This window comes from Polyodon spathula, unplaced genomic scaffold, assembly GCF_017654505.1.
Source record: "Polyodon spathula isolate WHYD16114869_AA unplaced genomic scaffold, ASM1765450v1 scaffolds_696, whole genome shotgun sequence".
Taxonomy (NCBI): Eukaryota; Metazoa; Chordata; class Actinopteri; order Acipenseriformes; family Polyodontidae; genus Polyodon; species Polyodon spathula.
This window is the reverse complement of record NW_024472185.1, coordinates 1-144,179: the sequence shown is the minus strand read 5'-3', so window position 1 is coordinate 144,179 and position 144,179 is coordinate 1. Positions and strand designations below refer to the sequence as shown.

At 38.9% G+C, this 144,179-nt stretch overlaps 8 protein-coding genes and 1 long non-coding RNA gene across 26 annotated transcripts in view; 3 read left to right on the top strand and 6 right to left on the bottom strand.

Annotated features, from left to right (window-relative positions):
- The window catches only part of fam222ba (family with sequence similarity 222 member Ba), a 24,060-nt gene extending 9,111 nt beyond the window's left edge, over positions 1-14,949 (bottom strand). Inside the window, exons 1-2 of one of the 3 annotated variants that reach the window (XM_041240812.1) lie at positions 14,825-14,949; positions 1,272-1,399 (exon numbers count right to left, since the gene is read on the bottom strand). In XM_041240812.1, the coding sequence (XP_041096746.1) occupies positions 1,272-1,353 (82 nt within the window). In that variant the 5' untranslated portion in view covers positions 1,354-1,399; positions 14,825-14,949. Of the gene's footprint in view, positions 1-1,271; positions 1,400-13,095; positions 13,259-14,183; positions 14,271-14,824 lie in introns of those variants that run through there. The other 2 variants (XM_041240814.1, XM_041240813.1) reach the window with 2 other exon arrangements.
- Positions 14,950-21,881: 6,932 nt separating this feature from the next.
- On the top strand, positions 21,882-30,330 carry eral1 (Era-like 12S mitochondrial rRNA chaperone 1). Its single transcript, XM_041240830.1, has 11 exons — positions 21,882-22,103; positions 22,625-22,786; positions 23,334-23,461; positions 23,774-23,851; positions 24,159-24,205; positions 24,703-24,764; positions 25,002-25,114; positions 25,656-26,033; positions 26,283-26,432; positions 26,935-27,015; positions 28,145-30,330. The coding sequence occupies exons 1-11, from the start codon at positions 22,010-22,012 to the stop codon at positions 28,268-28,270; spliced, it is 1,419 nt and encodes a 472-aa protein (XP_041096764.1). The 5' UTR covers positions 21,882-22,009; the 3' UTR covers positions 28,271-30,330.
- LOC121308437 lies at positions 30,125-32,342 on the bottom strand. The gene is made up of 3 exons (XR_005948509.1): positions 31,868-32,342; positions 30,638-30,850; positions 30,125-30,304 (listed from the first exon to the last, which is right to left on the bottom strand). It is a non-coding gene; the product is annotated as an uncharacterized LOC121308437 (long non-coding RNA).
- Positions 32,343-32,550: 208 nt separating this feature from the next.
- Positions 32,551-45,149, top strand: tbx16l (T-box transcription factor 16, like). 2 transcript variants are annotated; one of them, XM_041240826.1, is made up of 9 exons: positions 32,551-33,711; positions 37,104-37,305; positions 37,707-37,809; positions 38,423-38,587; positions 38,903-39,049; positions 39,658-39,728; positions 40,166-40,242; positions 40,812-41,028; positions 42,144-45,149. In XM_041240826.1, exons 2-9 carry the CDS (start codon positions 37,136-37,138, stop codon positions 42,820-42,822), a joined length of 1,629 nt encoding a protein of 542 aa, XP_041096760.1. In that variant the 5' UTR covers positions 32,551-33,711; positions 37,104-37,135; the 3' UTR covers positions 42,823-45,149. The 2 variants fall into 2 exon arrangements, with proteins under 2 accessions (XP_041096760.1, XP_041096759.1); XM_041240825.1 differs by lacking the exon at positions 32,551-33,711 and adding an exon at positions 36,164-36,248.
- Positions 45,150-47,361: 2,212 nt separating this feature from the next.
- LOC121308444 (flotillin-2a) lies at positions 47,362-69,868 on the bottom strand. Of its 4 annotated transcripts, none has more exons than XM_041240852.1 (11): positions 69,599-69,868; positions 63,735-63,816; positions 59,886-59,976; positions 53,703-53,826; positions 53,231-53,349; positions 52,504-52,617; positions 51,487-51,606; positions 51,000-51,214; positions 49,760-49,943; positions 48,931-49,080; positions 47,362-47,852 (listed from the first exon to the last, which is right to left on the bottom strand). In XM_041240852.1, exons 1-11 carry the CDS (start codon positions 69,645-69,647, stop codon positions 47,814-47,816), a joined length of 1,287 nt encoding a protein of 428 aa, XP_041096786.1. In that variant the 5' UTR covers positions 69,648-69,868; the 3' UTR covers positions 47,362-47,813. The 4 variants fall into 4 exon arrangements, with proteins under 4 accessions (XP_041096786.1, XP_041096785.1, XP_041096787.1 ...); XM_041240851.1 differs by lacking the exon at positions 59,886-59,976 and adding an exon at positions 59,299-59,389 and having other exon boundaries at positions 69,599-69,867; XM_041240853.1 differs by lacking the exons at positions 59,886-59,976; positions 69,599-69,868 and adding exons at positions 59,299-59,389; positions 65,619-65,713.
- A 9,913-nt stretch (positions 69,869-79,781) lies between these two features.
- dhrs11a (dehydrogenase/reductase 11a) lies at positions 79,782-116,230 on the bottom strand. 2 transcript variants are annotated; one of them, XM_041240824.1, is made up of 7 exons: positions 115,906-116,227; positions 97,850-98,059; positions 91,971-92,065; positions 81,783-81,912; positions 81,238-81,330; positions 80,722-80,787; positions 79,782-80,248 (listed from the first exon to the last, which is right to left on the bottom strand). In XM_041240824.1, exons 1-7 carry the CDS (start codon positions 116,035-116,037, stop codon positions 80,207-80,209), a joined length of 768 nt encoding a protein of 255 aa, XP_041096758.1. In that variant the 5' UTR covers positions 116,038-116,227; the 3' UTR covers positions 79,782-80,206. The 2 variants fall into 2 exon arrangements, with proteins under 2 accessions (XP_041096758.1, XP_041096757.1); XM_041240823.1 differs by lacking the exons at positions 79,782-80,248; positions 80,722-80,787; positions 81,238-81,330; positions 81,783-81,912 and adding exons at positions 83,211-84,813; positions 84,999-85,064; positions 86,211-86,303; positions 86,913-87,042 and having other exon boundaries at positions 115,906-116,230.
- A 2,527-nt stretch (positions 116,231-118,757) lies between these two features.
- Positions 118,758-127,573, bottom strand: ggnbp2 (gametogenetin binding protein 2). 10 transcript variants are annotated; one of them, XM_041240833.1, is made up of 16 exons: positions 127,445-127,573; positions 126,331-126,455; positions 125,104-125,184; positions 124,625-124,878; positions 124,360-124,458; positions 124,040-124,147; positions 123,679-123,792; positions 122,914-123,123; positions 122,262-122,312; positions 121,763-121,937; positions 121,465-121,647; positions 121,029-121,176; positions 120,785-120,910; positions 120,025-120,176; positions 119,624-119,875; positions 118,758-119,426 (listed from the first exon to the last, which is right to left on the bottom strand). In XM_041240833.1, the coding sequence occupies exons 2-16, from the start codon at positions 126,421-126,423 to the stop codon at positions 119,220-119,222; spliced, it is 2,253 nt and encodes a 750-aa protein (XP_041096767.1). In that variant the 5' UTR covers positions 126,424-126,455; positions 127,445-127,573; the 3' UTR covers positions 118,758-119,219. The 10 variants fall into 10 exon arrangements, with proteins under 10 accessions (XP_041096767.1, XP_041096765.1, XP_041096769.1 ...); XM_041240831.1 differs by lacking the exon at positions 127,445-127,573 and adding an exon at positions 127,242-127,373; XM_041240835.1 differs by lacking the exon at positions 127,445-127,573 and adding an exon at positions 127,242-127,373 and having other exon boundaries at positions 122,920-123,123.
- An 834-nt stretch (positions 127,574-128,407) lies between these two features.
- pigw (phosphatidylinositol glycan anchor biosynthesis, class W) lies at positions 128,408-131,721 on the bottom strand. Of its 2 annotated transcripts, none has more exons than XM_041240844.1 (2): positions 131,681-131,721; positions 128,408-130,478 (listed from the first exon to the last, which is right to left on the bottom strand). In XM_041240844.1, exon 2 carries the CDS (start codon positions 130,465-130,467, stop codon positions 128,956-128,958), a length of 1,512 nt encoding a protein of 503 aa, XP_041096778.1. In that variant the 5' UTR covers positions 130,468-130,478; positions 131,681-131,721; the 3' UTR covers positions 128,408-128,955. The 2 variants fall into 2 exon arrangements, with proteins under 2 accessions (XP_041096778.1, XP_041096779.1); XM_041240845.1 differs by lacking the exon at positions 131,681-131,721 and adding an exon at positions 131,336-131,650.
- A 68-nt stretch (positions 131,722-131,789) lies between these two features.
- Positions 131,790-144,080, top strand: LOC121308440 (unconventional myosin-XIX). Its single transcript, XM_041240843.1, has 21 exons — positions 131,790-132,056; positions 133,783-133,927; positions 134,027-134,175; positions 134,982-135,095; positions 135,705-135,837; positions 136,431-136,500; positions 136,938-137,040; positions 137,359-137,455; positions 137,787-137,863; positions 138,063-138,153; positions 138,256-138,427; positions 138,852-138,925; positions 139,611-139,732; positions 139,973-140,086; positions 140,385-140,561; positions 140,983-141,120; positions 141,350-141,457; positions 141,716-141,786; positions 142,123-142,229; positions 143,135-143,313; positions 143,805-144,080. The coding sequence occupies exons 1-21, from the start codon at positions 131,925-131,927 to the stop codon at positions 144,063-144,065; spliced, it is 2,634 nt and encodes an 877-aa protein (XP_041096777.1). The 5' UTR covers positions 131,790-131,924; the 3' UTR covers positions 144,066-144,080.
- The last annotated feature ends 99 nt before the right edge of the window (positions 144,081-144,179 follow it).

Sequence of the window (144,179 nt, the reverse complement as noted above, 5' to 3'; positions counted from 1 at the left end):
CAGGTTAGTTTAAAAGAATAAAACCTTCAACACAATCTGTGCTGGAGATCTACAAATCCTGTATAAAACGACACACACAGATCGCAAACAGAAATCTGTCTTATAATAGTTAGGGCAATAAACTCCAGTTTAATTTTCACAGAGACGACAGAATAAAAAAATGAAACTGAGCCCATCGGCTTTTATTAAAGGAATCTAAGCCTAAACCATGCGAGAGCCCAATAAAAACTTCACGACCCGATATTAACCTGACTAAAGTTAACAATTATATTTGCATGTATTCTTTGCTAGAATAGCACCGAAAGAAAAAAGCAAAACAATGCATTAAGCAGACGCTTTTGTGGCATTTCAAAAGAGCCATGTCTAGATAAGAACAACAGACTGTCAGTACAGAAATGACTCAACAACAGCATGGTCTTACTCGGCTTTAGCGCTCCATCTTTCTGTCTCCAAGGATTAATTGTGACCTGTGAATACAGGGGCATGAACGTGCGAGTCTGACAGATGTCCTCTTATCAGGTTACAGCTAAATAATCTGCCACCGTGTAGCAACACTACTCCAGTGTCGTTCTCTGTATGAATCAGCACGACTACTCACTTTCTATCCGGTTCTAGCCCGTTTGTCCACAAACATGTGCTCAGTTATTGCAGCCAACTGCCTTGTTTCCAAACTGGTCTTTAAATTGTGTAGCTGTAGCAACGTGTTCAATTAAGAAAATATGGAACAAAGATGAAACATTAGAAGGTAATTTTTAGGTTGAATTTATTTTCACAGGGAAAGAAGTACCCTAGGTAAAGAATTTGGGCTACCCAACAGTGAAATCTTTGCATCAATCCCATTAAAAGTTATCGCCTATCCGTGCATAGAGCTATGGCAGAATTGCAGCCAGTCACTGAATAAATAGATTAACACAGATGCTTAAATTAAAGCAGAATTTGGTTAGCCAATTCATTTTAATTTGAAAGTGAGCACCATTCCCACACTTGCCAATTGGAGACTATTTCTCATGCTGAGGGTATTCCATTTCTTTTTATTTCTTAAAGGTTTAGTAATACTGTAGCTGAAACAAAAAAAAAAAAGGAAGTGCATTTCCTGCCTTTGTCGTTCGTATAAATCGCAATAAAAAGAAAGTAATTACACGTCTGAATTGACCGATCACTTCAGGCAGGAAATGACTATTATAAAAATCAGCAAAGGGCTTAAATTTAAGAAGACAGGTAAGCACTACCTTTTAACTGGCAGGTGGCAAAACAGTGTTGAAGGTACTTACATTTCTGAAGTCCAGTGTTCATCTGCGTGTGAGAATGAAGCGGGAAGGATAGTTCACCTGGTCCTGGCAGACAGGCCAGCATTTCACAGAGGCACTACTACAACATGGGACATTCGCTCCTCCTCACACTGCAACAACAGGAGTACAGTCAGGGTTAGGACGAGTTGCTGCCAGGCTGGTCTGGGACAAGCACAGATCAACATGGACTCAGGAAGCAAAGCCACGTTTGTTTGCCTAGAGCAGTGGTTTTCAACCTTTGGTACGTGGCAGGCTTGCAACTGGTACACACTGGCAATTCTTTATGACAATGTGATTCCTCAGCCACAATACTGCCTTAAAATCGTAACGTATCCATCTCTTTGTACCACTGAATCACAGAGAAATTATGATGAGAGGTATCTGTTGTCAACTTTCAAAGTTACTGATGGGGAACCAAAGCAGCCACTCTCTTGTTGATTATCGTTACATTTTCAGTGAGAAAACGGGCTGTAATGGGCTAGGTGTCTGTTTTACAACAGCTGTTTAAGGTTGTACACTGTTACTGTACACCTGGTGGTCCCTGCTGGAAACACTGGTACTTGAGATGAAAAGGTTGAAAACCACTGGCCTAGAGTATCAAAATTAATTTACATGCCTTCACCCCTCCTAATGTTATCCTTCCTGTCACCAGGTTACATATTAACAGACAGCTATAACAAACAAAACACAATCCCCAGGACAGTCCCCGTCACCCCCCGCCCCCCCCCCTTTGTCTCGTTAATCTGGTGGGGTAAAGGGCTTCAATCATTTTACTCCATTATAGCGTTATTTTTTTTATTTGATGTGCACGTCCATGATAAACCCAGGATCATCCCAACAAACCAACCAGCTCTGCCATGAACACATTGGTTCTGTTAACACAAAATCAGCATCAAACAGGCACTATGATTGCAATGCAAAAAAAAAAAATCTAAAACACTTGAACAGCATTGAAAAGACCACTGATTAAAACCTAATGAAACCTTTTGGCTAACCACTTGCCATGAAATCTCCCGACACCTCCCTGCAAACTCAGGGAGGTGTCAAGGAGATAGTCTGCAGCAGTTTACGTTTGTCAACGGGATAACTTTCGGCTTGTAAAATATCTGGCTGTTACTGAACCCCCCCCCCCCCGACCCTGCATTAATGTATAGCTTTCTAAATGTCAAACTGAATTAGAAATCATACAGTACTGCATGCTTGTTTAGTGTACCTCCACATTACATCCAAAGAAAGCAGACATCACAAAACTGGACAGTCATTTACTACATTATAATCTTGGCATAATGTGGTACCTGAAGTGGTAAAAGCAGAGTGCATTAACTGTCTATTTAAGGGGAGAATGTGGTGGCCTCAAAAAACTCAAAAGATCAGGTTGTCAGCTCATTTAATCCTCACTGCGAGGAAAACAATCATTAATGAAGCCAGGGGTTACACATGCACAGAAGCTGTATTAACCTAAGGCAGCGCAGAAGTTTCTGTGAGCAAAATTTGTGTATCCGTGCCCTTGATCAGTGTCCAGCAGCCACCTTTACCATTCATTTACACCATGATTAGAACCACATGAACAAATGTATGTTGCGAGACATGAACTTTAATGGGTAGATACGTTTCTTTAGTTATCCTGAAGGTACGTTATGTAACGAGGCAAGCTAGTTCAAGATTCTTGCAAAGTTTTAAGAAACCAGTGAAAGTCTGTCTTCTCTGTGCCTCGGATTGTCCCTGTTTTTCCAAGATTAAACTTGGATGATTGCACTGGTTTACAATATACCACATGGATTTTAAATATCCTTCTCGCAAAGCTGTACACAATCTTGGCCCTTCTTATGGGATCCACATACACAGAGGGCATTAGAAAATGTCTTATTCCCTTCTTTGGGAATCCATCCTTTACCTCTGGAATACAGTAGCGCCTCGCTACAAAATGTCAAAAACATTCAAAGGAGAAACAGCAAAGGTCAGCATATGGTAATTCAGAAGACACCTTTACTGCTTCAGTTATAGTAATGGTTAATGAACTGGTAGACATGAAAACCATGGGAGGTGTCCTGCTAGGAAAACAGCTACTATAAAGCACCATGTTGGACACCCCCTTCTCCCCTCCTCCCCCAGTATACTGTAGACTATGTTATAACAATTCTAATCCGGAAAGAGGTTTATGATACAGGAAGATAATAGTAATAAAATAAAAACTGAAATATCTACAGTGACATGTGTTTTTGCAGGGCTATGCTATTTCACTGAAGATGACTGAAGCCAAATGCAGACAATAAAACCCTTTTAAGAGCAGGTTTTACTGTCATTCCACACCCCTGTCAAAACAAACACACTTCAATAAAGCGGTCTTTAATGAGACGACTACTGAGTTTCCATTGCAGCTTTCTGCTAGATACCAAAATGCACCCTCCAGGTTAAACAGTACTGCTACAAGCAAGAGCGAGTGCAGGACAGAAAAGGAGGTTTCCACTTGTACAGCATAGGTATTCAAACCTTTGTGAAGAGTTGTGACAAATCCATGTGAATCCAAGAGAATTACATAGGGATAAAAATGTACCCCCACCACTCAAGAACTCACCCATAAAAACAAATTGGTCACACCACACCCCCTTTATTAAAGTAGGCTGTGAAAATACCTTTGAAGTACCTTCTGAATGTAAAATACAATGTAAAAATGAATTTGCATGCATTATGATTTTAGATACAGCCGCCTTCCAAATTATTCACATTAAAGCTGGCCTATATTTGTTATACTCTGCGTTCCCCTAAAACGACCAAGCAGCTTCCTAACGTTTTAGGAAAGAAAGATTGAGGATAAAAGGCATGAGTGTTAAGATATGGATCGCTCCTGTTTAATCTTGCATTACATCCTAGAATTAAGGCGATATTACTCGAGATTATTGCTCTGTTTATTCATAGTACTGTAAATCTTCAAGCTTAGCACACAAGGCAGTTTGCTGAGGGCGAGAAGAAATCTACGATCTTAAATTATGCATTTAGCAGGAGATTGTAGGGCTGTAAAAATGCACATAATCCATACCCAATGAATTTCTATACAGCACTTACATCCTTAATGGAACATTATGCCATTTGTGCATTCAAATGAGTCAATTTTTAAATTCTCTGCTTTGCAAAGCCTTTCAAATGCAAGCTGTACATTCTAATGTCAATTCCACCCCTACAGCACAAAGCCATAAATCTACACAAATAAATTAGCTGGCATTTGTTATATTTGGTTACCAACAGAAGCCTTACAGGCATGTGGCTGTTACTGTTCAATTCACTAACAAAGATCCTGATGACTTCAGCAGAGCTGGAATGAAAGCTTATCCGTGACACTTTACCATAGGAACTCTCATCTATCAGGAATGTTATTTTTAAATGAACAGGGGCTATATCCAACTACACAACACAAAAGGCTGCAGGAATAAATCTGCCAAACGAGGAAATTGCTTTTGTGAGACGGCAAGAGAAAAATACAGCACCCGTTAAAAAAAAGAAACGCTGTGAGATTCAAATGAAATCAGATATCGTTTATAAGAACTGCATTTCAGGAGACACCAAAATACAAATCGAAATTACCGCCAATATTTCCTCAACACAGCACATAACGAGCTACAGCATAGAATTATAACAGGACAAATTTGCACCTTTTTGCAAGGACCCAACTCTGCTAATTTGTTTTAACACAGGTTTCAGAGCAGTGCTGTGACTTGGCAATCAACTGGGAACAGCACACAACTGTTTAAACACAGATTGGGGACTGGGGGGTTGTTAATGAAAGCTGTTATGCTTTGAAAAAAAAAGTTCTAAATTAACACATTGTTGTGTGTATGATTTGGGACATCGCAGTTTATGTAAAAAATAAGTATTAAAATGAAACTGTACTTAAGATTAATTTAAGAGGTGCGCAGCACATTTTAGGTAATATTCTAGCATACTTTTTGATAGGATTGTATACAAGGGTTAGATATATGGATATGACTCAAGGCTTGAATATTATACAAAGGCTGTGCTTTTGAATACTTATGTACAGTAATTGGATAATAAGTCAGTTTAGATTTGTTTTGGCTCAGGAGAAAAGCCACCAAGAAGTAGCACTCCCAGGAAATGTGGCCATATGTGCATTTCACAATGCCCCAATATTTCACATACCGTAGCTACACATCTGTTCTGCCAAAGAGATGAACAGATTACTTACTGTAACTAGTTTTCCAAGAGTACTATGCATACTACATTCCTTTAAAACCTCCAGAATCCTACAGAAGGATGCAACAGAACATCTGCTCATCCCTCTACTTCTCTCCATGTGCGCTGCTTAGCTGAGACTTGAACTGGAAATACAGGGGCGTAACAAACCACAAAATGAACAGGCTTAGCAGATTTTATTGCAAGGCAGGTCAAGTGAACAACCAACTGGGGACAAAGCCGAGAGATACTGGTGATCACCGATTGCAGACCCTTTAGCTTTTAATCCTGAAAACGGAAGTATCTTGTTAACAGCATGGGTTTCTACGGTAAAGCCTTTATTAGCTCAGTCTGTATGTGAAATACAAAAGTCGGTTTAACGTTTCTTCAGTTTTGGACAAGCGATTCTGAAAATATAACAAGTGATTTCACAATGGAAATATATCACAATGGAGGCCATTCCACCAGATACCCCAGCACTCTCCACCTGTTTCACCGCTATTCTGTACACAAACTTATGGTAAACAGGATACTTACCGTTGCAATACCAATCATAACAGAAATATACCACTTCCAACTAAGTTACTAAAGACACAACCTGCCCTTTCTAAACAGTTTCAAGTTCTCCAGAAACAGGTGGAGACTCTGTGCTGGAGTATCTGGGGGAGTGGCCTCCATCGTGATGTATGTCCACTGTATTGGGGGCTTTCTGTATTTTCTGCTTTTGTGTTCCCAGTTTTTTGCATTTGTTTTTTGATTTGTATTTAATCTGGATTTGTGTTTTGCACTTCAGGGACACCGTACAAAATAAATAAATCCATAAATATTCACTTTGGAACAGCGACGAGTCTCCGTTTCCATCTTGCCATGCAGGAATCACAAAAAAGTCGAGTAACTAGGGATGCAAGCTTATGAATATTGGCTTAGTATCCTCAACTGTATAATTCAACCATCATATAAGCTTTAAGCACAACTGTACCTCAAACCAAATACTGCTTTCAGCTTGATATAATTGCTTATTTAGCCTTGTCTCAAATGTACATGACAAAGACCAGCATCTGCTTCAGCATCCTGGAAACAGATGATTTCAACAAGAACAAAAAAAAAAAAAAAAAAAAAAAAAAAACACAACATCTGGGGTTCTCATGTTTGTGCCATCACATTCCTGCCAAACCATACAGCTGTGTTCAAAGCAGCTCAGTCCTCCTGCTGAAATCAGATTAACCCTAGATGGATCCATCACAACAAAAACAGTTTAAACTAAAAGGTGTCGTGTCAAGTAGATTTATATAAAAAAAAAAAAACGAACATTTAAAAAAGCAACCTTGCAAAAATAAAGGTCAGGAGTTTCCTGTAAACGTGCATCTATATAAAAACACAAATGAACGCCATTTGGAAAAAGGAATAGCTGTCTTCTTTCTAACGATGTTATCATTGATCCTCCTACTGCTGGTAGTTGTAGAAGCATGCTTATTTTTCATCTGGTTTGCAAGTTTGTCTTCTACTTATGAACACACTCACTGCAGATTGTTTAAAAGAGCAAAAGTACTAATTTCCTTAATCAAACGGTAGGAATGTTATATATTATCATTATCTCTGAATTATCTGGTGATGTCCTCTGTGCCAGGTATCTCTGCTTATTTAAACTCAATTTGGAATAGAGTACCAAGTGTACAAAAAGAACATGAAAAGTAATGGAATACTACATGGAGGCTGTCAAAGTGGTCGGGTACAGTTTGGATATGCTGAAAACGCAGTTATTTTACCAGTGCAGTATGCGCTGACTCCAGTTCTCATATCCTGCAGTAAAGTACAAATAAGAATTACCAAACCCCTGTGACTATCACACCTTGCAATCTTGTTAAGCACCCACACAATAAAAAAATAAATAATCTTTGGGCTACATTAGAGTTTACTGTGCACTGAGCAACATCTTTTTCAACCCTTAAACTCATTTAAAAAGGGTTGGTCACTTCCTAAAGGGGTCATGATGACTGCAATCAAGGAAGTTAATTGAACTCTAACTTAGGAGTGTCCAACTCAGTTCCTGGAGAGCTGCAGTGTCTTCTGGCTTTCCTTCCACCTCAGTTACTTAATTGATCTAATTATTTGATTAATCACACAAATTGAACACTTCTTTCCAGGCCTCAATGTTTTAGAGGAAGTGTACCTTGAATCAAGTGCATTTTTTAAATTAACTGTAAAGAACCTTAAATATATCCAATTGAACAAATAATTTGATGAAGTTAGTTAATTGAGAGCTTAAGTTGGAATGAAAACCAGCAGACCCACCAGGAGAAGTGGAGTTTGACAGCCCTGGCCTAACTGAACTGCTCCGACAGGGAAGAGGGTCTTGCTGGAAACCAACTTGTTTCTGCTTGCGATGTACAAAAAGAAAAATGCTGACAATTCCGACGCAGAGACTCAACACACACCTGTGGTTTCTCCGTTTGAGATCACTTGGTGGATTGCAGCAGCACCTGGCCTCTATTTCAGCTTGAGCTATTTACTATTAATTATAGAAAGCTGACACACACGGGTCTATGAAATGCATTACAGGCTCAGGAACGTCAAAACAGAAAATGATGAATTGTATACTCTACATGCACACGAGTTTTGTTCTTCCACCACCTCCCACAGACGACAAATTTTAAAAAAAACATGCTTTTTTTTTTTCCTCTGAAGTCATAAAGCACACTGTTATACAAGTAATACAAGAGTGTCAGCACAAAGATAAAACTTGACATTTTCCCTTTAATGGTCCCTTATAAACAACTGCCTTTATGCGCATGCAGCAAACGGAACGGACAATTTTATTATTCACTGCAGAGAAGGTATGAAGGGAAATGGCCAAAGATATTGTAATCATGGATTGCTGAAAGATGTTGGACAAAAGACACGGAGCAAAAACATGGCATATTCCCCCCCCAATGGCACTCACATGTCATTCAACTCACAGGCAGTAGAAACACCCTGGAGACTAGAATGTATAGAAGAAAGAACACATTGCACCTTTTATAAAAGTCAGGCGACAGTCTTCTTTCCCCAGTAGCAGCTATTAGCAATTACCAACAGGAGCGTCAAGTGGAGCCAATCCATGTACGTGAACCATGCTACCATTCTTCTAAAGAGACCGTTATGGCAGCAACTTTGCAGAACAATGGATTTGACCACAGGGAAGATGTGGGCTTCTTATCAACCCGGGAACGGTCACTGACATTCAAGCATTTTGGCAGCAGTAAGAACTAGAATGGTCATACATATAATTTGCAGTGAAATGAGGCTACAGACCCAAAGGGGGCTATTTTTTAACAGTGGATCTTTACCTTCCCTCTTGTAACTTTCTTGTGAAGTACTGACCTCCTTAACATGACTACAGTATAGCCAATACAAAGTTGAAAGAGGTTTGATGTTCTGAGTATTTAACTGCTGTTTTGACCCTCAGAGCCTTAATTAGCTGCACTGTGTTGAGCTGAATCATGCAGCTAAAGCAAAGTCAAAGACGCATTTAACATGATCCGATCTAAACCCGCTACTGTACAAACTGCACTGTGAGATCCGTATATACAGAAAGAGCAGGATTAATGGACTGAAGATCATGAACAATGACCAAGGTGAACTTTCTGGACCTTGCACAAAAACAATAACCATAGGAAAATACACACACACCCAATAAACTCCTCAGAAAATCTGACGTGTATTTCAAAAGGCAAAACAGTCAAATAAACAAATAGCTGAAGCAGAAAAAAAAAGGTAAAGAAAAAAAACAGGCTTGAGTTTTAGCACGATGTTATCCATTACTTTTTTCAGTTTACGCTCACAGGGGGTTTATAAATATGCAGGCACTAAACTTTCAGATAAACTGTCTGTAAACAGATCAATAGATACTTCAAAATAGAGGCTGCAAAGCAAAACATATCTGATCCCGCCTTCAAGTCATCTGACACAGCTTCACCACCTTAACTAAACAGGAAAAAAAAACTGTACAAAAGTATGCATTGTTCAATGGTTACAGTAAAACGATCCTTGCTTGTATTTCCTTAGCATTGTGATGCACTGCTGGCTTGGTTAGCATTAAAAAAGTTTCCGATTTACAAAGCAAGCAAGTTGCCAATCATTTCTGTTTGAAACCTGTGGCACATTATTCCTTGATTGAAACTGAAAAAGGGTGGCAAGCAAAGTATTGTAGCCGTCAAGTTATCCCCTGCTGGCTTTTATTACATCAGCTGATCTCCCTCTACTGTTCACTTGGAAAGTACTGTAAAGCCTGCTGAAGTATAAGCAACCGTTGTGACGATCTTAGCAAGGAAGAAAAAAGAAATCAGGCTACCTTTTTCTGGATTCATAATGAAACAATGAACCCTTCGCCCTCAGGGACGAGACATTGGCAACTTGCTAAATTATTTGCAGTGCTGCCTAGTAACTTTGCTTCGGCTACACGACATGAATGATTGATTTTCACCTTTCTAAATAGGTCAGGTTCTCATTCTGCTAGGAACATCAATCTAGCTGCCCTCCAGCATTTCCCAGCTTATTTTAAAAGCTTCTAAATTAAGTCCGTCCTGTGTGAAATTAAAAGCTGCAGCGTGTTATTTTAAGTGTATAAACCAACCCCACCCCCTTACAGTACAGCCTAATGGTCAATCTGAACTGTGCCTGTTGTGTTAAACAATAGCCCTTTGCTTCTGTTTGCTTAAATGTTTTTTTTAAACTAGGGGGTGAAGGGCTCAGAGTAGTTTATGGCAGGGCTCCCGCTATCACGTAATCTCTCAGTTAACAGATCTGCATGAAGTGGCAGTCCTGTGACTCCAGAGTCCTGATGGGGCCAGACACCAACACCAGCTCTGTGAAAAGCTATTCCAGTGTTGCTTTGCCAGCACTTCTCTATCAGCTCACACAGAGTTAGGGAACACATACTGCAGGTCATCCCGAAGTGCAAGACCTGTAAACTGAGATATTAAGGATTAAACTGATTGAGATACAATTTGCCTAGCAACCACTCATTATGCAGGGTTCAGAAACAGGCCAGCGATCCATTCTGCCTGCTTATCTGTGCCGTAAACAGATAACAGTCTCCGCCATGTCCTCTATGCTCCTTTCAGACAAACTGTAAACAGCTTCCTCAAAACTTCTGAGCCTAAGTAGCTAGAAAACAAACACAAATCAGATTTACCATGCACTGATATGGGATCAGTTTCACATATCTGCAACAAACTCCCAACGAGAAATACCAAAATTCACAGATCTGCTACTTTTATTTTTAAAATGTATCAAAACCATTCTGTTGATGCTTTCCCTCTTGTTTATGAAGTACTAGAAAGTTATCTGTACTAAAAACCCAAAGGGGTTTTACTCCAACAAAGTGATGCGCCAATTTGCAAGGCAAGACATTTACTTCAGATAAATAGCTGCACTGCTTTGCAGAACACAAAGCTGTAATTATATTGGAATGCATATTTGCTCTGCCACCCATCTTCTGTGAAAACCTTTTACAGCTTGCATGCTTCAGCTTGGTTGAACACAAATACAAAACCAGTACCCTGCTGATGACTGTATAGGGCTACATAAAATAAAAATAACAAGCAGCATCTCTGCTTAAAATAATACCCAATGAAACCTTACAAGACAGGTGGTGTCATCGTTCACCACCCCCCAATCCATGTCAATGATTAATGACACTAGACAGGCTTGTTTGAACTATATTGGGAAATAAAGGCTGCTGCAGCAATTCTCTAAGAAACAGAAATATGACAGTTATTATAATACAGCACTAGCACGGGGCTATTGATTCTGCAAAGCATAATTGCCATTTGGTCAGGATGACCTTCTTGCACTACATTTAGTTCACATAACCAGCCAAGCACTTTAATTAATATTTACTAAAGTGCTTTGCAAGACTAAAGTGCCTTGCAAGAAATGTAGAAAACTCTCCTTATTATGCATTTTTATCTGCCCAAGTGATTAGTCATGCTAGGTCCTGGCTAATCAATTCAAGATAAACTGGTTTCAAACACTCAAAGGAAATGCCCATTTACAATGGGGCTGTAGATAGCACAGCCATCTAATTAGCACATGCATTACAGGCCCCCTATACCAATAGGGAGGCTTTGTGTTTGAAACGCAATTAAATTGAAAAACGTACATAGTTTCTAGCACCCAATGTTTTCTTGAAAAACCCTGTTAATTCATTGCTATATATTAGTGTTTAGAAGATAATGCATTAACAAGCTGCAGGACGGTACTTGTAATCTTATGATCAACAATCACATGCCCAAGACAGGGAGCTTCTAGGGCTAATTTGCTTGGGTCGCAATTTAAAATCTGATTATCTAGCAGTTCACATTATCTTGCCATGTTTATTAACAAAATGCAACATTCTCCTTGTCAGCACTCTCAAAGGTTAAACAGTAAATACAGAACACCAGAACCAAAAAGAAAAAAAAAAAGTGGATTTCAGAGGTTTCCCATACCTACAGGTTTCATTTTTGCCATACGCAAAAACACTTTTCTGAAATGAATGGACTTTCTTTAATAAGTAGCCAATAAATACAATGTGAAACCTTATAAAGAAAGTACACAATACTCTATACAAAGCTCAACAGACTAATTGAGGGTTATAAAAACAGCAGCACCTGTCCCTAGCAAGATATGCAATAAAGGTAAGCCTGCACCTGTTTGAACTGCTAATATCTAATAGTTTGCCCAGGTAATCACAGATTAGAGAATGGCAACTGGTTAAAGGTAACCAAGACTGAGATTTTATACACACAGTATTTGTATTAAAGCTCTTGATCTGTTCATAGAGAACACACAAATCAGAAGTTTCTGCACACAAATTTAACAAAACAAACAAATTAGCATCATTGCCATCAATTCCCACTGTTAGGCAGGTTGTTATACAGTAATGTTAAAAGAAAATTTTAATTTTTATCACAATAACCATGTTGCATTGCTCCCAAAAAAAACAATAGTGATGCTCTAAAATTAACACGGAAAGCATTAATTAGCAAGTACTGTACAGTTAAATGTTTAAAAGCTTTATATAATTTACAGTATACTGCATTGCATAAAGGGACTGTGGCTCTTTACCTGCATGTACAGTACAGAAATTACGGTCACTAATAAAAATGGAACGACAAGGATGAACCACATTTGAAATACGTCTGAAACACGGCAGAGATTAAATATTATTTTTTTTGTTTTTAGCTCTTCAAGGATCATTGAAATGAACGCGTCATTATAAATAAGGAGCTATGTCTGTGAAGGCGTCCTTAACGGATTAAATGTATAATTTGTCAAATCGCTGCAGAGCAGCTGTCGCTAACAACTCGATTTAAAACCAGACATTCACGCTCAAAGTAATTACCTGAAATAATTACGATTTAATTATTCATCGTGAAAAAAAAAAGTCTACACAGTACGGCCACCCTACTGCCTCAGTTCTCAATACCACCGATCAGCAAGACGAATCAATCGCGCCACATAACATCGTTTAAGAGTGAAATATCCAACTCAGAAAACATACAAGTGCAAACAAGTTCTACTTCAAAAGCAACCTTAACCCAGTCAAAATTAAGTGTCCACAGGAATAATTAAAACGAACAAAAAGCATTATCCTTACCCACGATCGTATTGTTTTAGGAGACAAACATTAAAACGGAGGATCGTTTAACAAAATCCATTAAAAACCATCGTTTCGAAGGAATTACATCGCACCACTGGTTTATAAAATGTCACTTCCAGAGCACGGTAACAACCTAAACCAGTCAGATCCTGGTTCAGGTACACTGAACTACACTCCCTGCAAACTCAACCCACTGACTCTCCCTCAAGCCGGAAACCGGGAGCAGGGAATCTTCCTAAACCCTCCGAGCCAATCGTGAACCGAGGCGGCGCTTCTGCCGGCTTCCTTCAACCAATCGGAGGTGGAGGCAGGAGTTTAAGAGGTGGGAATCCCGCAATCGAGGTCAGACGAGCGGATATGCAGCATGACGTCACCCTTTGTTACCTCGCCAAATGCATTCAGGCAACTTGTGTTTCCCAAGAAACGAAAATGGATGTGTTCAATATTTCCAAGGAAACGTGTTTATAATGACAAGTGCGGGAGGACTGAGCCACAACGCACGATCGGCTTCACCCTCATCAAAATACACAGTACGAAAAAAAGGAGTATACCCATCAATTCGCAATCCCTCCCCCCCTCCTTCCCCAGGGAACGAGCTAAATTTAAACCGCATCGCATATTAATCTACTAAAACAATTCCCGTCTTTCGTCAATGCTTGACTGTGACGATTTAAAATTTACCGTTAGCCAATGTTGTATGACGGTAATTTTAAACATTACAGCTGGCAAGCGAACCATTAAGCACATTACAGTCAATATGCTTCCCAGCTAAACTTAACCCAGAAGGCCGTTTCCTGAATCGCCTGTAAATCTGGAAAACCGGAGAGAAACGACGTGATCGTAATCGTATTATTCCCTCGGTATGAGGCCTAAATATCATAATTAATAAGACAGCCAAAGCACACTGCCCACCCATGCAGTAAAACGAATAGGCCTAAGAACAGACCAGATCTCAATTAAGTTCACCGTGCGACGACAACCCCTAGATAAACACCCATTCTTATTGTCTCTGTTCAAGAAATAAAGCCAGGAGATTACGCTGGAGTATTTCTGAATTAAAATGCCCTGTCTAAGAACGCACCTACCTCCCCCACACCATTTTTCAATTGCATGTCTTGCACATAACTATCCGCGATGTAAAGGTCAGACCTGCTGCAAGAGACAGCCTGTGCGTTTCATTAACCAGACCCAAATGTCGCAATTTGCGTTCAGTGATGAAAACCAAAAAAAAAAAAAACAAGGCGGTGTTAGTTGCATACCTATATAGTTTTCTATTTGCGTTACATTTTAAACGCCCAGACGGGAGTTGCTTGGAAATCATTTCGCATTAGCTTTTAATTTCAACCACATTTAAACGCCGAAACACCGACAATAAAACGTTGACGTTTTTATAAACTGCGTGCATTCCTGGAAATGGCATACATGCAGTTTACACACTTACCAGTGTATGATATTTGCATTAAAAACCACACGTCTTCGAGAATGTTACAGAACCAAATTTGAGCCTCGAAATTTGACACCCTTCAATAATAATTAATGCACACGATTTAACATCTGATTAAACTAGCGGCCTTTTAAAAAGTCACTAAGTCACACACTAGCTAGTGACCCGTCTGCTGTGTGGCGATTTCTTTGTTGCTGCCACCCGGCTTCATAAGATAAGGTAAAGAGACCAAGCAACGCGAGAATACTGCAATGTTTTTTAATGTATAAATGCTTTACTTACTCTCCATGAACCTGGGCAAAAGACATGCCTTAAAACATCATTGCTGTTCATTAATTTACTTCGTATTTTTCTGTTGTTGCCAAATCACTGGCTGCTGCTGCTGTCTGCGGCAGCAACTTCCGGCGCATGCGCACTCGTTCCAACCGGAGAGAAGGGAATTAAAAAAAAAAATCAGGCACCGAATTGGCCACCCCTCTTCTGCTCAATTCAAGAGTGTCTGCGCATCGCCTGAACAAAAAAAACAAACAAACAGATGATCAAACATTTCACTACACTGTGTAACAAATTATTATTTTTTTTTTTTTTCCTGGGTAGTAAGTGTTATTTCCTAATTGCTTATGCCTCAAAAGTATAGAAAATGGCTATTATTCCCCACAAACTTTGCTTTTGTGACCAGGACTGTGATATTTCAAAATATCACTATTTCCAATGAGAAAACGGGCAAATGTGTGTCTTTTCGTTCACATAAAGTCAGAAAAAAACAACATATGAATCCAAATTAACATGTATTTATACTAAAGTAATACAAAAATGACTACAAAAGATTTAAAAGTGAGTAGTTTTTCGAGATTTACGATTATACTGTATTTACAGTAGTTGTTTTTTTCTGACCTTATGTGAACGAAAAGACACACATTTGCCTGTTTTCCCACTGGAAATAGTGATATTTTGAAATATCACTGCCCTGGTCACAAAAGCAAAGTTTGTGGGGAATAATAGCCATTTTCTATACTTTTGAGGCATAAGCAATTAGGAAATAACACTTACTACCCAGGAACAAAAATTGTGTTACATAGTGTACTACCCAGGAACAAAAATTGTGTTACATAGTGTCTTTTGGTAAAAGTGTTTACAAAGGATGTGATTTCAATGGCATACTCACAAAAATGCTGCAACCCTGTGACTCATGCTAGATAATTATAACTATAGCCCTGCAGATCAGTTCAGTTATCATTATGAAACACACAAGAAACTTCTATTTTATAATAGTACTTACCATTTACTGAAATTATAATAGTAGTCCAAAATGGAATCTACTGTCATTTTTACCTGAATCCACAATTTGTATTAGTATCAATTTTTAATCTATTTTCTTATATTACAATAACTTTATTATTACATATCTTGGTCAAATGAATGAGCACTGACAATATGTAACAAATACCTTTGCACAGATGTTTTACTTGTTAGGCATATAATATCCCTGACATACTCTATAAAAGTTGCATATCTCCTGTTACAAGTTATTTTTAGTCAGACTAGGTTAGGGCTCACAGTGTATGCTCTGTTTGCAGATGCTTCACTTTCCAAGACAACACAACATTAATAATATCTGTCAAAGAACAGTCTCAAAAGTCATGACTGTGCCACTGGACAAGCGATTTCCACCCTGTCTTCCATGAAAGAAAGCTGTTAGGCTGTCTATGGATCGGTGCTCTGGGAAAGAACTCACATTTAAAATTATCTCACGCTAAAAATGTATACATTTTAATAATAATACATCTAAAAAATAAGCCATTTTACATATTTTGAAAAATAAATACATGGCATTTCTTAAAACAAGTGCTGGTAAAGGTGCTGAATTATAAATGCTAAGCCTGTCACAGTGGTAAACACCTGCATATTAGTTTTGAATTTTTTTTGTTCAACAGCAAACAATTATTTGCACAAAAGGTGAAAATGCTATTGAATGTATATTTACAGCCTTACTTGAATCCAACATTTAGTTGTTTTTAAATAGACTTTTTCTTTCTTTGCAACTATATACGGCACTTGTATGGCTCATAAGAAATTGACATTTCTACATGTCCAGTCTGTATCTGTAAATCAGAAAGAGAGATTACAGAAATAATAAATGATGATTGAGAATAGTCTATAATAGAATAGAATTTATTTGTGTTTGTATCAACATATTTAACGTATGGGCTTCAACTGGTTGGGTCAATTAAAATGACCTTCAAGTGACTTGGTTTTGCTATTGATTTTAGTTTTTTGTTGCACTAAAATGACAAATTGTTACTGTGTGGAACGCATGCCATGTAGTAGGAGGTTGAAGGGAGCTAACCTTTCATGATAAATAACTGCACACAGACTTTGTAAAAACACCCATTAATCTACATGGAAATGCAAGTCAAAAAGGGTAGAGAGGTTACCGTCACATGTTGCAAAACTGGAATGACATACTTTTAATCTCCAACATAAAAAAAGATGGATCTTGTATCTTTAACAAAATAAAACCCAGAACTAATCCACATGAAATCAATTCAGAGGACAAAAGAAGGAATGAACAAGGAATTGAAATAATATGATGATAAAGACAATACAAGCACTCTATTGCCTGGGCCAGCTAAAGCTTTTTGTCTATATAGTAAAACACATAAATCATGCCATCACACAATCCCATCACAGCCATTCCCAAGTCAAAGGCTGTGAAAAGCATTCATGTAAGACTACTTTCATTGTTGTTGTTTTTTTCCTCCAATATAGTAAATGAAGAAATTCATCTTTTCGCAATCAAAATGCCTGCCAGGGGAGTGAAATACATGCAAATGATCTTGAATGAATATTTAATGTACAATGTATAATGCAAAACGATTAGACTACTTCAGCTTACTGTAGGAGAAAGTACAAAGAATCTACTTTGAGTCAAAGCTAAGTAGTCCATTTGTATTCTAAGAAGAGACAAACACTGCAACAGTATGATATATATATACAAACACACACACACTCTGGGCAAGATCAGGTCCTAGGAATGCAAGACCAGGATTCATATCTGGTGCAGGTTAACTTATCTTTCAGATGACTGTTATTGCATACCCCAGTATTCCTGTCATTGCCTCCAATTCAAAGACACTGTTGTTTGCATTCCATGGGCTTATCCTCCATGCAATATTATCTCCATTGTCACTCACAGCTGCTCCCTAAACATCTTTAAACGCTGGTGAGCACAGAATGTGCCGTATTTTCTGTGCATTTTCAATAAGTTACACATGTTAACACATTGAATAATGCATTTAATCAACTTAATAATTGGTGTTCAGTTAATGAAAATGACTTTGAGCTCTCGGTTTATTCATGAAGTCTAGTTTAGCCATTTATAACTTGCACAGACACATCACTTGTATGGCTTCACCAATTAATAAACGATTCACTATTTATCCATGTGTAACTAATGAAACGAAAGAACAAACCAATGTTATACCCCTGAATGGTTTTTGCAATGCAATATGTAACACTCTGCCAATACTGTCATGTGTCTTGTGATTTGATGTAGTGTCCTTTCTGATCTGTTCAAATCTTTGGTCAAGGACTTACGTTTTTTGGCACACTGAAACAAATGACACCATTACAGTGCTCCACCAGGCTATTTCTCAGTATTGATTTATCTATACGTCCAGAACCCATACGTAGAATACTGGTAATTTGCTAGAATATTCCGTTAAGGTGACCCCTAAAGTAGACATTTTCTTGTAATGTGTGGGTTAAGAAAAATTGTTGAAGTTGTCTACACTGTAAAAGTAAATTATTTTAAAAAACAATATAGCTCTTTAATTTTAAGATGCAGTACCCCAAAAAGTATACCAAATAGATTTTACACATACCAGGGTGAACATATCAGATCCCCTATACCTGAACCCTGACCTGAACACCCTTGCTTGACAAGCTAATTGTAAAAGATCAGTGTTTTTAAGAACAATGAAATATCTACGGTTCTGTTTTTAAATTGCCAAGGAGCTGCACTGTTCAATATAATTAGTCTCATTTAGTAATGCATGGATCCATCTTGTAAAACAGAAAGTGACATGGTTTATGTCCGTTCCATTTAGAATGATGGTGCTTCCACAATGAAGGATTGTTATGTCCATTCCAAACAATCACTATCAGCAGTTGATATTTTATTGTGCTAAAAAACGCAGCCACTTTCTACAGCTAACGTGCAATATGCATGTCTACAGCCCCTTTAATGACAAACACCTGAAACAACATCATATGAACCAATGCCACTGCAGAAAAGGAAGACGAGAAGTACTCATTTTAGCATTGTTTTAGCAGCCACTGAAGCCTCATCTTGCGCAGTTGTTCTGTGCTATCATAATCTCAATCCCAGGGAAGCAGCAGTTCCATCAGGTTATAATACAAAGTTAATGATGCAGAATGGTGTCTTTCTTCATCCCTGAAAGAAGTCAATACAGGATGTTTAAGAACAACGTTTCTAATTATGCCCTTTATATTCAACGCTGGCATGATTGATGATTGTAAAGGAAAGTGTTATTGATCCACTTCACAGACAAGTCACATTGATTCTATGTCTGGATGGAGCTGTATTTGTTTTTGTAGAGGACGGGGTAGGGAAGAAGTGGGGTACAGATTGATAGATGTGTGCTCCAGAAGCAAAAACGAAAGACAGAAATTGAAGGACATTTGAAATTACACATAATAAAACAGGCCTGAAACACGACCTGGACATAGAGCTGCATACATGAACAGTGGTCTGGACCCAAGCATTGAACAGCAGAACTTTAAAAGCTTTTGGGATGTTGCTCAATTCCCTGTGCAAGTTACATAGTCTTAATTAGAGTTGATCTTCATCAGAAGGGTCTTAATATTATAGTCTTTATAACAGCCTGTCACAAGGAAAGAGTTCACTGTGCATTAGTACTTAGAAGAATTTAGTACTATGTTGCACTGGGCACACCCAGTCTGTTTTTCAGTCGAATATAAAGAATTGCTTTTCAATCCAGATTTATCCAGAAATAATGCCAGTATATCCAATAAAATAAACCCTTGATCCCTTAGGCATGTAATACATAGACTGTATGTTATATATTTAAAGGAGTAGGGCAGGTACGAGGGTTTGTATTGCAAAGCACTGTGCTGTATTGAAAATCTCATTCATTTTGACTATAACACCATAGCTGTTACTAAGGTGATGTTTGGATAGTTGAGGCCTTGTTATATCTGAAGGTCAGATCACCATGGTTTTACAGCGCACAGTTAAACTGACAGGGCACTCTATACTGACATCACAATATGTTGTAGGCACTTGGAATAGCAACATTTAGTATTTATATACTGCCACTGAGTGTTTTTATAGTGGAGAAACGTACCCAAGTCTAATTACTGATGATTCACGAGGAACTCAAATTATGTGACGGGCCTTACTAGTGAGATTCTACTGCAGATTTCCATCCCCAACTTCCCCGAAAGCAATTAGAAGCAGTAAATACTGAGGAATGGGCACAGTCTCATTCACCTCCAGAACAATCAACACACTAACCAAGGGCAGCCTGGGCCCTATTGACAATATTAGAGCAGATTTCTATTATTTTGTCCTCTGCTGTACCTTTTCTTCATGTAGCAATGCCATGCATGTACCAAAAATTAAACAGTCAAACACATAGTGGTTGTATGTAATGGATGAGGAGATCTTCAATGGTTAAGTGAATGAAACAAAGAACCTCCCCCAGCTCAGTTTTATCATACTTATGTCTAGTGCAGTGTGTTTCAATAACACTGTGGTTTCTTCGCAGCTGCAAGGCTAATGTGGTAATACAGCAGCTGTTTTACTGCATATCTATCATATAAAGACAGACCTCATTATCACTACATTTATAATTAGACAACAAAATTATAGCGCAGGGAGATTACAGCTGAATGGTATTCTTGCGGTTTGCTTGCTCTGTTTTTAGATAAGTAAACGTTGATTTAATTCTGTTCTGGTGACTAACAAAAATGCTTCAAATTATTCTGTTCAGACTGCCGGGAGGCGGTTGTCGAACAAGCGTTATAAATACATATTTAATCACGGTTCTGCAATTCTAATTCCTGAATTGTACCCCTGATGTACTGCCTGTTAAGCACAGAACATGCCTTTCGTTCAAAGTACACTATTTAGCTTTCAAAAAGGATTAAGTTTATATGGAGAAATTAGCATAAGGACAGCTGAAATAGTGTGACACATGGATTAGCCATGTGACCTGACAGTTCTCCTAACAGTGCTTGGTGTCCCAGAAACCTGGGATCTTTATTCCTGTAATGTGACTTGCCAAAAGCAGAATAAAGCAAACCTGGTACTGATCTCTTAATCACTTAGCATAAAGCCTGTTAAATTTTGTCTTTTATCAGACATTGTATATAATTATATACAATTATTTTTGCTGTTGTTTTATGAGTCAGATTTACATTAATTTAACAAAAACACCCAATATATCTGAGTTTGTTCACTCTTTTTTATGTTTTATTTCGGTTTTAAAAATAGAATTTTGATATATATTTTTAAAAAGTTGTTTCCCGTGAAAATGTCACCTTTATTAGTGTCTAAAATGTTATCAATATAATAAATAAATACACCAATCAGGGCTTTTTTTTTTTTTTTTTTATTTTTTTTGAGGTTAACCAAGGCCATTTTATTTAGTTCTGAGTGACTGAACGCCTTCAAAATCTGCGTGCCTGCAGATTAAACTTCCTGTAGATGCTGTAAAGAAACTGGATAGTCAACAAGGCCGTTGAACAACATTGTCCACAGATGGGTAAACTAATAAAGGATGTAGTATTAGCTTGAAAGGTCAAGTAGAACGAAACAGGCATTTTAAGCCTACTTTACACAGTGCGATTAGCTTTGTGTGATGGTGTTATTTTAGAATGGTGTTTACTAAATGTAGGTGTAATTTTTCAATTACAGATTCTTGTCGCAATTGCTACATGTAACCACGCAGTGGTACTGTGTGCTATGTAGGGGAGACCAGGCTTTCTAACGTGTTTCTTTACCATGCACTCGCAATGCTTTCCTCCACTTTGAGTCGTTTAATTGTGACACTATCGTGCAAAGTGTATGCTGCACGGTTTATGCAATTGTAGTGCAATCACTCGCTTTATACAGTTTGACAGTATGCACAAATAATAAACACAGTTTAACCTCAAAAGTCCAATAATACTGCACCTCTTCTCCACTTGGCAGCGCTGTAGATTTAGTGTCTTACTCGAAGTAGACTCGTTGTTTCACACAGGCCTTCTTCTTATAATATCCCCAAATCCTTTGCAAACAATATGGCTGCGTCGTGGTAGAAAACGTGAATGCATATATAAACAAACGCAACGGCTACACTAACCTTGGGGGGGGGAATATCTTAATCTGAAGTAAATGGCCATAAACCTTTGTCAACGCCCAAGCAGTACACACGAAGAATGATTTTAACGCGGTGCAGCTCCGTGCTCTGCAGGGCTCTGCGGTGTGCTGTGTCGCAGCGGCTTGTCAATGCTTCTGCAGTGTCCCAATTGGGTCAGTATGGATTCCTCGTAGGATTCTAGTACATTTAAAGGACATGTTTGTTTGGGGGGTTTTGTAATGCTTTTCTTTAGTACTGCATGCAAAAAAAACCAAAAGCAAACTTCTGTTGTTGTCACCTGTGTTCTAAAATGGTAAAATAGATACTGTCAACCTATTTAGCAAAACCTGTCAATTGTTACTTACATATATAGTGTAATTTTACAATATAAATGCGGTACCCTTTTCACTTTCAGTTGATGCTTGAAGTATTATTTTCTGTTGGACAGTCTGGGTAGGTAGACTGTATTTCTTTCCAGTTAGCACAACACTTCTTCACACGGTGTGCCATCCTGTTTAATAAACCCAGTCAAAGATTATTCCCTCAGAAAAGTATTCTGCGGTGTAAAGGAAGAAATGTACAGTTGGATTCAAACACTTGTTTTTTTTTGTTTTTAAGAATAAAATCCTACACAGTTGTACAAAACTAGTAATAAACTAGCTGAATCTCATTAAATGTGTCTTCATTTTTTAAGGTACCGTTTCCAGTCCGCTTAACAGAAATGCACTGAGTGTCACGCATTCGCCAGCCTGTTTTATCGCCAGTGACTCAATGCTGGGTCAGGTAGTCGGTGGCAACAGAAAAGAAAAGGAAGACAGCTTTGGCCACCATCCACCTCCAGTCTCCACAAGTAAAGGTACATTTCCTATTGGTTGTTCTCAGAAACTGGAACAGCAAATATAATGGAGTAGAATTAAACACCTTCCAGGTATACACCTGGGAAACAGAAATGTAAGATGGCTGTTTCACATCAAGGTTAGGGGCTTCTGTATATTATTATAATGTACACTGTCTGGGACAAAGCAGATTTATCTTACATGATAACCTTAGGCAGATCAAATTAGACAACATTTCCATCCACTGTTGTCTAGCAAGGATTGGGGAAAAAGGACTCCTATTGCATAGCAGTTTGATCCATTCCTGGTTTTACAATGAGTTTGATAAGACACACCTGAGCTTGTTACCTATACAAAGCGGCTAATCAAGCTCATAGTAAAACCTGGATTTGGTGAAACTGTTGTGAATAGGAGTCTTATGTCCATCCCTGTCTAATAAGATTGCTGTTGAAGCTGCGCTAAGGAAAGCAGAAGCACAATTAAAGTGAAATGTCACCCTGTTGTTCCTCTAACAGTTCAATCACATTGAGGTGACTCTGTCGTATTTACTTGGTTTTTCCTGTTCAGCTGAGCAGACCTTCTTGTTGATAAACCGTACCGATCAGCCAGAGAACGCCAAGGTGTTGAAAGTAGCCATCATTGGAACACCAAATGCTGGGAAATCAACTTTATCTAATCAGCTCCTGGGAAGAAAGGTAAAGTACTCAACCAACGCTGCAAAAACCTGCATACTTAAAAATAAGTCATTCGCTGCAGAATAATAATACAACAGTCTGTGTGCCATTTCAGTTAAAAAAAAAAAAAAAAAAAAAAAAAAAAAAAAAAAGGGGGGGGGCTTTGAAGCAAAATCTTTCTAATTTAAGCATTGATTTTACTTCCCAAGGCTTGCAAAATTAGCTGGAAGGATATTGCTTATGTCAGTGTTGACTCAATAATGTATGCCAGCCTCTTCTTAGCTAATCAAATACTGTACGAGCTGGGAATCGGTATTTCTTCATTGCACCCAGGTGTTTCCAGTCTCCAAGAAGGTCCACACAACTCGGTCGCGGGCTCGGGGGATCATCACTGAACAAGACACGCAGCTGGTATGCAATGAATGTTCAGACATGTTTCCATGGCGCTGTTGAAGCAGAATTACCTGCACTCTTCTTTACCAGCTGGCTATTGAGTGCTTGTCATGATCTCTGTAAGGAACATTCATGGAATTGTACTCAAATAAATGCTTACATCTCAATACTGTGTATTCTAATTATCATGGCTAGGATGCATTGTTGTGTCTGCACCGTATGTTGATGTTGAAACCTGTTCAGTAATAGTGAAATAGTCACTGTGTATCTTGTATATCAGTATGCACGTGTAGATTTTCTGTTGAACTGCCCTGTCTCCATGCAGATTTTGTTGGACACCCCTGGACTCACGAATCCTCTTAAAGGAAAAAGGTAACGACTGCCTCCTTTCTAATGCAATTGTCTTTCAGGTTTATTGAGGAAATGTGATTATTCTATGTGAAAAATATTCAAAGAGTGACAGAAGATGTAACACAATGTGCTATTCTAGAAGGTAAATGACTAGCTGTTGTGCAGTGAGGTGAGCTGTCCACTGCTGTTGTCTGTGGAAACGCAAATGCCAACTCTGCACCCCCTGTGGGCCCCTATCCAAGATGAGCAACTTGGCACAACCAGGATTCAAACCAGTGAGCTCCTGATCGTATGAATCGCCCTATACTCCAAGCATTGACAGGATCGGTGACTGGGGAATACTAAAGCTAACAATCTAGTCAAATAGACCAGTGCTTCGTGCCTTCACCAGTGTCAGCCGAAGTGTTTGCTGTGTTGCTGAAGCTCTCATGCTCTTATGAGAGCAGACCAGTGCATGTGTAAATGTGAAAGACAAGTGACCGCTCATATCAGAGACCTCCCCTTTGTTTGTGCTGCAGGCATCAACTGGAGAAATCCCTGCTCTTGGACCCATGGAGCTCGGTCCAGGAAGCTGGTTTAGGTGCGTACGCTGCCGCAGTGCGGAGCTGATCCCTCCTCTTAACCTAGTAGTGAAACGCATTCAGGAATGCAATATTCACTGAATATTTGAGCAAGGCATTGTTGGAGTAATAATACATCAGACAAGTCTGGATTAGTGTATATAGCCTTTCTGTTTGTTTGAGTCAAGTTTCCCATTCACCATACATTGAAGAATTCAAGAAGCAGACAGGTGCGATCTTTCAGCTGTTTGTTTTAGTGCTGGTTCTAGTGGACGTCTCGGACCAGTGGACCCGCAACAGGCTGAGTTTTGAGGTGTTGCAGAGCCTTGCCAGAGCTCCAGATATCCCTGCTGTTCTTGTGCTGAATAAGGTACTGTACCAAAGCACCCTTACAGTGCATTTGAATACATCAGTCTATACATGCCTGTAAAACCATTCTATTTCAATTCCAAGGGTACCACATTTAAACATGTACAAGCTTTGGTTTACTTTAATACCAAATAACTTGTATCCATTATACTTAAACACATGATTGAAATCTTTTAAATCTTAAAAGGAGTTGACATAGTTAATCTATTACTTTAAGTGCAGTACAGAAACCAGGTCCAGAGGACACTGTTGGAAATTAAGAGGAGATAGACTTAGGACAGAGGGAAGGAGACATTTCTTTACACAGAGAGTGGTGAGGGGATGGAATGGGCTGCCTGGTCATGTTGTTGAAGCAGAAGCACTGGGATCCTTTAAGACCCAACTTGACAAACTTCTGAGATCAATTAGCTACTAGGACAAGCTTAGATGGGCTGAAGAGCCGTCTCTCGCTCGTATATCTTCTTATGTTTTTATGTAAATTCATTTTTTATTTGGTTGTGTAGACTTGCTTTTGGAAAGCTTTCCTTTTTTTTTTCGTTTAGGTGGATTTGTTAAAAAACAAAACCCTGCTTCTGGATATTACAGCAGAACTCACAGAAGGAACAGTAGGTGGAAAGAAACTCAAAATCAGGACGCCTTTTAAATCTGGGAAAAGAGACAAGAGAGCAGACTGCAAAGAACCTGAGCTGGGACCAAAACAGCCTGTACAGTGGGACAGCCTGGAGGACACTGCCATGGACTCTGAGGGGCAGCTCAACGACCAGGCAGGGAACAGAGAGACAGCAAAGAGCAGGCAGGAAACTCAGGACCAGCTGAACAAAGAAACGCTGAAGGAACTGAAGGCCAAGGTTGGGTGGCCACATTTCCGTGAGGTCTTCATGCTGTCTGCAGTGAACGGGGAAGAAGTAGAAACACTTAAGGTATCATTTTGAAATATACAGCATTGCAGGAATGTTCCATACGAGCTAGAAAGAGGTCTGGATCCACATTTCAATGAAATGAAAGTCTTTTAAATACCCTTCAGTCACTGACTGTAGCCAGTTCCTTCTGCACAATTTCTTTACAAATGAATTAAATCAGTTGTTTTTAAGGAGTGCAATAGAGATTTGTGTTCAGGTAGTGTCAATATTTGTATCAGTAGAGAGAGTCTGATTTCCTCCTTGTTGCAGCGTTACCTGGTAACTATGGCTCAGCCAGGCTGCTGGGAGTTCCACAGTGGAGTGCTGACGGACCAGGACCCCCACGAGATCTGCAACAACATCATCCGGGAGAAACTCCTGGAGTACTTGCCACAGGAGGTGCCTTACAACGTGGTCCAGGTAGCCTTCCGACAGCGCAGCGTTACCCACCACTCCCCCAGCCTAGCTAAGTGGAGCGTCTTGGTTTGAAGCATCTGTTGGCTTTGCTGGGACACATTGCCCTTTTTGATTCAATATCCCTACGTGAATAAGTTTTTATGTTCTTTTTGAGGTACACATACGCATGCGTAAGATGTTTGATGACATCATTGTGGGTACACAGCTCAATCTGTGAGACTGTGGGATCATGTGACTCCCTTGAAATTGGCCTTACTCTCTGGAAACGATGTAGTACCAGGAATAATGAAACGTTTCTTTTTCTAGTGTGGTGCTTGAAAAATCTACATATTCCCAATTCTGTATAATGATTAGGGGAGTAGCGCAAATGTTTCTAGGTTTCCAATCCTAATTAAAGTGATTATACTGTTTTTGTGTTAGGAATTGTAATTGTTTTAAGTATGTATGCACAGCAATGCGTAACAGAATTTGTCTTTCATTTCTTGACTTCATTTCTTTTTTTTAGAGCATTGAGATGTGGGAGGAGGGAGAGAACGGAGAGCTCATAATTCTTCAGAAACTGTACATGAAAAAAGAAAGCCATGTGGTAAGTGAACCGTTCTGGCACCAGCTACAGCTCTCTAGTCATACACTGCAAAATAAATCGCAAAATCTTCCTTAGGTAATTATCTTGTCCCAATGTCAGATAATACTTCATTCGGATTTAAATGTGTCTTTTTTACTTCAAAAAAATAATATCGGAAAAATGTAATTCAAGAAAACTTATAAAACAAAACCGAGGTCCATTTGAATCAAATAAAAAAAAAAAAAAAAAGAGAGAGATGCTACAGTCGTTTTCTTTATGCAATAGTGAACAAAAAAGTTTTGTAAAAATTAAAAACCTTGTAGTGTTTCTGGCTAGCCTAAGGGGGGGTGTAGCACACGGGCTGAGGCTGCCTCATTCAGACTGCTCTGTCAATGCGTCTCCACACTGTCATCCCCACAGAAGAGTCCAGGCACCATGCATTAACCCTCTCCCTGTCTTTCCTGGAGGTCATTAATCAAAGCCCTGGTTCTCGCTTTGATCCTAGATCAGATCACGTAACCGAAGCATATTTTAGGATGTTTCGTCAATCGAATAGCTAGTTTCTTATTTGTCTTTTGATCAAAATGACCAGTGATCGGCAAGGAAAGGATTTATATCTTGCCTGAAACCATTACGCTGTCTAACGAGGGAGGGTAGCTGTCCTGTCCCTCTGCCTGTGGCTTCCCTGCAGTCAGCCAGTATGTGCGAGCTAATTTCTGGGCAGGGGTACCTGGAAAGGCGAGTGTAAAATATGTGTAATGTTGTAGTGCTGTCTAGTCGGTTTTAATAAATCTCTTGCATGAGTTTCGTGACTGAAAGGGATTGAAGTTGCTTTTTGTTTTAAATGAATTAATCAAAGCAGCTGCACACGTCTCTTGTGATATGAAGCTTTGTTGTAGCAGTAACCCTCCTTGTAAAATGATTTCACAGAATGTTTCTTTTAAAATGGAGCTCTGGTTAATACCAGGACAAACACAGCACTCCCAGGAAATGCATTTTAAACTGATTTCAGGTGTTTAAAGAATGTGGTGCCGTGAATCTGTTGACTCTACCGGTCAGACAGACCGGTAGAAACTTCAAGCACGTTTTTCTTGGTTTGAAAAAGTAGGACTTATCAGTTACTGACAGTGGCGTTTGTTGTTGGTTTTAGAAAATGCTGATTGGACAAGGAGGTCAGCTGATCGGCAGGATAGCCCGGGAGGCTGGAGAAGACCTGATGAATGTGTTCCTGTGCGACGTCAAGTTAAAAATCTCAGTCAAAGTGAAGAAACAGTAAACGCTTTCCGTGACGAGGTTTTTTGTATCTTAAAAGGGGTCTAATAATGGCTGTAAAATAACACTGGAAAACCAAGTTTTTCTGAAAACGCTCATGTGCTAATGAGGCAGTTCGTAAAAGTTATTACCCCTGAAAGAGCACCCTCTGCTGGTCAAATGGGGACGCTAAATACAGGACCGCCCTGTCACACTGTTGCTCAACAGCGCATTATTACGGTTTGCAATGTTGCAGCATTTTTTTTTTAACATTGTAATATATTGTTAAATCAATGCTGTTGTATTCAATTGATTTAATTAGTGACTGATCTAAATACTGCTGTCATTTATCACTAAATAGGACCTTGCCCTCTGGCATTTCACACATTTCTACAGATAATAAATCACAAAAGTAACACATGTGCACTGTTAGAGGTTTGATTTTCATAACCTTGGTACAAATTCGCTCAGCAGCAGCATTTAGATCTGCTGTTGGGTAGATCTATATCCCAGTATCTTTGTAATGGAGTAAGATCCAGTCCAATTGTCTAGCCTACTGTTTATGAATACAAATTAAGGCACTTGCTGCCATCAGAGGAGGAAAGAAGGTTTAATAGAGAGCTGGTTATAATAGAGACGATCTTTGATCTCCAGTTTGCAAAGAACTCGCCTAGAGAGTGAGCTTTTTTTAATCAAGCTTGGACTTTAATCTGATTTCAGTTGATTAGGTGTACTGTACTCCATTTAGCTTGTCAGCAGCTAGTCATTTAAGAACCTGCTTAATTGGTTTCTATTTAAAATGCTGCCTTTAGTGCTTGCAAGGCATGCAGCGCCCAGAGGGAGGAGGGTGGTGGAGGCTGGGAGATCATTCTGAAAGGTGGGTTTGGTTTATCTCTTATCTAGCAGACCTGGGGTTGATCCTGGCAGTAATAGCATGCAAGGGGCTTGGGTGCCTGTAGATAAAGCCAGGAATGACGTGGAGACCGGGCCCCGCCTATGAGCCCCCTCCTTGTTTTCAGAGCTTGCACAAGCTGATAACTAGCTAGGGGTGGAAAACTAGAATTCACTTTCCAGCACGGCAGGGCTCCCCCCCCACCCCATGCTATCAAGGTCATCCTGGTAGCACAGCGGTCTAGTAGTCCAGTACAGCAAAGCCGTGTGTACAGTGTGCAGGCTGACAGATTTAATAATATCAAACATTAGCTCCTATCCATCTTATTAAACACTTGCATTTCAAAATTAAAGAAAGGTGTGCAGTCCCTTACACCACATGATGTTTCAGGGCAAAACAGGACGCCCGGGGGGGGGGGTCTTGGCTAGAGAACTAGCAAGAAACTGCGTCGGTGTATGATGCAGGACCATCTGATTTCACATAGAGTAGTTTATTTCAAATTTTACCACCTGTTTTGTAACATTTTGAACTGGGTACCCAGGCAAATGCTTTGTGACTCTCAGGAGCTAGTTGTACAAAACATTTGTGTTTTATATCTTTAACACACTTTATGATGATTAATGACACTTTATTAATGAAATAACCTTTAATGCAGTGCAAGTGCTTCCCCAGATCCTGCTTGCCTCATTTTATGAATTAGGGCAGAGAATGGTTTATCTTGCTTGTTTAGATATACAGCAGCTTAACCAGAAGATGCCAGCCAGTGCTGGAGGGAGGGTAACACAGCACCACAGTGTAGTTTATGCAGAGACACATTCTCCTAACACCACTGTAGTGCTTTTGATTATATTGGTTATTTTTAAAGCATTCTGTAAGTCTACCAAACAAAACCAACTCATTTCATTAAGTGGATTGCAATTTGAAGTAACGATCTTTGAGAATCTTATATTATAATAACTGGGGAAAAAAAAAAACAATGCAGACGAATTATTGAAATATGAAACTTTATTATTTTGTTGTCCGGGTTCAAGATTTTTATTTTTTAAACAGACATCAATTAAATAACTTAATAATGTGTTTCAATGCCACTGTCGGTTATGCTTAGTTATATGTATTTTTTATAACATAGCTTTTTCAAATGTATAAAGAATTCCTCCTGTGTGTTACCTGCAAATAAACAGAATGACAACAAACAATGTTTGAAAAGGTTTTATTATGTGCAAAATAAGTCTCTTCCGTCGTAAATCGTAGCCAACTCATATTCGAAATGCTTAAAACGTTTCTACCGCCCGTTATTAGTGACCAAAATAGACTGAAAACTGGATTTGTAAAATAAACCACAGCTAATTAATCAATGCCATCCATTGATTAATTCCTAAGTTTAATACATTCAGCAGTTTCAGCAGCATTAGCAATGGAAACAGATAAACCGTAGGTCCTGGGACTAAGCGGATGCCGTCACTGGGAAGCTGCTGTGAGAGGGAGCAAAGTAACCCTTACCATCACTAAAGCTCAGTAATGGTAACGGTTTGATCGCAACCCCCCCGAGATCATCGCCGCCTCTCGCTCCGTCTCCTCCGCACTGTGCTGCCCTGACGCTGGGGAATGAAGCCCTGGGTAGTACATCATCTATACTGTAGTGTCGATATAGCAAACTTACAGTATAAGATGATATCCTATCCAGAACACAATGATACCGCAAACACACTGTGCCTGAAAAAGAAAACAAAGCCAGTTTGACTGGCTTTTCAGCTGCTCAAACTAGATTGGGCTCATCGCCCTTTTTGCCTTTGAAGGCACTGTTCATTATTACTGTTAATACACTGAAATGATTTAGTTGTCTGCTGACTGATTTTTCACAGCATGTAACTTAGAAGGTACCTTGCACTCGTCAAAGTGAATGTCTAAGAAGTACTAGAGCTGCAGGGTGTTCTGTTTTATGTCAAAACTAAAATAAGTGACTAAAGACTGTTAAATGATGAGTAATGCTAAAAGTCAAGGGCTTGAACAAGATAATGGTAACCCATACTTTTGATTGTAATTGAGATTATACAATCAATAACCTGCAGATTGCACTAGGAGGTGGCAATGTTACACAATAATTCCTTTGATTCCATTTTACAGACTTACCCTTGTCCCTTCAAATATGAAGAATATGATTTGTAAGCAAAACAAAAAAGCCTTCCCAGCATAACCTAGTATAATAAAGAAACAAATTCTAGATCAACGCTAAAAGTTGTGTGTTTCATGCTTTTAATGCAATAGAGTTAAAGGGGTGTTTAATCTAAATCTAAAAGACTCACCCATTGTCTTCAGTTTAATCAGTTTTATTATATATTTTTTTGTTTTTTACAAGAATGGAGAAGTGAAACCATTCTAACCATTGCCAAAGCCTAGATTTGACATAAGCTGCATTGTGGTAAAACTATAAGAGTCAGCCAAAATGCATGCAGGACAATGTATCCTTTCTTATAGAATTAAAACTTCCTTTCCGGTCGTCAACCGTCTGCTAAGCTACCGTTTTGAAGTGACGAGATGAGAGCGCAGTCTGCCTTTGTGCTAATGCCATATACAAATGCATTTATTTTTACAAACAGGAGTGCAGCTGTGAAAAGCACCTTTTTAAAAAAAGCACCAGTTTAAAAGCCAGAAGTGTATTACCGTTTGCAATTAGGCCTTTCACAGGTTTCCAAGTTCTACTGACTAGCTCAAACTGCTTAATCCACTTACCCCTCGTTCTGTTTTTGTAGTCTTCCTTTAAAAGGTGTTAATGGCAGCTTAATGACACTTTTACAATGTGCTGCACCTTCACACTCCCGCTGGCTCCTGGACACATTGCAAGCAGCACTTTCCAAACCTGCCTTATAGTGCTGCTGCTTCATTTGCATATTATGATGCGCTCAATACCAGGCCTGCCCTTATCAACTCTCTGGTTTTTTTTTAGCCAATGAGGAACTCTTTTAATATCAGTTGCTGAAAGTGACTAAACCCAGCTCATCTTCTCTAAAATGCTTGTGTAGTTCTTATATTGCACAATCTTTATGTTACATTCATGTTTTGTGAGGTTACAGTATTGACCCTAGGCTGCTGTTTCATATCACTGGTGCTATAGCCAGTGTGGTTCATCTACTATGAGCAAAGGTTTTGCATCACCCTGTAGAACTTACATATTTTGCTTCAAAAGTCGAATGAAACCTGCTGAATAATGTTACCTTAACATATTGAATTACACACCGTTGTAGTTTTCCATGTACTTAACGAAAAACTGGCACAAATTGTAAAATGTGACATTTCTACTGTTATTCAACTGAACTACTATTATGGCTTTGTAGACTTTATCATATCATTTAGTAGTTTCTTTGATTACATGATGTTAAATAAAATATCTAAATTATGTTCATATAGGGTTTTGTTAATATATAAATTGTCTCAATTCTAAAATTCTAGGTGATGCAAAACTTTTGTCCACAGCTGTACAGTCCTCTATTAAAATATGCAGGTAAACAGTCAGTTTTTTACCTTTCTTTAAACAGGTGGTGGGTTTTTGTTTTTGTCACATGCCTTTGGATCACTTGTAATGAAAGATGCTATATAAATGTTTTTTCTATTTGCATTAGTAGTAGCAGTATTTGTATGATTACTGAAGACAACAGTGAGGAAACTTTGTGCTGTGGCGCACACTCTTAGTTGTGAGTTTACCTCTTATTGGGTTGTACACTTTCATTTTGATCACGCAAAGCACTTGATTCAAAGAAGCATACTGGTTGAACAACATCGAGAATTTATTTTTATTACAATATGCGGTCGATTGAAATAACCGGTGAATCTCTAAAGAGGTTTTCACTGTCCCAGTAACATTGATATATGTGTTTTACACCCTACTGAGAAACAATAGCGGAAGCGTTTATCACGCTGCTTCTAGTTCTGTTAGAACTCTTTCGTTCCTCCCAGTAAATGTGCTTTTGCCCCACAGCTCATTAACCTGTCAGTTGTATTATACTGTGAGTCAGGCTTGAGCTTTATTTAATATTTTAGAAAGTCTTCAGGTAAGAAATTCTTCATGTTAGGGAATTGTTATTGTCTTCCACTCTGATCGGGTATAATAAGAACTCGTACACAATCTGACCTGGCTTTAAATGGCGTTATCATAAGTAGGGCTTTAGTCACTGTATGTATAATTGTATCATGTTAATTTTCTATCTATGCAATAATTTATAATGCTTTTTTTTCCACAGGGCACCTTCTCATACCCCACAGTGTTCATAAACCATCTGAAAAATGTAATAAATGAAAAAAAAAAAAAAGTGAGCCGAACTGAGTCCTGAGATGGAGCTCTGGTTCAGTTACCAAGGAGACCAGGGTGGGGTCTGCCCTGTCTCAATATGCTGGGGAAGGGCTCTGATAAAAAATGGCTTGGTCTTGTATCAGGGTAACCCCGTCTGCTCTCAGCCTTACTGTTATCAGCTTCAAAAAGAAATGTCAGTTTCTAGAAAAACATCAAGAAAAACATTCTCGGAATAAAATTAGATTCCCTTTTGAAGTTTTTTTTTTTTTTTTTTAACATTAATTGCCAGGTAAGCTATAAAGTTATGCAATTTTGCTTATTTTCAAGGTATTATTTTGTTCTTATTTGCATCTATTTTTAAATGTGAGTGTAATATTTAAACAACTCCAGTCTTCAGTGTGGTTCATTATAAATCATATTAACAGATGATATTGTGCTTAAAGAATGGAAGCAAAGCAGGAACATTTACCTTAAAAATTAGCAAAACTGGACAAGTGGACCTTCACAGGATTCGATACACGTGGGAAAAATAAGACAACACAAAGGTGACGCTATCTTTAGGCAGAATTCCCATCTTGTAGAACCTTGTTCTTTTCGGTTTGCCAATTTTTCTATTTGGACTGGGCATTTTTAATGTTTTTTTTTTCCAAAAATATTATACATTTTACAATTAAAGCCACATTTATATTCTTTTTTTTATTATTTCTGTTTTTTTTTTTTTTAATCAAATTCTGCGTCGGACTGTTTTTCATTTGAATGGTTTAATTGCTCACTTTTTGTGTGAAGCGCTCTGGGGTCCTTGTGATGAAAGGCGCTGTAGGAAGGTGAATCGTTGTTGTTGTGAATATTCTGTGATTTTTTTCATTTTTTTCTATGAAGTTGGTGTATACAAGCCTCCTGTAATCTGCAGCTGCTGTTTCCTGTTTCAGCAGTTTCACAAACTCTATTGAATATCCACACAGGAAGAGGGTTTGGGTTCTCTCCCAGGGTCTCTCCCTGCTCTCTTGCACACAATATTTAAAAATGAAACTTAACCCGATTCACATACACAGAATGAGTATTACCCATTTCATTTTCACAGCCTTTATATAGCAAAAGCTTTTTCAATGTATGACACCTTACTGAAAACCAGCTGCTAACACAGCAGGGAGAGGTAAGAGGATGCATTGAATATCCTGCATCCTGCCCCTGTAATTGTGCAATGGGCTCTATGCACTAAGCTTTAACTTAACTAGTCTGATCTGAATTAAGTTAGATGTTCATGAAACTTAATGTAGACTGATTTCTTTACCAACAGTTTGAAAGCATTATGAACAGAGCCTAAATTAATATTAATTCCCACTATACATTACATAAGCAATCCAAAAATATACCCCAGTAGAAAATACAGTGTAAAAAAAGTCAAGCAGTAAACAAGTCGCTCCTGAGTAACGCCTTATAGCACTGTCTACTTTTTCAGTCTTTTTGTGAATAGAATACTTCTTGAAATTGTTAGGTTTTAAAAAAAAAAAAATGCACGAGTCAAATCATTCTGTTACCTGTTAAAATTATATTTTATACACATGTACTGTATGCTAAATGTAAACTCATTAGCATTGTACCCTCAAACATAAAGAAGAAAATATTAATATTGCATGTGAAAGATGCATTAGATTAAGTGTGACTTGTGGGTAGATCTAAAGGCAGGAAATACATCTTGCCTGGTTATCCTGTGTTATAGTCTCCATCCCACACTAATGCTAAACGGGGTGCTTTCAAGAGCCTGATCATTATTACTTCTTGCATCTTGTCCAGACAAAAAGACCAGAGACACTTCCAAACAGAACATCTATTACCTTATAGTGGTAGCACCGAGACCCAGGCCCAGCAGTCAATCAAGTACATGGTTTTCACTCCAGTAAACACAATTGCGATGACCGTGCTTAAACAAACAAGCATGGTTTTGAGTAAAACGTCCTATTTATATACAAGTTAATACAAAACAATATGTAGCGTATATTTTTAATTTTTACATAGATATGTGCAACATATTGGAAAGTCAGAATTGTGTTGGCTTTTGTAAAAAAAAAAATTTAAAAAATTTTTTTGAAGAAAAAGCATGTGCTTCTCTGTGACTCCATGTGTTTTTAGTTGTTATCATATCCTGTAACTGTGCATATAGCGGCTTTGTATAATTTGAAGTGTTATTTCGGATGAGTTTGCATCAGCAGTTTTACAAAAACATCTGTCAAATTCAAAACTCAAGCCACACACAGTCCTGTTCTTCAAAAGCTGCATTTGTGAGCAAATAAATACAAACATAAATAAACAAACCGACTTTGCTGAACTGATCAGGGAAAGGCAGAATGGAATCCCTGGCTGCTTGTCAGGCAGTTAATTTATTGAATTGAATATTCAGTCTTTCCACGCCATTACCTGCTGTCTAGCCACTATAGTAACTTCCCCAGTGGAGCTGCAGGCCTGCTCACTTCCTGTAGTAATGTCAGGACAACTGCTAAGGTGATTAGCACCTCTGAGGCGGGTTTGAAGTGGAAAGGATGCAGCCTCTGAAGTGACACTTGAACAAGTGCCGATCCCACATGGCCAGCAACACAAGGAGAGATCAAAGGCACCTCCAAGGTAGGACTCGCATATACCTCACCTTACATCACAGGACTCGGAGCTAGTCTGGGCTCCAAAGCTGAGGGGTGACACCGCTTTTTAGGCCTAAAGACTGAACTGGAGCTGGGACCCTTCTGGACATGTTTCTGCAGGACACAAGGCCGTTTTGTGATTTTCCGTTCCCTTTCACCCCTACGATGAAGAATTATTCGTTTTATCCACCAGGTAAGGCAGTTGGTATTAAAATTCACAGAATGATTGCATGCTTTGTTTGATCTCTGGTAAGATGTATGGCATCAGGTACAGTCTTACAAAATGTGTATCTTCCTAATTCAGGTATTGTATAGTTACATTTAACACAGCTATTCCCTTTGATTTGATGAGCTTTAACTGTAAATTCAATTGATATTGTGTTTATTGTAACACAGTTCTAGATCACAAATACTACAGAATCACATTATTAGCTTACATATTTTTAAATTAATGATATCTTAATTACAGATCATGTATATGTTCTAATGAAAAATATGTTATAACAAAGACAAATAAAATTCAGAGGAATGTTCACGAATTCCTGTTTTTTTTTATAGCTTTAAGCAGTTTATAAGAACAATACTGTAAAATTAGATGAAAACAAAAGTGTATCCTGTAGTACAGATTATTCTTGACATGCCTATTAATGTTGCTTTTAGTCCTTTAAAAGCATAAAGTGGTCCTTGAATTAACGGTGAAGAACTGTATTTCAAAGCTCCGCCTTGTGATTCTACTTTGTTTTTGTATTACAAGTACACAACATACTTTACATTCACTTACATTTTCATTATTGTAATGCATATCTTGCCTAAAAATAAATGTTTTTGAGGTACAGCATTACCAGCTTGAATCAGTTTTAGTGTAACACTACTCGTTAGAGCAAAGATGTCCTATTTCAACCCATTCTCAAAGTGATAAATAACCATGTGCACATGTAATTTCTGTCCCCTGCATTGTGAGTTTGTACAGAGATCTTCTATTTACTGACTCGCAGTTCAAGGATCAGGTTGTACTCAAATTACAGCAAGGCACACTCTTGCTTTACAGACTGTAAAGAAACTGCAGTGCGGTGCCCAGAGATGCCAGCCCTGAACAGAATGCCACAGCTGCCCACCACTCGCCCTACCATTGAAACAGAGGCGGACGCTCAGTTCTTCTCCGAACACATCAGTGTTTCCCTGCAGGACATGGAGCTTTGGGACAAATTCGGGAGCCTGGGTACGGAAATGATCATCACCAAGTCTGGAAGGTAACAAGCAAGAACAGCCACGTGGGAATGCAAAGTGAACGGCTAAGCAGAAGTGCGTCTAATCTACTCCCTCTCTCTGTCTGCCTAGTCATGATTGGACTGGCTGAAGCTTTTACGAAATTGTATGGACGCTCCGTCCCTCTTCTAATTTCAGATGCTGTAAATGCTATCTTATATAACTCTCCTTGGCTAAAGGTTACTGTTGCTATAGAGAAGCTAAAGGTGCCCCATGGGCATGCAAACCTCATTTTACACACGTCTCTTTGTAACTGGTAGGCTTTGTGGCTAAATGGCTGTTTGCTTCAGTTTAGGTGTTGCAAGCCAATGTATAATTGCAGCTGAATTATTTGTGAATAGCGTCTGTATGAATATTTTATTAGACTGTTATTACTGTTTTGCAGGCGGATGTTTCCAGCGTGTAAAATCAGCGTGACTGGCCTAAATCCCAAAGTGAAATACCTGATGATGATGGACATGGTGCCCTATGATGACCATAAGTACAAGGTACACAAATCCCTAATCCCAATTCCACAGTCATAATATCTGGAAGAAAAGGGGAGGCTGAGCCAGAAACATCTTCCATGTGTTCCAGACTGCCAAAGGAAAAACCGCTGATATTTAAATTACAGGACTCAATTATAAAAAACACTTTTCCATTTTTAATGTGTTAATGTTTACCTTGTCTCCTACATTTTTCACCTGTCACAACTCCACTTTTCCCAGGATAATAAAATTCATCTTTATCCCTAGGATTATATTTTATTTTGTGATACTGATTTCCTTATAGAAGTACCAAATAACAAAAAGTAACTATGTGCAATTATGAACCTGCTATAAGGATAGCAGTGCCATCATTTAAAATAAGTCCCAGAGTATGTTCTATTACATTTTACAGTGCAAATGCACTGTAGTGTCTGTGTTCACTGTGAGTAAAACTAAAGAAACGTGTTTTTCAGTATCTGTTTGTTTTATTCATTTTTGGATATATTTGCACTTTATCTAAACGCGCCAGTTAATGCAAACTCTTTGGTGTGTATGTATACTGCTGTATTCGGATTCAAACAGGGAAACGCTGTTTCTAATTGTAGTCCTTGTGTGTGTTCCTCTATCGCTGCAGTGGAGCCAGAATAAATGGGAAGTGAATGGCAAGGCCGAGCCGCACCTTCCCAACCGACTGTTCATCCACCCGGAGTCGCCAGCGCTAGGGGAGAAGTGGATGCAGTACCCAGTCTCCTTCAACAAGCTGAAACTCACCAACAACACGCTCAACCAGAACGGACTGGTGAGACCAACTGACAGCACACACACAGAGAGACACACAAGCATCACAAAGATCTGAAACACTGAGATACTTCACTCTGCTTCACGTTACCAACTAACGTGAATTAACTTATTGTGACAAAACCGTCGTACCACTTCAGGTTTTATTATTTTTCTCTATTCAATTCAGATATTCAAAATGGTTACCAGATTTAAAAAAAACAAAGACTGCAATTGCTTGTATTGTTTGTCCTACAGCCTCATAGAGGAAGTCAGATCTAGCATGTGTGTTATCTGATACGTAGGCACTGTAACGCACTTCTTCCTCCTTTTGCAGGTTATTTTGCACTCCATGCACAAATACCAGCCCCGCCTCCACGTCGTCCAGGCCACCGATCTGTACAGCCAGCAGTGGGGCCCTTACCTCAGGTTCACTTTCCCAGAAGCTGCATTCATTGGAGTCACCTCCTACCAGAACAATGAGGTGGGGAGCCTCCAGCACTTAGATGATCACTGGCACATACAATCACTTAGAACTCTGAAAGCACTAGTTTATTAAATACATCATTTCATTAGACATAACTTCTTATCTTTCAATGAAATACTTTCTAATGATAATATATGGTGTTTTTTTTACCATTAGCCCAAAAGTCTGTGTTAAAGTCCTACTTTTTAGCTCTAGTTGCCTGCCAAAGATATATGTGATTTAGGCTAGATCAAGCAAAGTGTCTTTATTAGTAAGCGCCAGCGCCATCTAGTGCACATCTGTGTATTGTCAGCAACACAAAAGGCAGCTCAGTGCTGGCTCTTACTGCTATAACTAAATAAAGCAAGATTAGTTTTCCTTGCTCAGAAAATACTAAAACTGCGGTCAACACTGCCATCTTGTGTTCAGAAGATAGGATGATTTCACAGGGCTCTCTCTCTACAGCTAACAATAACTTGGAAATAAAGTACATGGTTCTAAGAATAAAGATGGTAATTTAGCTCACCCGTTACATAGCATAAATTCAGCAACCTAAAGTTACATGTGCTTTTTGTCACTGTAATAAATACTTTAAAAAAAATTATATGTATATTTTTCTTCTCCAGATCACAAAACTCAAAATTGATAACAACCCGTTTGCCAAAGGCTTTCGTGATTATGGGTTGAACAGCAAAAGGTAGGTGTCTCCTGACCTTAGAATGCAGTTTCTTTGCATTGACTGCACTGGAAAAAAAACAAACTTGATAGACATTATCTTTAGATTTTAGATTTTAAATTGAACTTTAAAGGGACTTTGCATCCTCAAGATGTCCTTCTATACATTTCTGATGATAATTATTTAACATGCTTACTAATTATTCCAGTAAGTATTGCTTCTGAAAATTGATTGTGGGGATGTGGGTTATTATAGCACTGTGCTTTAAACTGAAGCCCCTTTGTAAGGTTATGCTTCCCCAGGTGACAGTAATACTAAACCAGCATGAAGAATGGATATTATTGTATAACTAATTAATAACTTGATAGTTTGAAGTTCAGCAGCTGTAAGTTGTGATGTCATTTTAACAATCCTGCATGGGAAGCGCCCTCGAAACATCATCTGTAATTGAATTGCAGGCAACGGGAAACAAGAGCTCAGAATTCCTGCAAAAGACCTTTAACAGAGGATGAAGAGACCCCAGAAAGCAAAGCTGGTAATTCATTTTTAACTTTGTCTAATGGAAAATTATAGAGCACAGCACTGCACTGCCAGTTATCTGCAGCTCGGTTACACCGCTGGGCTTGACAATCTATTGGGAGTCAACTTTCACACTGCCTTTCTTAAAACCCATTTGAGTGTTGCCAATTAGTTTTATAAAGCCAGGTGGATAATTTATCTTTATACAAGAGATTGTGTTACTGTTCTGGGTCATTACGTCGCAGTTGTTTTTTTTTTAATCTTTGACTATTGTATAATCCATGACACTGTTTTAAAACCATTGTTATATAAGGAGATGATTAATTGTTATGTGTCTTTAGTATTATACATTTCAAGGTACGTACCACTTGACCCATTTGCTTAGTTTATGGTTAGCTGATATGTGGCATATTACTTGTCTTTTTTAAAAGGAGAAATTGCCAGTTCTTTTCATTATTGCAGTGGCATTTAGCGGAGCCTTGATTCCTCCTCCAAGCTAGTGCACAGTTTAACAGCCCTTGTTTTGTTCTGTATTCCCACACTGCACTGATTTCTCCTGGGATAATTCAGTTGTGTTGTTTTCAGGACCAAGGCACTGGGAGAGTGTTAAGGGTCAGCTAACTCCTCAGACAGATTTTGTAGTCTCAAATACACAAGAGGAACCTGACAACACAGGAACCAACCCCTTCATCGCTGCCTTCATGAACAGAAGCCCCAGTGAGGCTGCATGTGGTTTGGCAGAATGGATAGACAAGGAAATTCAGGACCCATCTCCTGATAGTCCCAACCTGCTTCCAGTCAGGTAAGACAGTAACCTAAAATCAGTGCCGAATGTATTTGAAGTAGCAGCGGATCTTAATACTGCAATTGGAAGATAGCAGACAGATTAAGATCAAAGGTGGTGCTATTAGGTACTCCGGTGTTTAGACCATTGAAATAGAATCCATCAGGCACAATTGATAATGGCAAGGTTTAAGTAATTAATTTACGTTTTTGACCTAACACAAAATTTAAGCTACACAAGTCTTGGTGAAAATCGCATGTCACCAGGAGCTAGCAGCTTCATAATGAATGCTATAAGATTTTTAGCCCTTTTGAGTGAGATTTGAGGGGGAAAGATTCATATATACCATGAAAGACAGGGTCAGCTAGACATATTTACTTTGCACCTGTAAGTCTGCTTTATTGAAGTCTAGTAAACATTTTGGGTAGTGCTTTCGTGAGCGTGTTTTAACACATATTAAAAAGCACAACAAGACATACTGGAATGTTTGGGGAAACAAGCATATGGATATCCTAAAGGCGACCAAAAGATCTTTAATAATTCTAACTGTTCACTCTCGTTGCCTCCAGGGCTCTGCTTATTATGGACCTCTTTCTTAAAAAGCATTGCTGGCTTGCTATACTGGAGCCCGCTGTTTGTTCAGGTTGCTGCGCTCCATTATCGAAATGAAACCCCTCCTGCTGTTTTTCTGTTTCTAAAAATGCGTTGCTTGCAGAGGTATTCTTTCCAAAACAATCCCAATCATGTTTCTAAAGGAACTGAAACAGCACGCAGAGCACAGCAGGCCGCAACAGTAAACGGTGGGGATGACGTCACGATTGAGGTGTTCTCTGTCCTCAATAAAATCAATGACGCATTGTGTGATTAGAGTAGGTAACTGACTTCCAAATAACCTTGTGGTCACTGTGTTATAAAGCTATGCCTAACAGTTTTGCATCACCTACAATTTTAGGATTTAGACAATTAAAAAAAAAAAAAAAAAAAAAAAATTATAACATTATTCAGCAGGTTAAATTTGACTTTATGAAGCAAAATTAGTTAATTCTATAGGATGATGCACAACTTTTGGCCATAGCTGTATATACAAAAAAAATTGAATATTATAGGCACCTGTTTTTACTTTCTTCCTGTAGTGCTGGTCATTACGAAGCAGCTAAACCAACCCCTCTCCAGAGTCTAGAAGAAGCCATGTCCAGGATCTCTCCAAGCTTCACCTCTGAGCAAACCGTATCTGGAGCCTCATCAGGTGGTCTCCTGCCTCTCCCGCGAAGCATCGGGTCTCACAAAACCAGAACGAACGATCCGCAGGCCACAGCAAGCAGCTTCCCTCTGGTTTCTGAGCCCGCCACTGAACCCAAGAAAGACCATCACCAGCTGGCCCAATCATCAGAAATCCACCACCCCCACCCTCCCAAGATCAGCAGGGTGAATCTATCGGAAAGCACCCTGCAGTCTCTGGAAAGTCTTTGCCCCAGGCCGGCAGAGACGGCCAGCTGTGCTCGACCGCTGCAGGACATTTTAAACAAGATCCAAGACAGAGCCGATTCCACCACAGCCAGCACAGGAAAGTTATTCCAAAATCAAGGGATCTGGCCCTCCGTCGGTAAGGATTACCCACTGCCTGCTTTTCACCAGGACAGCAACACGGCAGTTTGGAACCCATCTGGATTCCTGGGGTATCTGAGCATGAGGGCAGGGGGTGCTGGTAACCTCACTGTTGGCATGGACTCTAAACCTGGCATCACTGGCCAGGACTATCTCTATAAAGCACCACACTTGGACATGTATTCGAATTTGTATCCTGGGAACTAAGTATTGAGATCGCTAGTCATCCTCACTGTCAACCCCAAAATAAACCAGACATCCTACAAACTCCTGTCTGGGCATTGTGGTTTGACAATAGTGTGTTTAAAAGGTGTATATATTTGACATGTTGTATTTTCTTGTTTGTAAGCTGTTTTTCAAATGTTTGTAATACTTTTACCTTTTTTTTTTTTTTTAATTGTATACTTCTTAGATTAAAGTCTTCATAAATTCATAAGCCATGCTGCGTTTACACAAATGGTCCCAACTTAGCACAAAGAGTGGTGAATGCTTTGGTTATATGACTGATATGAACCGTGCCCGATATGCTGATCAAACTTTCAATACGGGCAATCGTTTTCATAGCATTCCAAAATAATTGTGTAATTTAAAACTGCAGTGGGTTCTATTCATAAAAGTTTAAGGACTGCTTTTGTCTAATATTAAAAGGTCACAACAGCATTTTGAATTAAATACAAATTTAGACCAAGCTAGTTTCTAGGTGGTTATTGTTGAAGGTATTTATTTATTTTTTTGTTACAATAGTTTCTTTCAGAAAATTTGCACCAACATTAAAATAAGACCCACAGTATGCCTTGTAGTTGGCATGGATCAAAGATGAAAGGAAAGAGCTGAATAGGTTTGGGACACTTCTTTAGGTGTTAGGCAAACTGTTTACAGCCATCCCAATTAAGCCCAGCGACACCAGCATGTCTGTGTGTAAGATCTCATAGAAGTAGGGAGGACACAGCAGTGACAAGAGTAATTACTGGAGGTGAAATCTTGCACTTGTGCGCTCCGGAGCCAGTATACTCCCTATCCTTTGAAGGTTAGAAACAGAACTGTTTTATTGAGCATTCTGGAACATGCCAAGCAACTAATCCCCTGCCAAAATGTGTAACAATTCTAGAAAGCTTGTAACTGGGCACAAACATGACAAATATAGGGTTGTTCCTAAATTGTACTGGTTACCCACAGCCCCAAAGTGCACTAACCAACCTTGTTGAGAATTTGAAACTTTAGGACAAAATAGCCTTGGAAAACAAAGTACAATTTAAATTCTCAACAGAGTGGAATGAAAGTCACTATGAAAGTGTTTCAGGAGCACGTTCAGCCCACACCACCTTCCAGTACAGTTAACTGATATTCTGAAGAGGGAAACACCACCAGCATTTTGTTTAAGCAAAACGTGTAAATTAGCCGTTAGCGCTGGAATGACGAAAGGTATAGCAAACGGGACAGGCTTTTCAACAAGCCATAATTAGCATATACAGGAGACAAAAGCAGCCCTGTTGTACTGTTATATGCAAAGAGTTGGCATGCTGCCTGTTCCACAACCTTACCCTTCTTAGTCTGCAGTATAGTAGATGCTGCTGGAATCAATACTGTGATGTGTGGTGGAAGAAACCTGTACAAAACATGGGCCTGCAAGTTGATGCACACAACACTAGTAATGTACTTTAAACTCTGAAACGGCGCTTCTTGTCATCAGTTATCAGAGTGGTTAAAAAAAATTCAAAATATGTTTTTACACCACTAATGTTCAACCGTGTAAGAATCGTATTTCGCAAAAAAAAAAAAAAAAATAGTAATAATTCTGCATAAACAGACTCAGAAGGTGGTAACAGAACATTTATTCTATTTATGTGTATAACATTCCAATATGGTCAGCGTAACAACTACAAATCAAGCATGAATAACACAAGGAGGCACATGCAAATAAATTTACTTGCAGTAGAATGACGACTTGAGTACGTAACAGTCTTCTCTATAGGGTTCACTTTACTGATACACATTTAGTATTACCTCAGTGCGCAAAGCAGACAGAAACTCCTTTCTATGCCTAACTGTTTAAAAAAACAAAGTGATTGACAAAACACACTGATGGTCTTACCCCACATCCTTCAGCTCCTATATTGAAAAGCGCACTCCTTCTGGCAAGCATGAATCTCTAAATACCACACTCAGCATCGAAGCAACGGCGCTGTCCAGGTTGTGTTCCTAATATATTTTGGAGAGTTTTTGGCACTAATATGGAGGCAAAGTCAACCAAGTGCACAATCAAAATAAAAATGAGTGAGGCAGCAATGCAAAAAGCTAACATTTAGAAAGGGTCTTTAAAATAAAGCACCCACACAGACTAATAACATTTTGCGTGGGCCGCTCACTTCAACAGGGCCGCATCGCCTTTCTCAATTCACTTTTGATAAAAGCTTGTAAAAAGCATATTTTCTGCAAATCAGATGAAAAACAAAAAAAAAATAAATAAAATGGTGACACCAATTCATAAGGCGAACTGCAATAAAATAATTTTAGCCATCGATTTAAAAAAAAAAGCCAGAATGTGATGTGCGATTATTCACTTACATCTGAAATACAGGTTCTGGATGATTAAACAACAGATTTACAAAATACAGTACAATATACTAGTATATGCAGTATATGAGAATTAAGTGTTTTTTTTCTTTTTTTTTAAATCTATACATTTAGAAACAAGCACAAAGTTTTTGTCTACCAAACTTGTAAAAGTTTTCTGCACTGCTTCAGTTTTTTTCCTTCGTTTCATGATTATTTTGATTTTGCTCCTCTCCCATGTGAAAGCCATGAGGAAAAGGTACTAATAAAAAGCTGAACGGTTTTGGAAGATTGATAGTAAAACAACCCCGGCTAGAAAAGGAGATCATTTTCATCCCGAGAAACCTGAAAAATTGAGACCTGTGGTTTGACTGACATGTTACAAAAGATAATATAGCATGACGGGTAGAAAAAAAAATCAAAAGACAGAATGACCCCTAACGATTCCTATCAGTCATCTCTGCAGCGTCAGTCTAGTGGCCACGGTCTGCTTTGGTCTTAATCACACTAACCTCGCGTTAAACTATTGGCTTACACGGTTGTCGTCGTTTTTAATGTGGCTTAAAACAATCATATTATGATGACTTCTAAATTACATTAGTGCCTTTGCAAACAAGGAGTGAGGTACACCCAAATGACTTCAAACCTTGAGAGGACTATGAAGATAAGAAATGTGTCGCAAAATAATCACTGGTATCTTAACCCGTGTACTACTCAAATAATTTTCATTTTGATCACGCAATCTATATGATCACATCAAAACAGAATACACTAGAGAGTTCAATCTGCTGGTAAGAATAGTTTATGAAAAGCTTTCCCACTAAAAGCGTGGTTACTTGTTTCTTCTTACACCAATGCTAATCACAGAGCCTCAGTCGTTAGTAGGAGCACGCAGTTTCTGCAGAGGGTCATTTCAAAGACACGTGGCCACTACGACTGATGTAGAGAAATAGTCCTGATCAGACTGGACAGCGAGCGCTGTGTGGTCCCTATGAGAAATAGACCAAAGGTGGCCGTTTTTATTAGTAAATGCTGATACAGTAAGTGTTGGTCGTGCTCGACTCTTACTGCCCCTCGTTTGATTCCCGTCCAATATCAGAGCTTTGCGATGAAAGGTATTTCCATATCGGCAGCACTTACTAAGAGGAGGTCACGCGACTGTGTAAAAAAAATATTGATTGAACGCACAATCGTTTCCCACCTACACAAACACTAGAAATACTGCAAGACGCAATAATAAATACTCTATATACTGTAAGCGATAAAAAGTCACTCAAACAGTGAATTAGAAAGTTAAAAACCTAAAATGATTAAAGCTACATTTTGTCAAGTTGTAGTACTGTACTGTGATCCCAGTTATGGGACCCGAACCAATATACAGCTATAAGGGGAGCTTGACCAACATTACAGCATACTCTGTGGTCTGCTCCTTTAAGGCCATTGAAACATTGTGATATGGCTTTACACAACGACAGATATATATATATATATACGACATATATATATATATATATATATATATATATATATATATATATATATATATATATATATATATATATATATATATATATATATAGACTGGCTCTGCTATTTCTGATAGTATAACCGTCTTTTTAACATGACCGAAGTTTCAGCAAATCAGTTCTTTCACAGAGATTTACAACAAAAGCCTTGTTATGGTCTATAATCTTCAGAGCCCTATTGTGTTTCAGAAATATACTGTACAAAGCAAACCTCCTAAGCGTGACATTCCCCTTTTAAAAAATCTGCTTCTGTACATAATTAATTTCTGACACAAAATATATATAAAAAAATTCCCAAACAACATTAATGAAACTGTGGCTTAAAAAAAAAAAAGGGTTATAAGTTAATTTACAAATTAGAAGTCTTTTCTGTGTATCACATGCAATTAAGTTTATATATAAAAAAAAAAAAAAAAAAAAAAAAAAAAGCTGCAGTGTCGTTTTTGGTGGTCCACAGTGCATCTAGTTTTCCATGTACGTGCCAGAGTTCTTTATGTTTGACTATTGATTTGTTATTGTTTACAATTTTTTTTTATGTATTTTTATGTAATTGTTTACCGAGTATTTTGTCCGACGGTAAAAACAGGCTGCCAGTTTTTTCACCAGTACAGAGTCAAAATAGCATGCCACTTCCACAGAAGTTAAACAAATCACTGCCCATGTTATAAAAAAAAAAAAAAAAAAAATAGCATCACGCTTTTTCAGTGGTACATTTTATGCTGGATACATTTTATACGAGAGCTAAAAGCAGAGACTGAAACAGTCACGTGTACCTGGTTCCTTAGTTGCTCCACCAACAGATGACAGTTCTGATCTTCTACTGCTGCAGTAAACCAAGGAAGAAGGCCAACGTGTATTCTGATCCCTGCTAAGAACACGCTTTTAACAGCATTTAAATCTGAATTTAATTATTAAAAAAAAAAAAAAAAAAAAAAGGAAAAAGGAGAAGTGTTACATGCATAAAGTCTGGTCCTAAAAAATAAGGCACCAGAGGTTTAAAAAAAAATAAAATAAAATAAAATATCCACTTGTCTGTAGAAAAAGCTCTCTTTTCAAGTGATTGAAGGCAGTCGACGTGAGAGTGCATAACAGATATGTTCTCTAGTTGGTTTTGAATTTTCATGCTTGTGGATTGGTCATTTTCTGCAGTAAGGGAATCTGTTGAGTAAACAAACAAATGCTGTGCATAAGTTGGCTGGTCATGCACAATTTTAACAGCAGTGGTGCATGTCGCAATGGTAGGAAACACGAAGCCCAGCAGCCCAGCTTTGCAAACCTCACAGGTCTAGCTTGCATGTTTTGGAGGACCGCAGGAATAAATGTTACGGTAATAGGATTATAAAAATCACATTTTAATACAGCAAGACCCCTGTATCTACAGCTCCCTTTATGAAAAAAAAAACCTAAATACAAGATGCCTTCTGTTTAATGAAGGACAAGCAGTGCAGCTGCTGTATTGTACAGTCCATTCACTGCAATTTAAGGAAGATATTTAACAGACATAGGGAAATTATCTAAAATCGAAAGGGGGTTTACGATATCAAATGTGGTATGTATATATGATCACAGATCATTTGCTATAGACATTGAAATCATTAAATCCACACAGCTACTTTAATTAAAATGTAAAACACACACACAAAAAAACAAACATGTAGAGAATAGTTTTGGCTAATGTCTTCATTCACACAAATGAAGGCCCATGTCAAAAACATGTTTTATGTTCATAATATTATTTTATGGATGAATTGCAACTAAAAACACAACAAAGCAATGCTCAACTCAAAAGGGTCAGTTTAGTAATTATCATCGGTCACACAAGTAATTACAAACTGGTCTACATTCTCAGTCCTCAGTAGAGAACTGCAACACCAATGACACCGGGACTCAAAATATTGAGCTAGTGAAATGAGAAATGTAGGAATGGTATGTGAACATGGATTTTGACAGTTATATTAGCAGCTGCCTCAACCTTTGCCCCAAAGTTGTTTCTTCAACCCAAGAGGAACTGTTTTTCCACTACAAGATGAAAACTGCAGCCAGTACCTCTTTTATTAAACCGATGTCAGAAGGCTATTGTTCTTCAACTATCTGGCGTAGTGTGACTCCTGGGCGGTTTGCAGACAACAACGCAGATTATTTTAGATCACGTGACACTGTCTTAGCCAACTGGATTTTAAATCTGAGGGTTTAGCAAAAATCAGGAATCATGGGAGACTGGAGATGAGAATCTTACCTTCATCAAGTCTACGCCAGTGAGAGCGTGGACTGACACAGGGAGCTCAGCCAGCAAGCGGTTAATCTCTCCAGTCATGCGGCTGCTGTCTCCACTGAGGATCACGATCTCATCTATCTTGGCAAGAGGAGCAGAAATCTTGGCAGCGACCTGCAGGGACAGAGAGGAGGAAGAGAGTTCACAGCCAGCCCCTTACTGTACAGCGCGCACAGGAAGTTTCTTCAGTGTTCGGTGTTTTGAGTAAGAAGGGGGTGCAAGAACAGGCTGGTAGATGATTTGTAAAAGTGTGGGTGTGTGCTCTTCTTCATGACCGAAGATCACTTTGTCCTCCGAGTTGTAGAAAATATAAAAATCTATTTATAAAAGTTTGGCTTTTGGTGAGGAAGCAGTTTGAAATGCAACATCAGTGGTAGGCAAGTATAGGAGTTATTTTCATGTTGTGCTCTGTAAGTTATGCTGTTTAAGTGATTATGGTGTCATTTTTTAATTGCTCTGTGAAACTAATCCCCCAGTGTGTAAAGGTTCATTCCGTGTTCCTAATGACAACCGCATCATCTCTGCTCAGCATGCACTGCTGATTATTAATATGACCTGCAATCTAAAATGCAAGCATCTTACTATCTAATAATGATGCAGAACAAGTGGCTGTGTGGCTGTAAATCTAAAAATGTAAGTGTGCTGTATTTACAGACAGACTCTAATAATGTCAGTAACTTGTGCTAAAACATCCTATCCATGATTCACAGCTGGATAAGCAGCTGTTATTTTATATGTAAAACTGTCTGACATTCGTATAGCAGAATAACCATAGAAATCATGCTGCAATCACCTTTGGAAGAGCCTCCAGGACGAGGGCAGTCTTGGCTGCGTCTCCATACTGCTGATAAGCTTCGGCCTTCAGCTTCATTTTCTCTGCCTCTGCTTTACCAATAGCCTCGATGGCGGATGCTTCTGCCTCACCAATCCGACGGATCTTTTCAGCCTCAGCTTGAGCGGTTAGCACCTTTTTAATCCTAAAAAAATTATAATTAAAACAAATAAATGCATAAATAAAATCACACATCATCGACTCATGAAGAAAGCTGGGAATCAACGCTCTTAAAAACAGACCATATTCAACTTTAATATCTTTTACTTGTACCCTGATCAGCGCAGTGGGTTCTGGCTAACATATCAACTTAACCAAATACTGCACTGCATATCCAAACTCATCTGTGAATGCTAGGGGGCCACTTACCACAAAACTGAAGCCTATATATGTGTGTGTGTGTGTGTGTGTGTGTGTGTGTGTGTGTGTGTGTGTGTGTGTGTGTGTGTGTGTATATATATATATATATATATATATATATATATATATATATATATATATATATATATATATATATACACACACACACATATATATATATATATATATATATATATATATATATATATATATATATATATATATATATATATATATATATTCTCTCTCTATAAATACTTTTTAGGGTGAAGCAATTAAAAAAAACAAACAAAAAAAAAACTTAAAGAACATTCTTTAAAGCATAAAAGGAACCATCTTTCTGACGTTCTCATCACCAGCGGCCATTTCAAGGGAATAACAAAATAAATGTTACTGCCAGCCTTCCCCTCCCACACCTATTTAAGCTGTGAAGCGTCTCACTATAAACTAAATACCACAGACTCACTGGACAGTAAAGACTAATGTCCTTCCACCCAGTAATATATTAGACAGCTCATACACTCTATGCAATTTCTTCTGCTAGTCCTAGCACACTCTCGCTAGTACAATAAAGACTAGTGTAACACACAGCAGTACAGTAATAAGTTAACATTTAAAGTTGAGACTGGTGCTTATGGTACAGTCTTCTCGTGAGCACTTTGTACAGTGTATCCCGTTTCTTGCCCACCCATTGTTAATGTCGTTATCTGTGACTTTAGAATTTAGGTCAGTTGGTATCCTACTGTGCATTAGACAACACTTCTAGGTATTGAAATGTTTTGAAAAGCTGGTGTCTTGACTGGCTGAGGCTTCATGACTTATAAAAAAGACTTCCTCTTACTTTTCTCCTTCTGCTAGCTGCTGCATCTTGTAGGCCTCAGCCTCTGCAGGTCTCTTGACCATGGCGATGAGCTCCTTCTCTGTTCTGGAGATCTCCTTCTCCTCGATGGTGATCTGCTTTTTCCGCTGCACCACCTCGATCTCCATCTCCTCCTGGCGAATCTTCTGCTGCTCCTTCGCTCCTTGCAGCTCATACGCCAGCTGGGCCTCCGCTTTCTACTTGGACAGCAGAAAAACACGCATATATACATCCACCCACATACCAAACCAAGACACGCATATACATCCACCCACATACCAAATCAAGACACGCATATACATCCACCCACATACCAAATCAAAAGACATGCATTACATCCACCCATCAAACTTCTCCCAGCAGTCCATATGATATTTGAATAGCATTTAGTATTTTTGGTTTGTTTGTTGGAAGTATTTTAGATTCCTTTTTCTAGCGTTGCCCTTACAATTTAATAATAATGCCACACCTTCGTATTAACTTCTTGATTGAAGGACGCTTTCTGCATTTCTAATTCTCGCTTAGAATCTGCCATTTTAGTGTCAGCCTGGAACTTGATGTCCATCATTTCCTTCTTGCACTCTGCTTCCTAGAAAACATTAAAACAGAAAATTACCAGAGAACAAGTTGACTGGCTCATTTTATGTCTATGGCTATTACTGTTACAGGTATAATAATGTTGCAATATATGCGATTGACTGCCTTTGCAGACTTAATCCATTAATCCATTTTAATTAATCCAAGTTTGTGGCCTCTAGAATGTGTCTGAGCTCTTTGTAGCATGAAATTCATTAGCAGTCTGACTCGTTACATGATTAAATATATGTTTTGTAGGTTATGGCAATGTTTACTGACCCCCTCCATCAGGCAGGCTAATGTGGCTGCACTGAGGGAAGTCTGGCCTAATAGGAGAGAACAACAAAGAATGTGATCAAATTCGACCATAATGCACGCAGATTTAACCGGGTCACATGTAGGCTTGGTGATCCAGTGGTTAAAGAAAAGGGTTTGATACCAGGAGGTTCCCAGTTTAAATCCCGGCTCAGCCACCGACTCACTGTGTGTGACCCTGAGCAAGTCAACAAGCAACCTCCTTCGGATGAGATGTAAAACAGAGGTTCTACTGTAAGTGATTCTGCAGCAGCAGCTGCTGATGCATAGTTCACTGCCTAGTCTAAGTCGCTTTGGATAAAAGCATCTGCTAAATGAATTAATAATGTATAAAAGGCTAGTCCCCTTGTTGGCTCAGACAGAACTCCAGATTAGGAGGATGTGTTCTTTGATATATTACCTGTACTACTGCAGCAGCTCTCAATCTAAGAGGCCAGTTAAAGCCTGTTATAGGCAACTTCTATTTATTTTGGGTTCTGTTTAAGTAAATAAAAGCACTGCATTGCAGTGCTGCAAAGACTGCTTGGTCACGCTGTTACAGACGAATCTGTTACCCTGCACAGAGTTTAATGAGCAAGTGAAGCGGGTGTCTTACCCTTATTCCTGCATCCCTCTCAGCCTCGGCCACACCAATGTCTGCATCTCTCTGCACAGCAGCGGTCTGAGATTTCCCCAAAGAGCTCAGGTACTCCACCTTGTCATAGACATCCTATGGAAGAAGAAAATAAAGACTTTCGAAATATATCAACACCAGGTCAAAAGATCTGACAAAAAGCAGTTCTGGTTTTTGTTTGTTTTGTATTTATTTATTTATTTTTTATTTAAAAAGACATCTCCCTTCCAGCGGGGTCCATAGTTCCTATTTCTATAGCCGATACAGAGATTCGAAACATATGCTCGTCTGCCTTACAGTTGACCAAACCACTACACTACACTGCTCCATTCACCAGCACCAGATTCCAACTAAAATAATGGAATGATAATAAATGTTAATCAATTTTCCCACAAACATTCGTCTGGAAAGACTGATGAATGCCAGCATTAAATGATTATTTATTTAGGCCTGTTAAGGACTAATAGCTAGTATACATAACCAAGGCTGTGAAACTAGGTTTAATAGCATTTGAAACTTAAACAGCATTTTTTTTTTTATTGAAAGTCTACGCAAGATGCTCTTAAAATAGTACATATTATGGTTAGTTGAATACTGTGACATTTAGCATTTTTATTTTTGGTTACTGAGCCTTTATATCCTTTTACCTAAATATTACCAACAAGCTGTGAGACGACTACACCTGTGGCTGTTAAAGGCTGGGACCCACCTTGATGGTGAAGCTGAGAATCTCAATCCCCATGCGGCCCACATCTGGGGCTGCCACCTCTCGCACCAGCTTGGCAAACTGGTCTCTGTCCTGATAAATCTGCTCAACGGTCAGCGTGCCTAGAAAGCGAGGGAGACGGTAATACAAGGGCGAGACACAAACCATTAGGGTATAAACTAGCCTGACCGACAGTAATAATCCTGTATAACAAATTGTTTGCAAGGTGTCTCGTATTGTATGAGAACTCATTTCACATAGCTTGTGCAATAATCTTTGCGTTTCTAGCGCCCCAAACCCCAAATCTCCTACAAAATGAGACACACCCTTTACATGACATATTTAACTAGAGTATGGGTCAGGTTTGCTAAACTACTGTAGTAATTCCCCCAGACATTTCCACCCTGTATAGTACAAACTATCACTAAATGCTAGGTACTTTTAACTTTCAGAGCAATTATCCTTCAGCACTTACCCAGAATTGAACGAAGATGACCCTCCAGCGTTTGTAACACCACAGCTTTGATTTCCTGGACATTTTTACCCAAAAACTGTTCACAAGCAACTGCTAGCAGCTCCTGGTCAGTCATTATTTTTATCTGCAAATAAAAAGAAATGGTGACTGCGCAAGCCCAGGGCCAGCTACTCTAATTCTGGGAAACACTCTTTGACAAGCTTATTTTAGCCTTGTAGTGGCAAAATGCACTCTATGGAAGTAAAAACTAAAACAACTGTAAAAAAAAAAAAGATCTAACAATCCTACTACAAGATGCCTGGGGTATAAATCTTTGCGTCAGCAGCTTTACTTACTTAAAAAGACGTGGGATTATAAATGGCCAAAATGTGTATGCGTTCAGTTCTATTTAGGCCAAGTTTGAGGCTTATAATAATGATTAAAGAGTCAATGCTATGATTGAGCTGTCGATAACACTTTACCTGATTATACAACATGAAACCATCAATGTTTCTGTTACAGATTTTCATTTCTTTAACTTCGTAGCTACGTTAGTAGCTGAAGAGAGTTTTATCTCGTAAAAAAAAAAAAAAAATGTAAATCTTTTTTGGGTAAAGTAATAGTTAAACCATCAAAGATAGTGATGTGGAACACAATAAAATAATCATGACACATGCAAAGTGTATAGAAAAATCTGGAATTGGCGTCTCTGGAACAGGATTTTAAAATGACCAGATGGTATGGGCAGAAAATATCAGAGTTAACGTATGTTCACGTTGTTTAGATTCATCGTTGGCATTGTTCACAATGGCTTTCGGCACCTAGAACATTCGTTTTCCATAATCCTGACATTCATCAGCGCACTATATTTTTCTAGATTTTGGAAATGTGGTGGTGGTAGGCCAGTGTTGTTTTGGTACAATTAACATCGTTCTGTGGGTCAAAATCCTTCCGATTCAAGGGACAAATTGAAGAATCGTCACCTCAGCGAGTCTGAAATACACTTCCTTATCTAAACTGTCCTCCGAAGTGTGTGATGTCAGCTGACCGCTTCTTTTCACACTGCAAACGCACCACGCAGCCACCTCAGAGCGTACAGGCAAGCCCGCAGACGCCTGGACAGACTACAGACGCATTGAGCCGAGGACACCCTGGCCAACCTAAGCACCCCTCGGCCAATTGTGCGTCGCCCCCTGGGAGCTCCCGTCCACGGTCGGTAGTGGAATATCCTGGATTCGAACCGGCAATGTCCAGGCTATAGGGCACATCCTGCACTCCACGCGAAGCGTCTTTACCGGATCTGCCACTTGGGAGGGATTTTTAACAAATAATTATATTTATTAGTAAGTAGTATAGTAGTAGTAACGATCCATCCAGTGGTGAACCCGAGGGGGCCATGATTAGGTAGGTAAAACTGTAACGTTTCTGTAATGTCACTCTTACAGTGTCACCCTTTTTAATGCAATGCACGTTGAATTCACACAACTCTTATGATGTGCGACATTCAAAATATTAGCATAAACCCTCCTTAATTACCATAAATTGACACCCACTGGCGCAAAATAAAAAAAGGACAGGGTCAGGTTTACAGTAATAATAATGCTAACCATCATAGTGTGCTACTTCTATTTGTGTTGTAAACACAGCCATTGTTTCAGTCATCCACACCAATACCACATTTTCTCCACTAGGATCAGGCCGCAGAGGGACAGATTAATGGTAACACCCACGATTCTGAGAGATCTACCGAAGAGGCAGGGGTGTTTTTAAACGTCTGTGTTTTTATAAAGTCACCAGGACAATTCATTTAAAAAAAAAAAAGTAAATCTAAACAACATGAAGAATGTATTTGTTAAAATAACTGATATTTCCTGCCTTTAAGACATGGCCATTCACACAACACAGGCATTTCAGCACTGTAATGTACGATACCAATGCAAGCAAATTTGGCAAAGAGCACCCATTACCTTCTGTAATGCATTTCTACTTTATACCAAGGCAGCACCTGTTTTCTGCATGCTTCACATGTATACCCGTTGTCATAATTAAGCAGGGTAATTATTTGGACAGCAAATCGCATTTACAAACAAGTGTACTTTAGAAATGTTCTAAACATACGCCAGTACTTTAAACACCAGCAGTCATTTTTCACAGCTCTGCATAACATATTATATCACCCGATTTAAAGAACCCTATTGTAATATTGTGTTTTTTTACAACGTACTTATAATTTGGGTAAAAGGTAATTCATTGTGATTAGATAAACATTTGATGCAAGAAGGTGTTTAAATATATATATATATATTATATACACACACACACACACACACACACACACACATAAAATATATATAAAAAACTGTTGCTCTTTGTCACAGCAAATTAATCCAATTCCTCTTATTACAGGTTACTATTATAATGAATCAGCCATCCAAACAGGCTAAAAAGAAAATTGATGTTTTTTACTGCAGAGCAGAGAGATCATTTGCATTGAACTGCGTTTTTAAAATGTCAAATGTCTGGATAAACTCAAGATGAATGAAGCCGTACAGGGTGCACTTTGGCAAATAGAGCCGCAGGCTATTACAGGAAGAGAACAGAGGGCCAGAGCCAAAAAATACCCAGGCAAGCTAGAAACACTATCTTTCTGCAGACACACGCCCACCAACTGCGCCACAGTGTTTTATACGCTTATTGACACAAGGACATGAAATATTTATAGTGAAATTCGGGATCATTAGCTTTGAGTAATTAATTACATTTCTGATCCTGACTGATATCAGCTACAGACAGGAATTGCTTTGATGGAGAATACCAAATCTTTCATTTTCTTAGATTCAACGAAACCCACACTATACCTAAATCCTGCTTTATTGCTGTCAAAATAATAGATGCAGCCAGTGAACTAATAAACGGCCACGAAACTGCATTAATTTGTCACAAAAACAAACAAAAAATGAAACAGACAGTTAAGTAAACATTCCATTGCATAAAAACAACTAACAAAATGGATCCTCCAGGTAGCTTAGTTCACCTTCAGGAGGAGAGGATTAAACTTCATCTGAAAAAATTAATCAAATAAAAACACCAAGCAAACACCCACCAGCCTAAACCTGGTGCAAGACTGCTTCCACAGTGTTGCATTAAAATAGGCCTGTGACTGGAGAACACCACACACTGAAAACGACACTGCTGCACCCTGATCACATTTCATTAAATCAAACTTACAGCTAGAACTGGAACAAGGGCAGCTCAAGTTGCGAATCTGAAACGAATTTCCGGGCTCCAGTGAATATTAGGGCATCTCTTAATCTTTTTATTTTTAAATGTACGCAACTCTGATCAGTGACACCCAAGGGTCCAGTTTTAAATGTTTTTATTTCAGATGCCTGTTTATTTATTTATTTTAAACCAGCATTGCTTTACAGTGCAGATAACATTTTCTACAATGCCAATTAAAAGGGGTCACTCAACAAGACTTTAATAAATACTGTACTCAAAACTCCCTTGTTCCTCTCAGAAAACGCACCTCACAGTGAACACTAAGGGCTTAACTTAGAGATCAGGGTACAAGAATGACATGTGACAGAAGATGTATTTTGACAATGCATGTGAGGATATGGTTATAGGAGAAGTTAGGCAGCTCATAAAGTTTAGACTGGACTGATGGCTGGATCTACAGATCAGACATGAGGAACTGACTTACAGTGCTGCAAGGTGACCACCAACGAAGAAATGACTCGGCTCATCCTTTGACAAAGCTGGATGGTAAGCCTTCACACAATGAAAAATGCTTCTTTTTAATAAAGGCTGCTATTTTGCAAATTCAGCAAGCCACTCTGGTCATTCTGCATTTAAATTAGACTATGTTGTGGGAGGCAGTGCACTCAGACAGCTTGTTGATATCTGAAGAGGAGACACATACCAGGGATCGGAGTGGGGTACAATGGGCAATAATCCAGCATGACCTATATTTAGATTAGTGTACATGGTACAGAATGAATGCAACATGCGGTCTGCACTAGAGATAAGTGAGATTCTTTGAGGACTCATGAGCGATCCTTATATTAAACAGCAAGGAAATCCACAACAGTTGACAGCTCAATACTGTTTTCTCCCATAGGGAAACATGGTGCAACTCCAAATCCAAGACTTATATGGCAAAAATAAAACCGAGCAACGCATGTCCTTGTCTCTATTCATAGCCCTACTCAAGATGGACAGACGAGTATTTATATGATGATGCAGCTGCAGGGCAGTGTTAATGTTATGACGAAGTATTGATTCCATTTTTTAATTACTCAAAAGAAGTATCTTTAAAAATAAAGAGGAATAGATATTCACCAGTTTTAGACAGGTGGGTTTTGTTTTTTGTTTTTGTTTTTTTACCTCTGATTCAAGTTGTAGCTGTAATTGAAATTGTTTTTTAAACTGGTCAGGGTGATTTTCGGAAGCGTCTTAAGTCAGTTAATTACATCCACAAAGAAAAACAGGGTTCCCGGTATTCAACATTAATTTCGAAGGTATTTTTTACATATTCTGTTTCTAAAGGATATGCTGAAAGCTGAACTTTCACAGCTAATAGAACGTGACTAGAATTCCACAGAGGTCGTGGACAATTTAAGTTAGGCCAGTAATATATCTGAGCTTCACCATCAATGTGGATCTCAAATAATGAGTGAACGATGACAATTAAAATTAAAGGGCTATTTCCACCAACTGCCTAGGTTTTACTGAACGGACACATAGACAATGTGTATTTACGATCTTTCATTCCAGGCTTTCTCCCCCATTACTTATTCATTAATTTATTCCATTAAGGTCATCTCAAGACTTTCAAGTACCTTTTCCATGCAGTTCAATCTGTAACAATACCCCCCATATAAATTGAAATATTTACTCATTACAAAAGGTCAATTTTTCTCATTAAAAAATGTCAGTTTTGTCATCGAAAATCAATCTTACCTTTTTTTTTCACCATTTTGTATTTATAAGATGACGCCTGATATTCATGAGGACTGTTCTTGGCTCATTTAGCATCACTTTAGAAGTGTTTAATGAATAGCAAACAGTATTTTATACATGCTTTATATAACCCGAGGTAAGGCTTGGTGAATAGGACCCTGTGTTTTTCTACTGGAAGAGTCTGCTGGTATACTTACCGACAATTATAACATCTAACGTTTATTCTCCTTGTCCATATGAGGTTCAACTTTTCTCCTTGTCCTTACCCCCTTCATTTATAAAAATCAGGATGGGACACTTCATTCTTGGTTCCGATAAAAACGATCAACTGATATTTTTTAAATCGTAATCCCAAACACTGTGTTCCTGTATCAGTCGATCGCTTTAGAAAAGAGATTTCTATTTAGATCAGTAAATAAAAACAAACATTAAAAAAATAAAATAAAATCAGCAGGCAGAAAACAAAAAAACGTCTATGAACAAACTCATTTTTTTTTTGGTTGGTAAAGAACATTTTTGTGATAAAGATTGACCTTTGTTATTATGAGTTCAACTAAACCAAAGTTGATCTGCTATTTCAGCTTCCCAGGAAGCCTGGTAAAGGCTAAACTTGAGTTAGCTGCAAAATGCATTCCCAGAATGTTTGAATTACCTGTGCCACCCCAGTGACAGTTAGAGCTACCCCCTCAGCAGTCTCTACATCCTCACACTTGGGCCCGAGGGTCATTATCTCAAGGGTAATCCTGTGAAAAACGTAAAACATTTGCATATTCTAGGTAAAGAAATGCATTTAATTTTTCACCCCGCAACCTCATATCCTTGTACATTTTCAAGCTAAGGTAATGTACTACTTTCGTCTTTCTTAAAAACAAAACTACTTCTTAGTAAACATATTCAAATTATGAATGGGTTCACATCGCATTGTAATTTTGTACAGAACATTTGTAATTGAATATTACATACACCTACCACTAAAAGAGCTTGGGAAAAAAAGTCCCAGTAAAACAACCAGGAAAGACATGTTTCATGCAGAATACTGCATTACAAAAACTCTTTACTGAGTGGTACATTACCAATAATGCTGTCAGTGCACTTGGATAGTGTTAGGAGGTGAAAGTGGCTAAACGTGTTGCTGTAGGTTAGTAACAGCTTCCCAGTCGCCCGGGCAGGGAGGGGAAAGGAGGGCGGAAGGAAGAAAGAGGAACACTTGGTTAGAAGCTTTTTTTTGGTCTTATTTACCTGAGCGACCCCTGTCACATCCAAGGGGACACCCTCCGAGGTTTCGATATTCTCACAGCGACATAGGATGGTCATTACCTCCAGAGTCACTCTACACAGCAGAAGGCAGAGTAGGGAAGCAGGACAGCAAATATACAGAGCAGTTATCAGACACAGGGTGGGTCAGCTTGCAGTAAAAGGAACCTACGTTGCCCTGGGTAATTTGAGATCTAACGCTAATGTTTGTCAAAGCTTTTATTCTCGATGGCATATAATTCTGAGCCATGCGTTGCATAACTTATTATACTATATATTATGTTTTGCTTTTTTATATTTTTAATGGTCTTAAAAGTTTACTTGGAAATCTACTAACGCTAATAAATATTGAGATATTCAATTTGTTTTTATAAAATTGGCAATTTCTTTATCCCTTTACTATATGCTGACCCAAATGCAACATATTTGGCCACCAAAGAATGTAATAAAAATCACTGTGTTACATAGTATGATCTTAAAAGCAATACATCTCCAAATCTCAAAGGGTAGATTATGTTGTTTTTTTGTCTAAAGAAAGTGGTCTATGACTTGCACCTCCAAAACATTCTGGAACTTGGGTGAAAAGCATTTTTGTTGATTTAAAAAAAAAAAAAAAAAAAAAAAAAAGATACAAATCCTAATTTTCATACTAATATCTTATAGAAGCAGCAGTTTTGTTTATTCGCTTTCTAGGGCTCTGTTTAAAATGTAAATGGAATGATCTGTATTTTTATTTTAAACAAGCTTAACAAAGGTGAGAACTACTTTTTTTTTTTGTTTTGTTTCACTGCAAATCATTCATGAGCTCGATCCATTCACAAAATGGACTGCATGCATTCGATTACGTTATGCAGCAAAATGGACTGCATGCATTCGATTACGTTATGCAGCAAAATGGTACGTGATTACAACTGATACAGCATCTCCTCATAAATCAACTTCCCTGTCAACAGTCACGATTTTTAACACTATCACAAAAGCTTATACAAAAAAAAAAAAAGAAAATATGAACCTTGAATATTACGTTCCTTGTTCTTTGCTTTGAGACGAAACACGTTTGACAGCAGGAGTCTATTATGGCCTTATTAATGACCACAGGTTAATTCAATTCGTTGAAAAGAACCAACACCCAATAAATCTGTATTCCAACAAAAGCAAGTCACTCTTCTCTTAGGTAGCCAAGCAGCTACTAACACACTGGTTAGTTACAGACAAATACAAGGATGGTTCAAAAGTTCATGCTGCTGGGTCTAGATTTTCAAATCGTACAATACAGAAAACAAACCCCACCCAAACTCATTCTCCTTCCTCTCTTTGCAGCACTCAGGGAACTACTGATCATACTGAAGCAGCGCTCCTCACCTAAAGCAGACTTGCTGCAGCAGCTTCTTCTACTGCATCTAATCAAAGCCACAATCAGGGAGCCACGTCTACAGCACCACACTAGAGCTGTCTTTCGGGTCATCCTTGCCTTTGTGCATCATACTGCTTTGTGTTGAGGGCTTCCCCAATACTGGCGAGGAACAGACCGATTTGGGAACGATACTTGATTATTTTTATATTAAATCAATCCTTTTAGTATTGATTATTAAATAAACAACAACAATAATAATAATAATAAATAATATAATAATAATAATAATAATAATAATAATAATCTTACCGATGTGTTATTCATTGCAAAAGTTATAACAGTAGAATCGAACTGCAATATTCAATTTGGGTCTTTAAAAATAAAAATCCATAGAAAATGTATTTCACACAACATTATGCCTTAGCACAGCCAAAAGTTTATTGATAGTAAAAGACGAGGTGTTCTGTGTAAAATACATGTTTCTGTCATGGGAAAAACCATATAGACCCAGCGTTATAAACTTTTTGAACCACCCTTGTCCTGTTACTCTCAAGCACGAGCTAAGTAAGAGGCAGCAGTGCTTTCCAGGAGATGGAAAAATCACTGCTTTTAGATTTTAAGCAGAAACTGAGCAGTAGATTTAGAGCAAATAGAGCAAATAATACTGTACGCTAGTAAACCAGCAGGCAAGCCAATTGTGTTAACATTGTGCAGCCAAAAGAAAATCATTTACATGTATCGATGTGACTAGTATGAACTAAAGATTTTCAATAAAAATGTAACTACAAAAAAAATATTATCCTGATGAAAAATAAAATCAAACACATACATGTTTTCTTTGGTTACTATTATTATTTTTTTTCTTAAGATACTAGGGCCAAAGTTTGAAGATTAAATTTTTGTAGTGTCAACAAATAATGCCTACTACTCAACTACTCAATGTCTACTCACTTGATCTTAACATCAATCTAAACACTGCCACTGTTTAAATAATTAACAACAGGCCCAAATGTTAAACAAATAAAAGTAAATAACATTCCAAAAATGCATTGTAGTTCATTTCTACCAGCAAACAAATGCAAACGAAACCCAGGAAGGTTCACATTTCAATTTCAATGACAGTGGTACTTGGATCAAATGAAGAGACCACATTGTGTGCAAATGCATTCATTGCTTTTTAAAAAAAAAAAATCTGGACATTTTTTATACCATAATTGCATTGTTTTGTTTTGGTTTTTACCTCCATACCTAGGTCAAATTAACTTGAATATACAGTGGCCTCAACTGGAAGATTCCTCTTGCACAGGGGTGGCCAAACCCAGGCTTGTGGGACCAGTGTGACCTTCCAGACCTTTAAATAAAGCAAGCACATCTCTGTGCTAAACTATGGTATATTGACTGTTTATAATGGATCCTTCAACTAAAGTCTTTACAAAAACTTATAGGCAGCTGTACATGCCCCCTTTCTAATTGGTTTAGTGCTTTCAACAGCAAAGTTTAATTGCAAAGTGGACTACTGACTAAGTATCCTGCTGTATATAAAAAACGAGCAATGCCTTTTGCAGAACATTTCACAGGATCCAGGGTTCTCCCCTGTACTATCAGTATTTTCCATTCTTGGGCCAGTAAAAGCCGATACCCTTGGGCATAATGTTTGGTCACCCCTGTCTGCCTTTGCTAAAGCATGGACTGGTAAGCTGGGCAGACCCTGTCTTACACCTTGCCTCTCTTCCACCCATCACAGCAAAGTAGTGAGGTGCTCTCTATGCAGTTCTGTTAGAAGTGCACACAGGGTTCCACGCTGCACTTTCCTATAAGCAGCATTTCCTAAGCCAGCTGTACATGCATTGCCTTGTTTAGCTATTGCACCACATGCTCTTTATTTAAAAAGGTGAGATCCCTGCAAACCTGATGCATATCAGACGACCTACCTGAATTAATAGTCAAAAAATAAATGAATTAATAAATTAAAAAACACAACTTTTAATTTAAAGCAAATTATTTTAAATATTAAACTACGGCATTGCATAAATGAAAATGCACACAACAGGATACACAAGGTTCCCCACATTTGCATTAGAAAGGAGCATTTTTCTTCAATGTAAATGCACTCATATTGTAGTCTAATACTGAAATACATTTGTGCACCAGCCAGAGATTAAATTTGCTGCCTGTGCAGTTCATCTAATTTAATACATTCAAATGGCTGCTAAAAATAACTTGCCATGAATGTCTTACCTGAAACACACCAAGATCTATTTAGTTTAATTGGACTGCTCTGGCTAGTGTTCCAAGCTAACCGTTGAGATCCCCATGACAGATGTTATCTAAGGCAGAACTAGGGGTGGGGCTACACTAAGAAAACACAGAAACACAACATCATCATACTTTCACAAGCAACACAATAACATGGCTCTGTATCAGGAAGTGCAGCACAGAGCCTGTGTGTTTGCCTTGAGTCCTGGGAACTGGGCTCTTACCTCTGTGTGTCTGCAATGCACCACCAGGCCCAGGCCCATCCTCCCACCACATACTGTTTGTTGTCAGAACCACAACAGCCACCTGAGAGAAGAAAAACCAGGCAAAACGAGATCTTAATGAATCCCTCAACACACAATAAAGAGCAGCAGAGATGACGATCAATAATCGATAAGGTACTACTGATCGCCACGGCTCTCAATTAAATATTCCTTGATCAATTAATCTCCGAGGGTGTCGTATTTGGATTGATTATTTTGCTCGCACATGCACGTTTTGAACACTCTTTCTTGCTTTTGAATACAATGTTTTCAGTGCATTGATTATTGATGATGATGACATTGGTTGGGAAAACGGTTGCTGATTGCACCTCTATAGAGTAGATTGCAGGGCTGATTACTGTAACAATGCCTTAACATTTCCATTTTGTGCAAATACCCACATTATCCTACACATCTTCATTTTGGAGTACTTTCCCTCTAGCTCAACCGCCTACTCTTAGAAGAAAAAACCAAAAACTACCAATGATGTACTTGAACCAATGGCCATGTTCACTAAACACACACCATACATATATTCTACTTTTTAAACTCTATTCTACAATGGAAGGAAAGTGGTTGGGGGTGGTCAGGAATACCACCCAGCAACTGGCTCTAAGCTGACCTCTTTAGGGAGGAGAACACGTATTAATGTTTAAAGTGACTGTTGAGAGGATTTACAATGCGCTAGCATTATTCTGCTGTTTAGAAGTGCAGGCTGACAAACATTTCCTAGTATGATTTATCAGCACTAATGAGCAACATGAAAAACACCTTTCCACTGCGTCTGATATGCTGTATTGTGAAATTTGACAATCACCTGCCACATATAAAAGGGGCATGCAACATCAGACAGATCGCAACGCAGAAACATGAAACTCAGTTGCAGTAACTCAGCTGCACCTGAGTTATGACTTATCATGCATCAGTGAATCACGGTTACACTGGACATAACCAAATGCAAAGAACAACCATATAGAATCATACAGAACACACGACATAGGGTATGACACAGGTACGAAATCAAATATTAGGGCATTTTAAGCAGTATAAAAGCATCCCTTTAATTTAAGGGCTCCCCTGTGGGTTAACATTTACAGACACTGTGGAGCCAATCCTGTGCAAGCCAGTTCTGCTATTCAAGCACATCAACGTAAAATGGGATCAAGCTGTGAGCTGGGGGGAGGGGGGGGGGGACCAGTATATCAAGGACAGTGCATGAGCAGGCACACCCAAGAATATATCATATCTGTACTGTAATACAGAAAACCTTCTGACTGTGGCACATGCTTGATATATTAAACCAATCTCTAAAAAGCACCGCATCTTCATAAACGATTCCTTCAGAAGCTGGAGTATGTCTGTCAGTTAATCTAACCTGTGATATATTTTTTTTTTTTTTAATTTGCTTGATAGCGGCTGAAAAACAGGGCTGACTCTTAACAGATACCAATGTACTCCCGGGGGTGTGATAGCAGCCCAGCTGCACAACCCCAGGATGGGTGTCCCGTTACCAGAGATCCTGGTTTAAATGGGGCTGCTGTAGGCGACTCCATCCATTCCATGTAAAACATTCACATACATACATACATAGGAACATGCAGTTCTGTACTGCTGAATAAGACTCAGCACAGTGGTAAACCCTTTTGTGTTCTAGTTCTGTATTTATGAAACACCCACAGGTTGTCAGCTTCTGTTTCCCATCCAACTCGAAACCACACAAACAAAGCATGGTTAACCATTAATATTTAAGGAATTGAAAGCAACAAACATCAAATATAAAAGAAAAAAAAAAAAACATTAGTAAATAGTTTTTTGTTGTTGTGCTGCACTAAAGCCATATCTCACCTTCAGCGGAACTGTTAAAGTTGTTAGGTAGAAGAGGTGTCCCTGCAAAGTGCTATTCCAATATGATTTAGCTATAGCAGGTGTGAACTGTGTAACACAGCTTTCAAGGGAAAACAATATGAACTGCAGCACATCCAAGCTCAATGTGCATTGATTCCCTACAGTAGCAATGCAAAACCTGAATATATTGGACTGGGTGTGCATGGTCAGTCAGTTTCGTGGGTTATGTTCCTCTGCTCCAGGTGTGGCCATTCCACTCCAGATTTAACAGGTCAGATGAGATAGATAGCTACTTCAGGGTGTGGAGGTTTAACTGATTACATTAAATAATTTCAAACAGGGTTGGAACAAAGGCCAGGACTGTAATTATCAACTTTGGTCATCCTTGCTCTACTGCAGCTGCAAAGAATGCCAGGCTCAAGAACCTCAAGAGATGAGAAAACCCACAGAAGCCATTAACTGCAGCGTAAACACAGGAAATAATCACAGTGCTGGCTGGTGAGAAGCTCCAGAAGCCGTGGGAGAGATATCATTAACAGCAGAAGAAAGAAAAGCAGTCTGCAGAGCGGTCTCCCACATTCAATCTTATAAAAACAATGTAGGAAACAGACATGAAGCTGTTAAACATCAGTGTATAATGTACAGTAAAAAGACTGTAAAGATTTTTTCTTATATTTAAGAATAAAAATTTGACCTTGACACAGTATTTCTTTTCATTGTAATACCTGAGGTGCACAATACCTGAAGCGCAAATTTGTCCGTCCCCCCCCCCCCCCGATTCAAAAGATTAAATTGCAAAAAGGCACACTGTGCGCACATAAACGCAGCGAACGTATCCACATACTTTAAAAAGCCAGTATTAAAAAAATAGAGAAATAGAATAAAAGTATATGTTCTGTGATGTTCTCAGTAAAATACACTTTTTAAACACTTACAGTTCAGCTTTCCCTGCATTCATCTTGACCGGAAACACTCTAGATGCTAAACAGCACCTGAACTGCACAGAAATAGGAATGAGCCTGTTTCCCATAACAACCAGTCGGTTATTACAGGAAATATCAACTGGACGAGCCCATTGAAAAAATTGCTCAAAATTTATTAGTTAACTATGACCATCTGCTTCATTAACCATGCAGAAGAATAAGGTACAAATAGACTGCAAGCCGTGCAGTGCGGCTGCTAGCAGGCACAACAGAATCTTCAGTCTTCTCAATGAAGGGAGTCAAGTGTGGCATCTATCTCTGCCTGTCCCTTTATCACAGCACTATACAATGCTTCTGTCTTAGCCCAACCAATTGGAGGCCAGAACTCAAACACCAAGTATGCATCACAATTGGATAAGAGGTTCCCAAGACAACAGCTGAAAACTGAAGCGTGTACAGTACCAGTTCACTAATATATTCCAGTCGAAAGGTGATTATTGGGAGGGTCAAACAAGACAGGAACTGCACTTCAGAGTGCATTTTTCAATATTTACGCCAGTACAGGTTTATTACAGTGACCTGGTCCAGTTTTAACTGGATAACAAGGTTGGGCAATACAGTCAGCCTTTGTAAGTGTGTGTGAATAGGCTAAAGATTGCCTCTTGGAATGCGCAACAGCGAGAAGGACCAGAGATTCAGAAGAGGGAAATAATATATATTTTTATTTTTATTTTTTTTAAAGGAATAAACGCTAATTAAACTAATTAACGCTAATTAAAATTCTAAAATGAATAAGAGGCCATTTAAGATTACTTACAAGCCCCTGAATGAAATGTCTGGATTACTCCTTTCTGGTTTGGTCACATATGTTTGTGCTTTTATTCATTACAATTCTGAAAAAAAATGTGCTAAATGACAGGTCTGGAGTAAAAAGCTTGGACAGTCTAGCTCATCGTGGGGTTTACCAATGTTAATGTTTTTAGTAAATTAGTTTTTAGACTCTAAATTGCCTGGTGCAGTACAGACTATTGATCTTGGTAAACAATTGTAATCAATGCAATTACTTCACTTATTGATCACTTGAAAACACAGAGCACACAATTCATTTTACTTGTAGCATTCTGAGACAATTATTTTATCAAAATGATGATCACATAAAATGAGCTACTTGCTCTGCCCTTTTAGAGCTTTACAAAATCAAAATGAAATTTTACTGACTGTGGTTAATTCTCTTTTGCAAGGGTATCCTGTCAGTTACCGCACTTCAATAAGCAAAATGCAGACCTGAACACCATGTGGGCAGCGAGAAGAATTTATGATAATGTCTGAAAGGGTGGCATTACGGCCAAGGCTGGTCACCTTCAGGAAGGAGGCTCACAAACAGGAGATCTGCGGTTTGAGTTCTGGTGCGCGCGTTTATTTACAAAAAAGAGGAATTAAAGAAAACACGGGAACAAAGAAAAAGGTTTAAACAAACAAATCAAAACCCAAGCTTCGGCGACCACATGTATTTTACTTAACTTTCTCCCTCTGTTTAGGCAGGACATCCATCTTCACTGAACCCCCTCAAACAAAGGATTTGGCTCCCCTTATATGCCATGTGGCTGGGGCTTGACTGACCAATTAGTCCATCAAGACCCAGCCACATTCCACAGGTGGTTCTGGCAGGGAAGGAATTAACCCCAAACTGAAATTTAAAAGTAATACGCTCTTTACATGCAGGGCTTCTGCCCCGTCACATATAATAAAGCATTCACATCGAAAACAAGGAACAGGTATAATATAATGAGGCAATATAGACCCCGTGTGTAAATGGGTCAAGGTAGCATGTGTTGAAGTAACAAAAAGCACAGGAGGAGGTCCTCAGTTGTGGTCATTGAAGAAGAAAAAAAGAAAAAAGCACTGTACATCCACACTAGTTCCATATCAAGCTGCACAGAGATGCAATAGGTGCCTGAACCAAAACCACAATACTGTATATCTGCATTCCTTCCATAATACACACAGATACATTTAACTACAATAACACCTGATAGGATAGATTTAACATGCAACAGGTACATGTACTCATTCATGTATGACAGAATGCATACTAATCAGGGACCCCATCTGCATAATACTAAGTAGTCACATGACATAGTGTCACAATTTGCCTGTTTACCTAAAAGGTGTTTATATTTCTTTGACCAACTCCTGCATGTAATTGCAAATATATTTAAAATATAAAGAATTACTAAACACAAACTACAGACTGAGAAATATTATTATTATATTAATTCATAAATATGAAACACCAACACGTCTTCAGTATATGCCAATGAAAAATACTGCTGTACAGTACATTGTAACAAGCGGATCTGGATCTGGTTATACTTGTAAATCAAGGGAAACAAGAATCGTGCTCTTTTCCCTTCTAACACCAAGCCCCACCCCTTACCACACTCACTTCAATGAACGTTATCCATATTATTATTATGCTAGCAATGTTAGCCTTATCAAAACAGCTAGCTACCAGCTGTACTCTGCTGAAAACTGTGAAATGTTGTTACTGGCAAAAAGTGAGTTTCCACTTAGTGCTTTCCAGGCGTCAGTAGCAACTCATCTGACTCGAGTGCTGTTAACGAGGACCACACCAGTACGTACGCCATTGACGTTTCACGCGTTGCATTCAGACTGTTTTTATATGGCCCAGTTTTAATGTCCGAGTTATTTATTTACTGTATTTTTTTCCGCCACGAGTTTAAATAATTCATTAAATATAGTTGCTGATCCAATAACACCCAAAAACAATCTTACTGCATTTACACTAAAACAAAAACAGTCTCGATTTCAGTATACTATATATACTTAACACACATTTAGCTACATACAATGTACCCACATGTAAATGTTATATCTCTCTCACACACACACGGTTATTATAAACATTCGTGTTTACAGTACGAGGAATCAATAACACACCTCTTTTCCTCGCCCAAGTACCCACAGCCAAGGATCACGGCAGTACTGTAACACTCGGTAATGTGAAAACATCGCAATTTTAATACACTGCTTTACCTGAAACAACCAGGGCTTCATTTGGTCCAACGGTATGGCAGTTCCCCATAGCAAATGTAGCTTTTTTATTTGTATTTTTTTTTAAAAAAATATTATGACTTGTTTTGTCTCGGTCTGTCGCGACACTGTACTCCGCTACACTCGCCTCCACGACAACACAAACAGCTTGCTACGCACAGCCTCCACGACAACACAAACAGCTTGCTACGCGCAGCCTCCACGACAACACAAACAGCTTGCTACGCACAGCCTCCGCCCCGATCAGCCTGACGAAATACTTCTAACCACTGCACACCCTGCTGCATCATGGGATCCCTAGTCCAGGGGCTGTGAGAAGTGCACGGTTTACCATTTCCACTAAACACTTAGTGAGGGCGTTGCAGCTCCTGGAGCACCGTCTTCAGATTGCTGAGGCTGTGCCCTGGCGCAGCTACAACCAATATCACAGCTCCCTGCGTGTCAATACTTTAGAAAAATATATTTTTTAAAGGTGTAATATTACAAATTCCACCAATAAGTGTTTATGTCTGATACAGTATACTGGCAGATGTTAGTACCAGTAGGCTTTTCACTGACACTGAATCAAGCTGATTTCACTGCTGCCAGTAGCTGCACAAAATACATACTTGATTTAAATTCCTTTTTTTTTTTTAAACTTAAGGTCAATAAAATCTACATATTTATCTTTCTTCAGCCCTGGTGTTAAATTCATGGCAGCAGTCTTTTTAAGGGTTCTTCCTGGCAATATCATTTGTACCGGTAATAAAGAGAATGAGATGTGATACCTTTTATTGGACTAACTGAACAAATTAATCGCAAGCTTTCAAGACCTCAGAGGTCTCTTCTTCAGGTGAAAGAAGGAAAGAGAGATTGAGCTTTGCATTCAAACATGGCACTGATACAGCTACCATTTCACCCATCAGCTACTGGTAATAAGAAACCCCCAAAAGGCTGCCCCCAGTAGGTTTTCTGGTGCCTTGACTCTGGTGGATTAACTCAAGATAATCCCATAATTTCCCCATAATCCTTTTCCCCCAGAATCTGAACATCCAAAGAGTACTCCTGTTCATTGACCTGAAAGCATGCCCATCTCAATGCATGCCCTGGGACTCCACACTGCTAGGATTTCTATCAGGAACCTTGCAGCAAGGAAATTATATGTATATCAATCAATGTTTCTCATGTCAGCAGATGGGGTTGGCATTTTAAATCCATACCTAAACCTTGGCCTGCAACATTTACATTTCAGGAACTATCAGGAGATGACTTTCTGTAAATATTGAATCGAGGTGATTACCTTAAATAGACACCACGTCGTTTCAGAAGATACCGTCAAATATATTCCCTCTCTCAACTCAGGGGTTAATGCTGACATCCTGTGGAAAAAAAATGATTTGACTCCAGCATACATTTCCCCTAATGAGTCCCATAAAATTGGATGACATGTATCAGTCAGATAAAAGGACTGATTCCTGATTGATTGTCATGCTTTTTATTGGCTCTGGCAGCTGGTCTCCTTCTCTCGTGTTGAATATCTTTGGGTTCTTTGTTTTTTATACTTTAGTTCGGTTTCTGCCGATTTTTCAAAAATAACGTTAAAAGTGGCCATCACTTCCTGTTGCTGTCTGTCCTTTTCTATTCAATGGTCTTGCTGCAATCAGGAAGTGTCTAGATACCAGGAAGTACTTTAGCTTTGTGCTCCAAAAAAAAAAAAAAAGGAAGAAACTGTATTTTACTGCAATACAGGGTTTGGATCATTTCTTAGGACATATCAGGAAATGAAGATAGTGCATCATATGTAAATTAACTATAATTTCACAGTTTATCACACTTCTCCCATAGTTATACTGTACTGTGCATTTATGGCTAACTATCATTTACAATGCATAATCATTCTTATCTGTAATTTACTAAGCTTGCTTATTCTATAGAACACTTTACTCCACTTTGCTAGGTTTTTATCATGGTTACTGAATAATATTTGGTCTACATATAAGCTGCATATATGAAGACCATGCATGCACTAAAGAGACTGCACTTGGAATATTGTATCCTCTCCTGGTCACCACAGCACCAAAGGGACATTGTGCCCCAGAGAGAGTGCGAAGAAGAACAATCAGACTAAATCAAGGACTTGAAGGACTGAGCCAGGAAGAGAGGCTGAAAAAACTCAATGCATTTAGCCTGGAACAAAGAAGAATCAGGAGGGTGGGCATGATTGAAGTCTTAAATCTTAAAAGGAATAAGTTACTTAGTTAACCAAACCATTACCTGAAGTGCAGGTCAGAAACCAGGACCAGAGGACACAGATGGAAATGAAGTGGAGATCGCCTCAGGACAGAGGGAAGGAGACACACAGAGAGGGGTGAGGGTATGGGCTACCTAGACAAGTTCTGAGATCAATCAGCTATCTAGAACTGGACAAGCTCAGATGGGCCAAATGGCTCATTCAAAAAAAAAAAACATGTACACATAAAAATGGATGTTATGCTATACTGTACATATAAAAATGGATAAATCTCCAAATACAGTTTTTTTTTTTTTAAATACACCTCATTTTAGGTCTATTAAAACCATTCTCTTTTTCTTTTCCTTTTCCGTCTCTTTTTTCTGTCCCTCTTTCATAATCATCTCTCTATCCCATCCTCCCACTCTCTTCCCACCTGTTGGGACAGATCACCAATTTGCTGTCTACATGTATGTTTTCCCCTGGGGTTGTAAGAGGAGCTGCATTTGTGCTGCTTCAGATGGAAACTGCAACTGATATGAGCACAGTGCATGTGGTCACGAAATATTTCCTTCAACATTCATATAATCCAAGACCGATCCAATCGGCAAACAAGGAGTATTATTAGAGTGCATTTAGCATACAAATGGCCTTTGAATGCAGAGTAAAGCCCTATGTTGATATCAACAGGACTCACAACTCTGAAAGCATTTCTCCGCCAACTCTGCAATTATATAGAGTGTTTCTCATTTGGAAAATAAACTCAGGGACAAACTAGACATACAATACCCAGGACAGCCATGAAATGTCCAGAATGAAAAATACAGTTAAAGAAAGACCTGGTTAAGCATGACCACTACAAGTAAAGTTCTAATGCATTAAAACTCATTGATGGCTTTTCAGTAAGAAATTCTAAATGTTTACCATAGTAAAAGCATTGCAAAGTGTAATAAAGCACAGTAAAATCATGGTAAAGCATAGGGAAGCATTATAAAGAATAACGAGGTATGGCAAACCAGGGTAAATTATAATAAATGCATACTATATCTATGGGAAAAGCATAGGGAAACTGCACAAATATCGTGGTGAGCTTTTATAAGGGTAGAGGTATAATGACACATATTATATTGCATGTCTCATAAACGAGGATATAAACAAAGAATAAACATAAAATGAACACAAACTAGCAAGGAAAAGTGTCAAACCCAGGCTACTGATAAAGCATAGCAATAATAATGTGTTTTAAAACTTACTGACCAAACGGATAAGACGACCAGAAGAGGTCATTTAAGCTTGTAGCTGAATAATTACTTTGAACTTTGAAACCTTCATTTATTTAAACTGTATTTACCTTTACAATTAAGTCATTGAAATCATTAATAGCAAAACAACCTTTAGCCTTGTAACCCTCTTTTATTCATTTGTAAGCGTCTTAGTGAGCATTATAAGTGTTGCTTGCTATCTGCTGGGCACAGCTACTAGTACAGATTTTACACTAGATGATGACACTCCAGCAAGAGAGACAATGGAAACCATTGAAGTTAAAGAAGGGGGGTCCGATAGGCCCAAATGGAGCAGGCAGATAGAGTTCACGCTGGCTGGGATCGGCTATGCTGTTGGGCTTGGAAATGTGTGGAGATTCCCATATTTGTGCTACAGGAGTGGTGGATGTAAGAAGCACACAGAGTTCAAACTGTACCAGACTTCTTTCCCTGATATATCCGCAGTGTCTGTGGGTGTCAATGAAATTTCAACTCACTGTTTTTTGGAGATGTAAAAAGTGCCTGGTATTCTTATTCAAACCTTACATGAAACATCGAAAAAAAAAGAACAAAACATGACCTTCAAAGGGTAGAGAGAATGCATTGTAAAAATGAGTACCATAGGAATTTGACTATTTAAAATTTAGTCAATTTCTATATGATATAACTTTAATTATTTTCAACAAAACTAAAAAGCAGCAGACTATTGTTATTTTAGTTCATCTTTAAAATATATTCGATACACTTAAAAATGTACGTACATTATTTACATGTAGTTCCCATTTACCAATATTTACTACATGCACTCAGCACAGGATTATTAGAATGGAACTCTGTACATTAACAACATTTTTCTATGTATATCAAATAATGTAAAGACGTTTTAGCAGTATAGCCACTGGGTAGTGAACATTCCTGCATTTTGAAGTGCATCCAACATTTTTCTAGCTGAGAAATTCTGCAAAATATGTTTTCATTCTTGCATTCTTTTTCAAAAGGCCAAAGTTAATGGATTTTTGCCTCAGTAGAAAATGTACTGAACATTAACAGTAGACTCTCCTAAACCCATGGAAAACCAGGCAACTTTCAGGCAACTTGTGAGGCAACTTGTGACATTGTAAAGCAATTTTTTTTTTTAAATAGCCATAATAAAACAAACTTGATTTGAGCTACTTACAGACAATTGCTTGAACATATGCATGGGGTTATATTGGCTTAAAGTGCTCAAGGCACATGGTCTTAGTATCTGTCCACAATACTGCTGCATAATCAATGCACACAGTTACCAAACCCCTGGAGCAGTGTCTATCAAACAGAACAGCAGTTGAATTCACCCAGTTTTGATTTGTTTAACTGAAATCCAGCTGGCAGTGTCCTTTCATACAGTATGGAAATAACAAAGAAAACCACACACAAATGTGACAGTCCTCTGCTGGTGATATTATTGGCTGCAAACTAGTACAACCAGTCTGTGTACACAAACTATCACATGAACGGTTATTATCAAATGTTTATTTAAAGCAGCCTTTTACCATGAAGGTTATTTACAAAAGTCAACATTTTACTAAACTAGATAAGAATGAATCAGACCACAAGGACCACTGCGACAGAAATATATACTAATAGGCTTTTATGTAACATGTTTTATTTTATTGCTGTGAAAAAGGTCTGAAAACACCTTATGTTTTTTTTTCTTTCTTTTAAAAATGTTTTAAAGAAATATCTACATTGTTCAGAACATTGTGCAGAAATGCAGTGTATCTCTGTAAATGAAATAGAACGTAAAGTTTATTTTGCCTTTTAAAAATAAAGTCTGATGAGATGAATACCCTGCTGCGAGTCATTGCTGTTAATGATCAAACCTGAGCTTGAACTATTTTCTTCTTAAGTGAAAGGTTAACTAAGTTGTTTCAATGGTGACAATGACTGCTTTAAAAATGTGATGTAGACCTGTATTAGACTTTATTGAACCACTGTATATGAATGCTTTGGGTTGTCCACTTTAACAGTTCTAGAAAACATATTGTTGTTGTTTATCCATAACTATATCTATAACTTTAAAGTGTAAGGGCTGGTTTCACAGTCCATTGTATAAGTTTAAAGCACATGGGCTAGTTTCACAGACCATCATATGTTTAAACTCCAAGGGCTGGTTTCACAGGTGATTGTATACATTTTAAGACTAAGGGCTGGTTTCACAGACATTTGTATGTCAAAAATAAGGGCTGGTTTCACATACCATAGTATAAATTTGGTCTAAGGGCTGATTTCACAGACTGTCTTATAAGTTTAAAGTATAAGGGATGATTCCACATACCATCATGTAAGTTTGAAGTCTAAGGGCTGGTTTCACAGACCGTTTTATAAGTTTAAAGTCTATGGGATGGTTTCACAGACCCACATATAAGCTTAGTCTTGGACTGTACTTGCAGCTGGGACCCATTCATGCCCTGGCCAAAGTCTGCCCTTTGCTTAAAGGCACTATCTCTCTTTGCTTAAGCAATCTTATTGGTCGCAATGACTTTTTAAGGCTGTCACCACCACAAAAAAAAAAAAGTTTTAAAGCTATTCCTGAGTGCAATTTTCAATTGTGTGGTTTATAATAAGGTAATAATACATCATGTGTACAGTCTAGAACTGTATGAGATGACTTATATAATAAGAGACACTATTCACTTACATTATATTGCATCAGCTCGTTCGTACTGTAAAGAATGCATTTCCTTTGACAGGGCTAATCATTCAGACCATTTCAGAACACATGGTTCCATTAGATTATCTAACTTTATGTAAGGTTCAGCTGGAATCTGTTGCCCTATCATCATATTTATTGTGCCACCTTTGTGTTAGCTTTGTGGTTACCTAACGCATTATAAAACAGCTGGATGAAATCCAATATCCTGCTTCCCTTACATAAAAAAAAAGCTTTCGCATCAAATATGCAAAAGGTAAGTGTATGGGAGACCAGGTCGGTTTTATACTGCTAATAAAAGCACCTGTCCTTTAATTTGTGTTATTTTATATCATCTTGAGTTTTATAATTCTGCATTTGCTAACCAACATACATAACAACAGCATATGTCTTTTTTTTTTAACCACTGGGTCTAAAACACATTCCTGGCAAGCTCAAAATTATGTGGTTTGAAAAATGGCCAAGAGTGTGTAGCTGTAATTTCTGTCCTCTCTGTGATTTTATATTGCCATTGGACAGTTGCTGAGGGGGCAGAACTAACGGTTGCACACCTCACCTCATTCAGCTTTAAGGCATTTTCAGAAGTCGCACGAGAAATCTAAGCAGAAGCATCAATAGGGAACGATAGACAACACACATAACAAGATATTAAACGAAATACTCTGAAAACACAGGTATTCTTCAGTATGAACTGGGTTTTGAACCCACCCTTTAAGCCAAGTCACGCTCAAGTTGTGAACCTGTGATTTCTCTCCTCAGGTGTTGGCGTGGCGACGGTGGCTATTTCTTTCCTCACGTGTACCTATTACTATGTGGTCATCACCTGGGCCCTCTATTATCTCTTCAGCTCATTCCAGACCCCTCTACCCTGGCAAAGCTGCAACAACACCTGGAACACTGTGGAAAACTACACAGACCACCTTTCAAACAGGAGCTCCGGCACAACCACAGCCAGCCAACAGTTCTTCCAGTAGGTTGAGTGAGATACCACAAAGAAGCAAAGTGCAGTATTAACAAAAAACACTGAGCTGTTTTGCTTGCTCTTCCTCGCCTGGGTTCTCATTTATTTCTCAATATTCAAAGGAGTCAAATCTACCGGCAAGGTAAAAAGAACAGGGACCCTTGAACATAAACATATTTCCTTTCTTAATTCCTGTTAAAGGTGTAGATTTTTTTTAAAAGGCCAATTTGTCACTTTCAATTGAGAGGCTTTCTCTTGACAGCTTTTACAGGTTTGCAAAAGGACACTCTTTGGAAGAAAATCGATGTCAGGCTAGCAACGTGTTTAATAAGCTTAAAAATCTCTTTTACCCAAAAAGGGGAGACAGAAATGTAACCAACGTAATGTACTGAGAGTAAGAAATGCTGAAATGCAGACTGCACGGCTTGTTTTCAGAGTTCAGGCACACTCGAGTGATGTGATGCTATGACTCTGTGTTTTGTCGTTTGTGTGTAGGTTGTATATTTCACGGCACTCTTTCCTTATGTGATATTACTAGCCTTGCTGATTAATAATGCACAACTCTCTGGTGCTATTGAGGGATATTAAATTATTCATTATTCCTGAGTGGAAGAAACTTGCTGAAGCTGAGTTAAGAGATTTTCTTGAAACTGGCTTTCACTCCAGGCCAAGTCTCAAGACCTTTCTCTTCTAGGGTTCTACTAGAACAAAGGGAGGGCTCTGGCATGTGTATTATGTAAGCTAGCATGGTCTCCAGTCCTTGTGTAATGTACTATTCCTCAGGTGTGGCTATATTGCACTGCCTGGAGACTGTTAGGTGTTTACTGTGCACTTGGAAAATGTGGTTGTTTAAACCAATCAAAGCAAAGATGAGGTTTTTAAATTGGTCATGGCAAACTAGAGTTGCCAGTTTGTCAATACCTTTACCATAATTTCTAGAAAGCAAGCCCATCCCTTATGAAAGATGACGAAAGCATAGCCAAGTGTAATAAAGTATAGTGAAAGCATATGCAAGCATCATAAAGCTTAAGAATTGAGGGATGATAAAGTATAAAGTATGCATCATGGTAGAGGAAAAAAACAAATGATAACAAAAAACGGGTTCATCTTATTATGCGTGGCAATGTTGAGAAAACCAAAAAATGATCATTGACAACAAAACCATACAGACCTAATCATTAGAAATATGCACCATGCTGTAAAACACAGGTTTGTTGGTTTTGTCAACCTGCATTTCGAAGCTTTCTTGTATGTGTTTTATTTCTTGTCTTTAGACCCCACACTGGGTAACGGGGTGAAGTTTATCCAGGACACCCAGTCTGACTTTCTCCACAGTTGTTCCAAGGCTCTCTCAGAATGTGCAGGAGATGTTGGGAAAGAAGCCGAATCTCTTTTTCAGGATCTGCTGGATGGTCGTGTCCCCTCTGCTTGTCACGGTACGGCAGGTTGAATAACACGCTCTTCTCACAGTTCTAAGAATCTGACTCTGCTGCAAAATGCTGATTAATCATACGAAAGCAAAGGGTGTGATTACGATTTACATATAAGAAATATTACTCAAGATCACCAAGGTCCAGTGTTCCAAGAACAGCCAAAACTCTTTGAAAGTTAAGTGCAACACATGGGCTGCTTTCATATAAAAAGAGGATAGCACGGTGCCATCTACTGGGCATACAGTGACAAGACCATTACACTATTAAAGGACTCAAATGTAAAACTTGACTGCTTCTCAATCAAACCCAGCTATGCTACTGAAACACCAGATGCATCCGATAAACCTTGCATTACAAAAGAAGACTATAATACAGCACGTTGCTGTTTTTGTTCTGTTCTGCAGATAATCTTGGTTTTCACAGTTCTGCAGTTCAAACCGGCCTGCTATGAGGGTAATGTAGACCCGCCCTGGGCTCAGGGGATTGGCTGGCTGATCAGCATGGCGTCAATCATCTGGATTCCACTCGGAGCTGTCCACACACTGTGGACGCTTAAAGGATCCTTCAAAGAGGCAAGTGTGTTATCATGTATCCAGGCATATTGTATAACAATTACAAATAATGATCCCCTTCAAAATAAAGGCACCCTAGCTACACAACTTTACACTGGAGTTATGTTTTTGAGATGCTTTTAAAAGGAGTGAGAGCCAGGCCTTTAAAATCTTACCTCTCAGCATTAGCACTGGCCCCTTACCCGTTGTGCTGTACATATTTGTGTTCTTTGCTTTTTCTAGAAGTACCCCACCACAATGTTTAAGCTAGTGCTTGCTGGACCCAGTGCTTTTCAGTAACCTGTGGTTTATGAAGAGCAATGTTCAAACGGACACAAGAACCCAGTCATACTTGAGTGTGAAGCCTAACGAAACCTCTATCTGCTGTTTTCTTTGTCTTTCAGAGGTTCATTAAGTCAGTCACGCCTTTCTCTCTTGACAAGGTCTCCAAATGGCCCACAGAGTGCTCAGGGGTGCACTCGCTGTACTCAGACATTGCTGGAGAGACCATGCAAAGACACGCATTTCTGAATGGAGGGGTTTCGTGATAACAGGTCCTATTTACAACTGTGACAGATTTGAAATGGTTCCTGTGTACTCATGTTATCTGTACTCAGGACATGTTTTTATATATATTATATACATGTTTCATATCTGTCCCATGTGTAATATTGTTGCTTCTGTTCTGAAAAATGTGACAATATAAAGTATTTCTTTAATTATACAGAACATTTTGTCACGGTACCACAGTTTTTTTTATCTCCAATACTTTTTGTATTGTAAAGACAAATTGGATTTAATTCAAAATAATGGGGCATCCAGAACACCGATTAAGTATAGCTAAAGCAGCCTCAAACTTGTATTAATAAAACAACATTACATCTTCCAACAACACAAACACAGAGCATGCATGAAACTGTAAGTATAGATTATATTCTAAAGGAGACAACATCGGCTCTTTAATGTCAGTATTAAGTGATGCTTTCTCACAACCAATTACACACAGACTAAATGTAATTTTACCCCATCATAAGATCACAATCGCTTCTTCTGAGACTGAAGCAAAAACAGACTTTATTAATGAATTCAGCAAAAGACTTACAAGAATTCAGAAAGTAATCAACCACCTGCAGGTACTGTTGGCAGGCTCACAGTTGCTCTTAGTGCTAAAATTAAGCTTGCTATTATCTCTCTTCATCAAAATAAAGAAGTGCCTTGCAAAGCGTACTCCGAGTGCAGCTAGACAAGAAAAACGTGTGCTAAACTTAACAGCATGCAACTACCAAAGTCTAAGAGAGCCACAGTTAACACACAGCAGCCCCATTGCTTGCACATCAAATTAGATTAAATCAGATAATGGCTGACAGTACAGAAGGAGCAAATGGCCAATTCGATGGTTGCAGAAACGCACATGGGTTCAGAATTGCTGTTGTTGCATATATGTTTTTTTTTTTAAAGCAGAAGCTGCAGTTTGAAAAGCAATTACAAAAGCTGCTCCACCGGCCTGATTATTATTTCTCCAACCTAGAATAGAAACAAAGTAGAGATCAACAGATCATACAGTTAGTTACCCAAACACAAATTATGATTATAAGTGGAGTCTTTCATATGATCAGTTATGTTTTTTGCGCAGGTGATACAGAAGATTTTTTTGACATTCAAAATGCATGCCAGAGAAGAGCGAATTTGAAATCTAATTAATCAGTAGCATTGTTTCACCAATGCAAACAAATGCCCTTACAAAAGGAACACGTGCATTATTTTCTGTAAGTCAAAATGGTGCAGGGAATCACTTTAAAATCAAAATGCATTTTACTAAAATGAATGCTGAGCATAAAAATATCCATGTTGATTCTGAAATTAATTTTAAATTACTTCAAAAAGAATGGATTATCAATGCAAATTATTGCTGTAACAATGTGTAAAATCTTGGATAGCAATCCTGGACATTTCTGCATTGCTAACCACACTAAATAAAACATAAGATAATACAATACCTGGACATGAGAGGGCGCTCCAAGTGCAAAAACGACAGCATTGGCAATATCGGTGGCCTGAAGACACTGCGAAAAAAACAAGTCAGTTACTGTAGTATCAGAGAATGAAAAGGAGTGTCTCTACTGCACTGAACAGTGTAAGATTTAAACAGAGAAGGCATGTATCAGTTAGAACTAACAAACTCAATGCAATAGATACCTTCCTTGTATTTTGTTTGGTTGAGTTTTTGTATTGAATGTTGCAATGGTCTGTTTTATTTGTACAGTAATGAACCCTTTTCCTTTCACAATGCAGTCTATTTTAACAAACCCTCGATAGCCCCGTACTAAAAAATTTATAAAACCGGTCCTGTTTTTGTGATATATTTGTTTTTTAATGTCTTTGACATTTTGGAATAAGCATGTCGTTAAAAATGATCCCGCTCTTGACCTCACGTGGAAGGCACAAATGGGCCCGTGGCACCGGGCAGTATGAAAAAATGAAGGAAAGACTTGAGATGCTTGTTAGTCATTTACCTTCAGCTCGGAGTACATTTGCACAGCTTTGTCAGGATCATGAGAAAAGGTCCTGTAAGCAAAGTCAGTCTCCACAAGCCCCGGGGAGATGCTCTGGAAACGACAAGCACACACACTTCAGCAACACAATCCCTTCACAGCTCATCACAGCTCCAGCAAGAGAGACCACAGGCTCTACCACACCCGGAGAAACACAGTCATTCTTCAGGACATAGGGCATCTCCAGACACGTTCAGTCCTCAACTGCTGTGCAGCTCATGTTTCTTTGGCTGTGCTTGGTTTAACAGAATAACTGTGACACACGTAAAGTAACGCTGACACTGCAAAGTAAGTTTTAACATATTTTTTACATTTTGATTGAATCCAGGCTTATGGGTGATTGTGAGCATGACTGTGGGACGCTGCAGGTTTAGCAGCATTGTGGCCTCCCACTTTAAGATGTTATTGCTTCCCTTGATTACAATGACAGCTAAATATAAGAGTTTCATCATCAATGCATCTTTGAGTGTGGGCGCCCTGTAGGGATCATTCAGTCGCTAGCTTACCGTCACCCTGATATGCGTCTTCTGATCCCGCACCTCCTGCCTCACAGACTCAGTCAGAGCAGTCACTGCATACTTGGTTGCACCATAGAAGTGGGCTCTCGCGTCAGGGTGGGACTTGTGACCCAGGACACTAAGATTTAAGAAAGAGACACTGTTCATGTGCATCGTCCATGGAGCAAAGAGCAGGCAATGCTTTACAAACCCTTACTGCTTATCCATTCACATTATTACTATGGCCGGCTTTTATTGAGCGGAGAACCTTTTGGCCTAATTGCAGCTAGTCTGCTGGAAGCGAGTTTGAACTAAACCACCACACAAAAGTGATCAGGTACCAGGGAGCAACCACAACTCATCTACAGTATAGCATTGACTTCTATGTGCATATCACAAAAAAAAATCATCCATTGCAGATTTGATGAATGTTAACAGAAGATTTTTGCCAATGCTTGGGTGTGATTGAGCAGCGTCACATGAGGCAAGTAGCACTGTCCATTCTGATTGAATCCAGCTCCTTTTTGTCCTAGGATTGGGGACCCCAATGAAAGTGAATGGCACGGAGATACCCCTTGTCATAGGATATGATCTATAACACAAGACTCCAGGTAACAAGAATCGGAACAATCAACAACGTTGCACCTGCTATCTGCGCTTTACATCAAGTGGCATTATCAGGTGGTATAAAATACATTGCATGAATTAGAGAAGTCACTTTAACAATACCGCAGTGCTACAGCAATAGGATTTATCCACACACACACACTTCTCTCTGGGAATATACAGAACACTCATTTGTCACTCACTTTTCATACCCATGTCAAGGGCCATGACACTGCTATTTTAAGAAGCCACAAAACAGGCCATGGGGCCCTTTGTGACGCAGTCATCGGTGTTCTATTACCGACGATCCCAAAAACAGCATGTGGATTAGAGCTAGGTGCAAACTTGAACTAATAGCTGGGTTTTTTTTTTTTGGTTTTTTTTTTATATATTTTGATTCAGCACCCATAGAGGAAACTGTTGCAAGATAAATCGTGTTGTCAACTTCGTTCACAATACATTTCACCCTTGAACATGACAAACGCGCACTCCCTTGTTTTAACATATGCTAATATTTTATTTTCCCTAGCTTTATAGCCCATGACCGTAAATGTTTTGTACATATATCAGCAGGTGATTCTGCTAAAGTCATCAAGATTTGTGCAAAAGAATGTCCGTACCAAGTTTCATCAGTGTTGAATACAATTATACAAGTGTGACTTCCATATGGGGAACAGAAATTGCAGGGTATGTATGTGTCTGTGTGTATAAACATGTACTGCATGCATGCATGAATGAGTGCATGTCACGTATTTTCATCTCTAAAACAAACCAAGTTGAATAAAAACTGAAGATGTTCCAAAAAAAAGGAAAAAACTTGGGACAACAGGACAAAGCAGCAATAAAAAAATGTATTGATAATTATCATCATTACAATCCACAATTAAACAAGGAGTAGTACGTTTAATCATACAGTTGCCCATATGTGGGTTAGAAACAGTGACTAAAGGAGATGTTAGTGTTGTGCTAACTGTCCAAACTGAATAATAACTGTCCACTATTAATATTTTTTGAATGGATGATTTACTACAGAGAAAAGACAGGGGTTTAATAAATGGCTCTTCCTTTAGTATTCAAGTTAATGAGCTGCATGAGCTTTTTAGACTATGGGGCATGCTTTACACTTTCACACCGATTTCTTACAGGAGTATCAACCACAGCTGCAGAATCGAATTTCTAACTTCTTTTCATTTAATATTGCATGTTGTCTGCGATCATTCTGGAGGACCTAGGTTCTGCTTCTCCAACACTGAGTTGACATGTTCTCTGCTAAATCTGCCTATACCTGGGTTTGAGCAGCACAGAGCTTGTCTGGAGATTTTTGAAAAATAACAATAACAATATGGGTGTAACAGGACCCCAAATCCCTCAGAACGATTGCCGTCAGCATAGAAAAGTAAGCGAAATTATATTTGAAGCCCCTGACTCTTAAAATTGGCATTATATTGGGTGTCTCCACTTGTAAAGGCAGTACCGCTTGGAGTGCAGAGGGAGTGATTGGGTGCCCACTGGTCAAATTCTGGGTCATGCCAAATCTTTGCTGCATTAGCCTTTGCACTCCCAAAGTTAGGGAGGAATTTCTCTTGGCGTTGACTAGCCTCACTGTATCACTCTTTGAAAGGACACACTGCAGAGCCCATACTGCACACATCTGCAAATTTAGCATTTTAGATTTTACAAGCATTTCTATTCAGTGTGTCTTTGTAAAAACATTGAGCTTCATCTTTCATCTCGTTCATGTCTCCTTCAATAAGGCAATACAAATGTAATGTTTGAGTAGCAGCCCTCAGAGGGTTAATGTGGCTCTGAAGCCTTTAGTGTTTAATTGGGGTTACGTTTTAAAAAGAAACACTGCAGCGGACCTATGCTGATCACAAACAAAAAGGAAAAGAATATTAATTAAACCCCTTCATTGATTTTATCAATACCATTAAGCAATAACCCACATCTAACAACACAGAAGGTCTAATATATGTCAAAGGTTTATGAACAATCAGTTTCATATAAGATATGTATTATTTTATAAACTAAAAAAAAACACAACACACACACACACACACACACGTGTGCTTTACGGTTGCAATCGTCGCTGTCATAGCAACCGTGTATCGCTCAGGAGCAGCAGCGAAACAATTTATTTAAACATGAAAACAAGGCTGACAATACACTAAATTTGACATGTTCGATTCCAGCAGCATATCACAATTACACTGTAGTGGTACGTCCTTTCCTTTCTTAAAATCAGGGGGGGCCGTGTGCCACCTTACAAGACACCCAGAGAAAGGGCTTGCATCTCCCAAACGTGATCGTAGGTTTTGTCCAGTAGAGGTCGCTGGGGAATAACCTAAACTGCTGGCTCTTCCTGCTGTTGCAGCTGCTTCCTCCTCTGTTGCTAGGACACCTGTTCTGTAGGTCTCAACTGAACGTCTCCAATCTAGATGTTACAAATAAAAAAACAAAAGGCTATGCTTTGCAACTGTGACATTCCACAACTTTTGAAAGCTCCTCACCACAGCTAAACATGTTTCAGGCATTTCTAGCTACAATCACAGAAATATGACATTTTTATCTTTTTAGATCGATGGTGTGCTGTTGAGTTAAAGAGATGCAGCTACTTACCTGCACATGTGGCGGTGCGCTAAGGACATATGTGATGGCGCTGGCTATATCTTCTCCTTTTAAACACTGAGAAACACAGAACAAAGAAAGCAAGTCAGTAACCCGCCAAGGAGTCTTAGCAGAAGGAGAGCACTCGTGCAGGCAAAACCATGGGCAGCTACATTTAGTTCTTGTCGGAGTGCGTATTTGACATGCACGTTTTCGACACTGGTTAAGCGCTTGAGAACAATCTGAATCGTTTAACACTGAGCTAATGATTAACCGTTCAAACTCTGAACAATTAAGAACCCCAATCTGCTAGGCCACACTGCGCTTTCGGGATCAAAGTTTAGCTCAGATTACTATGCCATGTATTCTGAAAAGTGTTTAAACAAGAGAGCTTTCAGAATTGCGTGGACTTGTATTTGTCGAGTTCAGTTGTGGAGAGGATTCGGGGAGGTAATATAAAAGGACTGCAAAACTGTTTAATTTCAGAGTGAAGTAACCTAGCCCAAAAACAGATTCCAATACTCATTTACTTTAGTAAATTAACTGCAGTATTAGGCAACAAACACAGATTACTCTGAATGTCGTGAATATCCACATTTATGGAGGAAGAAAGGGGCATCGTAAAATGTTTTTGAAGAAACGGATAAGCCAAGCTTGTCCTATACCGTAGAGATATGGCCAAAGTTTTGCATCACCCTCTTTATATAGAATTAACACATTTTGCTTCATAAAGTTGAATGAAACCTGCTGAATAATGCCACATTAACATACTGAATTACTTACCACTTTGTAGTTTTCCATATACTTAATGAAATTAGTTTTAACATTTCAAAATATAACAGGAAATACTGTACTACTACTATGGCTTCTGGTATATATATATATATATATATATATATATATATATATATATATATATATATATATATATATATATATATATATATATATATATATAATATATGTAGTATTATAGGGGATAAAAGACTACATTCCCCAGAATGTGTAGCTTCACAGCCTAGCACATAGCACTGACTGCAGGGTTTACACCCTTTTTATGCAGGGGCTCCTCCTGTGGCATTCTGGGGAATGTAGTCTTTTATCCCCTCTGCACTGCACTTGCTCTGCCCTTCACACACTCCAGTTCTGGATTAGCTGTTTTATATCAGAGGAAGCACGAGGGGGATATTTTTGCATAAAGCCTGTTCAGACTTCATTCCTCACCTTAATGCTCTCGTATGTAGCAGCAGCTTTCTCTGGGTCATTGTTGTGCAGTCGAAAAGCAAACTCTGTTTCCACCAGTCCAGGGGATATACACTGGACAAAGAGGAAGAAGAAACTTAGTGTGGAGTATCCCAGGAGGCATCATTAAAGCAAGGGCGCTGGCAATACAATGGGTCTGTACTCATTGCACACACTTGCACATGTTCCCAGTTTCTCAGAGTGCCTATGAATACTGGAATCTGGCTGTCACTATCCTGTGGGGATAAAAAAACACCTTGCATGTAACTGCCTTGTAAGAGAGTTAGGGTTAGGGACCTACGTTTGTTTGCAGTAAGTTTTCAGACAGAAATTCTCATAGTCACTTTTTTAAAACTACACGGCATTTCCAATGACTTATTAGCTAATATATGTCATTCGACAAATGCTATGTAGTGAAACCATCAACGGCTCACCACCATTTATTAAATATAACACAGTATGTATTTATCCGCGTGCTAACAAGAGATGATGCTTAAACAGAGGCTGACTTGATCATCCTATAGCCCACTGTGTTAAGCCACAGATGACTCATTTAACAGTAGCTGGCTTGTTAGAGGTAATCCCAGGATAAGCACTCATAGGTAGTTGATGGAATCCAAGAAGACTCCCCTGTACAGCCAGAAGGTTTTTCATTAATAAACGCATGAGAGCATTCATTCTTACCGTGGCTCTTATATGCGTTTTGGCTTCTCTGAGTTCCTGGCGGATTCCCTCTGTCAGCGCTGTCACAGCAAACTTGGAGGCAGAGTAGAAGTGCACAGCAGCTTGGGGGACTACCCTGTGGCCGCTCATGCTGAGGAAAAACAACAGCAGACTGTCAGAAACACAGAGGAATTCATTCCAGAAATAGAGCTGTGAAATCTCAAAGAAATATACATACCTAAAAGAACTACAGGATGGGTAATTAAGAGAATTATCCGGGGCTTATGAGGGTTTGTGTGTTGAAATCAGTGTTTATTGGAAATGGAAATGAAACTTGAAAGAAAAGTAAATCAAAAGTCCATGCATCTTCTTGAAAAATCAAATCAAATCAAAATCAACGTCCTCTGTTCACTGTAGAAATGAATCAGCCTCCAGTTTTTGTGGTTGTCTTCTGTGTGGATGCTATGAGCTGCCTTAGAAAGTCATGCGGAGCCACATGCAAAACTAAACTATGCCTATAGAGAAACACTGCACCAGGCATTAGAAAATAGGTTAATTACAACAGTGCTTGAAGTTTTCAGTTTTTTTTTTTTTATCACAACTTTCTTTTAAACTTATCTTGAGATGCTTCGGTTTCCTAATTAAACTCTGAAAAAGCTGTTAACGTGTTAATTACAAAACAACGTCACTTGTTTTTATATCTTGATTGAGTCTGACTCCAATTCTGTTTTATTTCAGACGTGACAAATTACGTTAATCGCTGTTCCTAATTGCATTTCATTCCTGTAGTCGCCTCATTTATCGTTACACGTTTGTTATTTTCACTTGTTTAACAGAGTTGTCCTGACAGATTTTCTTTTCAGCATAAAATACCCAGTACAGAGTGTACACTGATACCAAGCCCACCCCTGATTTATAGCAAAGAAAAAACTAATCTTAAACCCAGTTTTTAATTAATAGCTTTCTCTTCATTAGGATGCAGAGACAGCTTACCAACAACTAATTAACATTTACAAAAGGGAGGGAGAGAATTGAAAAATAAAAACCGAAAAAGTTCAAGCTCTAACTATAACGCATTCTAAACATTTCTTAAGAAAACAGTGTTGGTTTAACATTTAGTAAAATAGAATAGTGTTTAAATTGTTTAGTTTTCTGTTTACAATACTAGTTTTTAGGGGCATATCACAGTATTTAATTATGTCTGATATTTTGAAGAGACCAGGTATTTTTAATAAACAGGACATCTCTCACCATCAAAGCACTAAAGATATGGAAAGGCTCCATCTTATCCAGATGAAGCCCAATGGACTTGAATTACCAAAGCCTTACACAACAGGAAATTTGATCATCAGAAAAAAAAAAAAAAACGGAAGTCAATTGCAAAATCTAAAATGCAAGAACATGGGCAGATGAGATAAAATGAAAACAGTGACCACCAAAAGACAACGATCGTGGCCCTTGGTCAGACTGCCCTCTGATTCAGAAAAGCGATCTCAGGAAAGGACTAGTTAAGATTCAAAAGAACACGCTGTGATCCAACATTCTCCCCACTTGTACCACAAACCTCTGGTAGCAAATCTTCAAGAACATCACACTGCCTCAGTTTTGTGTTGAACAAGAACAGTGGTGGTGAGGGACTCACATATAGACAGAATCTTGTAGCAGTAAGACACAGATTTACTATAGACAGTTAGAGCTGGCAAATCGCGTCTGTTTTCCAAATTGATTTGACCAAAACAATGATGGCGTGCAGCCAGCAGCTAGAATCCCAGCATGTTCACCAGCCCTGCATTACAGACCCTACGACCAGGGGTGAAATTCAACAAACAAGTGCAGGTGCTCGTATGTACAGCCTGGCGTAAACATTTAAAACATGGAGACAATTTGTGTGCTAATGAATAAATACTTGATGTATACCATATTGGTACACGATAAATTTATGAATTCAAAATAAGCCTTAAAAAAATCACTGATCAATTACAACCAATTCACAGTGAACAAAGAAGCTGAAAACACTGAAAGCTTTATACCCTTCTGCATGTATCACTCAGTCATGTACTGTATACACTTAAGTTAAATCTGAAATGACAAGCATTAAAAAATATTACACTATGCAGGAACTGCTGTAGAGAGGGAGTTTTGTTTCACGATATCCTAAAAAAAAAGATGATGTTATAAAAAATGGTATAACTGTGCTATGAAAAAATGATACAAAAAGGTCTACGTCAAACAATGCACAATAGCAGCTAAAACACCCCTCAAATTTATTATGTAACAGGCACTACTACTACTAATGATGTACTTGCCTATTTTAATCTCCACAGTATTCTCTGAAATCATGCCCATTCTTTCCAGACCCTGGGTACTCACCTACAACAGGACCTGGCCATGCTACAATAATAGCCTCGGATTAGAACATATAGCCCTGTTTCTTTTATTTATTTTGTACTTATTTTACAGTATGTTCTGTGTGCTTCTCTGTTGTGTTTCTGTGCAGATTAATCACCTTGATCTATTCCAGAAAAAGATTTTTCAGGCAGAAACAGTATAAAAGTAGACTTTTTATTTTTATTTTATCCCTGGTATTGTGGTTTCTGCACAAGAAACAAAGTGGCAATTGACATTTTCATAAACTAATATCATTACTGAGGTTTACTTCTGCCTTTTTAGATGTGCACACAAGTGAAAACTCACATTGAACTTAAATAAACTCTTCACATATTTTATAAATTAGGGCATTGTACAAATAAAAAAAACTTCACCGTTTTGGTTTTCTTTTATTACAGTGCTCATAACAGAATACACTAGGATCACAACAAAACAAAACGTGGATCACTATGCTTAACATGTACCTTGCAAGCTGGGCCAGTGTTTGAACCTGTATCCCAATCCTGACTCCCTTACCCAATCTGAAGCTGCACTTTGATCCAGTTTTTTTATGTTATTGTTAATCCCTACTGTCCCACATATCACTTGCCATTTTATGGCAATTTCGCGCAAATTCTGGCAATGTGGTAAATCTGTGCAAGGCAAAAGGCGTTATGATAATTATTTCTAATACTTATCAACTATGTCATTTATTGTGAACACTGATGTTTATTTTTGTCTTCAAATTCACGTTCAGGAATGTGCATTTCTAATGTTTCTGACAGTTTCTCCACCCACACTAAAGAAATGAATTATTACTTCATAATAATAAATTACTCCATACCGCTGTTTTCACGTTGCACTGCTAAGGTCTCCCCTCGCTGACATAAAGCGAAAAGGGCGGAGATTTATGACTCAAGCCAAAATGAAATCTGATCAGAATGAAAGCTCATACTGATGTTGATGGTGGCCAATAGCAGCTAACAGAAACAGAAGCAGTGTGAGGAAACAGAATGCAAGCAGCATGAACTGTGCTGAATGAAAGCGCATTTGAGAAACGGTGCGCTAGTGGACTGTGTGAGTGGATGGAATGCATTGCGTTGGATGAAAAGCAGATTAAATAAGTCCCGGTACAGAGTACCGGTGAGTACTGGCAGAATTTCACCCCTGCCTTAAAGGAAACATGCAATCTGAGCGATTAAATAAAGGGTGGTTCCTTTCATAACATACAAACATGCGAAACTAAATGAATGCAGCATTTATTGTATTTCTAGACTGAAGTATCACTGGCCTCACCTCCTGAAGAAATATTTTCGCTGCAGCTGATAAAACTGTTAGAGATCTACAAAGTGGCGCATGAAAGCAATGGCCTAGAGAAAGGCTATTCCATCAACTCTCACTGTTTAACAAATGGAAGAAATTGATTCTGTCACAAATGAGTGAACATTCAGTTAATTTCATGACTCACAGCATCATCTTTACAACTGGATTTGATTTAGTGCCGCAGTCTATTTATCCACGTAGTTAAATTCTGTTTCATTGCCGGCGTCTAGAATTACAGAGAAATTGATCAAATCCTAGGTCCATCACACCTAGCTATAGATAAGTATTAACACCATTATGAACACAATGAGAATCGATGCAGTGTCCCCTCTAACTGAAATGAACATGTGGGTGTGCATGTGTATTCTTAGATGCTTTTGTCCCCATTTGGAAAATAATCTCATTAAAAGTGCATCAAACATTTACCTATTTACTTAGAGTTAGCGATCATCCAGTAAACAGAATAGAGTCACTGTATTGTAAGTGGAGGTTAATAGGCACCAAGGAGTTTTTGGGACTCTGCAGAGAATACAGAGCTATATCATTCTTCTTCGTGCAGTTTATGGACATGTCAGATGCTGGTTACCATAGACTATATTCTCTTGCTTTCCTTACAGGTAAAACAGCTGACAGTAAAAATAGCAACCCATGACTACCCCGTTCCCATACCACAATGGATTTTGCATTAACAGGTGAGCTAACTGCTGCCCTGAATAATGTGTTTGAACTATACAGGGGGCTGTGTGGTCCAGCAGTTAAAGATCAGCACTTGTAACCAGGAGGCCCCCATTTCATATCCTGGCTCACTCACTGACTCACTGTGTGATCCTGAGCAAGTCACTTAACCTCCTTGTGCTCTGTCTTTGGGGTGAGATGTTGTTGTGAGTGACTCTGCAGCTGATGCATGGTTCACACACCCTAGTCTCTGTAAGTCACCTTGGATAAAGGCATCTGTTAAATAAACTAATAGTAATAATAATTAAGTAAAGATTTAAAGACAGAGCTGTTTTGAAACGATGTGTTGCAGTAGTTTTATTGGACAGTCATCCTCCATTGCCATTGAATACCTATAGCAGACTGGGAATATCAAAATATAACCAACCCAGGGCAACCAGAGTGCCGATTTCTACATGGGTTGATCTCCTCACATAGCTATTTAAAGAGGAATTATGAAAAGTCAACGCTTGCGACTGGATCACCATTAAGCCCACTCTCTCAGCCCCCTTCTAGTCAGAGACAGTCAAGCGATCGTAATGAATTCGGTGATAGAGATGATTCAGCTCACTTCAACTATGGCATAAACAAGGCAAAGGCATGCAAGGGTAATTAGGATTCATTAGCAGATGGGTGGATGATGCAGTAGGCGACTCAGTGGCCTGGCACCCCTACCTATTAATGTTAATGATGTGGCCGTCATCGATATTCCTCTCCTTCATTGATTGGTAAGCCTCCCGGGTGCAGATAGACAGGGCGAGGACATTCACCTGAAACACAGAACAGGCAGGGCAGGCACTTGCACTGTTAGCATTTTTCAGAGAAGCATAGCGCTGTTTTCATATTGCAAAGTAATGAAACCCAAAGATAAAAGGATGCCGAACATCTTTTTAAATACTAATGTACAGTCATTTGCAGCCTGTAATTCGTCTTCTGGGACAGGTCTTTTCTCAATAAATATCATCATAAATCAATGGAATGGTACTGGACTAAAGGCCAACAATAGGGATGACCCTCCCATTGGTGGGACAATGCATTGAGCAGCCTGAGTTGAAGACTATGGAAGTATAAACTGACACAACGCTTTACTGTACATTTCATCGTGGCGGGATGCTCCAGTGGTAAAGCACTGTCAAGTGATGTCGTTTTGGAAATCGGGCTCATTTTGCAATGCAGTTCTAATGGCATCCCTGCTGCACAGCCAGCGATCTCCACCTCAAAAATGCCCGTCCTTGAGAGCAGCTTCTTTGGGGTTTGACCCGTCTGTGAGCTACTCTCAGTAATCCCCCCAGGTCTTTAAACAACGTGACAGAGCCAATAAAATGACTCTCCTGCTGAGGAGATGCGTGCTTACTGGAAATAAGTAACAATTTGAGCTTCCTGGTACACAGCATTATTAAGACAGTGTGTGAGCAGTTATTACCAGTAATGCCCTGCCATAAAACAGGACTCCTAATAGTTACCAGATGACTAGACACAGGATAACAATCTCATTTGAAGCAGAGGTCCTCTTGTCATTATGAAGTGGAAGTTGTCATAATATTGACAGAGCTCAGTGTTTTCTTGTGAAAGCTTCGCTGTCTTGTACAGACAGCATTGGGGGAATCCAGTATCAGCAGAGCAACGAGAACAGTGTGGATCTTTCAGAGATGCTTCAATTTTAAAATTGCTTTAAGATTGAAATTCTTCTTCGTAGTCAGGTCACCTAGCGATCAGCTTTAATAAAATGCATGAAATCCTACCATGGTTTCTGTACAGCAAGCTTCCTGGGTTGCTGGAGCTTTCCAGTTTCCACCAAACAGCCCGTTTTAAAATGCAACTGGCAGTGCCCACTGGGTTTGTGCATTCAAAAGAATATGAACTTCAGTTATCCTTTAATCCTCACCAAGGGTGCCAAGGCATTTCCCTCACACAAAACCGTACTGTCCTACTGTAGAAATCCATCCCAGGGGCCTTCTGCAAGGCTCAGTCTGAATTCAAGTTGTCAAGTCAACAGCCGGTTGAGTCACCATTACAAGAAGCATCTCTTTAATGTAAATGATTAATGGGTTACAGGAATACATGCATTCATAAGGTCTAAAAGGCTGGACCTCCCTGCTGCTAGCTCTTAGCAATCACTGGAGTCACTGAAAGTGCCACGCACATGCAGTATCAGGGATGAGGAAGGGGGCAGTGTTCTTCATATATAGTAATCCCTTACGACAGAAGGGGCATTTCATTTCCATTTCTTGTAACAAATGAATAGTGTCATAGGATTTTTTTTTTTTTTTGCACAAATTCAAATGTGCAAAGGAGTCTTTTTTCTCAGATTGTTTAAAAAAACAAGTTGAAACCTGATTTAAAAAAATTAGAAATCTGTCCATATCTCCTCTTCACTCTCTCACAGCTGCTCTTGCATGCAGATATTGAAATCGACAAAAAAGATCAGCAGTTATTATCAGACCTGTTCCTGCCAAGCCTTCCATCAAGTCCTATCCATCACATCCTGTAGCCCCAATCTCACCTCTCAATCTCCTTATCACATGTACATGGGGTGGAAAAAAAACACGGAAACACCTGCCATAACACTGTCAACAGGTTGCATGCTGAGTTCTTTTTTTAATTTAGTGTGTCAAATTATTATTCCCCACATGGCTCAGGAGACCAGAAGGTTCAGTGGGCGTCCTCTGATCCCACGATCGAGCCAGCTTCCTTTATAACCCAGGAACTCGAGAGCGGATATCAGCAAGCTACAGGCCTCTGGAGGACAAAGGCCAGCTCTGCAGGTGTCCACTTTTGAGTTCACTGGGCGGCTGGCCAACAGGTTTCACTGCAGAGCAGTGAGGACAAACAGTCCCTGCTGGTTTTACATCCCTAACCCACGGAAGCGTCAGACCCACTGTGATGCTCCTTTCGAAATCCCCAGCGAGTCCAAACCATGCACTGCCACTCTCACAGCTTGTGATGCGACTCCCACACTCATTTTTGGATTTGTGATGCATTTATTTAGAGCACGAACCCTGATCACAGGCTGTCCAAACTCTTTCGAAAGGAGCCCATGGCCTCAGCTCAAGAGTGACTTTATACAATGATGGCTCTAGGGTTATGTTAATTGTCCAGTAGACCAAACTTTGAGGGCAACAACTTTAGACCTGATGCTGTACCTATCTTTAAATGACAGAGATGGTCCTCTTTCAAAAGAATGCTTTTTTTTCACATACCCTTTCCCTTACATTTTTTACAAAAGGTTCAGCAGCTTTCAGTAGATTTGATTTCTGTAAGCAGCTCTGAAAAGCAAACCAAGCCTGGGAGCCTAGCAACATGAATAATAAGGGCCTACTGGCTGTCTTTTCAGTGCGTATTTCCTTCTGTGGCAGTAGAGCGGACATAAAATGTGCGAGTGAAGTTTCTACTTGGACCTCGACCTAGTTCCCTTGCTGTAAATGATATACTTTGAATGTTCCTCGAGTTCTAACCTGGAAGTTAGGGCGTCAAACACATTGCCAAAAAAAATAAATAAAAAAAAAGCTTTTCTAAACAAAAATAAATAAACAGGAGCTGTCCAAAGTGGGTTAATATCAGATCCGACAGCACGCCACTGCTAACAACCACAACACCAGGCAGACAGGTTCAAACTGAACCACTGCGTACGAGAAAAACAAGGTCAATGTGCAGATTAGGCTGCTAAAAATACTTCAGTACATATTCCTCCCTGGAATCCATGGCAACAGAAGGGCTACAGAAAAAAGGCATCGCTGAAGAGACGTGTTTTTAAGAAGTTCAATGGAACTGCAGTAATGCGCAAGTGGTCCTCCCTGCTCCACTACTCCTCGCTCTTTCATTCCAGGTCATTAGCAACAAACCGAGGGGTTTGCAATTACTTTGATTGCAAACCTTCAGACATAAAGCACCACAGCGTTTACTCCAGTCTTTAATTGACTTCTATTTATTTTGGAAACAGGGAACATATATTTGTTAATTTTTACCAAAATAGAATTTAAAAAAATCAAGTAATTTTCAACAAAGTTATTTTAAAGCACTCAAGGTGTTTGTTTCTCGTTTTGTAACTTTTCCACGATTTGTTTCTCCTTTCAAAAAATAGGCTGGAGGTAATGCTTTGAAAAAGAGGGCCCAAAGCATTGTTTTCGGATAATGTGTTAGGGTGAAGGCAATTTCTGGGAGAAAAATAGAGAAACACCTGCCATAGCAGCGTCACTGAAATGGAGGAACGCTTCGATTTAATGAGACAAGTCTCCATGGGGTAAACTTCTTTTAGAGGGATAGTCTGCAAGGATTGCAGCCTTGAATACACAGAGGGATGTTTCATATGAAACATCACTTAGTTTGGGAAGCACCTTCCAACCGATCTCCTGCTATCATGTTAAATTTGGGCTATGCAGCTTTAAAATCAGCCTTGTGAGGAACGGCCAGTTAATAGACAAGCACTGGCTACAGTTTTCAACTTTATTTTTATTTTTTTTGCACTGAACTGTTTTCTAGGCAGTGGTAAGGATATTTAATCTGCGTAGCCATTTTCTTCAAATCAAATCAAAATAGCATCTCGAAAACCAGCCACCCAAACAGCAACTGTTTCAAAGCAGGAAACACCAGTCCTGACTAACAGCTATTCTAGTGTGAGAGCCCTAGAGTACAGCAGATTAGCATGCCTGTGGAGGCAGGGGACTGCAGTGGTAAGAGAGAAAAGAGTTTTCATAGCAGAAGAAATAGTTGCCGCATTGTTCACGTTTGGCTGGCGCTCGCTGAAGGAATTCTCCGTTTCAGCAAACAAGGTAATCAAATAAAATGAATAAAAATCAATGCACGGATGGGTTAACAGCAATCTCATGAGTTTACAGTCATTAAACACTGAGCTATTATTTAGTCCGTTTGCATTAGAGTGTTTTTATCAGACACTGCACTCAAGAACGAGGCCAGAATACTACTACAGCTGCAGGAGAAGTGCGGGCAGACCAGAGCACACCACTTAACTAAAGGACAGGCGATAAAGTACATTTCATTAGCTGTGCCACAGTCCATTTATTCCTCTCCTTTTGACACCAGCCTGCTTTCATCTGATGGATGCGCCATGAACCTGAAGAAATTCCTACTAGTTGTTGGAGTGGGTTACCGCAAGGGCTTTTCAACTGTGGAGGCTCAGGTTTGAGTCCTGCATGCCGTAGATCACAAAAGGACATGGCTCGTGTCAACTTGGGTTTGCAGGCTTCCCTATGGGGCTCATTCAGTAAAGGCGCTACCGCTGTGAGTGAAGAGCGAGTGATACCGTCAGGAGCTCGCTAGTTCGACTCCTGCTCACGCCAAGACCGCGCTGTGTGCTCACTCAACCTGCCCAGAGAATGCTTGAAGAGGGAGTCATTCATTGGAACAGCGTGCGGATGGTGAACGGTTGAAAGGTGTTGAGAACAGGTTTGAGGCAGTGGAAATGCAGCTCAAGAATGCGGTCCCTTCAGGGCAGGCATGGCCCATGTGGGTAGCTTACATTGCCATGGTTTGTGCAATACCTCTGTTTACAACATTTATAAAAAAATCAAATAGAAAAGTTCCTACATTTTTCTTAAACTACACCAGAAACATGAACACATTAGCTATAGTCTGAAGCCCTTGACGAATGCAATGACACACCCAAGTCAATTAATGACTGTCTTGAGACTGCCACATGCCTGGGACCATTATTAGCAGAACATATTAACTAAAGCAGACACGCTTCCTCTTGAAATCAGGTTTTCAGATTGTTTTGGGGGTGACAATGTCTCGTAAAGGCTTCTCATTTAAACTGTACAGTGCTTCATCCTAGGATGTCACTAAATGGATTTCATTGACCCCTTTATACAACTATCAGTTTATACAAAACATTATATTACAGTACTGAATGCTTAATCGCGTTAATGTATTCATTGCACTGTGTAACTTCATTAACCATTAACTGAAAACATTGTCTATTTTTGTAGCTGCAACATCCTGACACATTTTTAAGTTCTACAGCATAACATACAAGTAATTAAATGTGTTCCCAATCAATATACGCACTAGGCATCAGCATCCAGCAATAATAACAAGGGGGCGATGTTTGATTACAAAGGCTGTTTGAATAAAAGGAAAAATGTGGGTGCCAGTAACCTTTAATTGCATTCCAGCTTCTATTAATTCTGGTGGCAACTAACTAGGACCAATTAGAAACCAACGCATTATTGCAATTTCAGTAAGACAGGTCTCTAACCTTCCTGCTGAGCATGGCTGGTATTTCGGTGTACATTTATTAATAGATAAATTGTTTAGTTATGCGTACATTCACTACAAGCTTGAGATACATTGTTCATCCTTATTAAAAGGCTTACCATGTTATTTGTGCTTTTCCCTATGACTATACTATGCATTTATCACAGTTTACCCTGGTTTGCCATATTTTTTAATATGCCTTACAATATCTTTCTGGGCTTTACACTGCTTACATATGCCTTAGCATGTTTTCGCTGTACTGTAATGCACGTTGACTTTGACTATGGGCAAGCTTCACAACGGTAAAGCAGGTCAGTTCTAGTAAGTAAAGGGATGCTCACGTCGATCATGTTCCTCCAGCCCTCGGTCTTGCCGGACAGCAGGGGCTCTGCACGAGCCAGGCCGGCGTTGTTGATGCACACGTCCACCCCCTGGTGCAGGGTCTTGATGGCTGAGAACATGGACAGGATCTCCTCCTCGTTGGACAGGTCACACTTGTAGGGAATCAGGGTCCCAGTATAGCCAGCACTCTGGCACTCCGCCGCCAGCTTCTGAGGGGACAACAAAGCAAAACAAGAGAGAAGTCAAGGGATTTGTGGACTTACTACACGTTCTCTGCACGATGTTTCCTGCTGGAACACAAGAAATGACTGAGCGTAACTTGTCACAGAACACCCTGCAGCGTTTACGGGAAACGTACAACCTGCGCTGTATCCAAGCATTGGACTTTGAAACATAATCCCAGCATGGTTGCAAGAGGGAGCGTGATCTGGAAACACTGCAATACTTTTAGGTGACATTTTCTCTCTTTCTCCTGGCAAACAGTGAAGAGATGTAATCCCCAGCTGACCCATAATGTTTTTAAATAAAAGGACGTCAAGACAAATCAGGATTGTGTTGAATAAATATATCAATACTGACAACACGGGATACATCAAAGTATAACACTCAATACTGGAGACTAAAGGAACACACAGAATAACAAGAGCAAGTGTTCATTAAAATCCAAATAAATATGATGCTCTAACAATGCAGGAACAGGTACAAGACTCCCATTTCACTGTACTGTACACAGATCCATTTTTAAGCTCACAGGTAGGAGTCAGGTATAATTAACATTATTTTACATGCTTGGGTAACAGCAAGAAAAAAAAAAACACACACACACACAAAACAAAACTGCTCTGCATAGTTTGATAACTGCGGAGAAACCAAACATTACATTACAATAATACTACTACTGCAGAAGTCATCTGTATTTATCATGTCCGAGTCATATAAAATCACTCCAGAAATTTCCAGAAGAGATTAGAATGGGTTTCCCCATGCAATCAGGCTAGTGTAAACATTCTTCCTATTTCTTTCAAATGTGAAATGTGTTTCAGCAAAACAAATGGAACTTCTGACCATTTTGATGTGACTGCAGATATTATTATTCCTGTCTGCTGTGCTTACTAGAAATTCTTTCAATATGCTTCTTGAAAGTCTCTTCAAAGCATGTCAGTGTTGCACAGGCTTTAGCAATGCTAATACGCTTCCCCGTGTCATCAGGGACCTGACCAGTAGGGGACACTGTAGCGTGATGTAGTGAACATAAATCTTTTGTTCTGGAATCAGCTGTTGTAATACTAACAAAAAAAAAATGCAGACAGTTTAGTGAATGGCTAAGCATTTAGAAATAGTAAACTAAACTCAGAGATATCAGTATTTGTTATTCATTCGCTTTTAGAAAGACTCAAAGAAATTGTGAAAATTTAACGACAAATATTTCAGCTAAAGGTATTTCTCAATGTCTTCACTTTTATTTGCAAACGTTTTCACTGGTTAACTAAATATATTTCCACTAATAAACTAAACACATTTTTAAATATTTTTAATCCATAACATAGCTGAGCAAATATAAAAAATTAACTAAAAACCCACTTTTGAAAGTTTAGGTGTGCTGCTATGGCCAAAAGTTTTCCATCACCTTTTAGAATTAACTAATTTTGCTTCATAAAGTTGAATGAAACCTGCTGAATAATGTTACGTTCACATATTGAATTATATACATCTTTGTAGTTTTCCCATACACCATGAAAAACTGAAGAAAAAAAACTGACATTTCAAAATCTAACATGACATAGTGTGCTACTATTATGGCTTCCGGTAGACGTTTGCCATTATCATTTTGTACTTACTTTGATTACACGATGTTAAATAAAATATCTAAATTATGTTCATATAGTTTTGTTTTTTTTAATTATGGTCTCAGTTCATAAATTTTAGGTGATGCAAAACTTTTCGCCATAGCTGAAACAGTAGTTTAGACAAGGACGGTGCTAACTTGCCTCTTCAGACAATAGCCATTCTGTTCAACATTCTTCTGCTAATGACTGGGGTCAGGCAAGGTAACTGTGATCCCAAGCTAAATGTGATTAGTACCTAAAACAGAGCTTTAATGGGAATTAAAATTCAGAACGCACAGCAGGTCTCCCAATTAGTCCCGTGGATATCTAACTATTTAGACAAGATCATAATCTTAGCACAGCTTCCCCAGGCTCTTGAAATGTGTACAGTGATGTCTATTTAAATCATTGTTTCAATGTTGGCAGGATCTGGCTCACAGATGGACAAGTAAGTGTCAAGCTTGTGTCTCTACAGCTACCTAAGGAATGAAAACCAACTGGACTGCCTTTCTGATCAAACAGAGTGCACCACCTCCTCTCCCTGTCTCTGTAAGTGTAGAGTAGGTGTGGCTGGTACAGTTGAAATGTCAAGGGATGATTTGATTTCAGTCGCTGCACTTAGGATTCTCTAGACAAGCTCAAAGCAGCTCAAGTAAATGCAGATTTAGAGATGTGGGATCAACAGAACCACTTACAAATTATTACCAACATTGTACAATAAAAATTGCGGTGTATGACAGCAATGGCATTTGAAGCTACTGCAACAGACACAAAGGAATCGGATTTTAGAGAAAACTGCAGCACTGCCTTGAACAACAAGAGATGTCGACCTGCAGTTTCGAGATCTCTCTGGGAGCCCCCGACAGTGCGGCAGCCTACGGCACAGAGTGGCGGTCACATGATGTCTGGCTTGTGAAGAACCAGACTGAGGATGCGAGCGCATGCCAGGTCCCATGTGGCTCCCACACAGCGATGTGACATTTCGGCTGGTACAGGAAGCGCTCCGATTGGGCACAATTGCCACAGTTTATGAAGAAGGAGGAGGAAGCTGCTGTAATCTTCAGCCGAATGCCACGATTTTATGTCTTGAAATAGCTCAGCTGTCAGATGCACTGATAAATCATTAAAAAGATGCAGATGCTTGCTTCTGCTGGTTTTCTTTGGCATTGCAGGGGAAGAACAAAAGAAAAACACCTGTGACATGCAGAACACACGTGTGTTTAACTGGGATGTCATGGACATGGCATTTGAAACGCACACTAGCCCTACACCCAGGCCTGGCTTTCAGAACTCCCCTTGCTTAGATACATTATTAAAAATGAGCAGGTTCCAGGAGTTTGAACAATCAGGACCCTGGCAAATGTGCTCTGCACTGCTCAGAGTTAGCAAAAATTAGTCTGTAGGTTTACCAATAGGAGTTGTTCATATTGGAACAAGTTATTTTGACACAACACACTTAGTTGAATACTGAAACCCAAGCACTGGGGTACTGCTAGATGCAAGCCATGATGCTAAGGGATTAAAACCCTCTGATAATGTGTTCTTACACTTACTGGGTAGTGTCAGCCTGACAAAGGTTCTCTCTAAAATCCAAGCACCCCACCAAGAGAGCCGGCTCACGTGACTGCATTAACACTTCCAGAGTTCAGGTATTACCTGCCTTTACAGACAGAGCTGACTGTGCGCACAGCTCAGAACATGGAGGTGCTGGGCAGTTCACAGGCAAGAGGCTTACAGTCAGGACCACAGTGCTGTAACTAGGTAGGCTGTCCCCAGGGAACAATCCACAACTGACATGGTGCCCTTTCAGGCTGGCAGGGGCTCAATACACTCACACCAGCATGGTTTATTAGAGAGACAGAGAGAGAAAGAAAGAAAGAGAGAGAGAGGAAGGGGGAGAGCGAGAGAGAGAGACAGAGAGATATGTGTGGCTATTCAGTGCAGTGTGAGAGTGTTTCAAAGGGACTCTGTTTACAATGCTGCAGCCAAAGGGCAGGCAGTATGGCTGGCATATGCGGACAGAAAAGGCCAGGGCTTGCCCCTTAGGTCTACAGTAAGTAACAACTATCCGGCTAACATACTGGTACAGTCCATAACCCTGGCCAATGCAGTAAATACCAAACCAGAGATGTCAGCATGCTGAAAAAGTACTACAGATCATCATGTATCCAGCGCATGTATAGAGTAATGGGCAGTGCCGTGCCATGCACTGTCGTTACGGATTCTGTCCTGCCTCCTGTCGCTGAGATGAGGTTAAAGGCTCTAAAAAGGAGCTTTCACTTGAGTTCAGATTCTGCTCTTCAGTTCTAGTTGTCTGCCCTAGACTTACACAACCCAAGCTAGATCATCCAGCATGTCATTTTAGAAGCAAGACAGACATCTACAATAAAAACAGAAGATCTGAGAAATGCAATCACAACAGTATACAAAAATAAAAAATGTTTTTGTTCAATGGCGAAATCAAAACTGTGCCTTACTTCAGAACTGAGAATCTAGAGTTATTTATTATTTCTGGAATATAAAATGGCTCTGAAGCGCTGCTAATGAAATAACTTCCTCCTATTATCTTTATTTCCCCAGCACCTCGAATGCACATTTTAATCTGAGCTGTCAGAATTGATTTTCGTCTTCACTACTGCATCTACTGAAGAGGCTGAGTGGGAGGTAATGAGGTAATAAAACATGTGACCAGGCAGGATACTGCAGAGATTAAAGTACAACTCACTTCTCAAGCAAAGGAAGAACACTGTGTAGCAATGGTAACACCCACAACCTGCAATTTATCTGTAAATTAGTGGACAAACAAAACTAAAATCAAGCCTACTGCAGCCAATATAAAAATGCTGAACTCACATCTAAATACCAAATGCCACAGTTTTTATAAAATAAGACAAACAGAGCGGCCTTTAAATAATACAGCCTTTATTGTTAGACACTTCATTCCAGGATACATAAAATGACAAATCACCAACCGATTGAACTGCATGAGAAAAAAATCTTTAAATAATAAAAACTAGATTATATAAGTATTATAAAACACACCTACCCCTGCAATGATATGAATCATACTTTATGGCTGTATTTTTGTTCACTGTAAAAAAAATGGTTGATCTCACTGTCTAAAAATGGGTATTTCAAGATATTTCACTATTAAACATAGGCGCTAAAGCAGAAAAAAATAGCGTTGTCACACTCACAATTTGTGAGAAGCATGAAAAAAATACAGCCTGAATCATATTCCATACAGGAAAAGGAATTTCCTTGCACAGATCTATAAAAGCACTTCGGAAAATTTGAGAATGTTTTTTTTTTTTTTTTTTTTTTTTTTTACGGCATGTTGTAAACTTTATTCTCCGTAATCTCCTTGCATGTCTTAAAAACCTCTCCGTTCTCATCAGTACCATGCATTAGCCCTGACCCGTGGTGTAAGTCATCAATCAGAACCACCCTATATTTGTTGTTGACCTAATCTTCCTGGAGATAATTCACTGGACTATTTAGAAAGCGCTGTATAATATGCACTTTGGGGTGTGTGGTAGGGCAGATCCCTGCCTGGAATAAATGTGTTAATGGTTGGCATGGCCAGACATTAACCTTACCCCTGCCAACCACCAACACACTGTCTCCAGGCAGGGATCCACCTTGTCGTAATACTATAAAAAATGTATTGTAATCCTGAGCTGCACAAGGAGTCTCTTGTAAAATGTCCCTGATCAAGTCTGTTCTGTTTTGGTTCAATACCTGAAGTACACTTTCTTTAAAGAATATCATTTGAAGGAAACAGTAAACCGGTAAATGGAAGTTCTCCCATTAAACAGAAGCATGACAGTTATGCAATGCTGAGGTCCACCAATTTCCATTAAGTGGTAACAGGACCCAGAATCAAACCCAGGCACGAGGCGAGTGAATTACCTTAGCCCCTTAACAAACCCTTTTTTTCTGAACTATTAAAATCCTATTAGCAGCCATTTTACCTTGAGATAGCTCATTCATGCACGGACACACGATACTTTCGTTGAGGTAAAAACAGATTCAAACGCTGCAAAGCTCTCTGAAAGCTTTCAGTGTGAAACACATGTGGCTGAACAGCTTATTATTGACGAATGAAAGAAACTAATTATCAGTTGGAGCCTTGAACGGCGGCTTTAGATTTTTTCAGGCAGGAGGCGGATGTTTTCATATCAAGAAAGTCCTTTAAAAAAAAAGTCCTTATAAAAATGCCTGCCATTCAATTTCCTAAAAATGCAGTGGGCATCTCGGTTTACATTTCCAGATGGCTCTATAATATAGGACTGAATTAACTTGTTTATGGCGCTGCCATATCTGTTGCGAATACAATTTTAATTATGGCGCAGCTACCCATACAATTTACGGAGTGTTATTAAATAACTCCATACAGTTATTCCAATTACATTGTGAATGGGTTAGCAATGGGTTTGGCTGTGCCATATATCTGACTGCTTGAATTCCAAATTATGAAAATACTAAGTACTAGGCTTCTAATTTGATTTGGCTCAAAAAAAAAAAAAAAAAAAAAAAAAAAAAAAAAAAAAACCCTGTAAAAAAAGAATTGCTTGGCTGAAGTTATAAAATGACCACTTGTCATAACAGCTCATCGTGCTTTATTAATATCAGGAGTTGAGTTACAGTCGGTCTCATGCTCCTAAAATAACAAGAACAAACAGCTGGAAGCTTGCAGGAGTCTGTGTGCACTGCAGGTGATCCCTGTGTATCGAAGCTCAAACGCTTCTTCAAGGATGTGGTCATGCAGTGGGGTGAGGATGAAGACAGTTGTCCCAAGTGCTTGCAAGCATGATTGATGGTCCCCATTGATATTTAAAACTGGCGACAAGGGCACTTTGAGTTTCCAGTTTCAATAACACAGACAGGTGGGGTCCAGCCCTTTGAACAGGATGATTGGTCTCTGCTGGCTGGTCAGACAGGCCGCACTCAAGCCATCCTAATGGGGCTGTGCATCACAAGAAAGACAATCAAAGATGAGGGACAATGGCACTGCCTACTGTTGGACACATCGCTACCCCCTATAAAAAGGCACCTGACCTGAACACCACCTGTCTTCTCTCAAGCCAACTGTAACAGGGGAGACCCTGCACATGGCAACTGAGCGTCTTAACCAGAGGCTGGGTCGTCTGCATTGGTGGTTGAAGAGCTTTTAATCTCATCTGACTGATGGGGAACAGAATCCGTAACAGCACGCAGCCCTGCCTGTTATACAATCATGCTGAATTGTACAGCGGTTTTGTGATAAACGCGTTAGGTTGAGACTGCCAAACACGTTTCACTTGGAATGTGAGTTCCGATTTGAACCCAGGCCTCCAGAGGAAGGTGAATTAGACTACACTTATTGTAGCTGTTTTTGTTATCTAGTCAATTGATTCTTCCTGTCGTCCCAAACGCTAAGAATGTTTCACTGGACAATGTCAATCAAAACACTACAGCGAGTAAGCTACAGCAGGATCCTTGTAGTAACCATTGAAGTGCAATGCTCTGTATTAATTCATTTGTAAGGAGGATAAAAGGAAAACAAGATAGCTGTGTGGGTTACACACGCATCCTCCTTTAATGGAGCGTGCAGAGGTTTAATGAAGACTGTGCATAATAAAAAGCATCTAAAATTCCCCAAGGGCTATTGTTTTAATTCACCTTGTTTATTAATCTATTTCAGGAGCCTTAAAAACAAATCATCAAAATATATCAATCGGGTGCTGAGAGAGAGAGCAAAAAGGAATCGACTACTATCGTTCTAGATAAAAAAAAAATCCTTTAAAATTTGTTAATATGGCTACTCTACTCTGAACAGCAGCAATGCCTTATCTGTCTTCTGTTTTCTTAGGGCCAGCTATTAAGGATAATCTAAGGCAGACATTGATTCAGTCTGGCACAAATGAAAATACATACCCTCTAGTCGACACTGCATTCCTCATTAAAAAACAGTTTTGACTCCCCCCCCCCCCCCAGCCGATTTCAGCCAGAACAGTAGAAAATGAATATCTTGTTCAAAGCTGAACTGCCCGGTCTTGTTATTCTCCATTCTAGTCATGGATTTCAATATCACGTTGTCATTACAATGAGCAGCTTTCATCTGAAATAGGTCAGCTTTCAACACATATCAGCTTAAAATGCTTCACTGTATTTTTGTTTTGTTTTGTTTTTTAAATCAACAGCATTACATCATCAAACTTTAAACCAGCCATCTTGTTTTACTTAGCGTTCCAGTCGCTCAATTTACAGGACCACTAATGCAAACTTTTGGGTACATCTTAAGGCAGTGATAACGACTGGAATTTATTCTGGGGGAAAACTGGACAATGTTAAGGATTTCATGTTATCAGAAATATGCATGCGAAATATAGATGTTGGTCTTAGTTTTCATACAGAAGTAACTACAGTGTACAGTGCAAGGTAACGGATTTTATATTTCAGATTTTATTCATACTCCAATCCCTACACACACACACTAGTTTGTATACGTGCAGTCTACGCATTCATACTGGAGTCAGAGCCATTCTTTTGATGGGTTGTTGGAGTAGTTATCAACAAGAGGTTAAAGTTTATACATGTTTAAAATCCTAGGAAGTTAAACAGCACAGTCATTTTAATGTAATCTGGGTTTAAATGTTGTGTGAAAAGCATTATACCACCATCAGATGTACACATTAATAAAATCCAAACTAACCCTTTATTCTGATTTTACTTCTGTAACTGTATGAAGCCGTTGTCTTTTACGTGCTTAAAAGTAGCATGCTGTACTGTCATGTTAACATGGGGGGGGGGTCATTTTATTTCCAAAAAAATTCAACATCAAGCCAAATATGGGCAAGTGTACTTTTTTATTGCATTTTCAAAAGCCCTACCAAACCATTCAATAACAAAACACAAGCAGAAAACCACCAACGTTCCCCAGAACTTCAAATCCTGCCGCCGAGTTGACTTTTGGGAACAAGATTAAAATAGTAAAACAAACAGTAATTAGTAAAATAAAAATTTTAAAACCAATAGCCCCAATTAATTTAAAAAAAGGGTATTACTTCCTACTGTTGCAAATTGATTGCTTGTTTGGCTTAAGGTAAACATATATGCAACGGACATGAAAGTCAAGCAGATAATCGTTCCAGCTAGCGTTTTCAAAGTGGAAATAAAAAACAAACCATCAACAAAACTGAAGCTTCTGAAGCACAGTGCACCGTCTGGAGAAATTGTACACCAATGGGTTATATTAAAGAAAACTGGATTGTGCAATTGTTTTTACTTGACCCCTAAAAAAAAAAAATTACGATGTCAAAAAAAAGACACACACTGACTAAAGCTCTTACCCACTGCATGCATTTACCACATTGAGAGCACAATCAGCAGTGTCATTTGAAACCATATCTTCCATTCTTCCAACAGTTTTCATTAGAAAATGGGTGAATTTTACCATGACAAATGTCATGTATACACCGTAGAAGCTTTAAGCTAGTGGGGATTGCAAGCAGGCACCACAGAGAATGACAGAACTGACAGTCTGGCAACATTGAACTGTCTCAGTAAATGAAGAGAAGATTCTTGCTGCATGTCAGTTTAGTAATGAGAAGTGACATGCACTCTGCCAGCTCAGCAGCAGCACAGGGACACAGCTTGTGACAAGAGCAAAGCTGAGCTGACGCAGTATAAGGTAAACGACTGAAGAGGCTGTAGGCTAGTTAGCTGCTTGTGACTCTCCAACCAAAACAAAAATGTGTGAAGGAGGCATTTCAAACCTGAGTGTTGCTGAACTTTGGTTCCTAATAGCACCCTGCATAGGTGACACACCACTGGGGTGCAGAATTGAAATGAATCACTGGTGAGGACAAAGAAACAATTCAGAAAAATATTACAACAAATAAGTAAATCACAATCATATATATATATATATATTTTTTTAGTGTGCACAATTATTTTACCCGATTGGCTCCCCAGTATAGACTGTCCAATCATTTTCCCCCCTCGCTGCATCAATTCCCCACACAGCTCAGGAGGACTGGAGGTTCAGCGGGTGGCCTCCAATCCCACGACCGAGCCAGCTTCCTCTTTAACACCCAGGAACTCCACAGCGGATGTCAGCAAGCTACCGACTTCTGGAAGACAATGGCCAGCCCTGCAGGTGTCCGCTCTGAGCTCACTGGGCGCCTGGCCAGCAGGGTTCACTGTAGCGCAATGAGAATAAACAGTCCCTGCTGGTTTTGCCTCCCTAACCCACGGGAGAGCCAGAGCCAATGCGAGTCTCCCGTTGGAATCCCCAGCGAAGACCAAGAATTTCACACAGCCAGGGCACGAGTGTAGAATAATCTTTAGCCTGAACATTCACTGCAATGGAAAGATACCTCACATACATCTAGGTGTAATAAAAAAGCAGACGACCATGTGCACCACCAGTATATACAGCAGGAGAAAGAAAAAAATTAATGCAAATTAGAGAAGTGGGATTTAAGACCTAAGATGTTGTTAGGTAAGCAAATGAGGTGTTAGTATCATTGTAAAGTATATTATCTTACTGTATTGAGAGGGATTCTAATTGCAGTGACTCAAATCCTGTGTATTTTTAAGTTATGCGGTTATATTTTAACTGTGTGTTAATGTCAGTCCAGGAGGTGCTCTGTACTTCTAGTTGCCCGTCATTGATATGTAACTGCAGGAAATCTGAATTACGTACTTGTTAATGTTTAAATTGAAGCTGGTAAACATGCCTGTGCATGGCACTCAAAGGGCAATGCATTATCAACAGGGTATTTCTTTATCTAACCATTAAAGGTCTTGTTTCCATGAGAAGCAGATACTGTAAGAGTAGAGATAATGACTGCATTGTCATATTGTGAAACCATGCTATAGGGATATATATATATATATATATATATACATATACACACACAGGAGGTGTGGCTTATTCTAGTTCACTCTTTTCTTGGCATATATTTTTTTTGCTTTGATTTCGAATGCACATAATCTATACGGCTTCTTTAGTAAGCCCCTATGTAAACTTTTACAAAATACATACAGACAACTTCACAGCTGCAGTTCTGCTAGGTTTTTGCAATGCCCTTATCATTGAGTTTAACCTTTTCTTCATAATGTTAACCGGTACTGTATCAGAGGTGAGGATCCGTTGTTAAAAAGAAAAACGAAAAACTACTGTGGAAAAAATGTTATTGTTTTTCCCGTTTAAATTTACAAGTAAAATGCTACAAACATATATATTGAAATATCATGATTTTTGAAATTGGGGTTTGGATCATTCCATTGTAGATCAGCAAATCCAGACCAACGTTCCTGGGTTCGAATCACAGAATGGGAAAGGAGACTGTAATCCCAACACTGCAGTTTCCTTGCATTGCTGCATGAATAAAGGAACACGCTTGCTTAAAAAAAGAGGGTTTGAAATGGTAATCTGTGTAAATTGATTCTGCATAAAAATGCATGACCATTTTGTCAAAACATTGATAATCAGGTAGGAAGGGTGCAGGATATTCACATGTTATAAATATGTTTTCTTCATATACCTGCAGCTTGTGCCAATTTACTTTATGACAAGCTGATAAGAGATGGCAATTTGACCAAGGCAGATATGACCTACATAAAACTTAATGTTCATCCTTAACCTTGTTCTTTAATTACATACACAAAAAGGCAGGAATGCTTTACGAGTTAGCAAAATACAATACAGATAACTGCTTTAACAATTGGTCAGGCTCGTGCAAAAGTAAAGGCCAGTGTATGTGTTTTTCACTGTGGACAACTTGCAGGCAAATTGCCCACTTGATTGTAAATTAATGAAAATCAGGTGTCTCAATGCTGCTATAGGCTCAGTTTAGTCTATTAGGTAAGCCATAAAGAAGAGAGAAGGGCCGTTTCAAGTGCAGTTTCAGGATGATTTTAGTCCCTATCTGCTCTGCTGAAGAATTGCTTGTAAAATGCCTAACCTCTCTGCTCAGTCTTGTATCCCAGCCCCAGTGTTTAACTGGCTGAGTGCCCTACTACAATAAAGCTGCCGTGTCTCAGAACAAACTATAATTCAACAGGGATAATGTCCTGCCTCCCACCCTACTGTACATTACTTCATCACAAACACGGACACTGCTGGCTTAATCAAATGCTTTAAAATGAACAGCTCAGGACTCACCTTTTTATTATTTAGTTTGATGTGAAGCCAACTGGGTAAATATAACAAAGAAACAAAGTATAAAATCTCCTTTGGTACTCAATAAATCATTACACCCATACAGGTTAGGAAGCAATGGTTCCTGCTGTGTTTTCTCAATGGATGAATGTGTTCACTAAAAATTCTGCGTGTTAAACAACGTGACATAAAACAGGCCAGATTTACTAACCATTTACTCCAGGGCAAAGTTTGCACGCGTTTTTTTTTTTTTTTCCTAGTAGGAAAACCAAAACGTTCGCGAGACACGCTTTAAGATAAACACAGCCATGCTCTAATTTAATCAATGAACGTGGATGCTTCTTGCTAGTAGACCAGTTTTACTATTCCTTAAAAAAACAAATGCAAGCTTTGCACAAGAGGGAATGGCTGGGGAATCCTGCCCAAAGCCCTATACGATACATACAGTACATGGACTTTAAACAATACAACACACGTCAAGGAATCCCTCCCAGGTTATGAAGAGGGTGCAGGTGAAAGGCGGGCCATAGCCTTTGGATCTCCAGTCTGAGTAACACTGCCAGGCCCTTCAAGATGAACCAGTTCTTATCAATGGTAATGAGAGGATCAACAGTCCTCCCCGTCGAGGTATTAAACACATCTACAACAGGGTGCACATTTACTACAACACCCCGCTGCTGCTGTAGTTAAGATTTGTCGTGCGTATGAAACCAAATTGAAGCCATTTATGGCGATTGCCTCATTTAATTGATGACTTTAATAGGCCACACATGCAATTCATTTAAAATAGTAAGAGAAAAGGAACAGAGCCACAAATGGTAAAATGCAGGAGACTTTTTATAAGTTGTTTTAGATGCCAAATGAAAGCACAAAGTGGTCTAACATTTTCACATGAGTGCCTATTGTTTCTATATCACTTACTACTGACCGGTAATTGAAATTCTCACCCTGCAGGAGGTATATCGATGATATAAATGACACATCTTGAGGTCAACGGCACTGGAACAATTTTTAAAGTGGGGTGGTGAAAGTCATTGAACAAAACTGTAACCCCTGTATATGACGGACACCATGCAAAGCCAACGGGGTGCTAGCGCACCCCTAGTTCCAGCGCCCTTCCTTGAGGTGTTCTCATGCATTTGCCCAGCATTTCACAAGCTTGTTATTTATAACATAAACAGTCAGAAACTTTAAACATGCACTGGTTTTATTTTTAGCACAGCCTGAAGCGAGGTGTTTCCAGAAACAACAGTACTAGCATTCTAGTCAAGTCAAGCCCTCGTCCAAATTCATGAAATAACTCAACCAGCATGGGCCCTTCCTTTCTGCATACCAGTCAATGCCAACACAACTCATCACTCACCCGTGGCATTGTCTCAAGATAAATAATACTGGCTACAGAACAATACACTGCAATCAGACTGGAATAAAAGCAGACAAAAGAGGACCCTACAGGCAAACACACAAACACACACATTTGAGTTGCTAGGAAACTTGATCTTAAGTGGTAGACACCTGGATGGCTTCTATAAAAGGCACGTTTGCTGATGTAGCCCATTATGACGGCCGACTAGAGCTAAAGAAACAAACAAAAGGTGTATCAGTAATTGCAACAAGAATAACAGCAAGCGCCCCTGGCTGGACCGACCAGTTCTGCCTGATATCCCCATGACAACATGGTCTAGCTGCTTTTCCAGCACTGCCTCTGCGTGCAAGTTACTGGGAGGTCATGTCACAAATGATTTCTCAACATCAGCGTGTAACTGAAAAGTTACCCCACCATAACTTTCCCTAAACTATGGTAAACACACGTCCGTCACATACACCCCTTCCTCAACATGACCCTCCCTTCTTATTTCAGAGACACTATTGGCTTGAGTCACACAACTGCTTCCACTAAGAAATGAGCTTACAATATTACACAGTGGCGATCAGACTGCAGAATTAATCCTGGAGATGCTAATCCCCAGCACTCCGCAGCAGCTGTAAAGGCCAGCTCTGGTCAACGGACCCGAAGCGAAGCGTGATCTATACGGGTGCTTCAGCTTAACCAGTGCGTCCTGACGTCTTTCAAAGCTACAAAGCTGAGTGTGTATAACACAGCTGTCTTCTCACAGTAGTGCAAGGCTTTACATCATTCATTAAATCATTTGGCCACTCCCTTATTCCTGTTCACTGAAGTTAAAACAATATCTATCTACCCTAAATCAATGATCTACTGGGTGATCTTGGATCAAAATTTTGAAATATATAAATAACGAAATTACAGCTATGGCCAAAAGCTTGGCATGACCCTACAGAATTAACTAATTTTGCTTCACAAAGTTCAATGAAACCTGCTGAATAATGTTAACATATTGAATTACACACCGCTTTATTATTATTATTATTATTATTATTATTATTATTATTATTATTATTATTATTATGTCTGAATCCTAAAATTCTAGGTGATGCTAAACTTTTGGCCACAGCTGTAAATAACTGGTGCCAACCTGTATCCTGCTCAGCAGTAGCTGGAGGCAAGAGACAGAGGGACACAGTGATGCTAAATCAGCTGCTGGTTTTCCAGTGAGCCCATGGCTTGGTCACAGGATGCTGGCAGAAGAGCTTATTGAAGAGCTGCATTGTCTGTGGCAAGCGAACGCTCTCCTGCACTGGAACGACCTTCTCTCTATCAGAACTTGGTTTTCTTTATTCCATAAAAAGATTGCAAACTGTAACTGAAAAACAAAAACAAATCTTAAATAAATGCCTTATGAGTAAACGATTATGTTCCCTTCACTGCAGAAACTCCCTGCAGCAGCTCAGGAGAAATGAATGCCAGTGAGCGACCTTTTATTGTCACCACCCATCTATTATATTTTACACATTGTGCTTGTTTTTTCATGCAATTTTTGAATGATTTGTAAAATCTGAAATTTGTCAAGCAACTCTGCATTTTACCATGCTATGCCATAACGCACTCACAGAGTCAATGTGTGCTTTTAATCGAACATGTAGAGTTTAAATCAGCAAAGAGGGGACTCACGCCTTATAAACACACAGCATCTTCCACCGAACAATGAAACACTGCAGTAATTGTCATGGCGTTTTGAAAATAATTAAACAGGGTTAACCATCAGGAAGACAAAGAGAACATCAGCAGTAAAGAGAAAAAGCATCCATTGAGTTTCTAGAACAAAGGGAGCCATTTCTGCCAATACAGCCCCCTCTTAAACTGAAGGCTTTGTTTGCAGAAGCCCAGTGACTGTTTAAATGATATATGGATAATGGTTCAGAAGGCAGCGTGTGAATAGCTGTGCTGGGGGAAGCAATTCTGAAGACACAGCTTTTTAATATAGTGATATACAATGCTTTAAACAATGACAAAAAATTTAAATATGTGACCATCAACATCAGATATTATTAGTACAATATATTCACAGTTTTCTTTAAAATTCAACCACCTTGGTTCCCTGTCTTTCTGCAGATTTATAATCTAATTTAAAATGAATTCTTCTCGCAATGAAACAATATCCCTTTACACTTCTGAAATCTAAATCTAGTTGATTTGTGGCACCAATAAATCCGTCACGGGCTGCACAGTATGTGGTATTTCTTACTGCTCTGTTGCTTACATTCACTTCCTGCAGTGTTGCTGGGGGACAGATTCGCGGTTGCGCTCTGGTGTTCCAGCTGCACTTAGAGAGCTGACATGCTTGAGAACCCTTTTGAGGGCTCAGGGTTGCTAAACATTTAATGTAATAAAGTCACCGTAATGTGAAAAGTGAAACATAAATGAATATGCAAAGTGACTGTAAACGAAGACAAGTTCAATAGTTTAGATACAGTTCACCCCTGTACGAGGCTGCTCTTTAACACAGAAGGGAGCTGAGTCACAGTCACTATTACTGATTATGAAGGGATGGGCAGTCTCATTGACAGCGTGATAACACTATTAACAGTGGCATAATATGCCTTACCCACCCTGTTTACTGTAACAAAAAGCAATCATTACCGAAAATTGAGTTTTTTTATGAGGATCTGCAATGTTTCCAAAAGGTTTCATCATTTACATAAGATCTAGATGCATTGTAAATCCCTGTATTTGAATGTGAAAATCACTTGAAATAAATACAAAAGCATGACATAAATATGACTAAAGATACCAAATCGGCTATCTTAAATTTAAAAGGGTAAAGCGTTAAGGTGTGAGGCACATCCTGTCTTGGTTTTGCCAGCAACGTTCCTCTGTTTTCCAGTATACAGATACTGGCTGGAGCTGATAGCTTACAGTGGAAAACAGTTACACTGAGCATTAGAAATAAGTGCACAATAATGACCAAATCCACTGGGCTTTATTTCTCACTGCTGGCTACCTTTTCAACCTAGGAAACACGCTATTACACTGAAACACGTACAGACTTGTAAGGTGCACTGCTTGTGCTGTGTAAACACTACTCTGGTGTGGCCCTGGATCACGCTAACCCTGAATGAACCCAGTCCCAGAGCGTCCATCTGCAGGGGGACTACAGCTGTTTCTGATACTGCTGTGCGCTGCTCCAGCATTACTCTGCCAAAGCATAGCAGGCTTTGTGGACTGGTGGCCTTGCTGCTGCTTGATTCTACAACACTTTCATGAAGCCCACTCCCCTGCTGTTGTCATGGCTAGCTAGCATTCTCATTCCTCTTACTCCTATCCTTCCTGTTACCTTATACAGGCCAGTATAGAATGAAATGGGGCAACTAGTAAATCTCTGGGCTTGAGAACCACCGTTCTGGACTATTAAATCTGACATGTTACACTTAATCATGCTCTGATTAATACATACCAAACAAACAGTTACTGGGTGCATTCAATTCATTTCAAACTTCCTATGAAGCGTTTCAATATAAGCTGGTCCTACAAACACTACACAATGGGGTTACTAGATTGAACAGAATCACCCTGGCAACAATGCAAAAGCATAAGGCACAGCATAGCCAATGTATTGAATATGGTAAGCCAGGAACTTTCCCTTTTCCCAAGTAATTCTGAGCTTTAGGAATTCAAGGACTTTGGCCCAGCCTTCATGAAAGCAAAGTTAATATTCGACTGTGCTGTGTTAGTTTAAAATTGGCCACACTGTTTTCATTACAACGTATTACACAGTTTAAAATAACGATCACTGCTTAGGCTGTCAAGGACCCAGCTAGACAATCCACAGGTGACACTTCACTGAAGAAAACCCGCTGCTGACTGAAACCCTGTTCATCACCTGACATGAGCTGTATTTGGCGTGACCTTTATTGTTGTTCCACATAAGTCGCATCTTGATCAATTCTGAAGTTCTGCAAGTCAGAATCTATTGGTTACATCTTATTCTCACCTATGTGCACACAGTCTACTCTTACAGCACCTTTGAATACAATACTAACAGAACCATCTGTCTAAACGTTAACTTATTTTACCTGAAGACTTGCAAACAAATATGAAATTGTGATGTGTCCGAGTATGTCTTTGAAACTTTATAGAGTACGCATTTTCACATGTTCCAATGTGAAACAATCACTGTATTATCGCACTATTATTACCATTATAAACTGACATATGGCAAAGCAGCCACAAACCATACTCGAGCGAGAATATGCAAAAAAAAAGCAAAACCAGAATTTCTGGTTCGCACTGGGAAGACGCATTTGAGAGCTCGGCCTTGTTGTGGTGTAATTCATTGTGCAGGGACTCAGGAGTAAGGAACACACGTGATTGATCTATCTGGCACCGTTGACAATTCTGCCTCAGCACGCCTTTCGCCTTGCATTCGGTTTTGTTCCATTTTGTATGAAATCCTTACCAAAAAGAAAATAAATATTTACATATGTGGGCGGGATTACTAGGAAAATATAGTTCTCCCAAAAAAGGGGGCATTAATCAATGCATTTGATTAGTGGCATGGTCATTAATATTGCCTACAAGCACATTACAGCGTGTGACGAAACAAACACAGCGAATCAAAGAGAGCATACAATAAAAGCAACGCATTTTGGTTTGCATGACCGAAAGCGTTGCAATTCCACGTTTCATTGTTGCTATATTTAATGCAGTGTCTCCTACCTCTATTTTGTCCACACTCCTACCGCAGCCCACTACCTTCATACCGTGCTGGACAAGCGCTCTAGCGATCGCCGCTCCAATCCCCACCGAAGCACCGGTCACAAGCGCCACTCTGCCTTTCCAGCGCTCCATCTCTTCTCGGGGAAATTACAACAAAGCCAAACTTTCAGATTCAAACGTCAGGAGACGGGTTTGTTTTAGCTGTAAATCTGTATGGCTTGTGTTTTATAGGGCGTGGAACTCTACAGTACCCCCTCCTTCCTGTTGTCTCAGAGAAGGCACTGTTTTGAGTCAGCCGCAATCCTGGCGGTCGGGATTAAATATTAAACGGCACGCAAACTGCAACTGTATGGTTATAGTGGCCGCCCGCTTCTTTCTCCCTTACACAGCTGTGGTCCCTTTGATGACAAATGCGCGCACACACACATACATTATGTATAGTGCAAGAAGATAATTATTAGGATCCTTCCATAGTTTTCTTCTTTTTTTTTTTTTAATTTAACAACGGTTCATTTTGTATTGCACCCAGATAACACTGCGTCACTGTCTCTGTGAAGCGTGATTCGATATCTATAGCAACAGTTAGCTTTCTTTAAAGAAGACAACAGTAGCCTATTATTATTATTATTATTATCTTGCATTGTTAATGCAATCCCTAGGAAATAGATGGTGGGGCATCAGACAATGATATTTAGGCTGCACTGGATAATACACATTTGTGTACAGATACAGTACTGTGAAAATACTTACCCTTCGCTTGCGATAGTTCAGTTGTTTTCACATACTGCACTTGTTGTATTGTGTCTTATTTTCTGGATCAGGAACCGCAGAACGTTACGTTTTTATATCAATAAAAGTTACCTTACCCCCATAAAGACCTAATTATAAAGAACAGTGCCCGCTTTATCAATGCTATAGTAACATGTTTTTGTGCATTTAACTTCATCAGAAATGTAGGCTGCGTGTACGGGACAGTTTGTTTTCCAAACGTTAATCTAGCCTGGGACGTGGTACAAAAGGTTTGTTTTTTTTCTAAACCGTATGCCAGAAATTATGATTTCAAAGTGTTTGGTGGCATCTAAGGCTCAATATCCAGACAACAAGAGTTGCCGTTTTGATATCTATCGTTTCAGACAATTTTATTTCTATATCTATCTATCTATCTATCTATCTATCTATCTATATATATATATATATACATATATATATATATATATACATACATACACACACAAACATGAAAAGGGGACAGACTGTGTGCCTGCTGGTAAATCAACCTGGACTGTACAACGACTATTTTGTAGTTAAAAGCACAGAAGTCTTAAGCATTTTATTACAGCACTATAAAAGCGAATCAATGCTTCTTAATATTAAACTACATGTATGTGTTGATGAATGATTACATTATATATAATCATAAAGGCATTCATGCACATCAAAAGCTTTTTATAAAAGGCGCTTCATATATTAAAGAATGTCTCTACAAAGTCTTAGCAATGGTAAACCAACCATGCACACCTAGCTTAAACGGTGATATCTGTGGAGATGGGACCGGTCGCACACCATTGTGTGTGTATGGGTGCCTGAGAGATCTCTTGATTAAAGTCATTGCAATCTAAAAATACTCGTGGGTAAAGTCTATAGTTAATTACAATGAAAAAACGATCGATCACTCTCACAACAACAAAAAGCCTGGTAGTTTGTAATGAATTATTTTCAAATCATCATGGTTTCATATTGATGGTTTGAATCACCATGTGACTAGCCAGTTAGACCCTTTGAAAACAATGCATTACATTTTTTATTTTTTTTTGCAGGTCTCATGGAAGTAAGATGTACAACCCAAGAAGATACCACATCCTGTACGGTCATTCATTGATTTCCATAATAAAAATCTATTTTTAAAAAGCCCACACATTGCTATTACACTGTATCCAGTAATCCTGGTGTTTTGCTATGCAGCAGTATATAAGCGTTCTGTACAAAAGTAAATACAAGCGCTATAAAGTCACATTGTGCATACGGTTATAAAAAGCAAGTCTAGCAAACTTAATAAAACTACTATTAAACTGGCCATCACACTGCACAACGCTGACATCAACAATCCAAAATGATTTAAAGCAGAGAATACCCAGCCTCCACAGAATCTCAAACCCTAATACAGTAAACAAGCACCTAACACTGACATAACTCTTCACTTTTCAATGTTATATATTGCCATCTAGTGGCTGACAAAACTGCAACGTCCTACAAATACTGCACTTATTACATACTGTAGTGTTAGTTTGCTACTTGCTTCCACAGTTCAGCATTCCAGAAAGCACTGTTTGTTCAACCATATTTTGTTAGCTTAATGGACACATGCCAATTTCCCCCCCTCGCAACTTGCTCACAACCAAAACTGCACATCAATGCTACAGAATAAGTCATTAGAACATGTTGTGCGGTCTCCGATGTTTTCCCATTTTGAAGTTGTAGAACACCCACACATCCGAGGAAATGATTAATTTGTGGATCAATTCCTTTTCTCTAAAAAATACATATGATGATTTGATAGAGTTGTACGGAATACCCTTCTGAAATGTTTCTGGACAGGTGCACATTTTTTTTTTAAAAAGCATGAAAACGGAAGTCAAGTTGCATAAATGGTAAAATGCAAATTCGTTCAGCACAGTAAAGCAAACACATTATATACAGGACTTCAAATTTTAAACTCTTGGCCCATCTTAAGAGTAAACCCCCACTCACACAGACTCCATTTGGTGTAACAGCAAGGTGACATGTTCTGAAAGGTGGTATATAAAAAATGACATGCTAAATGCCTAATAAAAAGCCACATGTTTTGATGCATATTAATAAATATTCTTTATTTTGTAAATTTTGCACAATGCGCTTTAACGTATCACATTCCATATCTTTATAAATTGATGTCTTTTTGTTGTAAAATCTAGTATTTGGATCATTTCTGTACACATTTATTGGTTGAACTTTTGCCACTAAATTTAAGTGTGTCACAGTCATAGAAACAATAAAACAGAGAAAAATGACTTAAAGTATAAAGCTTAAGGCAGGCTACCACATCTACCCAAATGCAATAGTTTGCAAGCTTGAAGGTCAAATGAACAGTGCTCTCCACCACCAGCCTGAAAAAGATGTTAGAAATAAAGAAGGGGGATGGGGAGGGAGGGAAATCAAATTTATTTTAAACAAAATTATTGAACAAGACACCAAATGTACTTAAGAAATCTGAGAGAGAAGGCGCAGTGGTAATTATGAGTGTTTCCATAAAAAGACAAGTCTGCTTTTGTTTAACATTAGTTCACCCCAGCTGTGGCCAACCATCCACCATTACAACCATGTTTCTCCTGCTCATTTGAGTGGCAGTACTTGGTAAATCTCTCTTTCAGGTGCAGTCGATACTGATCTCTGTTGTTGTAGAAAGACTGGTTGTTTGCCATAAATGACTGTATCTCATCTGGTGTTAGACAATTCTCTTCATCTGAAGTGTCTTCAGACTCATCCTATAAAAATTAACACATGAAACAAATAACAATGATTGAAAGGATGGAAAGAAAACACAGGAAAGCACATTTTAAAATCAACCATGGCAACTACATTTAAGTAACTGACCCATTAAGATATTTTAAACTAACTAATTATGGTAAGGAGATAAAAAAAAAGTGTTAAGTGTGTCCTACTTAACACAGCGTATACTTACAAGAAGTTCCATCAAGCTCTTTGAGCCCCTGTCGAAGCGGGGACATGATGACGATGCTTCTGTGAGCACATGGAAGTGGCTCAGTGCTTTTCTACGTTCTGCCCAAGGCAACTGTAGCACAATGTTTGCAAAAGAGCTGCAACAAGCATCAGCACATCTTTCTTTGGTTCGGCAGGTGTGCATTTCACTGCGCTCATTCCCGGAAGTATCTCTTCTGCTTGCATCCGCAATACAGCCTCCCAGTTTGTGACACTGAAAAGAACCAAAAATTCAAAGCTAGGGTGTGTACCATGAAACATCAGCACTGTTCAATGTAAGCCTAGTTTTGAGAAACAAACAGCTATTTCAATGTCTATTCCAATGGGTTTTCCTACTCTGACAAACAAGTTAAGATCACTTACATGATCATTTCCACATGCCGAACCTTTATTTTTCTTTTTCTTCTTTTTATTTTTGCCCTTGGTGTTCTCTTCCGAATTGGCCCAGCATTCGACACAGCTGTCAACCCCATCCTCCTCTTTATCTTCAACACAACGATGAAGACAGGAGTCATCTTGTTGAAAAGGAATACATAAATGTAAAGTAGGGTTTTCACAGAAACACGTTTTAAACTAGCAAAATGTTCTTAAAAAAAAGTAAAGCTCAAAAAGATAACTGCTAAAATCAGCTCTTGCTCTTTAAAAGTTGCTGAAATTATCCACAAAAAATTTAATTTGACAGCTTTTTATCATAAGTCTGATGATGCTGCCAAGTTACTTTATCACATTTTACTTCAACTACGACTACTGAGGAAACCCAAATACAGTAGAATGGACTGTGAACCTGAAAAATATTTTTGTAGTCTTGTAAATAACTCTTAGGGAAATGGCAGTGAAGCAATGTAGTCAAATCTGGAAATGGATTCAGGACGTCTCAAATTGGTTTAATGATCCTCCACCTGGGGCACTCGAGCAGACAAATGCAAGACTTCAAGCCATCATAATATTAATTTCAAACTACAAAAGGCAGCAAATGTAATATCCAAGCTCAACAAATCCTTACTGGCCAGTCACAACTAGTTCAGATTTCACCTTCTACTGTAACTTCAGGGATGCTTTAATTTATTTATTTACTAATATATATATAAACCACTTATTTAAAATGCACAGAACTTCAGCATACCTGCTTCATCGTGGTTGCAGATACCTTCAGTACAAGCTACATCAGAGCCCTCCCGGGACCCAGTTTCACTGCCCTCCATGCTTGAGGAGTAACCACAGTCACTTCCATTACAATGTGGTGATAAACCTACAGAAGTAAATTAAAACAAAAAAAAATAAGAAAATAACCAGCCAGTGGTGTAGCTTAACAGGGATATTGGGCATTTACTCTGTTTCAGTGGAAAGTTTTAAAATAAAACAAATACCTTTCTTTGTTTTAGGTGAACCCAGTATTGCACTGCCAGGGCAACAGCAAGAGGTACTTTCGTTTGTCACAATTACTTCAACACCACCGCTCGTTTCCTCTGTGCTGCCGCAGGCTGTACAGCTGCTTTCTACAGACTCGGGTGAACCCTAAAAAAAACAAATCAGAACTGCTAACGGGTAGGAGAAACAAAAGCCATCCCTTTTTTATACAGTCATAATTGGATACACACAATTGCAAAGCTGAAAAAAATTCATTTCAGTTTTAAAATAGACCAATATCTTAAGATTCCTTGATAGAATAGTGCTTTACATTATAACTTTACTGGTATATGATCTGTTGCACACCAAGATATGTATACATACAACTGTTTTGTGAATCAACAGTTTCCAACCGAATGTATTTTTCCTATGTGTTTAGGTAGTGTAGAGTGCTACCTGGTCTTCCTCCTTTTCTTCTGTATCTTGTCCAGGTATGTCAAAGCCACATTTGTTTTTGCGTCTATTCTTGCGCTTCTGTCTCTTCTTTTCCTGTTTCAGTTCTCGCACTCTCTCTTCTTCAGAGAGCTCCTCACAAAGCTGCTCCAGGCGACTGATTCCTTGCACTTTTTCTACTGCCATCTAAATTGTTTAAATAAATAAAGGCATTTATTTTTTTTATTTTTTTTAATATATATAAAAGGTGAAGGCTTATAAAACTAAATTCTGCAAAGTTAACAGTTAATGATCTACCTACCTCAAAACTCTTGCGTAATGCATCAACACCAAGGTAAAAAAGCATTTGCCAAGTCTGTTCCTCGGCTCTAAGCTTTTGCCAGATACGATGCAGACGCTCATACAAGTGAATTCCAAGACAGGTTAAAACTTCTTCTTGGGCAATATCAATTGTCTTTGCATGCCTTTCTCTGCGCCTAGATGGAGAATACAAGATCTACATTATTCAATCAAATTTGAATGAAAAGACAAATCCATAATTACACCTTACAGTCAAACACCTTGTAATGGAATAGCTCTTTAAAAAGGTAGTACAGTCGAAGGATGTTAATGGAAGTTTTAATTATATATATGCCCAGAGTCTTGAGCCAGACAAAAACAGATTGATGTGATGGAACTCAATTAAATTATGATCATCACTGAAAAGGATGTATTTTTATAAAGCATTCACATTCAGCCAAACACATGCCACAAGCAGGTAACATTTTTAAAGATCATATGCGTTAGTCTTCATGGCTTACCTGGAATCGATGCAATCACATCCCAAACACATCCCAGTCCCAAACACCTGTCTATAACAGAATTATGTACATTTTATGGCAACCAGGTTTATTTATTTTTTAAAATATAGATTTACAAAAAACAACTGTTAATGTCCCTTCAGTCAAAGAAATTTCAAATCTTGAGAGGGAACTGTAAAATGATATAGAAAATGTGCATGTCTACCCATAAAACAGTAAATAGCATTGATCCCTGTACCAGTCAATCAAGACGCAGTAGTTTCAGAGTTCCTACTGTTCAGCTGACAGCAACACAGACATAATGCAGCACAAGCCTACCCATCTCCATTAGTAACAAAATAAGAAATAATAAACAAGGTGACTGAAAAGACATACCAGTTGTACAGAACACATTCGGTTGGGACTGAGATATTTAAATATATACAATTTTTAATTGTTTGGCATTTCTCCTGTACTTTGAGGCATATGATCTTTAATACAAAACTGCATAACCAATCACCACACACAGCAAAAATATATACAGCATTCAGCATCAAGGACAACTCACTTATACTGGAAAACACAAATGTATAAAAGCAACCATGACGACAAAAAAAAAAAAAAAAAAAAAAAAAAAAAAGCGCTAGGTAGCCCACTCTAGCAAAACACATACTCATACCCTCCTGCAAACTCAGGCTCAGCTCTTCCCAAAAGATGTGCAATAAAGTCTGTTTCACAGCAGACGTGGATGTGTCGCTCATGTGGGCAGCAGCGTAGTCCTTCATAGAGAGCTGCACAGTAGCCTTTCTCCTTGCTACAATCCAGTTCTCCAATAAGAATATTATACGCTCTTAGTACTTTGTTTTTGCAGTCTGTGCAAAATCTGCAGAAGTAAAACAAAAATAGGAGTAATTAAAATCAGCACCACACAACATACTTCACTCAAGCATGAAACTCCAGACTTAACATCTTTCAAAAATAACATTTACAGACTAGTTTACTGACTGGATTTAAGAGTGAAAAAACACAAGAGAAATCCTATCGGCTAGTTTAGAAGTCAGTCATCCAGCGCTTCAATGACGTAACCTATACACCATTCACATATTCGAGAGATTAAACCCTCCCACACACTCAGTACAAGTTCTGAAGCCATCGGTTATTCAGACTGCATGACAGTGCAAAATATCAGAGGACATACATCCCCTAGCAAAGAAAGGGTTAAAAAGGTGGACAAACAAAATATTCTACAATTTAGTATGTACCATTTCAGGTAAATACTTAAATTTAGGAATATTTGCTGTATAACAACGAGAAAATAACTTTTCTGCTTAAATATTGTTCAATATCTATTTTTATACCATGAAATATTTTCTACTGCAAAAAAAAAGTCTCAATTATATCTGACAGTTTAATGTTGAAATGTTGTACGTCATCTTACCGATGTTTCCTCAAATAGGTTTCTAAAGTTTCTAAGAGACAAGTCGAGTCAATTAAAACAACTTCATCTCTGCATTCCTGCGACATGAGCTCCCACACATCCATCCAGCAGCCCCTGAGAGGTAAACAGTTCAAATGTCAAGTTTAGTGCCAAAAGTAATATTTCCTGTATTAAAATGTATTAAGCAGTGTTTCTTATAACTATTATGAAATACTACAAGACAATGAATTGGTTTGGGCATTACAGGCAGCCGAGAGATTTTTTACTGAACAGGTTTCTTGTGATACAATACAAAGTGGATCATTTAAGTAACCTTAAAATTCAGCCAATACACTCTACACTGAATACTCTTTCCTGTTACCTGCTGGGTGTCTGAAAAGGTCCAAAGTGATAAAAGATGCTACATCTGACTTCTTTCTTGCCTCTTCCACAGATTTTCTTATCTATAACTTTCTCTGAATTTCCTTCTCTGCAGTTCATAAGAAAATTATATAAGCCGACAACGATTTTTAAACAAAATCTAACAATCTGTGGTTGCAAATCTCTTCAATGTCACAAATGAAGTCCATGGCAACAGACCACTAAAAACCAACGAGCTATATTGAAAAACACAGCCTAACTATATTCTTTAAATGACAGGTTCAATAAAGTTGGCAGATTTGTAATAAATGATTCACTTACCCTAAAGGCTTGGGTTTGTGTGTATCCAGAGAGTGCAACTGACAACGTTTGTTCTTTTTACTTTTAGGAATTGCATCAATCATGTCATTTAACTTTGACCTGTAAAACAAAACAAAGGGAAAAAACTGTTGATAAAAAAAGCAGTTTCCAAAAAGAAATTAGTTTTACCAATAAACCAGGAAAACTGTACAAACACAGCTTTAAAATGCTGAATTAAATTCACTGTCAAAATGAATATTTAAATAAAAAAAAAAAAAAAAAATACCCATGCACATAAAACAAGGTGTAAAGTTTTTTTGCATCTGCCATACAAGTTCGAGTTACTGAGAGGACACCTGTGGATCCCACCGTAAGGGGCTCTAAAGCTGGGTTTCCTGATTCCACAAGCTGGGAGAACAGGCGTTCAACACTGCGCCGGCACCCAACGCATGGGACAAGCTGTGAAAGTGCATTGAAGACTTCACGGGTCGTAACCATCATGGCAATGTTGAGATCCTGCTGCTTAAGCATACTGTGAAACTGGAATAAAAAACATGAGGAAATGTTACTGATTTTCAAAGACATGCAGGCACAAGTCCGTGGAAACTCAATTTAGGCAATTTATTTATTTATTTATTTACACACAACTAAGCTTCTATTCAGGTGCTGCAAAATGTTCACACATTACTACATTCATTTATGAAATAGTATTAATTAATGTGTAGAATATGGTTCAGGCATATTAAAGCTCAAAACATGTCATACCTGTACAAACTGTTTCATCTGTGCACTGTTAATCTGATGACCTTCAAGGTTTAACATGTTATCTGAAAACTCCATCACCATCTGAAAAATATAAGCATTGCATGCCATAAACAGATATACAGAACAAACTCATCAAAACACCACTAACCCTATCCACTCACTCAGTGCTTACATACTATTTGTTTTTATTCTGATGACAGGGTTTGTTCATTGCCCTAAGCATGCAGAAACATAAGATGCACTGTCAGCACACAGATGTATAAATTCTCAAAGATGTTTACACCTGAGCTTTTCTTTTCAGAAATCTGGGATTTACAGTTGCCAAGTGAATATCAATATAACTTGCTTTCTGATGAATGAAGCTTAGCGTCATCTGCAACAAATGAAAACCAAATACACAAGCAATGCAGGACAGAATCACCTCAGACTATTCTACAAGAGCAATGCCAATTTGTAGAAAAAATAATTCTGTCACCGAGGCAAGATGCCATTAGACATTTCATAGGACAATGTATACAGTCTTTGAAATCCTGTTTCAATCTTGCATCTACAATTGACTAAATTGGTGAACAGCAATTCCTTTGATTAGCTATAGTGCAAAAATAATGCTTAAGAAAATAATTGACTAATTTGTATATAACAAATGTGTGTGTGTGTGTGTGTGTGTGTGTGTATATATATATATATAGCATGCATAAGTATCAGAATTAAATACTCATAATAAGGATTCACAACAAAGCCAAATTATGTACAATTGTGCTACAGTTGTTTCACGTTTCAAAGTACTATGACGCTTGCATAATTAAAGTATTTTACAACAAACTAACCATCAAAACACATTTCAAACAGCTTAATACACCATTAATATTTCCAACGAAAAAGTACTTTTGATTTCAGACAAGGCCCAAATCAGGAACTGCGCCTTTCTAAAGCAATTCCACAACCGAGCAGGGGGGGGGGAAACAACAACAAAAAACTACAAAATGAGAAAACATCGCTTTATTAAATCGACAGCACCGTTTTGTCTCTCTCGAAGTAGATCGACAGTTTAATAAACTTGCTAATGCGGCCTGTTGCCCGGGGAGAGGCCTTGCTTTGTAGATTTACAACCAGCAAACCAATGTATATTTGTTTCCTGCATACAATATCCAAATACATACTACAGAACGGCATGAAATCGGTAAAATTATATAAAATTCTGCTAAGAAATAATCTTAAGAGACTCACTGTGAGAGTGTCATCGATGTAGAGAGGGATCTGTCGTTCGGCGAAGGGGAAATCTTCTTCCCCGTCCCTGCAAACTGCAACCAGACGCGCCATATCTTCTTCTAGAACTCCTGCTGTACTACTGCCTGCAACAAACAGGGGGAGAGAAACTTCAACAACACTCACGCTTTCACAAAAACAGTTTCCCCACTAAAAAAAACACAACACACAAGCACACAGGGCTAGCTAACTGGCTTCATAACATATTAAGAAATAACCACAAACGTCATCCACCGATGCTATAATATAAACTGCAAGACAACGTGTTGATTGGCGCAATTATAAATGGTTACTTTCGAAATGTTATAAGACAACATTTCAGTTTGCTGCTATGCCAGGCACTTCGACCTCAAATACTTATTCTAAGCATATTCTTTAGTGTGCAACATGATATATTGAACGCATATAGCTAGTCATGGTATATGTACTCTAATAAGGGCATTTTAAAATAATAATTTTAACTAGCCAGATTGAAATCTACAAATGCAACAACGTCACAGCACAATAACAACACGGTTATTCCATAAGTAAACGAAATCAAGTAGTGTATAAACTAATATTAAAATTATTCATTGCGAAAATGCATCACACATTATACCTGCGCTACACAACGCAGCACGGGTAGCCAACTAAAGTTATGCCTCGACACAAAACAAAATACCCGCTCTCCCTGAGGGTTGCAACCCGCTCAATTTCCAAACTCTGACACTTCAGAAACATATTTATCTCGAATATAATAAGCGCTGGGATCACTTCGCTCCACCTTCTTATTAGCGAGACGCGCACAGAACTGACTCAAACTGGTTTATCGGTTTCACAAACACCAAGTACATGGAAACGCCTCCAAAGCGGTTCCAGACTTTAAACATTACCTGTAATTCAGACTAAGTATATCTCTATTTGATTTCGTTTGCCTCCAGCTTGCCCCTCAACACAAACCGAGAGAAAATTCAAACAAAAATGAAATCGTCAGAAAGGAGCCCTAACACTGTGGTGTCTCTCCGCCAACAACGAACTATTCTGCCTTATCCAAACAAGCGATCCCAATGGACAACACGAAGCACGGTGCAGTCACCTGATATTCACTGAAGAGATCCTGACAGATTTTTCCAATCGTCGTTTTACAATAAATACACTTAATATACAAACAACACGAAACGCAGTGACTGTTACGTGGCGATGGGATCTGAAGACAACCTTTGACCCCTCCCGACGGACGTTGCAGGGAAGTAGTTCTGGCTGCGCGAATGTGACGCTCTCACGAGTGACAGTGCGGGGAGGCGAGCGGGGAAATTCAATATTTGTTTGCATCGCATCGCAGTGTTTGGTGTGCAGAGTGGCACGTCCCAAGAATACAACTCACTGGGGTGCTTAACAAAGGCACGACTTCAGAGATTTCACTGTGCCTTAACCTTTAGAAATCGTTCACTGTTTTGTAATATTGATGGATATTACAGTTTCGATTAGACTAATCAAACGCGGATACAAATGTCCCTGATGCATAGCTAGAGCATAATATACCTCGAATGGTTTGGATTACAGCATGGTCATTAAAAATGCATAAAATGATCGCGTCAGTCTGGTTGTTATAGACTACATTTCAAACACAAAAATTGCCTTGAATTTTCATCAATGTTGTGTAAAATTTGACCTCTCTCTCTCTCTCTCTCTCTCTCTCTCTCTCTCTCTCTCTCTCTCTCTCTATATATATATATATATACACACACACACACACACACCATATAAGATCAATTCTACAGATGGCTGTGTTATTAAAGAACAATTGGGAGTAACTTAAAAGGCTAACATTGCTTGTGGCACTACCAAGATAATATAATATTCATGGTCTCCCTTGCAGTGCCCCATTTGTTGTGGCTGATGAAACAGTTGAAGGTAGGTGCATTCATTAAAGCAATTTTGATTAGCCTGTAGCCTCACGTATCTCTACAAAGACCAATATTCTTCACTTTTATGCAGAGGAAATTGTGTAGTAAATAAATGTACTCAAACAGTTTTTTTATTTAGTTTCAATTATTATTAATTTTTAAGTTTCAATTCTTTATTTGCAGGCATAGCACTAATAAACAATACATTTAAAGTACAGTTATTCAATTGGGTTATATTACTATTGAAAACAACCTTTCATACAAAATACACTACAGGTAAGGGCATAATTTGATCAAAATAATGTGCACTTAACTGCATGCACTGTTGCATTAGATTTATCTAGTGTATATGTTGGTCCTGTTGTTTTCCAGAGAAATGTCATCATATTAGTAAACATTTACGGGCTTCAATTTAACAATAATAAGTAAGATACAGTTGATATGGTTGATCAAAAAATAAATAAATTGCAAAAGCTCCTTTGAATAATGTATTCATTCAAGCTTCAGCATGCTTTTTCCACTAGTGAACAGTCAACATTTTTTCATGATTTATATGTTGCAAAAATGCCTTTACAGAACATTACAAGCCAAGTTAAAAGTTTAAGAATAATAATCATAATGATGGAAGGAGGGACAGTGGTCCTCCAGCTGTTTAACCCTGACTATCTGATGCATCTTGCATTTTTGCAATATGGTAAAATTACCAGAATTTCAAAGTCACTTTTTTGACATGCAAAATATATATGACAGAACAGTTAGCAAACATGTAAGACACAAGGACCCAAACTGAAAACCAAGAGCTGCTATTAACAGTATCAAGCATCACATTTGTTAACCCAGTCATAACATTCGACAGCACGAAAAATAACAGCTGATTTCGGTTTACAGCTTGAATCAGACAAAGATCGTCAATCTTTTTTGTGGTTTTATCTTCATCCAAGGAGGTGCCAGCATTTGGGTCTTGCATAGTTGTCTCTTGAACAATAATCCAAGAGGAAGGCACTGGAGAACATTTGGATAACACTTTTGAAAATACTAAAACAAGATCGGCAGAGATTAAACAACTTAAAAAATACAGGGACTGGGCCATTATCCATAGCAAATAAGAAAGATTTGCCATTCTGCGAGACACCGGTTCAACAAATGACTGGCAAACATGAAGAAGTGTCCATAATCCACAACTCGCCAACAGAAGCCACAATATTGCTTTGATCCAGTCCTTCACCAAAGTTCTCTTCTCCATCACGTATAAACCCACCTGCACTCCAGCCATGTAGATGGCTACATACCCAATGACAGAGAACACCCCTTCTCTATTGGCACTTAACAGTCCACCTGTTCTGTCACTTCCGTGCAAAATAAATGCTTTGAGCTCTGTCATCTCAAGCGTTGTTTGATAAACTCCACCAATTGTAAGCGACAAAATCCACGACTTATTAGCTGGGAAGAACGTTAAAAGCAGTGAGGCTACCACCCTCACTATTGCCAGGGTGAAGAAGAAATTCCAATGCAGCCCATACTCTGAGACATGCTCATGGTAGCCCAAAGCTTTGACGCTGATTAGTCGCACCATTCCAAGCACAACCAACGGCCAAACCGAGAGCAACTGTTTGGCCACGTGACTGAATTTAGAAGCTGAAGCTTGCTTTTGCCTTGCTTCGGGACTGACAAGTGAGTTAGCCAAGATGAAGGATCCTACGCCAAAGTCCATGACTCCAGTCCCATAGGTTTCTGTTTTTGCATAACGTCTTGGAAATATTGCAAAGTCTACAGCCAGAATGCTAATTGCTGTTTTCACATTGACAAGCACACGGAACACTGTCACAAAAGGGGTACATCTGGTCTCCAACCTGGTTTCCAGAAAAGTCTTTAGAGTTTGCTGAAACCGCACTGGAATAGTGTGCTTCCTCTTATGGTATATTTGGAACAACATACTCACGTCAATGGCAGCTAAACCCAGAATTACCAAGAGAAGCACGTCACTCAGTACAGTACAGGACAAGACAAGAGGCACAACCACCATAGTGAAGTCAAGAAACAGATGAACCTTCCAGGAAAAGGGGTACACCCCCTTTCCTAGGAAGTACAAAATCAATAGCAGTCCTCTGTTGATTAGGCATAGCGGTGCGAGTACTGAACCCAGTGTTATCTCGCCCAAGCTGGTCCCATTCAGGTTACTGACGAATGCTTCCTTCAGGTCTTTGTCACGCATTTTGCTTCAAACTGAAATGAAATAAACATGCAAAAAATAATTAATTTAATGTATATAATGTCATCCACTACAGTATTAGGAATGGAAGTACGAGTCCCATTGCACATCTATCTATATCTATCTACCAATGGATGGATAGATAGATAGATAGATAGATAGATAGATAGATAGATAGATAGATAGATAGATACTGAAGCCATCAAATGGTGGTGTTCTCATGTACAAGGCAGTTCATCTGACTGACAGCATTTCTGTTCTATATATTTTTGTATCCTTTAGTGCAGGGGTTGCCAAAGTTAGCCACTCCACTGCTGGTCTTTATTCCAACCTTGTTCTAAATTGTTTAATTGAACCAATTAAATCTCCATCCAGACCCTAAAATAGTTAACTATACCATTGTACCTGTTGGCCCTCCAGGACTGTGATTTAGTGCCATTCAAAACATAAACAGAGAGTATACATCCAAGAATGCACAGATTTAAAAAAATCATAGTAATAATAATAATAATAATAATAATAATAATAATAATAATAATAATAATAATAATAATAAAAGATCCAACTGAAAGTGGTACGATGTACTGAGTTTGGCCCTTTTTTTAAATATATATATTTTTCACAATTCAGTAAAGTATGTTACTTTAACTCATGAGCAACAGTCAAGCTGAAATTGTAAACATATACACGATTTTGTGGTTGAACTACAATGTGTCTTGTTCGTAGTGATTTGTGCAGTAGCCCAGCATTGACAGCAGTACCATTTGCTGACGTTACAAGGGTCACGTTTTAGGAGGCGTACCACATTCTGACGACGCACCACTTTCTGGCCCTACAGCGGTGCATACCATTTATTAAATTGAATGCATACCAGAATTTCTAAGCATCTCTCTTTGGCTGGATACTCATTTCGGTTGAAATATTACTTTTTTAAATTTCATTTTCTGCCTTAGAAAGACTACAACACATGTACAAACAGCTCCTGTTACTATGGTATTTCCTGTCCTTAATAATATTTAAGTCCATGTCATTGACGCACAACGTCGGACTGTAAAATACAAAACAGACAACAAACAGTACTACCAACTCCTCAGACACAAAACCCTACATTACATCGGCAAACGACCAAAAGCTTATTGAAAAAAAAAAACGTGCAAATCAATCATTCACTTGAATCACTTCAGAAGACATTTCAGCTTGCAAAACCTGTATTTACCTTCCCTTCCGCGTTTGGTGACGAAGCAGGTGTAAAACGTCAGAGGGAGGGACTGGCACACGGTGACGTTTATCCCAGAACCTGAATCCCGAGTTTGAGGAGGGATTGGCGCTTTCCCGTCCTTCACTGGAATGACATGATCGGGAGGGTGAGACTGACATTGCTGAGAATATGACATAGCTTTAACAAACCGTGGCGGATAATAACGCGGGGAGTTGGGGTCCAGGTCACTTTATGTACAGCCATGGCTGGTACTGGTTGTAGCAACACGTCCTGGGATAACAGCTCGTTTACCAGTGGAAATGTGGTCGGGATCCGTGCCAAGCCCAGCAGCTCTGAACTCCGACAGGGTGAAAACTCTACACTACAGAACAAGGTATTTGGGATTGCAATTACTTTTTTTGTTTTCTCTTACGTTGTGTTACCTAGGCAACTGTTTAAAATGATGCCATGCCGGTGTGCAAAATTAGTAAAAAGCACGCTAACGCGATCTGAGGACCTGGGTGTGATTTTAACGTCTGGGGTTTTAAAGCAGCCAATCAAACGTCTTGCTTATGTTGAGCACATTTTTCCACGGTGTTCACCTTCACCAAGCAGGTGAATTGGCAGCCTGTGTAACTTTACAGTAAACATGAATAGTTTACAGTACTAGAAAGTGATGCTGACTAAATAAACATGGAACTAGAACCGTTTGGTATTTTAGAGACGCCTTTTGTTTTACGTTAGGAGTTAAAATATACGTGTCAGCGGTTTCGTGACCACATAGCACGGAATTACCCAAAGCCAGGCTCTTAACTCTCACATCATATCTTCTTAGTTATATCCCAAAACCATATCCACTAGTGCTCACTCAGCCAAATGGGTTTTTTTTCCAGTGAAAAAACGCGCTAAGTACCCATTAGCACTGGTGCATCTGTCCCAAAGAGGTTGACTGCACTTGCGTAGCAGTTTGAGACTCCAGGTTTTACTATGAGCATAAGCAGGTACACCTGAGCTTTCCCTTCCTGTGGTGTGATTTATTAAGCTCAGTATAAAACTTGGACTGACTCAAACTGCTATATAATTATTTCCTTCCTTTGTGACATTTTTTACTTTAAACTCATTTTCACAAATAATTATTTTACTGTCTCAATACTTGTCCCGTGATTCCGAATCTGTCACAGTTCCATATGCATGTATACAAAATAAGGAAGTCAGAAAACTTAATGTCTTGTGTATTGTAATGACAACATCAACCATCTATCAGCTTGCCTGAGTTTTTCCCTTAGTCTTGATCTGCTTTGACAACAGAGAGTGTCTGGTTTGATCCTATAATTTCCAGCTGACTTGTCTACTTTGCTTCAATGCACAGCTTTTGTGTTCAGAGTGAAGAGTTACCAGTTGTGCTGTGGGGCTGTTCTTTGCAAATTACCTCTGCCCTTGATTGTCTTAAATATCACTTTAGTGCACAAAGTGTAACATTGTCTGCTTAAAGATCACTGTAAAAAAGCAGCTTTTCATTTCTACTTGCCTTGGCAGGCAGTGGTATTTCCACAAAAGGGATTACATCTACAGTAGGTGGGTCACATTAAAAAAAGTCCTTGAAATTGAGACAATGTGAGTTCAGTGATTAAATTCCACTGGAGCTTGGCGAAGCCAGTGAGCACAGAACGCTTATTCAGCAATACATGAAAACACATCCAGTGAAACAGCGCAGGAGTTACCAGTCAGAAACTCCACTTGTACACACTTCAGCTGTTTAAGGGCATGCCAGATTCCCCAGCACCATCACCAACTTTCACCCTTGTCGTTGTCGTAGCCGCGACCCTCAATTTGAACACAAACCCCATTAGCTTCCACTTTCTATATCAGTCCCTGCAAATGCACATTTGTTTCAGGTCCAGTACTTTCAAATGCATAATAACTTTTGCCATCAGCATTGTAGATTCTTATTTAAAGATGTGATCCTTCCCATTTTCATGCTGTGACGCTATTCAAGTTTCATTTCTAAAACAAAATACTACTAAACTCACTTCCCTTTTTGACATTGTTGTCACTTGGATAATAAGGCCCTTCATATGTATTGTAATTGTTAAACATAAACCCTACATGTTATTTTGAAGGTTAATGGCTTCAAGAAGCAGCCCCAGTCCCATCACACTACACTTGACTTGTTGGAAGGTGAAGTGAAAGCCTTCTTGATTGATGAAGATGAGCTGCACACGTTTGACGATCTCACCAAAGTCAATCCCGTGACCACTACAACGGGTATGTTCTTCAGCATCTGAGCATGTTGTGTTGTTTTTTCAGATTGTCGTTCGATGCACTGTGCTTTGTCTGATGCACGTTGCTTCCTTGTTGTTCCAGTTCTGAAGTGTCTGCATGCAAGGTATTCTGCAGGTGTGTTTTACACGCATGCCGGGTGTACTCTTGTCGCTGTTAACCCTTTCAGACACGTTCCCTGCCTCTACTCTCTTGAAGTGATGAAGGAGTATCATATGGACCCTCAGCCCCAGGTAGGTGGAGGATCGGATGTACAGTTTCAAACCATTCCCTTTGTAAAGTACAAGGTCTCTGTTGAGTTGGAAATGGGAAACAACTGTATTCTTTAATATTCTGAGTTGTTTTCCATTTGCTTTTGTGTCGTTGGGCCCTATTCACAACCCTATTCATGGACAAGGCTTCTATTTCTTGCTGAGAAATGTCTGGGTTTTACAAAAGCTCTAGACTTTCATCCATGACTTTACAACACTGTAAATCATAGTGGTAGATTTAGAAAGCAATACTAAAGTAATTTTAAATGACATTTCAATATTACTTTAAAATGTCATTAAATTGACAATGTTTATTTTAGTATTTCTAACAAACGACTGGGAGTTTGTTTTTTTCACTTAATCTGTGAAAATATTTATTTCAAGAAAATCCATGACTTTATATTTGATACAGAAATACAGTAGATACATTTATTAAAAATCTTTGTAGTTGTAGTGCAGTACACTACAGTACATTACCTTCTGTAGTGCTGATACAGGTCAATTTAACCAGCTTTACCTGGTCAATAGCATTTACAATAATAGAAGTAACCGCTTTTCAATAACAGATTGATATTTTTGAAAGCTACTTCTTAAATCTGTCAATAGCTGAATAATACAGTATGTGCAAAAAAGCAATACAATGCTGGATTTTACATAGGCTGACCTGGCTAACTGAACTGCATATCTGGAGACATAGAAATATGTTTCATTGGGATGCTTTATTAGCTGTACCACTACAAACAGACCCGGGGCTGATCTGTGTGCTTTTCTTTGTTCTTGTTTTTTAGGAGCTCAAACCTCACGTATTCATTGTTGCTGAACAAGCTTACAGAAATGTCCAAGGCCAGGTGGAGCCGGTAAACCAGTCTCTAATAGTGAGTGGGGAGAGTGGAGCTGGAAAGGTAAGAAGTCATTGTATTGTGTTGGCTCCTGTACCCACATACAGACTGGAGTCACACAGACAATAATGAATAGGTACTGTATGATGGACATGAGCAGCTTTGATAGTGCTGTAAGAGTGAGTGGTTCCAGTGCTGCTAAAGAAACCAGGGGAAATTGTATAAAGAATCATTTAGTATATCCCTTTATACAGAAGATTTAATTTTGTTTTTAAAAAAATTCAAAAGTTGTTTTTTGCCAGCTTTAAACATGATTGAGCCAATGAAAAATGATTGATCTCCCTGGTGTTTGGCAGTGAAATGGATCGCTATTGGTCTGTTTTGCTCACTTGGCATTTTCATATTGGAACTTAACATTCAAAACTGCCCTGTTGTTGTCCTGTGTATTGGCAGCTATAATATGTGTAGAGATGGTACAGTTTTATACCTGCCCTTCCTAATATGTTTACTTGTGTACAATAGAGATGAAGATGCATCCAATTCCCAGCCAATTCAATGCTTGCATGTTTTGTTTTTGTTAATATTAAGAATATCAGAATCTCTATGGGTATTTGCATTTACAGCTGTGGTGTGGGGGTGGCATGCTACTAACTTAACCCTAACCCTGAACAGACCTGGACGTCTCGCTGCCTCATGAAGTATTATGCAACAGTCGCAGCTTCATCATCGTCCCAGAAATGTCAGGATATGATAGAAAGGATAGAGAGGAGAGTGCTGGAGTCTAACCCAGTCATGGAAGCCTTTGGTAAGCTATGAACAAAACAGCTAAACTCTAGTAAGGGGTGTTACTGCTGTGTGTGTATAGGACAGAGCCCTTCTCATCTGGTGATAGCACTTACTGGAAGTGATCTCAAAAGTCCAGTGCAGCTGTGTTTTATAGGCAATCTAGTATCATTGTTTGTTTCATATCATTGCCATGTGTGACAATGTTAGATCTCTTTGTGCTTTTAATTAGGCATCTTGAACAACTTCCAAAAAGTCTTGTGCATTTTAACATGTGTTGCTATGTGTTCCTTTTCTGTTACTATTTTAAATGAACTGCATGTGTGGCCTATTAAAGTCATCAATAAAATCAGACAATCACTAATTTGCCTATTGTGACAATTATCCAAGATATTCAATTACAGTGGTTTGATTTCATATGCACAACTAATACATTTGCACGCTGCTGCATGTAGGTATTTTTAAACCTGCATGGGATGATTACTAGTGTAATACAAACACTGAGCTATGTAGTCTTAGTTAACCCTTAGACAGCAATGTAATACAACAGGCAGCTAGTACATGTCCATTAAAGGGTTTGTTTTTTGCTGTGATGCTTTCGTACCTGATCCACAGGAAATGCGTGCACCTTGCGGAACAACAACAGCAGTCGTTTTGGAAAGTACATTCAGCTCCAGTTAAACAGGTAAATACTCTGCATGGACTCCTCGACAGCATCACCCTAGAGAGTTACCTCATTCTGCTTTGTAAAGTCGAATGAAACTGAGTACTGTCATGTTAACGTATTGAATTGCATACCGCATTGTAGTTTTCCATATACTTAATGAAAAACTGACAAATGAAAAAAATGTGACATCTCGAAAAATTAACATGAAATACTCTACTACTGTTATGGCTTCTGGTAGACTTTTGCGATCTTTTGATTTACATGATGTCAAATAATAAATTATGTTGATATAGTTTTTTTGTTGGTTTGTTTTTTTAAATTTTATTGTCTCAATCCTAAAATTCTAGGTGATGCAAAACTAGGTCTGCCCCTGTCAAGTGCTCTGTGTGGTCCCATACTGAATTACAGCGTTTTTTGTCTCTCCTTATTTTTTTTTTATTTTTTTTGGCATTCAGATCACAACAACTAGTTGGGGCTTCCATCCAGACTTACCTGCTGGAGAAAACCAGGGTCACCTGCCAAGCTGCCAGCGAAAGGAATTTTCATATATTCTATCAGGTAACTCGACCATTAAACTAACATACTGAGAATCATACACATGCTTTTGCAGGAGGTACAAATGGAATCCATCCGGCGACCCCAGACGCCATCGAAACTCGGTCCGATGCTTTTCAGATCCAAGAGTTGTTAACACATGGTTTTGTTAGGTTGAATGATTTAACAAACGCCAATCAATATATAAAGATCAGGCACTTTGTTAAACAGTGTGTGAAAGCCTCATTTTGTACAAAAGAAAAAGTGGAATGATTTTTATACCAGCTGCTGCTGCTGCTGCTTGGAGCTGCTTTCTAATCTCTTTACAATCTGTGTGTTTAGATCATGAAGGGAGCCACTGAGCAGGAGAGGCTGCAATGGAAGCTCCCAGGTGAAGCGCAGTTCTGCTGGCTGCCAAATGCTGATAAAACTCTGGAAGGTAAATAATAATGGTCAGCAGAACATTCAGGCTTTCCCCTTCAAAGCGCTGCAGCGTGTCTTTTTATATAACTTCTATTGCTGTTGGCTTTGCTAAGAATTATTTGTCTTTTCAGATGTCATAGCCTTCACTTTTTTATAGTGTTGATATCATGAAAGTGTTCCCAGGGCTGTTTCTGAGCCCTGGGTTACATTCTATATGCATCAATTTGGTAATGCTGTCTAAAGTTCCCAGATGTTGCAGATATTGCTGAAATCTATCAGTCCCTCTGAGGACCAAAAGAGAGACTAAGTGATTTTTTTGTTTGTTTTTGTTTTAATTTTTATTGCAGAAGACTGCTTTGAAGTAACCAAAGATGCTATGCTGCACCTAGGCATCACGAGTCAAATGCAGAGGCAGATATTCAGAGTAAATTAAATCTCCACTTTTAAACATTTACACTTCTCATGCACAATACATCTTTTAAACCTATGCTGTGTACTATAACGGAGCAGTTGTTTAACCCTGATTCGGGTCTATTCAGATCTTTCAGATGTCTGAAACATGTGAGTTGCTGTAAGGCTTGAATGCTGGTTTTAGCTTGTGTTTTTGTTCTTGTTAAACACAGATACTAGCTGGTCTCCTTCACCTCGGTAACATCCAGTTCTCAGCTCCAGATAACGAGTCTCAGCCATGTGAACTTGACGCGCAATCCAAAGGTAAGAGAACAAGGTATTCAGACTGGGCTAATGGTGAGCTGGCATTAAAACTGAACCTCTCGGAAGAAGGGAGCTTACTGTTTCTGATCCAATTCCCTGCAGGCTTCCTGCAGACGATGGCAGTGCTGCTGAAGGTCCCGCAGAAGGAGGTTCTGGCTCAGCTCCTGGTCCGCACCATCAGGGCTGGGAGACAGCAGCAGGTGTTCATGAAGCCTTGCTCACAAACAGAGTGCGGAATGAGGAGGGACTGTCTGGCCAAAGTCATCTATGCCAAGTGAGTGTCTTTAACTCGTTCAACACTGCCCTTATACAGGTTTCTCCACAGTAAAGGCATGGCAAATTGTGATAAAGCATGGTTAGGCACAGGTAAGCACTGTAAAGCCGAGAGAGGTATGGCAAACCGTGGTAGACTATGATAAATGCATAGTGTAACCATAGGGAAAAGCATGTGAAATGTTTATAAGGGTGTACACAATGCAACTCCACTCAGAACTGCAGACTACGCTAGTAGTATCGGAAGGATAACGTCGGTCAAAATTGCAGACCAGTACAAAAAAATAATAATAATAATAAAAATCTACATAACATTTATCTAGTTTAACATTTGAATACATTTATTATTGATTCATACAAACACCGGAAACTGTCACCCAAGATGAATCTTTTCCTGTCATGTGTTTGTTCCTGTCTTGTTGCAGGGTGTTTGACTGGCTGGTAACATTCATAAATGGAAGCATCTGTGCAGACTCCTCCAGGTGGAGCAATTTTATAGGTAAAAGCTGTATATTGTGTATATGAAAGATCGTGGCTACAGTGATCAATGCTCAGTTTTTTTTCGCAATTTCCGTAAAATTTACCGATTGCGGTGTAAATTGAATTTACCAGTGAAAATTCCCCATTTTGAAAGACACCAGCTGCATCAAAGATTGGAAGCGTTTCTAATAAAGGTTATCATTTTTTTATTATTAATGAGTCCTTTAGCAGATGCTTTTATCCAAAGTGACTTGCAGAGACGAGGGGATGAGCTGTGAATTAACAACTGCTGCTGCAGAGACTCTCACAATAGGACCTCGGTTTCAAGTCTCATCCGAAAGATCGCTCTGTCCATTCAAAGAGGGGACATTTCACTTGTCTGTTGTTATACATGTATTTCATTTTGTTTGATAATTTACTGCTGGTGAAAATACTGTAGAATGCCTTTTAAAAGGTGGGTATTAAAAAAACGAAATATTCTGCAATCTAGCATTTACATTTACAGGTAAGCATTTAAATATTTAGGAATATTTGTTGTATAATGACTCTTGAGAAAATGATCATCAGACAATGCTATTTTTCTGCTTTTAATATTATATTTAATCGTGAAATATCTTGAAATACCTATTTTTAAACTGTGCAATTTTTGTACCATGAAAAAAACACAGCCCTAGTGATCATTATTCTTTTAATCAAACCTGTAGGCTTGCTGGACGTCTATGGCTTTGAATCATTTGTTCTTAACAACCTGGAGCAGCTGTGCATTAACTATGCCAACGAGAAGCTGCAGCAGCACTTTGTGGCACATTACCTCAAAGCCCAGCAGGTAATACAGGCACTGTGAAACTGCACAATAAATGTACAAGATCATTCTTAAAACGGGTCCTTCCATAGAAAATGCAACGGCAGTGCAAATTGTACAGCTGTGTATTTGCTGATCGACATGTACTGTATTTATCCTTAGTAGATGGTTGTGATTCTGAACATCATGACTGGTGTTATAACAAAATGTGGAGTTATAACAAAATGCCATGTTTTAGACCCCTGCTTTTTTGTCTTTTTTTAGGAGGAATATGCAGCAGAGGGACTCGAGTGGTCCTTTGTCAGCTACCAGGACAACCAGAGCTGTCTGGACCTAATCGAAGGGAGTCCCACTAGCATTTTCTCCTTGCTTAATGAGGCAAGGTCATTTTCTCTCTAATTGTCTTTCAAGTTTGTATCTATTATTAGTCTTGAAGTACCACCAACAGCTAACGATTTTTTTCAAAACATGCATGAATTTCTAGTGCATGCAGACAGACAGCCTCTAAAACTACGTTGTGCAGCTACAGTGATTCACTACAATACTAACTAGAAAGAGAAAAAAGAAAGCTGGTCGAAACTGTTTTTTAATGTTGGAGAGGGATATGCAACGTGTTGAGAGAATTATGCTATGCGCACATTCCAGTTAATGTTTTTCTTCCCGTTCTATTTCCAAGGAGTGTCGTCTGAACCGTCTTTTCGATGCCAAGCAGTTTAAAACCCGTCTGGAGAAAGCCCTGTCCAGCAATGCCTGTCTGAGCTGGGACAAGTTCAGAGAGAGCCCTCACTTCATAGTGTCGCATTACGCTGGGACTGTCAGCTACCAGATTGAGGGCATGATGGAGAAAAACAAGGTAGCTTTCAGGCAGGACCCTGTGCAAGCAGTGCAGGGTCTGTCAGGTATTGTGGGTTAAATTACAGTAATGTTTCTCCATTTTTAGTAAGCCTTCATTTTATAACTTGCCTGATTTACTGTATACCGTGATATTAAGGTGACCATGGTACTTCAAACAGTGACCGATGCATGCCACCTCCATACTGATTCATGCGTGGTTCTTCTCAAAGTATCACTTACTGCAAGAGCTTCAATAAGATTCTCCCAGGCTTTAGAAATTCTGTTAATATAATTGTCATTTTGTTTTTTGTGCTACGCATTGTGTGAATATTGCATACAATGGCTTCTACTGAAAACAAAAATCACAGGCAAGTGAACCCTTGCAACTAATCCTAGCTGTCAGCAGTGTGTAGGAATGCATCTCGATCTTTCTTCTCCAGGACCCTGTGCCTCTGGAGCTGATTCAGCTGCTGCAGAAATCGCAGGATTCTCTGCTGCAGGATCTGTTTGTTGAGCACAAGGAACAGAATGACAACAGAGGCCAGAGCAAGGTCATCACCGTCGTCTCCAAGTTCAAGGTCTGTATTCGGCCATGACCACACGCTACAGCATATGTGATTTATATGTGCCCATCATTTCTGTATTCAATGATAGTTCGAGCTATGTAATACACTAAGTATAGTACATAGTCACATTAATGTAAAATCCATGAACCCTGTCACTATCTATCTTGCATCTAATGTACTGCTTCATCCATATTCAGCAAAGAGGGCATTGGAAGTTCATATTCTGTTTTTCCTTGTGCAGAATTCACTGGAAAGTCTGATGCACATTTTGCACAGCACCACTCCACACTACACCAGGTGCATCAAGCCTAACACTGACTGCAGACCAATGACCTTTAAAAAAGAGGAGGTACAGCATGTTCTACTTTTAATAAGTGTTACCTTGAAACACGTGCTTTTCAATCATACAGGCAGCCTGGACCTGTTATCAAATCTTGGTAACGTATGTTGAGTGAGATAGGATAGGTATGGCACTGCAAAAAGCAAATTGTATTTTTGCATATTTAAGTTCTTACTTCAATGAGCATAACAAAGCTTTTTTTTTTTAATGAAGACTAGACAGTATAAAATCTTAACACAAACTTTTTAAAATCTTTTTTCAAAACAGGTGATTACCCAGCTAGAAGCCTGCGGCATAGTTGAGACGATTAATATAAGTGCAGCTGGCTTTCCTATACGGTATGTGTCTATTACTAATCTGATCATCATATAGAGGTCCCACACTGGTTATATATTAACTATGCTGTGTACAAATGCCATACAGTACATAACAGTGTATCATATAAACATCCATTTTAATGCCTATTGATGCTACATTGATAGTAAAGCAGTCCTGTTGACTTGCTTAAAATAATTATTGCATCTGAACATGATCGGTTTTATTGTTTTTATATATACAAAAAATATGTTTGGGTTAGATCTTTCATAAAAGTTTCATGTTAGTTAAGATTCGTTATAAGCAGAAGGTTGATTATGCTTGTATGTTTATCATCAACTTTTTGTTTATATTTGCAGGCTACCTTATCAATGTTTCATGGATCGGTATGGCCTGATCCAAAACCCTCAGCAGTGGTATCCAGTGTCAGGAGTTAATGGCGCCTCTCCTGCTAAAAAGAGAAGGGGTAGGTTCGGATTCAAGTCTTTCTTTTATTTTTTTTACCATTTTATTTTGCTACTTTACTAAAAACAACAGCATGGAAATTGCCATTTTTAAAATACAAGAATTGAAAACAAATAGAAAGTAGCATGGTATCCATGTTTCTGGCACTGTATGCTGTACCTTCTCTAATTGGACTGTTATATTAAGTTTTGTTAAGACCTGCGTCCAGTGATATAACATTAGAATACATTGGTATTGCTCTTATGCTTTAGTGTTGTTCAGACATTTTCAGCCAAACATTTTGCAGCACCTAAAATTTTAGACATCATTTAGATATTTTATTTAACATCATGTAATCAAAGAAACTACAAAATAATATTGCAAAGTCTACCAGAAGCCATAATATTAGTACAGTATTTAATGTCACGTTTCTCCATTTCTGTCAGTTTTTCATTAAGTATATGGAAAACTATAAAGCGATGTGTAACTCAATTACCTTTGGCCATAGCTGTAGTACTCTTTCCTTGCTTGTGTGTGTATATACTGATCATTTCTCTCCCTTTCTGTTCTGTCTCCTGATCTCTTCTCTGCTTCTTAACTGGATGGCTTCATCATTTTTGTCCTGCTCTCCCTCTCTCCTGTAAAACTGTCAGTGCTGGAAAAACACTTTGCATTTGGTGATCACAAAAAATTGTTCTAAAGCCAATTAGAAACGTTATGGATGGTATTGATCTAAAAGAAAGGTAAAAGCATGTTTTGAGATTTTCCATTCTTTTCAAAGGTATCTGAGCTTCATTTTAATTTATATTAAGATGAAAGGATCCTTTAAGTGACATGTATAGAGCGATACATTCTACACTCCTGTTTGCTGCTATCCTGTCTCTTAGGATCATATTCTAAGCTCCTCCGCTTCTTTTTCTCCCCTAGGGCCGGGTGCTGTGGAGGCTGGTGAGGATGCCTTGAGTTCTGCTGTCCGTGACATTATCAATGTTGCCACGTCAGGCCAAGCTGTACCTTCCACAGTCCGTGGCCAGCCTGAGTACAAACCTAGCAGCAGCTTATTAGTGCACTGTGGGAAAACTAAAATATTCATGACTCATTCCATGGTAAGCACTGCATTAAAAATACTCTCTGACATGTACTTCTACAGATTGGCTTTAAATCCTCCATTGTTTATATCAGGTTGACTCCACTTTAATATTTAGCATTTATAAATCGTCTAATCCATATGCAAATTAGTGTTGTACACATGCAGTCTCATACATATTTATTATAGTCATTTAACTAGATTCTGTTTTTTCTTGTACAAAACACATAATGTACAGCATATGAAAAATTCCAGCTTGGCAGGTTGGATTTCAAAAATAATAATATAGCGGGGTGGCTAAGCATTGTATCAGAGGTGATACAGGAATGAGCACTACAGGGTTGAACTGGAGTGTTTACCAATATTCCAAATACATATCAGTGATTAGATGTGTTTAATCTTCAAGTTGAAACATTTAGTAAAATAAACAGTGTGTGGTAACCCTAAACAAAGTATGCGCTTACTGGTGACCTCCTGGTACCACCCCTACTACCCTGCTGTCACCTGTAGCTGGAGCTGTTGGAGAGTGTCCGAAGCCAGGCCCTCTCCCTGAGAGCCTTTTGCATCCAGTGCTGCTGGAGAAGGTACCTGCGGAGGAAGCAGGCGCGACAGCAAAGAGCTGCAACCAGAATCCAAGCAGGTAAACCCCTTGCAAAACCCAGTCATGTCTTACCATATGATAACACTGTTCCCATTGCAAACGCAATTATAAATCGAACCGAAGATTACCTGTGTATAGATAGCCTAAACCACTGTTTGACGGCTTTGTGAGAGAATTTCATTTGCGTAGTTATGTAATAGTATTAGTTGAAAATAAAATGTCTATGTTAGTACCGTAACTCCCTGACACTGTAGCCTGATTCCGTTCCTCATCCTTAGTTGTCA

Bases quoted from the DNA above. Each gene is read 5' to 3' on its own strand.
- eral1 (XM_041240830.1), top strand. From the start codon at position 22,010: ATGATTTTAACGCGGTGCAGCTCCGTGCTCTGCAGGGCTCTGCGGTGT. The intron at 22,787-23,333 runs GTACATTTCCTA...TTTCCTGTTCAG, and splicing joins TCCAGTCTCCACAAGTAAAG to CTGAGCAGACCTTCTTGTTG. The intron at 23,852-24,158 runs GTATGCAATGAA...GTCTCCATGCAG, and splicing joins CTGAACAAGACACGCAGCTG to ATTTTGTTGGACACCCCTGG.
- pigw (XM_041240844.1), bottom strand. From the start codon at position 130,467: ATGCGTGACAAAGACCTGAAGGAAGCATTCGTCAGTAACCTGAATGGG.
- tbx16l (XM_041240825.1), top strand. From the start codon at position 36,164: ATGTTTCTGCAGGACACAAGGCCGTTTTGTGATTTTCCGTTCCCTTTC. The intron at 36,249-37,103 runs GTAAGGCAGTTG...CTTGCTTTACAG, and splicing joins TTATTCGTTTTATCCACCAG to ACTGTAAAGAAACTGCAGTG. The intron at 39,729-40,165 runs GTAGGTGTCTCC...ATTGAATTGCAG, and splicing joins TATGGGTTGAACAGCAAAAG to GCAACGGGAAACAAGAGCTC.
- dhrs11a (XM_041240823.1), bottom strand. From the start codon at position 116,037: ATGGAGCGCTGGAAAGGCAGAGTGGCGCTTGTGACCGGTGCTTCGGTG. The intron at 87,043-91,970 runs GTAGGGGTGCCA...GTTTTTCCTCAG, and splicing joins CACATCATTAACATTAATAG to CATGAGCGGCCACAGGGTAG. The intron at 84,814-84,998 runs GTAAGTAGCTGC...TGTAACATCTAG, and splicing joins GCGCACCGCCACATGTGCAG to ATTGGAGACGTTCAGTTGAG.
- LOC121308444 (XM_041240852.1), bottom strand. From the start codon at position 69,647: ATGGGGAACTGCCATACCGTTGGACCAAATGAAGCCCTGGTTGTTTCA. The intron at 53,827-59,885 runs GTAAATAAGACC...TTTTATTTGCAG, and splicing joins ATGTGACAGGGGTCGCTCAG to ATAAAAATAATGACTGACCA. The intron at 52,618-53,230 runs GTGGGTCCCAGC...CTTCTTCCATAG, and splicing joins TTCTCAGCTTCACCATCAAG to GATGTCTATGACAAGGTGGA.
- LOC121308440 (XM_041240843.1), top strand. From the start codon at position 131,925: ATGGCTGGTACTGGTTGTAGCAACACGTCCTGGGATAACAGCTCGTTT. The intron at 132,057-133,782 runs GTATTTGGGATT...GTTATTTTGAAG, and splicing joins ACTCTACACTACAGAACAAG to GTTAATGGCTTCAAGAAGCA. The intron at 141,121-141,349 runs GTCTGTATTCGG...TTCCTTGTGCAG, and splicing joins CCGTCGTCTCCAAGTTCAAG to AATTCACTGGAAAGTCTGAT.
- ggnbp2 (XM_041240833.1), bottom strand. From the start codon at position 126,423: ATGGCGCGTCTGGTTGCAGTTTGCAGGGACGGGGAAGAAGATTTCCCC. The intron at 124,459-124,624 runs GTATTTTTTTTT...TTTGTTTTACAG, and splicing joins ACCTTGTTTTATGTGCATGG to GTCAAAGTTAAATGACATGA. The intron at 119,876-120,024 runs GTAAGTGATCTT...GGTTCTTTTCAG, and splicing joins CGGCATGTGGAAATGATCAT to TGTCACAAACTGGGAGGCTG.